At 37.7% G+C, this 144,179-nt stretch overlaps 4 protein-coding genes across 8 annotated transcripts in view; 3 read left to right on the top strand and 1 right to left on the bottom strand.

The window, feature by feature from the left end:
- The first annotated feature begins 30,144 nt into the window (after nucleotides 1–30,144).
- Nucleotides 30,145–88,118, top strand: LOC121329641 (sodium/potassium/calcium exchanger 4-like). Its single transcript, XM_041275338.1, has 17 exons — nucleotides 30,145–31,126; nucleotides 38,723–38,839; nucleotides 68,462–68,538; nucleotides 70,595–70,669; nucleotides 70,983–71,067; nucleotides 72,108–72,211; nucleotides 74,469–74,543; nucleotides 77,157–77,182; nucleotides 77,337–77,390; nucleotides 77,741–77,886; nucleotides 80,286–80,455; nucleotides 81,546–81,690; nucleotides 84,202–84,368; nucleotides 84,723–84,837; nucleotides 85,059–85,171; nucleotides 85,778–85,843; nucleotides 86,079–88,118. Exons 1-17 carry the CDS (start codon nucleotides 30,970–30,972, stop codon nucleotides 86,229–86,231), a joined length of 1,845 nt encoding a protein of 614 aa, XP_041131272.1. The 5' UTR covers nucleotides 30,145–30,969; the 3' UTR covers nucleotides 86,232–88,118.
- Nucleotides 88,119–95,859: 7,741 nt separating this feature from the next.
- Nucleotides 95,860–127,387, top strand: LOC121329672 (ras and Rab interactor 3-like). The gene is made up of 11 exons (XM_041275380.1): nucleotides 95,860–95,865; nucleotides 97,358–97,473; nucleotides 104,447–104,633; nucleotides 107,179–107,293; nucleotides 112,575–112,647; nucleotides 113,201–113,292; nucleotides 115,762–117,144; nucleotides 120,590–120,898; nucleotides 123,318–123,449; nucleotides 123,992–124,155; nucleotides 124,293–127,387. The coding sequence occupies exons 1-11, from the start codon at nucleotides 95,860–95,862 to the stop codon at nucleotides 124,605–124,607; spliced, it is 2,892 nt and encodes a 963-aa protein (XP_041131314.1). The 3' UTR covers nucleotides 124,608–127,387.
- Nucleotides 126,728–137,742, bottom strand: LOC121329570 (legumain-like). The gene is made up of 14 exons (XM_041275214.1): nucleotides 137,644–137,742; nucleotides 135,931–136,078; nucleotides 135,097–135,194; nucleotides 133,703–133,784; nucleotides 132,895–132,980; nucleotides 132,449–132,524; nucleotides 131,777–131,839; nucleotides 131,449–131,515; nucleotides 130,121–130,239; nucleotides 129,801–129,890; nucleotides 129,386–129,595; nucleotides 128,798–128,971; nucleotides 128,208–128,275; nucleotides 126,728–127,714 (listed from the first exon to the last, which is right to left on the bottom strand). Exons 2-14 carry the CDS (start codon nucleotides 136,063–136,065, stop codon nucleotides 127,672–127,674), a joined length of 1,311 nt encoding a protein of 436 aa, XP_041131148.1. The 5' UTR covers nucleotides 136,066–136,078; nucleotides 137,644–137,742; the 3' UTR covers nucleotides 126,728–127,671.
- A 4,790-nt stretch (nucleotides 137,743–142,532) lies between these two features.
- LOC121330166 (golgin subfamily A member 5-like) overlaps nucleotides 142,533–144,179 on the top strand; it is an 8,406-nt gene continuing 6,759 nt past the window's right edge. Inside the window, exons 1-3 of one of the 5 annotated variants that reach the window (XM_041276480.1) lie at nucleotides 142,556–142,746; nucleotides 143,120–143,277; nucleotides 143,576–144,145. In XM_041276480.1, the coding sequence (XP_041132414.1) occupies nucleotides 143,599–144,145 (547 nt within the window). In that variant the 5' untranslated portion in view covers nucleotides 142,556–142,746; nucleotides 143,120–143,277; nucleotides 143,576–143,598. The other 4 variants (XM_041276482.1, XM_041276481.1, XM_041276479.1 and 1 more) reach the window with 4 other exon arrangements.

Below are 144,179 nucleotides of genomic sequence, written 5' to 3'. Positions count from 1 at the left end.
TAATCCTGTGCTAAATCATTTACTTGGGGAAAAACTTCATGTTTTTTCGGTTTTATGTCAAGATCAGTAAATTGGTTATTTGGGGCCAGGAGAAATATCTAGGGAATTTTTATTTTTTTTTGGAGTAAACAGTTCAAATTTCGTGACCACGTACGTTCTGTTTTCATTACCCTGAGTAAAGGACGGGTAGTGATGCAACGAAACACACGTACTCGCAAAACAAGAAATCATGATTGGGGGCATAATACATACCAAAGTGACGCGTATCTGGTAAACCATACGATTAGACAACCCCTATGTGAGAGCCTATATAAGACAGCACGAATAAAGAGAACGTGCGGGAGGGTCTGTTCCTACGTGTTCGCAACCCGACGTCGAAAAAGTCTATTCAGTTTCGTAAAGATAACGGGCTGCCTAGACACTAAACCCTTCCCGTCTGGTCCTCAAATAGAAGGACGAGTTCTGAAGGTCTCAACTGAATGCGGGTGGTACGGAAACGCGACAGGCGAAGCGTCGCAGTATGAAGCCCTTCTATGTGTCCAGGCGGAGTTGATGAAGTTTAGAGGTACTCGTCTACCATAGTAACATTAACAGCTTAGTAAAACTTTACCGACATAGTAGCTAGAAGTTAGTGTACTTATAAGGTCGGGGACTTGACGGGTTTTGTGGTGGTATAGTCTTACTTCTGCCATAAATAACGACAGTGGCATTAATGCAAGTGATTTTACGGAACATAAAAATGACCAAATAAGTTACTAGAATTAGGGGGAAGTCAACATGGTCACAGTTGGGTACTTTTGTCTGCGACTGTATATATCAGTGTACATTGGTGTTTCAATTGCCTACTGCACTATAAATTGCAATTGACTTTAGACAAATGGGATTTTAGTTAGCAAGATAATACAACATTATTAATAGGCAATGGAACTAAAAAACAGGAGAGCTGTCTTAAACTCTTACAGTAATCAAATCCAGAAGCATACAAGGACGCCGTTTCTAAGTGTGGGGTTTGTGACTTGTTATAGTTTAACTAAAATCAGAATGTCACCCACATTTACATTTTAGTTTCTAAATGTCATTTTTTAAATTTATCTTTAATAACATCTGTAAGACTGTGGCTGGTCATCTCCAGTAACAAGAATCGAGGCTGTAATGAAGTGATAGGGAAGATGATAACATAACTATACAGCTCCATTAAGGCAGCTAGGAGTTTGTCAGCCATGGCAAATGCCCACTCTTGTTTAAAGACCACAGTTTCAACAATGCTCTTGTCATTTCTATAAAGTAAGTTTAGAATAATCAGTTTTACAACCACAATAAATAATAAAACCAGCCATGCACATACAGAGGGGCCTTATAATCACATAATAAGCATGCAGTTTTCATCTCTACTGTGAAGTGTGACAGACAGACACCATCGGTGTATAAGGGTCCCCATTTTTTGATTGGGGACCCTAAAAATAAACAGGTTATTCAACCTCAAGGGATATACTTACAGACAATCCTTATTTACAAGTGTACACTACTGTAGGATATCTAAGTCAGGTTATATAATCAGGGCAAACCTATGTTGTTTAAATAAGACAAACAACAACAAAAAAAGGAACCGGAGCCAAATTTAGAGATTAGTGGTCAGAAGTCTCATTTGATAACTTCAGCAGTGACAGTCCTTGTGCCAAAAAGCTTTTAAAAATCATTAGCCATTCCTGGAAACCTAGTTTACAGAAAATTGCTGCAATAAAATTATCCTACATAATGGTTTAAAAAGAAAAGACGTGCATGTTAGTCAGATGATTAAGAACAGCTTAATGATATTTTGGCAAATCAGTGCTGGTCTTTGAAAATAAGAGATGGTTGTCAACTGTTTTATCAATAAGAAGCAACACGATTACGTTATGACAATTGTAAGCTATATGTTGATCATCTCTAGTCAGTTGCAAATAACATTGGCTTTATGACCTGTTAACAATCCAGGATAATTTTAGAGGCCTTCCAATTAATTTACTGTTACATGAGGCTACAATTTAAGCAAATAAGTAACAAATTAATCTGACTCCCAACATAATGCCTTTCCTTGTTAATGTAATGAATTTACCTGGGAGTTAGCATCAATTTGAAACACACCAGAAAATGGGATTAGGGGTGCATCAAAAACCAATCAAAGTTGGAATGGGCAAAATCCAAAAGTAGTGTTTCTCTATATTTCTAATAGATTTACTCATTGACACTAACCAGGAACACATTTTGCTCATGCAAACAAAACATGCTGGGGAGCAGGTTTTTTGAAAATGTGTTTTAAGATTAATTTTGATGCTGGCTCCAGACCATTTCCCTCTATGAAGTAGGCACTGAAATGTGAGATGACTGCAGAAAGTATTGCTGGTGAAGATTTCCTGAGCTGCACTCTGATCACGAAGAAGCAGATGTATGGATAATCCTTGCTTTGTATAATGCAGAACAGCTAGCGGAGAATGACTAGTCTTGATTGCCCTTTTGTGTACTTAAAAATGTATTTATGGCAAGAGGAATGCATGGCATGCTACCAAGAAGCCCTTAGTAATTATTATGTGGTTGCCAACTTTGAGGATCTACTGTAGCAAGGTTTAAAATGAGCTCTTAATCTTAGTGATCTCAAAAGTTTTCCACTGGTATAAAATGCTTTACGCCAGCATCCTGCACCAGGGAGAAATGGCAGCATGAGGCGGATATACACACATTACCAATCCCTAAATACATTCACATATGTTGCTAAGATACACTAAATTGCCTTTTTCATTGGTCTAGCGTCAATGGTTATTTTTAATTATTCATGCTTTTTATACATTTTAGATCAAATGTGCTCCTGTAATATTTGTTCCAAAATCTAAAAAATTATCCATTGGTTCCTGATATCTGCATTGCAGTCATTTCATTTTGTATTTGTTTTTTTGCAGTAGCATAGGTGGGGATGGAAAGCACATTGCATGCTTCTATTAAAAATGAAGTTCTATTTAGATTAGTGTTAACCACACTTTAAATTTTAAAAGTAGCTATTACTGTAATTACTGAAATAGGAGCTGCTCTTCAGTTTTAGTTGCCTGGCTTACACTATGTAATCAGCTAGATCAGCCAAAGTGTATTTCTAATAGTAAGCACCAGCACCTTCAGCCAAACAAAAATGCACTTTATCCAAAGTAGCTGATTGCCAGATGGCACAGGTCTTACTTTATAAAATAAATTTGTCTGATAAAGCCTATTTTATGTATATTTATGGAAAGACACTACAGCAACTCTGGAACAATCATAAATGGGGCAGTAAAAAACAAACAAAAAAAAAGAAATAATAATAATAATAATAATAATAATAATAATAATAATAATAATAATAATAATAATTTGAAGTTGCAAACTGTTTGATAGTAAAAAAACAAACAAAAAAGCAACATTTTTTTTAAGCTTTGAATTCAAAACTGTGCTGCTGTATCTGTAATATTGATCATGACATTGCTTTACAAAACCACCCCGGCCTTTCCCCTCGATCTGTAACCCACAGAATCATACGATATAACTGTCACAACTACTGAATTATTCAGTTCTTTACGGATTCTCATAAAATGATTTTAGCAGATGATTGGTTACCATGGGCTAACATCAATTAAATCATGTAGTTCAGGACACTAAAGGGCATTTATGGTTAAGTGCCTTTTTTAATCAGCATGCACATTTCCAAAATCCTGATGGTTGGAAACAGAATGCATTTATCTATTCATTTTTGTGGACTTCAGTGACCTCGGCCTCCTGAATCCAATGTATACTCTCCTCTACAGAGAGCACCCTGGAAGAGGCATTGACTTATAAAAAGCTTGCACTGCTTTTGTTACTTCATTTTCATAATTGACTGAGAAGTTTTAAAGCAGGATAGAAATGTCCATCAACTAATCCTCTTCTTCTTTTTTCATGATGGAAGCTGCAACATAGCATTCTGTGTAAATGTAGCATACAAGCAAGGAGTTAAGCCTCACAATTGTAACAATTGTAACAGTTTTTTGTAACAGATTTATTTCTAAACACGCTGTTCAGTTGCACACCATTCTAGTTAGACTAGGTTAAAGAATGTATCTTTAAAATTGATACGTCCAGTCTGAAAAGCCTGCTTTTGCATGTTTAACATGCCATTCTCAATCAAAGTGTTTTGGTGTAAAAAATCACAAAAAACATAGTAATAAAGCATAGTGCAAGCATGGTAAAAACACAGGTGATTATTTTGAAGCATGGCAACACTCAGTGCTGGGGAATGCATTACTGTAGACTAATTACATGTTTTCATTAACTTTTTCAGACCGGTAACAAAATGTGGTAACGCATTACATTTTATGTAAAATAATAGTTACTTTGAATTTTAAAAAGACTTGGCTAATGTATAACACGGAAACCAGAAAGTGGTTCAGCAGTGCATGCCAAACCTTACATGAACACACTTTTCATATTATCTAGCTAGAAAATGGCATCATAGGAGGGAATTCATGGATTTGATAACTGGATACTCAACTAATATTTCTAGCTGCAGCCTGAACAAACCAGAAAAAAGTCTCTCTGTAAAATGTAAACTGTGTGTGAGAAGTAACAATTTGTAACTGTGACAGCAACTAGTTACATTTCTTTCAAAGTAATAAGTTACTGTAACCAGTTACAATTTAGTTTTTTGTAACTAACAGATTACAGGAGCATTTTAAGCAAAAAGTATTATTTAACTAAAAAAAACATTATGTTGAAGGCCATGTTGCATTTGATGAATACCTAAGTGGTAAAATAGACTAATACACATTACAAGTTACAGTTGCAGTGTGTGTGGCTTTGAGGACGGTAACTCCTCCCTCTCTGGTTTTTTACCCACGTCTCCATTGGCTCCCTCAGCAGCACCACCGGTGGCTACTGATCTTCACTTGGTTCTGCCTGTGCCTCTGTGCCTATCCTGCCTTGACACAGCAGGACCAGTGACACCCACCTCTGATACTATATGTAACAGGGGTTGTTAACTGTGTGGGTCGTCACTGAATAATAACAAGTCAGACACAGAGATTGGCAGTTGACACGCTGCACATGCATGCACATTTAATAAACACACGGGTGCTGCCACTAGGATACCAGCAATGGTAACCCTAGTGTCAGATTTAATAAAGAAATCTAAACAAAACAAAGCTAAAAATAAAAGTTTGCCACACAAGGCGAGCGCCAGCCTCATTAAAAGTGACGTTTCACTCCAGGAACCCACTATACTACGTCACCCTCTCTATTCTGGTTGGGATCGACATCCCTTAAACTAACCTACTGCTGTTGCTCCCAAAGTCCTGGCCTCCCAGTGACTCCAAGTCTTTTCGACAGACCTGGTTGGGCAACGCTTTCACAGGCATCATCTTGCAGTTTAAGGGTTCCATACTTGTTATCGCCTTGATCAGTGGCGTAGACGCTTCTTGAGCTGTGTGCCGGCCCCCCAGCCAATCTGGACCACCTGATCAGCTCAGCAGGGCAGTATTTTTTAATTTCACCTCCTCTTTCAATTTTGCATTTTTAAGAAGATCCTAAATGCTAATGATCCATTGACAGATTTCATTAGTGTTTCTTTGAAGCTGTGTGGGTGTTTATTCTCTCCCTGATATTTACAGGCAAATATCATTACTGTTTTTTTTTTTTTTAATTCAAGAACAGACTACAAGCTTAGAGGCAAGGCAAGCGTTTATTACCCCCCCCATGAGGGATGCATATACCCAACGACAGGAATATAGCAATGACACATTTACCTATCTTCTTGGGATTATTTTAAGATATTGGCATCCAATTATGTTGGGAATGACCATTCTATAGCACAGTTTCTGGTAAACCAATTGCTTCCTTAACTATTTCAACACTGCAAACCTGTTAATATCATTACCTTTTCAGTGGGAGTGCTGTTCATTTCCACTTTTTTCACGTTTTCTTTTTTATACTTATATAAAAAATGACTTACTGGACCAACACACCTGCCTGAATACAGAATGTATCCATGTAATTAGTGTCAAATTACTGCAAAGGGATGGGCAAACTGAGAATATCCGCATTATATATTTAGGCTTGCTCCTTATCAATGTTTTATTATTTTGCATGGGCTCACAAAATACTGTAATAAATCACTCACCTTTAGATTTTATTTTCAACTGGGTTTCTTTATTGGAACTCAATGAAAACAGTCAATTATACAAAGTATATATTCATATGAGCTTAACATGCAGCCTACAGCACTCAGTATTCCCAGGTGGTCTCCCATCCAAGTACTAACCAAGCCCAACATTGCTTTGCTTAAGCATTGCATGGTAAGTTTGATTTGAAGAGCTTTTTGCTGTCAGAGATGTTGCCCAGGGGTCACTACAAGGAAGTAGCTCTTCTTGACCCCAATTATACAAAGTGAACAATAGGAAAAGTGTCTGGTATTGTATGTTTGACACCTGTTTCATTTGCTGTGATTTTCCTGAGTATGTATCTGGTCAGCTGCCGGTCAGAAACAAAGTTATCAGTTGTCTCCCAAGAAATATATCTGCACGTACCCCAAGAACTCCAGAGACTGCTTATTTTGCGTTCATTTTCCCCTGTTCATAGAGATACAGTGCTCACTGTTACTTCTATCCATCTATGCTGTTATTGGATTTGCGCAGCTCTCCGCATGCCTCAACACATCAAAACTCCAATACTGTTGGGCACTACCAGGACAAAAACTAAATCAATAAAAGCCTAGATATTTAAAACAATAAACACCCCCAAAAAAAGGCCCAAATTATATTCCATCAACTTTGAAATGGAAGGTAATTTTGAAAGTAAAATACATTGATTTTTTAAATGAACATTCTACAGTGACACATCAAAATACATTTTTAAAAACAAATTTTCCACTGTGCTATGTGTCGAAAGTGAAGAACTTTTGACTTTATTGTGGACTGCAGTTCCTTTCATGATGAAAATATTGCTCTGAGCAGTTGCTTCATGGGTTCAGTTGGAAACATGTGACTGTAGCCCTGCTGGGTTTAAAATTACCCTTCATATTTACCAGCCTTGGAGAAAACTGTGGAAGAATGTTGAGAGGTCAGGTTTTGTACAATGCAGCTTTATTATTGAGGAATGTGAATTGAAATTCAAGCATGACCATAACAGTCACCTGACTCTAAAGCTGCCAGACATCAACAACAATAGCTTTCTTCTACTAATCATTGCAGTTAAACATAGTTGGATTTCTAACCCTTTCTTCATTTGTAGTGTTTTGCTACTTTCACTGCTACAAAGATATGATACTGAAGCACACAAACTTGAGACTTTTCTCAAATAAAACAATAATTAATTAGTGTAGTAGCTTCACATTTGATTTGTGACTGCCCCCCCTTACCTCGACGATGTTTGAAATCATTCTGGATGGTTCTTATTGCAATAAGTCAAATGTTGTGTTAGGCCGGTTTCACCTGAGTGCATACATTGATCTTTAGTTCTAGTTGCCTGCCAGAGATGCAACATCAGTCAAAATGTATAGAAGTAAGATCTGGTGCCATCCTGTGAGCAACTCAGTGTCTCTATCAGTCCTTCTACACAACAGGCTTTGCTTCAGATCCTCCCAGAACAAGGCAGTAATCGTTTGGGAACAATTTTAAAAACCATGCAGACTAGTCAGGTACAAGCAGAGCTGTGCTGGCTGCCCATGGTGGCCAAACATCTTATTAAGAGTTATGACAGTTGTTTCTAACATTACTGTATGTCCAACCATTATACAGCATGCACACTACCCCCCAACAAACATGGAGACATATATAGTCGACAGAATAACAAGAATGGGGTTCTAGTCTCGGCTGTAACCATTGCTGAAAGAAACACATTTTGAGGTTAATTGAAGAACACATGCCACATTGGTAATAGTTAATATGTGATTAGTCATCATGTTTTTGATGTGTAAAAAAGTCTTTATCTATTGGGAGTGTAGTGGACAGTGAATGCTCTATGCCCTAATCATCATGCTGAAGTTGGGATGCTAACAGCATGCCATACTTTATTTTGGTATGGTGTGTGGAAACAAGTTTCTTTGGGCAGATCAGTTCTCCTTCTGCTTTTCAAACTTCATTAAAGCAATGGGAACTGTGTTTCATGTCTCCCAAAATAATTGCTCTGGAATAAGTATATGGTGCTCTTATTAGCCATCTCCCAAATGTCTGATATACAATTCAAAGCAAGCATTTTATGGTAATGTAATGTTTATTAAAAAAAAACAACAAAAAAAAAAACAATTGTGTTCGAGAATGACTTTCCTTATATTAAGCTTGTCAACAGAGCAATACAATTCACCCAGTCATTTTGTCATTCCACTACACAAATTGATATCTTAAAGAGATTGTTCCGTGGTAGGTGTTACCTTTACAATCATTCAATCTACCTTTGAGATATATTTCTATAATTATTCTCCTCAAGGTCATCTTTAAGGACGCATGATGTCGTACATTTCTTTTCAGTAGAACCAGGCACTGACATTTATTGGTATTCAGTGTATGGAGTTTAACCATTCAGTGACCTCAGCAGAAATCAGATATTTTTTTCTGTTTCTTTGCATTCGCTAAAGGTAGCCCCAGCTGTTTGTTTCACAGGTGCGGCTCAAGTGTAGTTATTTAAAGTTTATGAAATATGTCTCATTTGAAATATGTCTAACTTCTTTCTCCAATAGTGGCTTTAGATGAACATTTGAGACATGTATTAGATTAAAACGTGAAAGAAACAAGATTCTCAAGCATCCGTCAAAGAAGTGAAATAGACACAGATGAACAGTAAGGTTAGACAAGAGGTTGGTCTAAATTTAATTTAAATGCTGCTGTCCATCTATGAATTACAGCTGAAACAGAACCTTGTAGAGAGAGTCACACTAAAAGTCATCACACTATTCTGATTTGTAGGTCTCTGCATTTGCTTCTGGTTAAGTTTTGTGTTGGTTTTAAAGTGTTGCTGTTAGCCCTGGACTTGTTTATTGGAACAAGTTTCTTACTCCTGATTGTCCCTGGTCTTTGATTGGTAAACAGTTGTTTGGTTTTTTTTGGTAAAGTGTAGATTAAAGAGCTCTTGTGCTGGGTTTTTTTTTGCTGTGCTCCACAGCTCTGAAATTCTCTCTCCAATATAATCAGGGGTGCACAGACCGTTTTTTACGGCTATGCTGAAGTCTATCAATTTTGTTTTATGGTAAAGAGCCATTATTAGCTGAATAAAATATATCGATACTCACAGGGTTTCTTTTTTTTTTTCAGGTCAAAATTCCAAATCACGTGATCTTTCAATAAAATGACACAGAACAGTTTGTATACTGTAGTCATAAAGATGTATTGTACTGTATTGTATTGCATGTATTTAAAACATAACCTAGGCAGCAGATGAGTTGCAAATCCAGGTGACTGATTCAGTTCAAGTAAAACTGAAAGTGGAAGCAGCATTTAAATGACTTTAATTATTAAAAAACAGGACCTTAGCAGTCATATACTACTAGCTATAACTAGAGGATCCCTCTAGTGTACTTGGATAGAGTAATCTCCCTCGCTGATATAAAATCCTCGACTCACATCCACCCAAAAGACTACTATCTCCTCGAACTCTTGATGTAGTTATCATTTTAAATGGTTGGAGGCAACAGATTAATTCCATGAGTCTTATCTGTCATGCTAACATGTATTTTCATTTTAAAATGAGATGTCTGACACTAGAGGTGGTAGATTCAATCTAAAACTTTGATGTGCTTTTTGAGAAGGCCCACCAATCATACAATTCCTGAAATGTAAGGTGCCACAAAATGGGTGGAGAGAGCCAACATGGGATGTTTGACCTTTTGGGCGAGTTCTGAAGTTTTTCCATATTCCAATTTCCATAAATCAGACCAGGCTTTACTGAAATCATTTTTATTTTAATACCAAGCAATTGTTCAGCATTGTGAATTTGTGTCTTAAAAACAACAAGTATCCCACCTTTGCTAAGGCTTTGCACAGCGCTTAGATTTAATAACCCCCAGCATTCTCTGTTTCTGTGCTTTCCTGTTCACTTCTTAGGTCATTTCACCTCAGCATTCTTAGTCAACAGGGAAGAAGCTGGTTGAACAGATGGCATTGACGGGGATTGACCAAGTGAGTGCAAGATGACCATAAAGCAAGGCTAGTAACCTAGTGTAGTAACTGATTGTGAACATGCTGGCTGTAGGGTGACGTCAGGGCAGAAAGGAGTACACATGCGGACAGTACTGCCAGGTGAAAACTGAGACGCTGTGGCGCTCAGTGTCTTTATTGTAAAATAAAAAGTTAAAAAACACCTTTTAAAAGAAAATGACGGGTTGGCCAAAAGAGTCAAACAAAACGGACTAACACTAAACAAAAAGTGGATGATTAGACAAACAAACACGGTGAGTCAGATCAATTGTTATTTACTTTCTTTCTTTTTGTTTTCTCCTTCTCCAAACCCATTCTCCACTCATCGAGCACACAACCCCAAGTGAGTAAAATGTGCAACTTTTGTGCCCGGGATTCAATTACTAATTAATTATTCACTTGAATCCCAGCACGTGAACTAATTTGTGCAACCCTGTGCTCACATATTATTAATTACTTTAAATGCACGTGAAGTGCTAGTGCAATCCCCGTGCTTAAATACAACTTATATTTTAAATCACATGTGCTACACAGAACCATTTATATCCAGTGCCCAGTACAACATGTAACATTAAATGGTCACAGCAGAATAGCTAAAATGAATAATAGTTTTACAGCATATCCATTGCATGAGATTGTGCGTATGTCAAATAGTCTGATATAAACAGTATACATTTCTGAACATCTCAATTGCTGGAATTACCTTGACTAACAATACAAATCTCCTTGACAGTAACTGTATGTGTAGGGCATTGTTTTCCCTACACTATTCATTAGGATACATCGTGCTGCCTGCCTTGGCGTTTGATAAGTAGTCTATCCGAATTCTTCCATTTCGAATGCTTTCAATATCATCTGCTGTTTTCACTGAAGATGATCTTTTAATAATGGCAGCTAATTAGTGACTCAAGGGAATGCAGTGGGATGGAACATTTGTTAATTGTTGCTCTTTGGTTTTAGCCATGTTTTTAAATCAGCAAAATTTGCATTTTGTTCCTAAGTCATTAAGTGTCTTCAAATATCATTTTTACATTTCCAGTACCATTTTGATGGTATTTGCAATCATTTTGAGTGATTCTGGGTCCTGTTTCTCTAATACTGAATTATCATTGTTCTTTATGTCTGTACTTGGTTTGTGCTTGTCTGGGGAATCCTATCTGCCTACACTATTGGAGCAATAGAACCCAGAATCACTCAGAAGTTAGGGAGAGGTAAATGATCAATTATAGCAGAAAGGCTTTTTTAAATGTACGTTAAATTGTGCTGTATTACAAGACTGAAAGAGAGTTTAATTATCCTGGGGCTTCAGAGAACCACAAACAGTAAACATATTATTTAGTGGTGGTATTTTTAGGCATATCTAGTACTATTGACCCTTCTAATATTACTGCTACCTATATGCATGTCAAGTGATGCATGGTAATCATGTACCAGTCACATGTAAATGCTGTGCTTACAGATTGCTAAGTGATTATTCCAGTCATTGCAATGACTATCCTGGAACAAGATTTCATGCTTTAAAACACATTATGGCATAAAGCCTAATTAGAAGCTTAGGCAACCTTTTTCCATAATCTGTTTGAGAAAAAACTCTAAAACTATTGGGCACAATTTCTGCAGTGTTTACTGCAGTCTTTCATTAAAGTTATGGCTACACATTAATATGCACTATTCAAAAAGCTTTTATTTTGAACTAATTATAACCTCATACAGTACACCCCACTTTACATATAATTTGATTGATGTAACCCAAAACATTTAAAAATGACAACCTGATTATGTAGCTTGGTGTATATTATTCCTTCTATCATCATTGTCATCATTATTATTATTGTTAGAATTATTATTACGGTGATAAAATATTGTGAACTTTAAAATTTCCCTAAAAAATGTGGAGCTGATAAAACTTTCAGGCCATTTAGTTCTCCGTATTTTTTTCAAACAGCTTGCTAATCAAACAACCGAAAACGCCTCTGTAATTCTTTTTTAATGACATTGACAAACCACATTATGAACAGTTGTGTAGACATTATCCATTTAGTTCTTGTGTCATTTATGTCATTTCAGGGTCTTTTCTATACAAGTATGGCCTACACACACTCACACACATAAAGACAGTGTTTGACACAAGCTAATTGAAATATCTAGCTCTAATTGGTATGACTGAGTATTTTGGTGGAGGGAAATTTCACATTTGTAGATGATCCATGTGTCTATTCGGTGCTGTAAGGAATCTCGGGAACGTGCAGCTTGTAAATGGCTGTTTTTCTGCCATTGTTAAAATAATGATGTGTCTAGTATTAGTTATTGATAGAGGATGTAATATTCTTTTCCATTTTTGTAACACCTAATCTAGTCCTTGGCCTAGAAAAAGAAGATCAAGCACTGCCGCTGACATGATGACAGAGGGAATGTCCTCGATAGCTTTTTACCTCTGACAGCGCTGGCACCTCGGGACAAATTAATCTTGAGTAATATTGCATTTCCAGTTTAAATACCACCTGGTATTAATTGTATGATAATTTGATTTTAACAGTCTTACAAATTTTAACACCTATGAATTTATTCTTTTTATCTAATTGCACCGTGTGGCAGAGCAAAGCTCTGCCCTTTAAATTGGCAGGGATGGGGTTAACTTCCCCTACCTGCCTGGGTTTATTATGTTCAGGTGGCTGGGGTTGATTAGTTGATTAGGTTGATTAACGATCAATCAGCGCCCAGCCACTTGATATAAAAGGAGGCCTCTGCTTCTCATTTGGGGAGAGGGAGCTGAGGAAGCAGGTTGGGGTTTTTTTTTGGGTGTTTGGAAAGTTTGAATCCAGTGAAGGCATTGCCCAGCCTGGAAATTGTTATTTTTTGTAAGTTTTGCTTTTTGTCTTTCTTTGTGTTTAAATTGCTTTGTTTTAGTCCTTGTGCCCTTTCATTTTTGTGTTTATTTATAATAAAATAGTTATTTTTTTTGAACTGCAGTCTGTCTCTGGGCCTCTTTCTACTCGCCAGCCTGCCACACACCACAACAAGCGAGGGTGCCATGCTGTTTATTTATTTAAACGGTGTTGAGCAGTTTCTTACCCTCTTAACCACAAAACTTTATTGTGGCGCCCAGTGTACCTATTAATGAGTTTACAGTGGTAATAAAGAAATAATAATTCATGTGTAATCCATTATAAGAATGTATTGATCTTATATGCATTGGTTTTTGCTGTGTAATTGCCGACAGGGCTGTAGAGTGGTAAGGCAGGGGAGCGCTGACTAAGACATTTTTCTAGTTTTTTGTAGAAGGTAATTTGCTGTTAAATTTAAGGTAAATTGTCATTTTATAAAAGAAAATGTTTTCCATAATTTTACCATTGAATTTAAGGACATTTTTTACAGTGCATGTATGTTGCATAAATAATCTCGTAACTGCATTTTTAGTGTTTATACATATGTTCGAATACTTTAGTATGCCTGGGAGGACCAGTATCCACCACAATGATGTGAAGCAGTCCTTGGTGGTTTTACCTCCCCAACCTGTTGCTGTATGAGGGCCAATGCGAGGCTTCCTGTCATATGCCGACCCAAAATTGACAACTTGGCAAAGCCAAACCATTCGAGCATCTATGCTTATGGAGCACAACTAAGTACTTTTTTTTTTTTTTTAACAATTGTCCTTTTATTTGAAACTCATGGGAGTTTTTTGTCTGCTGTGTTCTGTTTACTGTATAAGTCTGCATGTGATACCATGGTCAAAGGGCAACGCTCCAGGCAGAGAAAATAAATTAGTAGGCAATTAGTTTGTTACTGAATAATTTATAAAATAAAATGCATTGTTTTTACAGTCACCTGTGTTTACAAAAGCATAACTATATCAAATAAATGGTTAAATATAATATACACCTGGCTTGCAAAGGATCAAGATGGTAAAGGGGGTTATGGTTGCTAGTGCTAATAAAAGGGGAAAATAACTCCCTTAGGAGAAACAGTTAGTAAAGGTTGTGGACAAAGGGAAAAAGAAAGGAGGCAGTCCTTCTTCTCTATTAGATCTATGCTCTGGAAGTGGCGGGATTCAAGCACTATATAGAGTTTTCTATCAGAGATAACTGAATTATTGAGGGGCATGGTTTATTAACTCCCTACCTTACCTGTGTTTACAAAAGTGAAATAAATAAATCCCACAACGCAGCATGCTACACATTTACAGTTACATGGCAGTGCCTAATTTGTGACCCTGTTGAATTGAGATTCACATTTGGATATGACCTCAATCTATTTCCAAATTAAAGTACTCAATTTTCAGGTTAACTAATGTTGCTAGATAAAGGCTAACAGTCCAAAGCCACAAGGTCAATGAAGCCACCAGCTTGATGACCCTGTGCTTTTTCACGAGATGTTTACCATGAAAACCAGCATTTGTCTCAGACAATCTTGCCAATATTCTCCATTCTGCGTTGCTGGAGCAACACTTCTGAGAACACCCAAGGGAACGCAAGGCGATGACTTTCAATAAACAGGTAGACTCCCAATATTGATCCTTTGAAAAAGCTTCTGTTGTATCTATTTTTTTTGTCACCCTATTCATCATCATGACATACACTACTCTCTTTAAAAGACATGACCTTCTGGAGAATTAAGAGCCAAAATGGGATCAATGTCCTTCAAAGGGCAACCAGAGTCCTGACTTCAGTGTTAAGGATGGGAAAGAAAAGGAAAAACAATGTAACTCTAAATGTGACATGACTCAGGACCGGGGGTCATGTCAATAGCCATTACCTTCTGCACAATGTGAATGTTCTACAAAGGGTTCTGACAGCAGCTGTGTATACAGTCCTTTTGTAATAATAGAAAACTAATTATGTAGAAAATTGGAATTTCAGGTGTATTATCACATATTATCATCAATGCTGTATATAAAGTAAGATGACCTAGGTTAAATTCCTCTACCAGCAGTTAATGACCTGCAAGGGTAGCTAGCTAGAGTATTTTCCAATATCCAAGTTCTACATATTATGCAATGAAGGTGTAGTGGAAAAGTCAATTTTCCCCTTTCAATTATCCCTCCACAAAGCTATTTACAAGCTAGAGCACCCCCTATTAAAGAAAATAGTTATTGCTTTCCATTTATCTTCTGTGCACTGAAAGTTAACCTTGACAGTGCTACAGTAAATGACCTTGGCTGTTAAACAACTAGACGCAGATGGTAGAACTGCTCCTTATTTGAATTTACGACAAGTGATCACACAGCGGATCCACCCACAGTAATCAAGGAAAGAACTGATGACACTGATCCCATTGCAATATTACAGAGCACCAGGGAGTACATTTCTGAAGCCTGGTATGTTTAAACAGTACAAGAATGTTCTTAACCGGCAGAAGCTGCATGCATGACTGGCTAATATTAAATCCCTTAATATTAGTCTGCTATTTGTTATATAACAGCTATAAGGAAAAAAAAGGGTTACCATAGTTACACAGTAATCACTAAGTTAATATGCTGTTTTTTTCTTTTTACATAGTGTTGTATGTGCTCTATTGAGCATTTGTTTGAACTTATTTCAATCATACAAGGTTCATAATCCAATAAATTGCATCCTGTAGCATAATATTGCATTTAGAGCATTTTAGCAGCAACCACCAGTGTGACCAGTTTAAAAACTAATGTATTTTTTTTTTTTTTTTTTTTTTTTTTTGCCTTTGGAATTCAGCTCCTTGATAGATAATTGAAATCAATACGACATGGTTCTTGTTTGAACTTAATGAGGGGATTTCAAAAGGGTTTGGAAAAAAAAAACCTGAAATCCAATTGAGTTCTTTCACAATAGTCACTTCGAGCTGTGTTAAGGAAATTATCTCCAGGTGTGAAAGTCAAACAGTGTAACCACTACACACCCGCCCTTACAGGCAAAACACTATTTTTAACCTAAAGAATCCGTGAGCCATTATCTGAACAGCATTGGCAATGAATTGTACAGCGGTGGTGACACAAACATTATACAGCAGTGGTGACACACTATCACAATGGTAGTTATATGGTGCCATTGTACGGCAATGGATTACTAGTGTATAGGAGTGATTCTGGTATCATTTTTTTTACATTAAAATGTTTCATTCCATTGCACATTGCAGCGTAAGATAAATGGCATAGACATTATGTGTAATGATATAACTCATTAGAAAACAACACCATCAATCTTAACTGTCATGCACTTCCAGAAGTCTCACATGTAGCAAGGCAAGTTATTATTTATTATACTGTTGTACCAAACAAAATACAGTTTCGATTGAATTATTTTTAAAACTGCACATGTCAGATTTATAAAGAGTAAGCAAGTGCAGTACAGATTTATGGAAATATTTCATTAGCTTCATTACCTTCTAAATAAATAAGTTTAGTTAAAAAAAAACAAAAAACTATTTGTTTTGCAATTCAGGGTTAACTGATGTTGGGGTGATTTGTCATTCAGCATTCGGAAACTGCAATGTTTTTTTGGATGCAGAAGGCATTGCTAGCAACATAAACTCTTTAAGGTTTCACTCAAGCGGTCTCTCTGCTCATAAATATCTGAGTATCTCCCTAGTATATAGTATATGAGTATCTCCCTAGTATATCTGAGTATATACCTGTATGCCAGAAGCTGTTTACACATTTAATTATTTTATTAAATATTCACATGAGTGTTGACCCTAAGGTTGCTTCAGATGTATTAGATTCTGCAAAAAAAAAAAAAAAAGTGTTTTATGTTTCCCAAATAAACTGCTTCTAAGTTTGCTTTCATGAAGCACATATTCAAAGGTCTGTTTACTGCAGTTGTACAGTAAATGTGATCATGAATTTGTTACATTTCCATTCAAGTTTACAGTGAAATTTAAGGATGCTTCATGCACCGTGCTGATGGAATTTGTCTATAATCCTTTGCAAGAGACTTCATCTCTAAAATGTTGCAAAAATAATTCCATAAACAAATTCTTATAGTGTTATTTACTATAATAAACCATTAAGTCATTACCTACAGTAACCTGTCCTAGCAATTACACAACCTGGTTGCTTTGATGTTCCACATTCCTATAGAAACAACATGACTGAATGGGGATTTGATATCCCAAGGATATGACATTTACTTAAAAGGTTCTGTGGTTGAACACAAGATTATTCCAGACCTATGTAAGAAATGCACTACAAGCAAGATTAAATAATGATTTCCATATTTTCTGGGCTGATTCATTATCATAGTGGTTGATTGATAAAAACCAAATGAACAAGAAAGGAACAGTTTATCTTCTTACCCACCAACAGTACAATGCCCCCCCCCCCCCCCATCCCCCAGCAAGATGAGGCAGGGGTTGTTAAATCACGCCATTTTATTGGAGGCAGCTTGGAGGTACCTCAACTAAGGTCACTGATGTCAAAGGTATAGTCTTTTCTACACATCTAAAACAGATCCTTGATTGGTTGACCACCTCAATAAACTTGCTCCAGGAATGAATCACTTCACAGACACTGACTCCTCTTCTGGAATCAATGTTGCACAGTGACAGAGGTAGATTAACCTGAGATTATTTGAGAAGCAATTCAGAGAAGCATCTTGTTAACATTGCACTTTTGACAATCATGGGGAAGCACTGTTGTCTCTCCGTGCCCTTTTGCTGGCTGCCACAGTTGGAACATACATTTCCAAAACAAGAAAAGTATAGTACAATGGCGGTTTGATGACATCACAAATATCATTGTAAACATAACCAGCGTCTCATACTGTATCTAGTCGCTTATCAAAGCAAAAGATTTGGTGGCAGCAGTCTTTCTTTTACTGGTCAGTAGCAGAGAGTGCAACAGTAGTGAAATGGGCTTAATAAAATCTTATAGCATGTTTTCGACCAATACCATTGTAGGGTTGATTATGAGAAGGGCTGTTTGGGGATGAGGGATGGGGGTGGGGGTGTGGACACGGGGGGTCTGGTGTAGTTACTGGGAGTCTACTCGAACCATACAAAAATCACCCTAGTGACCACATTTGGGAAATACTATCTTAGAGAATTGTTAGGATTTGCTCTCGCTTTCTCTGCTCTGTAACTCTTCCAAGTGAAAAGCAAGAAGACAGAAAGAGTTAACAAGTTACTTGATCAGAAAACAGAGCTTATTGAATGCCCAACTATTCCCTAAATGCAGCTCCCACTTATAAAAGTTGAATAGCAAAAAAAGCAAACCAGAGTAAAAGAAATCTGTCGGCGAAGGCTGTCGCTTACAAAGAAGGTTTTTGAATAGGTAGTGACAAAAGATTTCAGACCACCTGTAGTTTAAAACTAAGTGCGGTACAGACCTTGTTAAAAGAATGTCTCTGTTAGTTAGCTATCCTACTGTTAATTTAATGGAAGAAAAGTGGCCTAACACATCTTGCAGATTGTAAGATAAAAAAGCATGTGGTGCATGGTAGATTGTAAATACAGCTGGAAGTTGATTTGCTTTAGCAAAACAAGTTAGGGAGCTCTGTACTGCATATGATTCATGCCAGCAAAACTCTTTTCAATGTATTGAAGCACAGCAGGGAAGGGGTTAATATCCTCCCTGCCTAAAAACATGTGTTACTTGTCTTTGATAATTTATTTAATGGTTAATTATCACTTGCACCTGGCTGTCATTGTAAATTAGAGCCAGGTGCAGGGTATTAAAGGAAAGCAGTCTGCTCAGGGCTGCTGCTCTGTGGAGAGCCCGATTGATGGTGTGTTCAATCGTATGAAAAGGTACCATGTAAAGCCTTTCTGTTGATCCTTAAAAACTGTGTGTTTTTTCAGCCAGTAAACAGCTTAGCTGTCTTGTTTATTAGAATAGGTTCCTGATAAATCTTTAGTTAGCTTACGAAAGGAGCTAGGTGTTTATTTTGTTTTGTTTATTTTGTATTATTAAAAGTGTGCTTAAGCTCTAAACCTCCAGTTTTGTGTCCTGGGTTCATTTAGGGGTAAACAAACGATCGCAAGTGCAACCATGTTACAGTATATACTCCCAACTTCCATTTGACTTCATTTTACATGATGGGACACCAGAACCACACAGTCACACTGTTGAAGAGTGGGCTAAGGCATTAAAAAAAAAACAGTAAAATGGTGACACCACACATGAAAGGCACTGAAAACATTTATATTAAGTTCCAATTAATGTAACATTTGTGATACTGAGCATTGCTGACTTACTGACCTGTTAATATGAATCACTGAATCACAATTCACCCAAATATGTTCTGTAATGTGTCACTGGTATAATTCGGATTTCACACGACAAATGCACATATACAAGTTATATTTATATATTTTGAAATGCATTTACAATGGTATACCACAGTAACCTTTTGTAAGTGTTTTATCTTGGTGTGAAACCACCAGGTGCTGGCCAGTTGGGTCCACTGTAGCGCAATCAGGATAAACAGTCCATGATGATTTTGCCTTCTTAACCTGCAGGGGGCACCAGAGCCAGTGCAGCGCTCCCTGTGGAATGCCCAGGGAAGACCGACAACTTTGCACAGCCAGGACACGTAGCTGCGCTCCCTTGATTGCATGACTTCCCCTGCACCCAGAGTGGCTGTGCATTTACTAGGGAAACTTCGACCAGTATAACATCACTGAAAAATACAGTACATGTATGTTTTTTCAATATTATAGTCAAGATGATTCATTTGTGATTTCATTGAGGTGGTACTCATTTAGATGTAAAAAGATAATTAAAATGCTGATGTGGGACACAATCATTGATGCAAACAAATTCTTCATCTTTGTTTTTTCATTAAGCGACTGGAAGCAGTCAAGCAATGACTGTACAACTGCCAAGCAGCGGTGAACTCTGAGTTTATGGGCAGTATTGTGTAATGGTGCTGTTATGCAATGTTGACAGTTTGTGTATGTGTGAAGTCAAAATAATCTAAACCACTATGAAAAGAGGGAGGCAGGGGTCCGATAAAAAGTCCAAGAAGATTACCAGGATTTCAAATTTTGCTTTTTTGATACAAATATTTTCCAAGTCTATCCTCTATTTTGAAAAACCCATTGCTTACTCTCAGATGAAAAATTGCTCCATAAACTGAACAAATAACAGTTGATAGCAATAGATGATACAGGCTAATTTAATAGTTTGTACTAGTATTATGTACTTTACCTGCTCAGGGTATAAGTGAAATGACTTATTAGCTTAATAGTATCAATCTTAGCCTTAGTAGAAACTATAAATCCATTAAACAATTTGGCCCAATTTCCAGACTCTGCAAGTGAAAACCAACCAGTTCAGTGAATTATTGTCTTTATTTTTGAATACCACTATATAATACTGGTACAGTTTGATGCTTTGGGGCCAAAGCATGCCACTGGCTCAAATGACCTAGAAGGGCAATACTATGAAAGTAATGCTAATGCTAACAAATCATTTTTAAATAAAAACACATGTTTGCTTCAACGTAAGTCATGCACATGGGAGACCTCCATAAAAAAAAAGAGGTGCACGACAGGTAAGAAATGATTTCATTGCTGCTGTATAACCACTTTAAATGGAGTGTCATTGCACTTCACAGCATATAACAGAGTAGTTTCAACCCAGTTATCTGAACATCTTCAATTATTATTGAATGGGGAAATGACATGTGACTACATGTAAGGCTAGTAAATTCAAGGATGAGGATGCAGTTGAAGGTAAAAAAATACCACCTCTGATACCGCTGAGATCAAATTGCACAGATTGAGGTCATTGACACGTTTAGGATTTAATCAAACATATTGACCAAACTGGAATGAAAAGGAGAGATAGAAGTCCATCCCCTCCCTCCACTCTTTTCTGGCAGTTCCTAATTCCCTGGGAACATTATAGACCCATCAATGTCACACAGCAGTTACCGGGACCAGTGAACTCACACCCAGACAGTTTGATCAGATAGGCCATGTGCAAGGTTTATTTGAGGCATGCTTGCACAGGCTGTCAGGGCTCTTAGATCAGCCTGCCCTATATCCTTTGATCCTTGGGCCGTGTGGGATATTTGAAGATGTTTATACAGGGTTGTTGTGGAGGGAGCAGGGGGCTTTGCAGTGGATCAGACACAATTGATTTTGGTGTGGAGAGGTGTATTTCAGCATAATATGTTGCATTTAAAAGGATGGGTCTTTACATTATTTTTTTTTAGCTTTTTTAAATTAGTGCTAAAGACCATTAAAACATGCTTCTAGGTAGTTCATCACAATGTCTTATTGTGTCATCAATGTGAGGCTAAATATAAGTTTTTGGGACTCATTTGATTAGTAGTCTCACCTCCTACACCTGTGCGAGAGTCCTTGCTGACAATTGCTGGTTGACTTAATTGCTATTGCTAATGAGATGTCTGATTTAAAAAAAAATGATGTAATTACAGGGAAGCTCACTCAGGTGTTGAAGGTGAGACTTACAATCATTGATGATGCAAAATGCCTTGGAAGGAATTAACCAGAAGCATGTTTAATGGTCTTTAGTATAAAAAATATTGCTGTTTAACACTTGAGCGGTATTGGATTTTATATGTGACCTGCACTGGATAAAACACAGTCCTCCTCACAAGACAATAAGTTAGAGCCTCCTTCCCTCTTTGACCTTTTGTCATCATTGATGACGTCATGTATTTGTCCTAATTTTTAAACCAACGTCATAAAATGTTGACTTTATTGCGCCCTCAATATTAAAAAAAGCAACATACATTGCCTCGATATCAATATCAATATTTCCACATACATTTTATGTACACTGGTTGCCAGTTACAATATTGAGCCCATTTACTAGACCTCCAACCATCAATATATTAAAAAAGTGCTGAAAAGGGTCCCTAAATAGTATAGTATTGATGTACATGATTTCACAGAATGCACATGTTTTATCTTTGCTTTCCTCAGTCATGTGTAGGTATTTTTAACACTACCAAGCCAAATTTTGCTGGACTGGATTTATAACTTTTCCTCATAACCAAACATTACAGACTTAGCAAAAGCCCTAACAACATCACTATACAGTATATATTGATGAATTTATGCATGTGATTGGAGGTTTGTATTCCACTATATAAAAAAAACAATGAGCTTCTAGACTCTTAATTCTTTTGAATGTATTCATCATCTGTTGCAGACGTTTCATTTTCACTCTTCAATGAACAGATTGACATTCTGCCTCCAATGTAGCACAACTTTGCTGGCTGCCTATGATAATGAGCAGATATGACCTTTATTAGCTAAAATGAGGAAGTCAGACTGGAAGCCATAAACTGAACCCACTAATTTTCTAATAGTCCTCTTAGTGCCATTATACTGTAGATTGTATAGCGTAATATTAGCGCCTCAAGAAAGAGGTTTAAGCAGGTTGCTGCTATAACAGGTAATGCAATGGATAAACCCTTATGAATGTTAAAATAGCTTGTGATAGCCAATAGATTAAGCATGCTCCTTTTACGCTATCTTTCATCTGCTTTTAAATTGAAGGTGCCCATGGACATGACCGGAGGGAAGCAGCAGTTTAAACCCATAATCGATGGTTTGTATCATTGTTGTGCAGGAGTCATACAGGCTGTGGAGGTAAATTTGTCAGGGATTGTGTCACCTCACCACACTACAGCGACCCCAGCTGATCAGGTCCATGGTGTGCCTGGCGGACTGCTTTCATAGTGCAGTAGCTTGTTGACTTCCACCAATGTTTCCAATACTAAGGTTTGGTTATTACTATGCAGTACTTCATTATTAATTTATTATTTTTTATTATTTGGAAATGGAAATGCTAGTTTTAAGCATTCTCACAAGGGAGCTTATATGTTTTTGTCAACCAGGAACCCATTGGCTACTTAAACTACTAATAAATCATTTCAGATGCCAACTTCATATTTTTGGTGTCTCGAGAATCCATAGGGAAAATTTAATGGTACCCTTCACTTTGACCTGTGACTTAATATGGCTTCCATATTGGAGTCACATGACTTTTTGGTTTCCTGTTGATAAATACCTAACTCTTCAAGGTACTGGCTTCATTCATTTTTTGTTTTTGTGACTCTTTAGGTCAAGGTATCATACTATACAAAAAAATTAACTCTTTCATCCAGTAATTTTATTAATTTATTCAGCTGCCACAGTGTAAAAGTCCTCTGCTATATTTCAAAAACCATTTCAAGTCTTGACTTACAGTTTGAAGGGTTGTATAAACCATGCATGCTAAATGTGTTGATGGACTTGACATTGACCTCGGACCTAACATGGCTGCCACATTTGGTGTACAGCTGTGAAGTTCTAGTACGTTGTCTAGCAAAAATGAACGGCTTCATTGCCATATTGTCATAACCTCAGTCAATATCAATAATACAGTGCTTTAACATTGTGTCTTTACAGCTGGTACACGGCTGTTTCCCATGATTCTTTCATTGAGGTTATTAACTGTGTTGTCCTTGGAAAATGTACTGTTTCACTGTCATATTGTTTAACCTTTGGCTAGATCAATGATACAGACCACACTTTGAGTAAGTCCTAAACAGAATCTTAATACTGGCTCTTTTTGCATCCTGCCGACTACGATGATTTCTTTCCAAACGAGCAAGATGGGCCGAATGGCCTCCTCTCGTTTGTAAACTTTCTTATGTTCTTATGTTCTTATGTAAACTAAATAATTATTCTTTAGATAAGTGTAACAGGGCAAGCAGCCCTGTACAGTTTTTATTTTTAGAACGGGGTCTCCCCCTCCGCCCCAGTGTTTTTTTGTAGTTTTTGCATTATAGTTGTTTGTATATGGATGACGGTGAACCGTGTGTTTTGTTTATTGTTTTGTATTTGTATATATGACGGCATGGCCGAACGTTTTGTTTTGTTCTGTATTTTATTTAAAAACCTTGTGTTAATGTGTGGCTGTCGACTAGTGCATTGGTAAACTAGCTGGCAGTCATACATATTAATAAACTCATGCAGATTGTGGCCGAGGAGGTAATAGAATTATTATGAACTAGTTAAACCTGTTGGCCACTGTATTTAAGCCTGCAGCTCTCCTTGCTCTGTGTGGGTGTACGGAGGAGAACGGGAGAGCGAGAGCGAAAATAAATTTAAAACTGAGTATAGGAACAGTGAAGGCTATTGCCCAGCCTGACCTGTATGGATTTTGTTTTGTGTTCGTGATTTATTTTATTTAAAACCTTTTATTTGTGCTCTGTGAGCAAGTGTTTCTTTTGTTTAAACATTTTATTTATTTTTGTTATTTAATAAAACGGTGCACGCTGCGTCTTTTTGTTGAAACTGCAGCTACCTGACCTGCGTGTGCTTCCTTCTTCTGGCCTGACGTCACCGCAACGCCATTTCCTGCCACAATAAGCAAAAGCTATTTAGGATTGCAATAGATGGTGTTTTCTAAAGGACATAAATTAGTTTCTGCAAACGAAAGAAACATTCACCTTGCTAGCATGGGCTGCAGTTTGATGCAATGAAAAGTGCTCTGTGCATAACACTGTGTAATTACAGTAAATACCTGAGCGACTTTAGAACGTTAATGTGTAGCATTATATTTAGATGACTAGGGAGCCAAGCTGTAGAACCTAATCCACAAGATCAGCTATTCTCTAATGACATTTTTGTTTTCCATTTCAAAAGCATTTTTTATTATTATATAGGGCGGCACGGTGGTGTGATGGTTAGTGCTGCTGCCTCATAGCACCAGATTCCTGGGTGCAATTCCAGCCTAGTGGTCTGTCTGTCTGTGTGGAGTTTACATGTTCTCCACTTGTTCATGTGGGTTTTCTCCAGGTACTCCAATTTCCTCCCACAGTCCAAAGACATGCTGTTCAGGTTGATTGGTCACTGTAAATTGCCCTGTGTGTGTGGTGCCCTGCAATGGACTGGCACCCTATCCAGGGTGTAGTCTCACCTTGTGCCTTGTGTCTGCCATGTCGTTTGAAATGGTTTTTTCCCTTAATACTTTCTGGATTGTAGTGTGCCAATATTAAGTTATTTACTAATTGCCTGGAATGGACTGGCCCTCTTAAATCACATTTGAAGCTACTAACGCTTTAATTCAAATGTAATTGTACAAACAGACAACATGTTATTGAATTCATATGCTTGCCTGTGCTGTATCCCATACTTCAGGAACAGTCAGATAGCATTGTATAGTCAATTTGCTTTGATTTAGTAGAGTTGCTATGTGTGTGTGGTTTTAGTCTGGTGAATAGATTGAACAAATGTTTTAAAACTTGGTCAGGACATTCTTTAGCACACAATTTTTAGGCATTTACTGAAGAACATAATGATGTGTCTGACCATCTGTCTTTATATACTGTTCCCCTGTATTTTGCACTTTTTAAACATGCTGCATGGTATATCTAAAAATCTTATCCAGTTGTGATGACTCTTGCGTATTTCGTTGTTTTTTTACATATACATGAAAAGAATGTACGTCTTGGTGATCTGCTTTTTTTTTTATAACAGTGATAGCTCTAACTCTGTAGCTATACATTGTTCCATTAGAAATCGTCTGCTAAGAAATAAATAAATAAATAAATAAATAAATAAATAATACAACTGTTTCTAATGCTTTGCAGCTCTATACTTTTACCAATGCTGAATACAACCCATTGAAAACTATTTGAAAACTTCACAATTACCAGCAAAGGAACATGTAGGATTTTGTTCAATAAATAATACAGATAGAACATGTAATTTTTTTTCAGCTTTAAATATAGATAGATACATACTGAAAGACATTAAGGATGTTTTCACTGTGATACCATTCCTACCAATGGTTCATAACATTGTAGCTTGTATTGTACATGATATGATTTAAAAGGAAAATTCCACCATATACTTGTAGTGAGTTATGAGTAACTTTCCAATTACAGTATTTCCTTAGCAATTGATAGTAAACACAGTTGAGAAGATTTTATTAATCAGTTTAAATTAGAAATTAAGCTTGGAATATTAAAAGAGCATAATATTACAACAATAAATATTGAACTTTGCTTTAAACAGTTTTAGGACACCCCTCTCTTATCAAGTTATACAAGACTTGTGCTTGTATTTCTACTAAATTTCTTTAAGGATCAGGTTGGTTTTATTCCTCTTAATGTCTTGAAAGTTTTAAATTTATTGCACAGAAATACATATTTGACACCCACGATAACCACTACCCATTTCCAGTGACACCCCATTTCTCATCATAAGCATGCTGTCCTTTTCTGTGTTATAGGGCTATATGCAATTGGTTGTATTAAATCCTTGTACAAATGCCTTGCAATTGTATCTCATCTTTCATTCTTAGTGTTCCACGTTACTCATTTGTCAGTTTATAATAGATAAATCATGAAGAATTTGTAAATGAGCAATGATTAGCCAAATGCACACTGTTTATTTGTTTGAAAATAGCCAGAATATGTAGAATTGCTTAGAATGGCAGTGTAAAAGAGTGTCAATGGCACTTACATCATTAATAATAGCAAAGTAATAAACATATTTACTGGAACTGGATAATCTATTGAGATGCACAAGGAATTGTCTTAATTTAATGCTTAAGTGGTTTAGTAATTAACATTTCTGATGTGTTAGTAGGCATCCAGTGCAATCTAGCATTGCTGACACATGCTGTATTTCTTTCTTAGGATTTGACTTGAGAATATATATGATTTTTTATTTATTTAATTTTTTTTTGTATTGCAGCAGGCTTCTTAAAATTGATCTAATAGATATAGCCTCCTTTGACTGGTTTTGTTTTTACACAGGAAACTAAATCTTTAGTAATGTATAATGGACTTCAACAACTTAGGTCATGTATGAGTTGTGGAGCAGGCGTTTGGCTCAAAGGAAGGTGAGGAATCCTCTTTATTAAGTGAACAGAACAACAGCCCCCAAAACACCCTCTCTATCATATCCACCTGCTGCATATTGCATAACATATGTCAGACCCGGCTCCAGGTACCTCTAACCTCTAACTCTGTCAGTACCTCATTCAATCATAGGTGGAACTATAGTGATCCACGAGAAAGCTGATGATTTGGGCAAAGGAGGAAATGGTGCGAGCTTGATGACTGGCAATGCTGGTGGTCGCTTGGCCTGCGGAGTTTTAATGTTTCTGTCTTAATTCCAACTAGTGGTACGTATACTATAATGTAGTATAGTAGCTCAGTACAAAGTAAAGCACTTGCTGATTTGATGTTTTTTAATGAAAAAAAAAAAGTTTTGGGTGTTAAGAAATCACTAATAATAAACTTAAAAAAAAGCTGTGTACAGTGATATCTGCAAATGTTAGAGATTTATATTACTATAGTTTGTTTAAGGTAATAGTCATTATGCCCTAAAATATTGTTCGATATATATTTTGCTGTATATAATATTTTGGATTTTTTTCTTAACAAAACAATTTTTGTCAGTATTTATTTTTTGTTACCAATAGAGCAAATACATGTGTAAAGTGTAGGCCTACTTCTAAGTACAGTATATCACAATTTTAGAAATAAAAAGTGTAACCATGTTACATTATAGCGATTCTGATGATGGCAATGCTGAATAACCAAAAAAAAAAAAAAAAAAAAAAAAAAAAAAGCACATATTAACACACTAATTTACGTAGAATAAATAAATAAAAAAAAACAAAACAAAAAAAAAAAACTTCTATTGAATTAGTAGCAGTAGTGTGTTGGCATCTCTGGCACTGCACATTAAGAAGTATCTTGTGTGCTACGAGCGAATCTTAACAGAAACATTTAACAAATAATTACATTTAAACATCCTTGGAGATTTCTGAAATGTGTGGTCAGTGGTTTTTTTCTTCAGACAATAGCGCTACAATCATGCTACTTTATGCTACTTCATGCTACTTCTATTTTCGTAAATGTAGCCATTGTTGCACATCCTCAGACAATGCATGTGACTGTCCTGTGATCCCTTCTTACAAGAGTTCTGATATATAAAAAAACAACAGGTTCGGTAATGGAAAATAAGGTTTGAAATGATCACATTTTTAAAACTGTTATGGAATATGGAAGAAACTATGTACAGTACTATAACAAGGATCAGATATCGCCTGCCATGGCTAATGAGAAATTAGAGCTCAGACAGACACCAGCTCAATCCCCAAAATCCGATATTCTCAGTAACTTCCAGTTTCATGACAGTTACATAAACCCTGTGCTATTTCTATGTTCTAGCATTTTAAGAGCTTTAAGCTGTTTATTTGCATATCTCCACCCAAACGTTGTGGATTAAATATGACGTTTTCTGAGTAACCACGGGCAATTATAGTTATTTCTCAGTACTGTAACTGCTGTTAGTGTGTGATAACATTACTTGCCAAATGTCCCTGATTTGGGATTACAATATAATAATGTGGTCACTATTCCTACATTACCAAAAAAAAACACACAATATAAATCAATGGCGTTTGGGCAATTTTTTAAGTTTCACCCTAACATTTGATCATTGTAATCGAATCGACAGTCAGGTAGTCTAATGGCTTGTTGAACATTATTAGCAGTGATTTGAGACATGGTCATCTAAAGAGGGTGTACTGAAACTGCCATCAGTAGCATGCACTCTTGTGTAAGAGATTTTGATAGTATTGTAGTATACTGTGCAGATTCCATATCCAAGACTTAAAACGAACCATCTTAAATGTGATGATTCAGTGGGCTCTTCTATAGTCTTGTTTTGCTATCATATATAATTTTTAGAACTCTTTTTACATTTTGAGGTAAGAGATGGTGCATAATCTGACCTGTCTCCCTTCCTCCAAGAACAAGTTTGTGTTCTGATTTACTGGACAGTGACCGAGCAGCTGTAGCAGCTGTCATTTAACTAATCCAACACTCCATGCCTGCAGCACCCGTGGAGACTTCAGTCTTGTGCTTGTACTTGTGATCAAATTTCAATGAATGCTTTGCTCTCAAAACCAGTGGCGTTGGGTTGAAACTCCAGAGGAACAGAACGTTGTTTTCAAGGCTGATGTATTATTACAGCATATCTTTGCTAACAGTAGTTCTTTCTTTTCAGTGGAAACTGTCTTAAAATCTACAACTCCATGGACGATTCTTGAGAATAGATTCCCGGTCCAACCCCGGTCTTTCTAAATAGTTTCTGGCTGCTCCACAGTGTGGTCCCAGAGCCTGTAGAGGAGCTACAGGCAAGATGCAGGTGTTGTTTGTTCCTTCTCCAGCAGATCAACCCTAACCAAAAAAGGACTGCATTTGGCTTTGATACAGCAATTCTATGGTATAATGGGTGAATTCACAAGTCTGTAGTTCATCACCGTCTGGATTCAAATTTGACGAATGAAATGAGTCTCAATCTGGATTACATTTGACAACTTCATAGGTCGAGTGGATCTCATAATACCACATACAGTTCAGGACATTAAGATTTGAATAGGGTTTTTTTTCCAGCCAGTCAGTGTAGAAATCTTACAGTACCAACAGACTCATGCGCAAAAGCAATTTGCAAAGGAAAAGAAACAATATACTGTATGTGACATGCTTCCGTCTATTATATTTATATGGAGAGTAAGGAATGAGCAATGCGTACAAAATAACCAATAAAAAAATTAAAAGTAAAAGCAAATTGGTTTACTGTAATACAATACTATTAGTTGCACTATACTAGATTTGTACTTCTATCTCGAGTTCGCTGTAGTTACACACTATATATCCTCTTCAACTGCAAATTATTTCAATGATATTTTGACATTAAACGTTATGAAATATTAAATTGAGCAGCCACGTCAAACTTAAAATTACATTAGAAAACGTGTATTTTAATCCACAATATTCTAACCCAGCCAAACAACCCACGGCCAGTATATAAGATTATTTGTTTTGCTTCAGATAGGCATGCTGCAATTCAGCTAGCAATGTGTTAAATTCGAGATCCTCTGCAATGAAACGTATTCCTTCCCCTGAGTGCAATTCTGAACTCGACTTTCCGAAGGCGTTAGTACGGACTTCACGCAACTCTAATGTCTCCCTCCAGTGGGAAATAAATACAACAGTGTATCAATCTGCTCTTTATCGTCAGTCGACAAAGAACCGATAGACAGTAGCCACCGAATGACATGTTTGCGCTGTTGTCAGGGCGGGACGAGACCTCCAGGTTTATTATAAGAGAGAGATCGGTGCTGTAGAACATCACGTGGCCGCGCATGACACCCACGGCTAGTAGAGAAAGTTACTGCTAGAGGTAGGGTAGAAGGGGCGAGAGGAATTTATCATATCGACCTAATAGTGCATCGGCAGGCATCAGGCAGTGAGTTATGAGGAATTGACTGAGTACGTGCAATTCGTACTCCAACAACTTCTTTGCATAAGGTGCTCAGAGAACATTGCAAAAGGAGGCACAGGACCAACCTGCATTAGGAAAACAGATTCTAATTCATTAAAATATAAAGTCTGACTAGAGGGACCATATCAATTGGACACAGGCGTGCTAGTAAAGCATTTGTTTGTATATGTTATTATTAGCGAGGCTTATTTATCAGTGCTTAGTGTATTTGCTTTTTTTATTTGAAAAAAAAAAAAAAAAACCTTGATCTGAAAACATAACTGGATGCCTATACAGTTTCGGCAAAGGTGAATGAGTGAACTACCAGCACTAGGGTGGTTTATACAACCAGTGAGCGTTGTATAAGCGTTGTATATTCACACGCCGAGCTACCCTTTAATCAAAGAGAGCTTAGCCAAACTGACCAGTCACCTGCAAGCCCACACGTGACCTGCTGCCAGGATTTCCACTACGTCGCCTTGAAATGAGGACCTCATCCGAAAACCGGGCTTTCTAAAAACAGCAATTATTATTTTACAGATTTTGTTTCCCGTCACAAAGAGAAACCTCGCGTTTTGCAGTAACAATGGATATGCGCAAAAACTACAGTTCATCTAAAATGACAGTTTTGACAAAGATCACCAAAGTTCGAAAGAGGAGAGAGATGCTTTTTCTCCAGGTCTGCATTATCTGCAGTATACTGTTTGTCGCGTGGTGCATGTCAACGTTACTGTCAAAGATGGGTAAGTCGTGATAATTAGTTAGATCCTGTTGGCAAAGATGTGTGCTTTGACATAGCAGTCTGCACAATGTATCATGAACCGGTTATGAAGTTTTACATCATTCATAGCTAATGCATTAGGTACGGATTTTATATTTCAGTTGGTCTGTTTTAAATTGCCAAATTGTTTAAGCATTTTTTTTTTTTTTTTTTTTTTTAATATCGATCTTTGAATTTCATATACGTGTTTATTGCCCGTCCGCTGCAGGAAATCAGTTTAAGCATTAGCATCACTTTGGCACAACGTTAGAATCATGCTATACAAAACATGCTCGTTCTTACTGCACAAGGTGTTTTTGCACATTTAATTGGTCATTAAGGTTGGGGCGCAACATGCAAATTGGGATTTGGTTTGGATGTTTGGTCAGCGTGGTGTTTTCAGTTGCTTTTCTGCTTTTGGGTGATTACCGGGGACAGCTCAGTAAATACCTATTCTGGAGGCTTGACCTCTGCTGCTCCCAGCTCTGCCATAAGAGACTTGGGGTTCCTGGTGTTGCTGTGTTCCCTTCAGCATCCTTGTGAAAGTCAAAGATACATATTAATGGAGTATAGTAACGGTGAGTGTTAAATACATCTGTTACTGCCATACAGCGCTGCCGCCCCAAAGATCACTTATATTTCTGAGATCAAATTTTATGTACATAAACTGGGTGATCATGTTATCCTTCTCAATTATGTATGTTTTTCACTTTGCGATGCCTTATTTACTATCCCAGTGTTTTTTTTTTTTTTTTTTTTTTTTTTTTGTTTTTTAGCTTTAATTGTGAAAAATACATTTTTAAATACTATTTTGTTTTTTTTTTTTTTTTGTACCTACTTGTTTGCAATGCCTGCAAATTTCCTTGGAGTTCATTGGTTGGCGTTAGCACGTACTTAACACCTGGTCATGCAGTTCTCTTTATTGTTGCCTGATGTTTGTGGAGACACTGGGCTTTGCATTGGCAGTTATACTTAAGAGAATGTATACTGTTCCTGTTTTTACCAATGCTGTACTGTATGCAATGCAATCAGCCTCATACCCTCCAGATTCCTTCTTTAATTGTTGCAGCCACTAAATCTAGCCTCTGATTTTATGTTATGTAAATGTTACCAGAGCTAAAGCCCTGCATACAACAATGAAAGACCTTGAGAAATGATACACCAGGAGTGGTGCATTGCAAGTGCACAAAGCATGCATAGCTTCCAGCAAATATAACTGTGCTTTTATAACCCTTCTCTCTATAGTGACCTCCCTAGTCATGCTGCATGATGCATTCTATTACATTGCATGTGAGTGGAGCCTGTCCATTGAGTTCCTTTTATTGAAGCATCCTACAGTAGGTCTGATCAGAAAGGTGAGGGACTAAAAGCAATGTGCATTAGGATACTTCACTGTTGTAATTAAACAGGGACCTGTTTTTAAAATAATTAACCAGAGAGAAAGCAAGATAAATTATTATTATTATCGCAGCATGGCAGACCTAGAGGTTGAAATGAATTATATATACAGTGGTTTGCAGAAGTATTCACCCCCCTGCAAAGTTTTCACATTTTGTTGGCACCTGAGTGTACGCCTCCTTTGTTATGTTGGTGTTATCTCTGTAGTGGATGGGGCTATGAGATATGCCTTTTTTTGGCGTTTCATTCGGCCATTGAAAGATTTTCTGCTTTTTCTGGATAAAAAATGACTAGAGACCTGTGCTTTATGTCTTTTTGATGACAGGGTCCGACATTGGACGAGAAAAGGAAAATTCCTAGGACTGCAAAGGGTTAAGGGGCTGAATACTTATGCAACCAGTAAATTTCATTTTGTACATTTTCTTTGCAGGTTTTGCTGACATTTAACCTTCTTTCGTGTTCAGTTTAACCACTACAGCTTGTAGTGAATACTTCTGGGGTGAATACTTCTGTAAACCACTTTATTTCTAATGGCACAATTATTGAATTGCACTTTTACAATTAGGTTGTTTGGATGAATGGTGGAAATCTCAGTTGGACAAATGTGTGTTGCAGGTGTTTTTGCCCAACTGCTGCCTATTGATGCTGGTTTGATCAGCAGAATGGACTTTTTTTTGTTGTCATCCTAGTCTATTTTGGAGGGGTTGGGGCAGCAACAGTCTCCTTCATTCCCTGTGGTGCTGCCCTGGGTCCCATTGTATTTTCTAGTCTATCTGATATAGTACTAAATGAGTCAAATTTCTAGGGGGTTTAATGACTAGTGGTGGGACTTGAAACCAGAAGTTTTTTCACAGTTTTTGGAAGGTTCTTACAGCAATACTTTCATTTTAGGACCCAAATCACCTATAGGGTTAAGGGTAATGCTGAAGTTCGAATTCAACTCGTCATTTACCTTTCGTCTGGCAATCTGCCAGAAGTGAGTAGAGTGCTCCTTGTGTTTTTTTTCTTCTGAAAAGCCCTATTCATTACGAGTAGAACGAGGTGCTACACATGACGGTAGCATCTAAATTGCACCCAGGGTGATTTTTTTCTGGTCAAGGTCCCTTTCTCGCTTTAGGTTGACCTTTGCAAGGTCACAGGTCGAAGGGGACATTTAAAAAAAAATAAAAATAAAATAAAATAATGGCCATCATTTCTGAACTCTGCGTGTCTGAAAACCCCAGGTGAATTTTTCTAGGAAATTCTGAGACTAGCAAATAAACGTTCCTTTTCTGGTTGAGTTGGCGTGGAATGACCCAAATGATGGTGATGTCTTGTAATGTGTTCCTAATGTCATGAAGCTTCTGGACTGTCAATACAGAATTTACTTTAAATTAAACTTTTTGACCCTTTTTTTAGCACAAGTTATTGAGAATTATTAAAATCTGGTTATATATGGAGGAAGCCGCCTGTCTGCTTACCACACTTACATTTCACTGTCTTTATATAGCGTAGATTGGTTACTGATGTTCTTGGTATTGCTGTAAACTTGGAATGGAAATGAGGTGAAGGGGTGGAATATGAGAAAAGGCTGGCTGTGTTTTGAAAACTATCAAGAGTACAAAATCTCTTGCCCATGTTGGTATCTAAATATTTATCAAAACCCCCTGCTACCATGTGTTCAATGTGTTTAGATTGGAGATTTCCAGCATATTTCATACACCAGTAGATAAACATACTGTGCCATGCCTCTAACCTCTAATGCCGGTGGGAATATTGCAATACAGTGAACAGATTATATTAAACTTCTATGAGAAAATCAATCAAAATAAAACTGATAACCCCCCCACTTTTGTATTTATAACTGTTTGATGGCTGAATACCTGCAGTAACAACAGAATTACATTTAAAAAAAAAAAAAAAAAAAATTAAAAAAAAAAAGTTTCTCAAAATCCTGGACATCCAAACCTGGATTAAATTGTGTGTCACTGCACTGATTGCTCAATACAAGTCTGCAAAGTGTTGTTCTTGAAGGGTATACAACACTTCCTCAAAGGTTGCAGCTTTACAATTTTGAAACTTTTGTGAAATTTCAGTAATTTCTGCTGTCTTGGTAAAGACTGCATATCAGCCTATCAAATGCATATGACGTGTAACAGGGAGATGCAGCTTTTATATATTCTAGATTGCATCTTGGGGTTCCATTTCAATGTCTTGCAAATCTCAGTAATAGTCTCCTCCACAGCCATTCCCTGTGGTGCTGCCCTGGGTCCCATTGTATTTTCTAGTCTATCTGATATAGTACTAAATGAGTTAAATTTGTCGCAGTTTAAATCCAACAGTAATTCAGTAGCTATGTGAAGGAATATTCTGGGGACTTCTTAAAACTCTGAAGATGCAGTGATCACAACAGAACTCTCAATCAGATTTCAAGTACTTGTGCTACACCAGAAGATTTAAGAGATAGAAATACATCAGTATGGGGTTAAAGGCATGGTTTGTTTATCTACCGCTATTCTTCATCCACTAGCAGTGTTGCAGAGAGCCAGGTTAATGTTTCCACTGTAGTAATCCTACTGGGACAGGGCTCTGAGAGCCAGTTTGACGCCACAGGGCTGCTGTAGTCTTCTGAAAAGCTATCAAGATCTGTTACAGAAAATGATACAAATGCATTGGTTAAGATTATTTATACATCCATAGTTTATTTTTGGATTATATATTGTATAGTATATATTCTATGGAGATTGCAGTCTTTATGTGGAATGGAACACTTAATTCTGAAGAATAGAAACTAAAATTATCATATGTCCTGTATTTCATCCTGTGAAAAAGAAGCTAGTAATGGTATGGCCTCCACCCAATAAATAAAGCGCTGTACGGGATATTGCTGTGTACAGGATCAAACTTGATGAATGTGTTGATCAGGGGGCTAACTTGTCTCCCCCCCCCCCCCCCCTTTTTTTAATGTTTTCTCATACAGGTTTATGCCAATATAAACACAATGGTCATTAGCAGCTGAAGTCTTCATTATTGGAACAAAGAATCTGTCTAACTATCACATTATCAAGTTTTGGCCAATTTTCAGAGCAATCTTTTTGACAATTGTCTTAAGTATATTATCACCAGAGCCTTACCTATATTCAATACTGTCGGGGGTGGGTGGGTATTTTGGAAGCTTGTATATTCGTTTTTAAGTAGATGTTGTTAAAAAAAAAATGACAGGTGTCCGTTGACTTTGGGAAGCTGGACAAAACTGAAAATTGTAAAATATGGACAATCAATCAAAACACAAAAAGTAAGAATATCTTCAGTCCTAGTGGCCTTTAATAAAGTTTACACCAGTACACTGTACCGCCTTCTTTCACAATACGATAAATCATAAATTCTTTAGATCAAGATGATAATACATTATATACTGTACTCTGAAAAGAGGAACTTTCTCTAATATACTGGTTTCAATATTTAATTTCAGATGGCAAAATAATGATTTAGCCTTTTAACTTTCACAGTCATTGGAGATGTTATTTACACAGGCAAATTACTAATCATTTCCTACTGGCAAACTCTTTAAAAAGCTCATGTTGTATTCTGGACAAGATACTTGTATGATACATCCCATTCCATTTTATCTGTAAGCAATGCATAATTGCCAGATTTAGCATAATCTGCATGTCGTCAGATGCCATCCAATTTAATTTCAAGAACTCTGCTTTTTGAATCCTGATTTGCATATGTAATTATCAAAAAGTTTATTAATGCAGAAATAAATATGCTTACCAACGTGTAAGGTGCTTTGTTAATAAAAGATGTATATTTCAGCATAATGACTATATTTCAGCATAACCTCAGAGAGAGAGAGAGGGATCTATATATATATATATATATATATATATATATATATATATATATATATATATATATATATATATATATGCAGTGACAGCTGATACTGATATGCGGATGTTCCTGTCAGCTCCAAAAAAATTATAGCTGGAATAAAATCTTCAGGTTCTGTGTGTCTGCAGCCCTGAAAAGACCAGCAGTTTTTAAAGTCATTGTAAGTGTTTAAGTTTACTAGGACTCATTTGCATACACGTTAATGACTTAGATCTTAAAGGATTTGCAAACAGGAATAGGAACACTGTTTGCTGGTTTAAGGTTTAATGATCTCTGTTGCATTTTGCTTCCAAACTTGGGATATCAATAGCAGTGATGGATGGCTGGGTGTGCACATAGTGATGCTGGTAACTGAGTGTGGAACCTATGTCAACTGCCACCAACAGTCGTCTTATGAGCGTTAGGTGTGAATCTTTGTGATGTGTTTGGCAAGGTGTAGGGATGTTTTAAAGTGCGTTTTAATTTCCTGAACATTTAACTAAGAAGTGTCATGCTGATGCGCTGGTGAGACCGCACAAGGTTGATCCCCGGAGACAGCATTGCAGCCGTTGTGTGTGCTGATGCGCTGGGGAGGCAAAATGAGCTGATCACTGGAGCCGGCATTACACTTCAGCAATCAGAACCAGACAGAAGGATACCTACATTATCAGATGGAAAACAATGCAAATGGATGGAGATGCAGATGGATCACATTAGTTTAATGCAAAGCTAAGTCTTAGTTGATGCTTATCTTGGCGAGAGCCGAGTTCAAATCAGCATGAAGTTCAACATCTACTCTCATGTAATGGAAATCAAAAGTTTTATTACACATATATGAGACTGCAGTAAATAAATGAGTATCTGTAGGCATATATTTGACAACATTTAAACCTCTAATTGGAGATACTACTTTTCTGTGTACAAGGGGCACACAAATTGTGATTGTAAAATATTTGCACTGAAAGGGAATGTAAGCAATTTAGGGTCCTGAGTGGCTCCTGTGGTAAAGGTGTGGCCTCATGGAGTTCCACGTCCTGGCTGTGCTATGTTGACGATCTTTTCTAGGATTCCACAGGGAATGTTGTATTGGCTTGTGGGTTAGGGAGGTAGAATTGGCAGGGAAAGGGTCACCTCGACACACTGCAATGACCCCTCCTGGCTTGGTGCCTAGTGCTGTGAAGTGGACACACAGGGACCAATAGCTCGCCGATATCCACTCGAGCTCCTAGATGTAAAGAGCTGATTACTTTGATGCTGGGATCAGAGGACACCCACTGACCACCTCTCCCGAATTGCTGCAGTAGGGGGAGAAAAGCATCCAAATTTATGACAGTCAAAATAAAAATAAAAAATGACCCATACTATTGAGTAGATTGTGCTGAAATGTCTGGTCTGACGACTCCGACTAGCAACGATTACACTTATAAAGCACTGTGCAATGAAGCATCACAAAGCACTGCAGTAGGCAAATTCTACAGTCGTAATGCACTCTGCAACAATCCTTCTGTACATGCAGCTGGGAACAGACTCTTTCACTTGATTTCCTGACAGTTGTGCTGTCTTTTCTTCATAAGATATCCCTCTCATTTGTCTTTGTTTTGCTACCCGACATGCAGTGAAACCCTGATATTCATAAGCTCCTGCTGTTATAGACGGTAGTAGATTAGAATGACAGGAAGGCTTCAGTGAGGGTGGGGGTTAGTGCGCCGGTAGCTGCAACTACCTTTTTGGTAAAAAGACAAAGAAAACCAAGGCCGGTTTCTGAAATTGCATAGAAGGAAAACTATTGGGTTTATATAATATTCACAGGCACCAAGCAATCCCTGTGTAAAATAAATGCAATGCATTTATAGAACTCTGTTGCTTTAAAATCACTGGCATTGCAGTGAATTGCTTTCAAAGAAAGATCTGTTCTGATTCTACGGTTTTTATTAAATAATTGCTGTAAAACCCTTAATGTAATTCGATTTGTATGCATCTGCCTTTTGCTTTGGTAAAATAAAGTGGTTGATTAGGTTAAATGATTTGTTAGATGTTTTTCATTCATTCAAAAGAAATGTTACAGGGGTCAGGATTTATTTATTTATTTAGATTGTGTATATATTCAGAGTTTTGAAATGCTGAACATTGCAGTGGTTTCATAACTTAATAGTTTTACTGAGAGTAACTATTTGGCCTCCTGGTTGCAAGCCCTTTTCTTTAACCACTGAACCACACAGCCGCCATATAAAGAAACAGACACCATGTTTTGGGGGTTAATTATTTAAAAGCTACTTTAATTGGTCTCTAGGTGCTAAACAATTGAAATGCTTTTTGTCCCACACAGGTCTTAATACACCTGCAGTAGAAAGACAGACGGCTTCTGAACGATGGGGGAACAGAAAGTTGATGGCGATGGACATGAAAAATGAAACGCTCCTCCCCAAGAACTGCACAGAACCAGGTACGACTGATGAATGTAATGGGAAATAATACCAGTAAATCGCAGTACAACAAAGTACTTGCCCTATCTGAAAAAGAATGGTTATTTTCAAATACCTAGCTAAATAAGATCACGAGGGTACCATTGCCATACATCTTCTACTTTTTATCACTGTATGAGTTGAATTTGGGGGGGGGGGGACTGCAGATAGACAGCAAACATTTCATTATTTAAAGTTAGTAATATACAAAAAGCAGCTTAGCTTATTACTGCTTAAGCGGTATACTGCTCAAGATTTTGTTTTAAGTCATTGCAGGTTTTTACTTGTCAGTTACTTTTCTGTCCACCTTTAATCACACAAGCAAAGCAATTTGGCATTGCCTGCTATTTTGTATTATTGTATTCTACAGAATCAGGTCCATTTACTTGAGAGTCAAGACGTGAAACAGTTTTGAAAGCGCTGCCCCCGCGGGTGTTCCAAAGTGAAATTTATTTCACATGAATCACTGGGCAGCTTGTGAGAAGAGAGATGCATTACGAACACCTGCCTGGGGAACAGAGTTTCACCCACTGGGCAAGCTGTGCATTGTCAAATGTGTTGTTGTAACTGCTGCAGTTTATGGGGGGAAACCAGTGTGAAAGTATATTTGTACAATAAAAAAATAAATAAAAAATTATGCATGAGTAACGCAAGATATCTGAGGAAAATCACTCTATGTATCCATATACTGTATAATGTAGTTAGACAGCAGTTTTATGCCGGTAATAGCCCTGTAACTGCAGCTATGAGGCAACTTCTTCAAAGATGTTCACTTACGATCATGGTGTGGTTATAGGGACCTACAATTGACTCAATCAGTTTTGACTGCTGTAAATCAAGGAGGTTACAGTCTGTGGAAAGCTACATTAAGACAGTGGTTATTTGTTGCCAACCACAGCGTGGTTCTGAAACGCAGAGCAAGCACATTTGATGTTTTATACTGCAGTTCTAATGCAATAACTAACAACGAACTGAAATTATTTCTGTTTCTACAGTACGTATTGCATTTTTTGTTCAAGTGGGGGTGAGTAAGCACTTCCAGTAGGGAGGCTTTAGAAGTTGAATTTGATAACAGAAAACCTGCAGATGTTGCTGTAGATGCCATATGGCCATTTTATTGAAGGAGATGCAATACTGCCAAGTTACAAACTTTTTCTTCATTGCAAACTGATGAATGTCTAACTAAATGAGTAATGTAGTTCTAGTTTTGATTTCATTTTGTTAATACAACACTGTGTCTGATTACAAATGACATTTTTAATGCTCAAAATAATGAAACTCTAAGTTTAATTATAAATGGAAGGCACATATGGAGACATATTAATTAAGTGATAACAACAAGGCAGATCCGGTGTAGAATGAGAGCAATTTCCTGAGTAGTTAAAATCCAATGGTGGTGGATTCTATTCTGAGCCTAATTTCCAGCAGCATTTGTCATTCTTCAGAAGGCTGTGCTGTTCTGTTAATGGGACCCAGTGTGATGGTTTGTGGGTGGGATTGTTTCATTCCAGGTTTAATAGGTATAATTGTTTATTTAACATTGGATACAAATGGAGTTTGCAGCGGCTAATATGCAGTCCCTAAGATGTGTGAGGTATGCATTCATAACTTCAACTTTAATTCTCTTTGGTCCAGTTTCTTCTTTTTTGGTAATTGGTCACATTAGCAGTGGCAGATCCATTCCACCATTGCCTGTCTCTAATAGAGATGGGTAAATTTTATAAATATGCTGGGTTTCATAACATAAATGATTAAACAACTACGGTATTTGAGAACTGAGAAGCCAGCTTTAGGAAATACAGTGTGTGATTATAATATTTAATAAAAGTGCTAGTCTTTTGCAAAGGCGAATGGCAGTGCTTTTTATATTTAAGTGAGTAAGCAATTCGTGTTAGTTAAGCCTAATCTCTCCTCCTATTTAAAAAAAGTCTTCCAGGTACCATCTATTTGTCGTTGTGTTGCTTTGGAGTTGCTGTTTTAAGTAATCCAAGGGCTTTTTACTTTAGAAAAATAGTACAAATTATTTTTGGTGTAAAACACCTTCACAAATGTGGCCCCATGTGTTTTGTTCCAGCATCAGAAACAGTGGAGAGTTAATTAACTTTAATGAGACACTCTTACAACACCCAACATCAAACGAGCCAGCAGAGCTGCCCTTGTACTCTCAGAACATTGGCTTCCTACAGTAGAATTGGAACTGTTACAGCAATTTCTCTTTTGTTGTTTTTTTCTTCTCATTAACTGACCGGAAACAAGCAGAGAGGCTGGCTTTGGAGCTCGTGGTTTGTATTAGATTGCACTGCTGAGAATATTCAGCGGAGTTCTTTCTTTAACTCTAAGAACTCTAACCAGAATAAAGTCGTGGTGAATTCTAACAACAATTTCAAGCCTGATTGGAATGGTGGAAACTAAACCAAGCAATTTCATTGGTTGCTGCCCAGGTTCTCTTGAAATGGCCAGTACAGGATTAACAATTCGAAATGTGAGCTCATAAAACATACAGAACACAAGTGAAACACTTTAAAATGTATGCATGCATGTATTTATTTATTTTTATTTATTTATTTTTTTTTTTTTTTTTTACTTGACACTGCTTGCAATACTAATTACAAACTAGGGGAATAAATAGCAGTCTTTACCAGAAAACGTATCATTGACTATGACCATTATTGCTAAACTTATTATGTGTGAGTGTGTTTGTGTGTGTGTGTGTGTATATAGATGAATAAAAAATACTGCCATGAATAGGTTGTCTTTTAAAATCAATTGATATTCTCCATTTAGTGTCGACTGTTTGCACATGGTTTGCTTTGAACACTTCCTTGAGTGATGCTATTTTAATTCCTTCATTTGCTCATTTACATACCAGTGTCAATAGGGACATATTTAGTTCACAGTTACATATTTTATAGAGTTCTGCATGTTATGGAAAAACAATTCATGCCATAGTCTCATATTTCACAATACCGGGTTGTGTCCCTTATACATTGTATGAAATGCAGACCACAAAACAACATAAATGTTTAGAGTAGGAATTCTGTATGTGCATATACACATGATGGGGAGAGACCTGTAGTTCACTTAGGTGCTTTTCTTGTGATATGAAAGAATATTTGTGATTATTTGTTTGCTTTGGCTACTTCTTAATTGATACACTATTCGCTGCCTGGTGATGCATCAAATGCTGTTGATGTGGAAGAAGAGGTTAAATAATCAAATTTGAAGTGAATGAGCAATGCAATCAATTTTGTTTTGTACTGCATCTAGTCATTATTAAATTTGTTGTATTGCTTGAGTGGAAAACTATGTTGGTGTCTTTTCCTGTACAGTACCACATATAAAGATATAGGTACAAGTGTGGTTTTCCTGTACGAAGTAATAAAATACTAACAACAAACGTACAATTTCAAACACAATGAACTCCTGGTAGACACGAAGAATGTTTTTTGAAAGAACTTAGGATAATTCTACATACTGGAAAATATTAATATATATTATATATATATATATATATATATATATATATATATATATATATATATATATATATATATATAATATATATATAATATATGTGTGTGTGTGTGTGTTATTTATTCATTTATATAATTTTAAAGAGTCATTTTAAATTATCCACAGCTCATCAGCTAAAGTGTCTTTATACAACTAAGAGCCAGCGCCATCTAGTGTGTAGCTGTGTGTTGCCAGCAATAGAAATAATACAAACTTGCCATTTTGATAATGCTTATGAATGTAAAAGTAACATTGACAGACCTGGACCAAGTTATGTGTCCAGTAATCAATGAGAACAGAAGGGCAGGTCGTGAAGACCAGTCCAAACACCTTTACACAGAGAAAACAAAATGTAAAATAATGCAGTTCTTTACTGTTTTAATGTGGGGATTGACAATTCACATTGTTAAATTTCTTTCACAGTTTCAGAGGTGCACTGAGCCGTTTTACCTACATTCTGATCCCTTGAACTCTGTCTATTCCAAGGCAATACTTCACATCAGCATTGCATGCAAAGCATTCGTTCCTTGCAAGCTGTGCTTGGGATCATCTCCAGAATGGCAGCTAATCTTGGTTTATCCCAGGCTAGATAAGTTGTATAAATTCAACTGAGTGCAGCGTTGCTTTTGTTCTTGAAGATATATGATAATACCGACTGTTCCGTTATTAATGAGAAAAAATATTATTTTCAGAGTTCTTTTAATTATCCAGAGGATTGAGAAGCATTGGCCCAAATCATTTGAATACTTAATGTGAAAGTGGAAAAAAAAGATATATATATATTGTGGTAGAGCAAAGCTCTGCCCTTTAAATTGGCAGGGATGGGGTTAACTTCCCCTACCTGCCTGGGTTTATTATGTTCAGGTGGCTGGGGTTGATTAGTTGATTAGGTTGATTAACGATCAATCAGCGCCCAGCCACCTGATATAAAAGGAGGCCTCTGCTTCTCATTTGGAGAAGGGAGCTGAGGAAGCAGGTTGGTGTTTGTTTTGTGGTTTTTGAATTTTCTAAATCCAGTGAAGGCATTGCCCAGCCTGGAAACTTTATTTTTGTGAGTTTTGTTTTTGCTTTATTTGTGTTTGAGTATCTGTTATTTTGCCCTTGTGCACTTTATTTTTGTTTATTTATAATAAAATTGTTATTTTTTTTTAACTGCAGACTGTCTCTGGGCCTCTATCCACTCGCCAGCCTGCCACATTTGGTGTCAGAAGTGGGATAGCGCCACCTAGAGGCTCAGAGCAGTATTTTTTTTTTTTTTTTTGGAGAAAAAAAAAATGGGAAAGAAGAGCAGACAGTGGAAAAGGCAGGACAAGCAGCAGCTGAAGAAATGTAAGCTGCTGCAGCCACCGCTGGAGGACCCGGCCAGCCTCTTCCCCTGGTGTTCCTGGTGTGGGAAGGAGGACCATCGTTGGCGGTCCTGCCCAGACGTGCCACCGGCAAACTGGTGTGGCCGGTGTGAGGAGGACGGCCACAACTGGGCAGGATGCCCCTACAACCAGGCCCAGGAAGAGGTGCAGTGTTCACCCCGGGCATCAGGGGCCACCCCACTACCTCCAGCACCACCACCTTCACCACCGTCCCAGGAGATCTGGGACTGGTTGATGCACCCTGAGGCAGACCTCGTCCACGATCTCCCCATAGTTATCAACACGCTGTGGTGTCGAGATGGGGAGAGGTGGGAACAGTGGGAGGAACAACACCACCCGGCCTCCTTCCCAGAGGTTGCCCTCATGGTGGTTAATTACCTGGCGGTAGACATGGGAGATCCACCGGTCACTCCAATAAAGAGAGGTGAGCCGCCTTCCCGAGAGCCAGAGAGGGGTGAGCCGCCTTCCCGGGAGCCAGAGAGGGGCGAGGGGCTGCCGTCGCTCCCAGAGCCAGAGAGGGGTGAGGAGCTGCCGTCGTCCCCAGAGCCAGAGAGGGGTGAGGAGCTGCCGTCGCTCCCAGAGCCAGAGAGGGGTGAGGAGCTGCCGTCGCTCCCAGAGCCAGAGAGGGGTGAGGAGCTGCCGTCGCTCCCAGAGCCAGAGAGGGGTGAGGAGCTGCCGTCGCTCCCAGAGCCAGAGAGGGGTGAGGAGCTGCCGTCGCTCCCAGAGCCAGAGAGGGGTGAGGAGCCTGCCGTCGTCCCCAGAGCCAGAGAGGGGTGAGGAGCTGCCGTCGCTCCCAGAGCCAGAGAGGGGTGAGGAGCTGCCGTCGTCCCCAGAGCCAGAGAGGGGTGAGGAGCTGCCGTCGTCCCCAGAGCCAGAGAGGGGTGAGGAGCTGCCGTCGCTCCCAGAGCCAGAGAGGGGTGAGGAGCTGCCGTCGCTCCCAGAGCCAGAGAGGGGTGAGGAGCTGCCGTCGCTCCCAGAGCCAGAGAGGGGTGAGGAGCTGCCGTCGTCCCCAGAGCCAGAGAGGGGTGAGGAGCTGCCGTCGCTCCCAGAGCCAGAGAGGGGTGAGGAGCTGCCGTCGCTCCCAGAGCCAGAGAGGGAGGAGGAGCCTCCGTCGCTCCCAGAGCCAGAGAGGGGTGAGGAGCCTCCGTCGCTCCCAGAGCCAGAGAGGGAGGAGGAGCTGCCGTCGTCCCCAGAGCCAGAGAGGGAGGAGGAGCTGCCGTCGCTCCCAGAGCCAGAGAGGGGTGAGGAGCTGCCGTCGCTCCCAGAGCCAGAGAGGGGTGAGGAGCTGCCGTCGCTCCCAGAGCCAGAGAGGGAGGAGGAGCTGCCGTCGCTCCCAGAGCCAGAGAGGGAGGAGGAGCTGCCGTCGCTCCCAGAGCCAGAGAGGGGTGAGGAGCTGCCGTCGCTCCCAGAGCCAGAGAGGGGTGAGGAGCTGCCGTCGCTCCCAGAGCCAGAGAGGGAGGAGGATCTGCCGTCGCTCCCAGAGCCAGAGAGGGGTGAGGAGCTGCCGCCGCTCCCAGAGCCAGAGAGGGGTGAGGAGCCGCCGCCGCTCCCAGAGCCAGAGAGGGAGGAGGAGCCGCCGCCGCTCCCAGAGCCCGAGAGGGAGGAGGAGCCGCCGCCGCTCTCAGAGCCAGAGAGGGAGGAGCCGCCGCCGCCGCTCTCAGAGCCCGAGAGGGAGGAGCCGCCGCCGCCGCTCTCAGAGCCCGAGAGGGAGGAGGAGCCGCCGCCGCTCTCAGAGCCCGAGAGGGAGGAGGAGCCGCCGCGCTCTCAGAGCCCGAGAGGGGGAGGAGCCGCCGTCGCCGCTCTCAGAGCCCGAGAGGGAGGAGCCGCCGCCGCCGCTCTCAGAGCCCGAGAGGGAGGAGGAGCCGCCGCCGCTCTCAGAGCCCGAGAGGGAGGAGCCGCCTCCGCCACCAGAGGGAGCCGGGCCGCAGTCGCCGCCTCCGCCACCAGAGGGAGCCGGGCCGCAGTCGCCGCCTCCGCCACCAGAGGGAGCCGGGCCGCCGTCGCCGCCTCCGCCACCAGAGGGAGCCGGGCCGCAGTCGCCGCCTCCGCCACCAGAGGGAGCCGGGCCGCAGTCGCCGCCTCCGCCACCAGAGGGAGCCGGGCCGCCGCCTCCGCCACCAGAGGGAGCCGGGCCGCCGCCTCCGCCACCAGAGGGAGCCGGGCCGCAGTCGCCGCCTCCGCCACCAGAGGGAGCCGGGCCGCCGCCTCCGCCACCAGAGGGAGCCGGGCCGCCGCCGCCGCCTCCGCCACCAGAGGGAGCCGGGCCGCCGCCTCCGCCTCCGCCACCAGAGGGAGCCGGCCGCCGCCGCCTCCGCCACCAGAGGGAGCCGGGCCGCCGCCGCCGCCTCCGCCACCAGAGGGAGCCGGGCCGCCGCCTCCGCCTCCGCCACCAGAGGGAGCCGGGCCGCCGCCTCCGCCTCCGCCACCAGAGGGAGCCGGGCCGCCGCCGCCGCCTCCGCCACCAGAGGGAGCCGGGCCGCCGCCGCCGCCTCCGCCACCAGAGGGAGCCGGGCCGCCGCCGCCGCCTCCGCCACCAGAGGGAGCCGGGCCGCCGTCGCCGCCTCCGCCACCAGAGGGAGCCGGGCCGCCGTCGCCGTGCTACCTTGGAGATTCGGGGCCCCCTCAACCAAAGAAGGCTTGGGGGCTCCGACATCAACCCCGCCCACCACCACCCACCATAACAGCCCACCCAAGGGACATAATTGGACTCTTGGGGGGAGGGGGGGGGGGGGGGTGGGGGGAAGGGGGGAGTTGGCCGATTGCGGCCAGTGTACGTTGTACATGGGGGGAGGTGTGTGGCAGAGCAAAGCTCTGCCCTTTTTAAATTGGCAGGGATGGGGTTAACTTCCCCTACCTGCCTGGGTTTATTATGTTCAGGTGGCTGGGGTTGATTAGTTGATTAGGTTGATTAACGATCAATCAGCGCCCAGCCACCTGATATAAAAGGAGGCCTCTGCTTCTCATTTGGGAGAAGGGAGCTGAGGAAGCAGGTTGGTGTTTGTTTTGTGGTTTTTTGAATTTTCTAAATCCAGTGAAGGCATTGCCCAGCCTGGAAACTTTATTTTTGTGAGTTTTGTTTTTGCTTTATTTGTGTTTGAGTATCTGTTATTTTGCCCTTGTGCACTTTATTTTTGTTTATTTATAATAAAATTATTGTTATTTTTTTTAACTGCAGACTGTCTCTGGGCCTCTATCCACTCGCCAGCCTGCCATATATATATATATATATATATATTCCTATCCATATATATATATATATATATATATATATATTCACGTGCAATTTTTTTGGAAATGCTTTGACCTTGTTTTGATCTAGAACTTTCACAGTATCAGAAGCTGTATTTTGATTTGCTTTATTTCGTTAAAAAAAAGTTTGAATTTTGTTTTGATAACCCTTATAAAAATGTATCCTAGTAAAAGCAAATTATATTAAAGCATGGTAACGAATAGTTAAGCTTTGAAAAGAATAGCTATTCATGGTAAAGCATGTGAAATAAACATGGCAAAACAATATAGACTGTATTAAATACGTATTATAACCATGGGGGGGGTGTCTGTAGTTCAGCGTCTGGAGCACTGCCTAGCCAACTATTACGAAACTTGGAACATTATTTGATTTAATCTATTGAGAGTGTCGGATTCTGGGGATATATGGAGCTGCATGATAGCAGTAGTTGTGCAAGGCCAAATTGAAACACTGCCAGAAATATTTACCCTCCCATATTTTATTGAACTTTGAAGGGGAATTTGTCCCCAGCTGTATAGATGATTTATATTGCTGATAACTGATCAATTCAAAATTGAATAAAATAAACCATGATTTATGTTTGCAGTTTTGCACATGATGTATTTTTCGCTGAATATTTTCAGTGTCTCTCAACCATCTCTATAAAGTACAGATTTAACAGCCTAACACTGTGGTTTTCAAACTTTGTAGGCCCTGTACCCCTTTCCAGAAAGTCTAGTCTACCGTGTACCCCCATCTGAGATAGGGTCATAATATACCTATGAAAACAGGAAAAAAAAAAAAAAAAAAATCTAATTACTATGCTTAAGTACTTACTGATATTAACTGATATATATATATATATATATATATATATATATATATATATATATATATATATATAGTTATATGCTTACCTACCAATGTGATGGATGTGCCTGCTTTTCATAACAGATTTCAGTAAAACTACTCCCTGATTTGTTATCAATGCAGCTCCTAGACACAGGACACAGTTATTCTGTATTTTAAAATAAACAAATAGGACTTCAAGTTACAAAACAATTTAAGTGACTCATTAAAAAAATACAAATAAACAGGACTCTATTTGCTGCCTCAGAAGGCACAGGGAAGGAGGAGGGGCTAGAGTTCAGCCAATTATTGTTCACGGATAACTGCTGTTAAACTAATTTCAATAAAATACAATTAAAACTAAAAACGCTATGTAAAATTATTTCAAAATCCAGACCAGTAAGTGGCAAAACGAGTCCAAAAAACAGGTTATGCTTTTGAAAACAAAACTAAGGTTCTAATTTAAAACAAAATCAGAAAGCAATTCAACAAAAATCATGCATTTTTTCCAACAAATGCAGAAGTGTAGAGAGAAAACAGACTGGGCATTTACTGTACACTCAACGCACACTCACTATCAGCAGCTGGTTGGGTGTTTATAGTTCACCTCGCCCAACAGAAAGGAAACGCACACCGGTACGGCTGTGATTTTATTTGAAAGGAGATTCAACATTGTTAATTAGATTGCAAAGTTGCAAAGTACTACAATGTGGTAAAATAAATATTTAAATAAATAAATAAATAAATAAACAAAAATCCGTTGTCCGCCATTACAGGATTTTTCTCGCGTATCCCGAGGGGCGCTCGAGTACCCCCAGGGGTACGTGTACCGCACTTTGAAAACCTCTGGCCTAACACATAGGCCAACGCATGCAACTACTAGTCAAATCGTTATTAGATCTTGTAACAAATATGCAATTTTCCTCCCTCTCAAAATGTACATTTTTATAGCAAAGGTACTAAACAAAATCCTCTAATTGTCACATTATTTTTTTTTTATCCAGGTGTATAAACTGTGTAAAATGATCTAACTTCAAGCACTTAAAACTACAGTACAAGAAAAATGTTTGTGTCGGCTGATCAGCTGTGTTATACATATGTGCTTAATACCAGGCTCAAAACCAAACTCCCTGTAACTAGTTGTTGGGCATTTAATTCAATTAACTTAATGTTAAACTTCTTAAATACACAAACAAAGCCTTCCCTTATTTGCACTTGTCTAAACAAATATTGAGTAACAACTGATGACAGTGTGATTTTTAATGTATAACCTGTTGTGACCAAATTAACTAAAACCTCTCATATTCTATCTGCCATTAGTTGTCTTGCCTGTCTTTTATCTGTTAGATCTAAAACAATTTAGATTTTACTTCATGATTTTTTCACATTGCTTGTCTCTATAGAAATGTCTGTGGGATTGTAGCTCTGGGCTCCTTATAAATGCCTAATGTATAATACATGGTTTCAACCATGTTAATGGCAATTGATGGAAATATTTGAGTACTAGCACAGCCCTACTTTATATGACAGGGCAACCTTTTAGCAATGGACTCTATTGATATCCCAACTCATTTATGTATATTGTATTGATTTATTGCTTTGAATAGTTGAACACATGGAAGTAAAAGTGCACCACAGTATGGTAAAGTATTGGTACTTCATGGGAGATGATTGACTTTAATTGAGACCTATTATCTTTTAAGTGTTTGAAGCATTTAGAGCAGGAAGGTGTTTTGAACTGGCTTTGATTAGCCCTAGTGGAGAGACGCTAAGAAAAGTTGTGCCCTTTTGTATCAGGTAGGAGGGAGGAGTGAGCGTTTCTCCCCACAGACACATGTATATGAGATTCTGTCAGGTTTAGAATGCAAAACATTCATTTTAGCAATTGCAACTAGCCGAAATGAAGAAGCAATTTCAAGTGGGAGAAAAAATGTAATCTTTATTGACTGTCGAAACATTGATAAGAGCCAGGTCTCGGCACAGACTTCATTGTCTTGTCTAGGAATGCTTATTTCCACCTCCTGGACAGCTCTTGAGCTTCAATACATATCACTCTTCCTTAATGACTTTGTGAAGCCAGGGAAATCTGTCAGTGTTCGGAGTGGGAGTTGTGAACAGCGCAGCCTTATGTGCTTCAGTTGTAACAAACACAAGGAGTGGGAGAAACGATGCTACACAGCTTGACAGCTGTGGAAGTTTGGCACCAAAGAGCAGACCCCCTACCCCCGTACACATTCACACCCTTTTGTAACTTCTGTTTGCAGTACAATAATACGAGAACCAGACCACATAATCTAATTCATGGTATTCTCCACATTTGTTTCTCTGTTTTGTAAACTAAAAGAAACATCAAATTCAGTGAAAGTGCTGTATTTTGGTTTCTTGCTGTGAGGAACTTTCAGTATCTGTGCACAGTCCCCTCCCTTACCCAAGCACACACAGTGATAGCTGGGAGACATTTTAGGAGCTCTTTCCAAGAGTTAAGCCCCACTGTATAATTCCTTTAAACAAAATGATTTCTCGTATAGGGCAATTCCAATACTTTACCCTTATTCCAGTACTTTATCCCTATTAGCAGTTTTGTAAATGGTTTTGGTGCTCTAATGCAATGTATATTAGCCTGGGTTGGGACCTTTTCTTTCAGAAGCTGGTATTGATTTCACTGAAGTAGTTGACACTGTCATTGGTAATTATGTCCTTGGGCTGCAGTGTAAGCAAACTGCAGGTCACAGCTGCTTATGGCTAAACTTGCTTTACCAAGTCTGCACTAAAGTGACAAGACTTTAGAGGTTTATAGCATTTATCAAGCTATCATGAAGGTTACAAGCGTTTGTCACCTTTAGTAAAACCTTGTCTGGCACATCTGTGTGGTATCTTTTGTATCTTTTTTATTTTTATTTTTTTTTAAATGTATACAAAGTTCTGTAAAATGGACTGTGATTAGCTGTTTTCTAAAGAGATGTTACCCAATCCACCAATCATAATGCTTCTTTCATAATCAAATAAAACCCTTTATCTTCTCAATGTATGCGAGCAACAAAATCTAGAATAGGTTGGGTGGTTTGAAGAAAGGGTGGGAACGTTGCTGCAGTTTTCCTCTTGAAAGAACAGAACGTCTTTTTCCTAACCTCTTCCTTTCAAAATTGTCTGCTTAATTTGTGTTTCATGTCATGCCCCTGAATTCATTTCAGTTTGTGAATATCCCAAGCCTATAAAAGGGCTATTTTTAATAATCCAAATTTCAAATTCAATTTATTCTTCAATTATTTCTATAATTTTTTGACTTTTAGGTGGAAGTTGAAGCCAGGGCCCACCCAATTATCTAGCAAGAATGAAGAAAATGTGTCAATTTGCAAGATCTCAAAATGTGATTGCTATTCATGACCTGAAATAAATCATTCTAAAAGGAGAGTGCGTACAGGCAAATGCAGGCAATAAATTAATTTCAGTTGTAAAAAACACAATATACTTTAAACATTATATGTTTTTGGCAAAGGACCATCCATACCATGAATGGTCTTATTGTTAAGCTGTTCATTTTAAAGATCTCTTAACCATGGCTTGGTTTATATGCACAACAAGAAATAAGTCTAGCATTTTTTCGCGCTATTTTGGTAGCACCTGTCTGCAATGTGGTTTCCTTTTAGGGAGATAAATTTACCTTTAAAATTCAAATTGCCTAATTAATATTACAATATGGGAGGGTATATTTAAATTTGTCAGTGTTCCAATTTTGGCTTATTTGAGACTTCATTCATCATTCTCTTTTTACATGTAATGAACCAGGATAGAAGTAGATGGGGAGGGTGTGATTTTATTGCAAGTCTTACCCAAATCCTACCCCTTAGTCACTAAATATTATTGTATCTATTAGTCTCTTCCTTATCAATCCAGTTTGTGATCCATCCCACAATTGCCGTGGTAAATATTGTCAGTTTATTACAATGTCTGCACTTTTATCAGCCTCAAAAGATCATCTTATTCTTCTTCATACTGGAGATTTCAAAGCCATGTTCTGGTTTGGTCCAACTGGATTTTCATCAGCAAGCTGTCCAGGTCCTGGAAAATGATGGGACAAGCAAGCATACAGATAGAAGAGGATTACTCTGAGAAACATGTATCATTTTCTGTGCACTGATCCATGCAGTGTTTATGTGTACACCTGTCAGTGAGTGTATCACTTGACTGATCCTCCATCGTATAGTTACATATGCAATTTGAATGATTGAGTGGGAATTGATTCCTGCTGATTCCTGGGATACAGGTGCTCTGTAATGAGATGATGCGTCTCTTGGGGGTGATCCCAGTGAAATACATTTTTATAATCTGGTGGGGACGAAATGAAAAACACTGAGCTTGCATTTTGAATTTCATTACAACACCATACCACAGTTGTTTATGCTAAATAGGCTGTCCAAGATGTTGATCCTTTAGGAAAGAAATATAAAATGATATTGCAACAGTATAGAAAAACATACATGTATAGATAAGCATTTAGAACAGACTGCTGTCAGATTAATGTTATTGTTTTTGAAGCAGAGTAATGCTTTGTGTAAGAAAAAAAATCATATTGCCTACGGGAATTTCAAATGTAGTATGTATTAGTAAGCAATTGTTTATTATTATTATTACTATTATTGTCAATATGATTACAAAGGTTCATACTTTTAATTTTATAAAGTTTATACAAACAGTCAATTTGACAGATGTTTGAGTGTATTGATTATGTGTTGCTATTCTTTTATATATCAAATAGAAAATACCCTAATGATGGCACTCTTTTCCTAGATGTTCATTTGACAAACCAATCGCCTGGGGAGAAGCCATTGCTGTGTGTTTGGAGCATTTGATAAGCTATTTTTATAGCGAAACACTCTGTGCTGAGCTGCAATGTTGACAAGCACCATTAAATTAATTTGTTTATTATCTGATAATTAAGCTCCACCTACTGAGCTCTTAAAATGATCAAGAATTTTTTAGAATTTGTGGCTCCCTGTGGCTTTTTCCTTCAAAACTTGTATTATTATTTCAAGCTTGTATTTAGATGGGAACTTAAGCAAGAATATGGATGTGAGGCAGTAACTCTGGCTAATGCCTTTTAACAGTGCAATTACTGAATATTTTGTCTGACAGACTTCAATCACTAAAATGAAGTATACCCCACTTCAAGATTCGTAGCTTGATCATAACACTGCATTTCATATTCTGTTACTAATATACTCACATTGGAAAAATATTGTAGCATTCATGGGGGAAGGCAGCAGCAGGGCAGGTAGGTGATGTAATAGCATACAGAGACATAAGCCCGATATACGCTCTTTTGTACAGCGGTATCGGCGCTATGCTTAGTGCGAGAGGTCCCAGGTTCGCGTCCGCGTTCCGCCTGTGTGTGGATTGCCTTGCCCTCTGTGATGCCTGCGGGAACTGAGTTCGCTACTGTATGTATGTATGCAGTTCTTTGTCGAGTTTAATCCCAAATAATGCCTTGTCAAGGACTACAGTCCCACAATTCACTGTAGAGATGAAGCATTCCTAAGGATACTAATGACATTGTAAAACAATTATGATTTCATATTAAAACGGTAAAAGAGAGGTTATTTATAAATATAAATGAGTTTGTTAAGTTGATCATGATAGGTTATATTTGCAATAACTATCAGATTGTTATTGATTAATACTAGTGATGGGCACTATTATCAATATTTTGATATGAAATCGTGGGATTAAAAAAAAAAGAGAGAAACTTTATTTCTAATACTGCTAAACATACAAACGCAGTATAATCAAGTTTATTTTATATTAACTTACAACAAACCCTATACATACCAGTCATGGTCAGTCTCGTTGGCAAACACCACACACTAAAGTATTATTTAACCATTTTATTGATTGGCATTTAGGTACCAACCGCTATTTGCATGCTGCATTGTTTTGAGATATGTGCATGTATTGGTGGTTGATTGCGTTTTGTCTGTATGATTGATTTACTTCCACTATTATCAATGTATTTTTAAAATTTGAACTTTCATTATTATAAAGGAGATGTACTTTTAAAACCATCAAAACACCTGAAAAGCATGCAAAATTCAGTGTGACACCATACTTAATATTTTTGGATGTGCCATGAGTCAGCATTTATACGCAGAGCAGGTGAAGATTCAATTACTTCTGGATTGGCTAAAAAAAAAATACCAATCCCGAAGTCTGTACGCAGTGAAGTATAGAAATATTTCAGTTTTGAGGTGGCTGATGAAATAGTAAGACCTTGGTTTTCTCCACAGATATTGTGAAGCAAAGCTCTACCTAAATTGTTGCTTTTCATATGTAAATATCTTTTAATGTCTGTGTGTTTGATATTGCAATTTGTTATATTTCTGTGTTTTATAAGACTTCGATATAGTCTATCAAAATAATGTGCATGATATTGATAAACAATTTTCATATCATTGCCCACCACTAATTGATACTCAATTGTGTGAACAAGGCAAACTTTTAATACTTAATAACTTCAGATCTATAAAATATGAGTTTGGGCACACGCCGCACACCCCAATTTAGAATTTCTCGTTCAGTCATCGTGTCCTGTTGACTGTAAAACTGACCCCAGGGGCCTCAAAGGCTCTCTCATGGAACTGGTATACTAGATTGTAACCATTAACCTGTACCCCTGCAACACTGCCCCTAATAGATATAGTACCACATGGAACAAATGTGGTATTACTTACGTCCACTGAGGGCACTAGTTGTTACACTGATGCTATGTCCACCTGGAAGCTACTTTTCAGATGAGATGCAAGAGAATCCTTTTGGTTTGGTAAAGCAATATAAAAGAAATAAAAAGGTTGGAGGGTCTTTGTAATTCCCTAGGGGATTTGGGAACAGAGGTTTGTGACTAACAAAACAGTAGAAATGTTGCCAGTAATCTATTACAGAAGCAGAGCAGTCTGCTCTCCAAACAGTAATTCCAGATGGCCGCACAGCCATAGCTGTGTTTACTGTGAGTAGACATGAGATGGTGAAACGACAACACAAAGTAGGCAATTTTTAAATTGTGTCCCTGTATGTGGATATGCGTCCACGTCACAAATACACCACATAATGTATCACAATGATCAGTAATCTCTTTGGGAGAACCCGAGGACTAGAGTGTTCACAAATGATTGTGTTCCTAATAACTCCTCCAAAAAAAAAAAAAAAAAAATGTTGATAATTGGAACCTAAACCATGGCTTTTTGAATACTCATTTATAGCTTTTTTTTTTTTTTTTCTAAACCAAATCTTTGGTCAAGCACCCTATTAGCAGACCAAGGATAAATATAGTAGTTAAGTAAGTGTCTCATGTACCACTTTAAGTGGATTGAATTTATTTAGCACTTTAATGAAAATCGAGCACTTTAATCACCTTGACCTAGTTGGTATATTAATATGAAGGCTATTCTTGGGCAGGGCATGAGACGTAATTCAATCAAGTCAGTGATGTGCTGCTCCACTTAGCCCATTGTAGAAATTGTTAGTCCTTTCTGGCATTGGTTCTGGGCAGACACCAGGTTAATAGTGAGCGTGCCAGGTGACCGTAAGAAGGAGGCCAATATGTTACCTTACAGGTCACTGTTTATTTGACGCGAAAGCTTATGTCCAAAAAAGAAATAGTTTTTTGCCAGCTTAAAGAAAGTCCTCTTTTCCTATTTGGCTCTGTGTCTGCATTAACTAATATTTATTAAAATTACTTTAAAAGAAATCACTGAAACTGAGCACAGCTAACATCTACACAAACTAAATCCTGTCATACTGCTCTTGGGGCAAAAGTGAATCGCCTAATCAACCTTTTAATTGATTAATTAAACCTAATTTCTTCATTCCTTAAGATCGGACTATTAGTGTCAATTGGGTTATTGTCAACATGGGTGATAGATAGATCGAGATAAGAATGAGAGAACTGATTCCTGAATATGTGTTTTCAAATGAAGATTTCAATGGCTGATTGTTCTGATCCCAGCTGAGGGCAGCATGAGGTAATTGGAAATCATGATGTGTATTAGAAATCAATCGAAGGCCCTACAGCTTGGGCTTCGATCAGGTTCTAGAATATGTTCCTCCTGCACACCAAACTAATATACAAGGTGGCACTGGTACAGTAGGTTCATTTTTTGGTGGATTAGGTAGACCTGGAAAAACTGGTATCTTTTTATATTGTGGTTCATTTCAAGGTTGGGTTGAAGCACGTTGGCAAACTGGCAGTGCAGCTGTATTGCACAGCACCTGTTGCATGGGGATTGATTGAAGGCTTCACTCCCCAGCACTGTCAATCTGGTACCTTCTTATACAGGGTGCATTTGTCATGAATCGATACAGAACCAATGGGTGGCTGGCATTTTAAAATGTTGGAACTCAATGTGTTGCCATGAGGACTGCTCTGTGTGTCGCCTTTTAGGGTGGTTAGTGGTGGGAATTGAAAATGTCAGAGCAGGTGACAGGAGGATAAAATAACGTTATCTTGATACCGCTGACTGTCTCTCTCTCCCAAGAAGGATATAAAAACGATGTCAAATTCTGGTCTCAATGTGATGACTGCGGGGGGGGGGGTATGGAATATAGTGACCTTTCAACTTGTTCATTGTAGTGTATGCTACTTTTGAGAATCGAGAACTGAGACTGGACTTTTGCTTTAAAAAGCAAATCGAAAGGTTTAAACAAAAGCAAAACCAACAGTAACTATTGGAGTTGTGTGCATATTGGTTTTGTCATTATTCACAAGGTTTAGAAAAAATAGGAAGGATATGCAAGCACAATGGCGGAGTGTTTGTGGATCAACTGCCAAGAAGCCCAAACCTGCTGGAAGACACTAGGAGAATGGTGCAGGGATTGAAAATGCAAACAGCTGACCTTCAAATGTTCTCTAAAATGTTTGATAAAAAAAATTCTAGGGGAAGTTAACGCTGTTTTGCCAGCAGCTCAGTGCCCACTCTCCATAGCCCTCCTTTTGTACAGCTCTTATTCAGTTCAAAGAAAGCGCGGCACAGCAGGGCTCCATGGGGGACTTCCCTTCAGCAGGGGCAATGGTCCCATGATGATTTTTGCCTTTTAAGCAGTTGTGCAATGCTTCTTTTTTAGGCTCGCTTTTAATCAGTTAAAAGAACCCCAGGAGCACCCTTGAGTTATCTGACATGAGAGTTTCTCTACTGTTTATAGAACTGCATTAAATATTCAAATCGATCCCTTAGAAATACAAGCTTAAACAGATAAATGTGATATTCAGCCAGATGACATCATGTCATCTGGCTTTTTTTTTTTTTTTTTTGTGTAGCTTGCATTCATTCAAATCCAATGACAGAATGGCTAGGCAAATCGCTGTGTTTGCAAGTTTATCAAGGTTGTTTGTATACTTAATTGGTTTATTGTTGAGCAGAGATTAAATGAGAAGCAGGAGTCGGTATAAAAGTAGCACATTTCCATTGTTCCAAACTCTCCACAGGGAAAATTGATTTATTGGAATTCAGGTTATAAACACATCAAGCTAATGTGACAGAGGTCACACAAAATTTAAGAGGGTCCTGTTCACCTCGGGAACCAGACTATAATCAGAAATATAACGAACAGCCTTTGCATGTTGAAAACAACATTTTTTGTAAAACACACCACAGGAGCAGTCTGTCTGCAGCTTATAAAATTGATATATATATATATATATATATATATATATATATATATATATATATATATATATATATATATATAGATATATATATATATAGATATATATATATAGATATATATACACACACCATACCTTTCGTATGATGTTTGCAGTCCTTCTCCGTTGTTCTTTTTGCAGTTACTCATACTGTGTTTTTAATTAATATGCCTGTCTTAAGGTGTCTTGAGTTCAGGAGTTGCTTGTTCACTAGTGCAGGGTTAAAAATAAGGTTCATATTGTAAAGCAGTTTGAGCCATTCCAGTCTTTACTAAGAGCTTAACAAGACACCTGAGCTTGTTACCTACACACCGTGGCAAATCAAACTTATGTTAAAACCTTATTTCCATCCCTGCAGTGTCTTGTAGAAATTAACAGTTATACATAACTATGCTACAGGTGTCCTACAGTATAAACTGGAGCCTGTATGTGCCCTTGCTATTTCTACTCTTGCATCTGGCAGAGCAACCCTGAGTACCAAGGGGCGGGGGGAGGTGCTGTCAGCCTAGCTTTTTGAAACACTTCTGGTCCCTTGAGGACAGTTCGGAGTGTCTTTATCAATCATAGTGGCTGCAGTCATGTTTTCAAGGGATGTCGCTGCACGTGAATAAGCATCTGTGTGCTTGCTTCCAGATTAATGGGTTTGTGATTTAGGGATTGCTCTGTTGTAACACAGGCCTCAGAAGTCATTAACTTGTTATGTTCTCTGGAATAAAGCAGCAAATTGCACACTATATAAGGAGCTTTTTTTAATAGGCATAACAGTTTTTTTTTTGTTTGTTTTTACGACATAATGATAGTGCTGTTAAAATTGCAAAAACGATAAAGTGAAGCAGCTGTCAAAACTCGAGCAAAGACGAGTCGTGTGTGTGGGAGGTTGTGTAAGGATATGGTGATATTGCACATGAATATAGATGAGTAAAGATAAATACAGTTTGGTTGATGGCTTTCTTTTTGAGGAGATAGATTTTCCAGTCTGTTTAGGACTAGGATTAAAACTAAATAAAGTACAAAATAATTTGGTATGGCACAGTAAAAGTGTGACTTTGCCACCATTTTGTTTTTCTAAAAGACTTTAATATACAAAGGTGTGTTTTGTTTGAGCAACAGGAGCTGGGGTTCTTGGATGTTCATGTGCATTGAAACTATTGTCTTTTTGATGTTAAAAAGCAACAGTTACTGTCATTCAGGCTCCTGTGTGCACCATTCAAGTCTAAAAGCGTAAGCCACAAATACAATACTACCGTGCATATGCATACCACAGCACCAGAAACCACCCTGCTACATGATTCCACGGACAATCTTGTATTAGGATTTCCATTCATGGCTTTAGCGCTTGTTTTTGAACCCCCACCCCCACCCCCCCCGAAAGCAATTCAGGTTCTTCCCTTCAGATGCATTTAACTGGTAGGTAGGGATTTCCCATCTTGGTAATGGGCTGTTAGTGACCTGAAATTACCTGACAGCAGTTCCAGAGTGAGTATTGAAACCAGATAACCAGGAAATACTTGCAGTAACTATCTACAGATATCTAAAATGCATAATAGTTAGCATTAGGGCTGTGCAAACGTCATTGTAATAAAATATTCCAGAGATTTAATGCATGCAAATAATTTTAATTTCACTTTATTAAACCAGATATGTAAAACAGTAATATGGCAAGTATCCCTTTTTATATTCCTACAGTAATTTTAGGTAGATTTTCTTTTGTCTAACAGTAACAAGCTTCAAAAGCAAACCAACAGTAATATATGCTCATTAGGCAATATATTCATCAATACAGATTTTTGTTCTTGGAACTTGTAGGCGCTATAGCAATAATTGTGAAGACTTTCATAAATAGAAATGCATACAAAAGTGTTTCTTAATCTGTAAATTCGGTTATGTTCTAGTGCCACATTTCCATCTTCCATACGAAACCAGTATGTAAAACACAATCTCGCCTCATTCCGAGTGCCAGCTTCACCACCCGTCGGTCTCTGTTCTGGTTAAGTTAACGTCACACTTGTTTAGATAGCAGCCACAGCTCCCAATACAACCTTTAAAGTATGACGTATATCAATATTTTCAATGTATAAAAAAGTGTCAACAAATTGTCATCTGATCTGTAATCTAATTACCTTTTGAATTGCAAACCATTAACCACCATGGTGCTTACCAAGAAGTAGATCCAGCAGACACTGATAACAAAGCAAATGGACGCATCGTTTGAATACACACTGAGGAAGGCTTACAGTCGCAACACGTCTGTACATGTGCCTGCCGTTTTTTAAAACAGAATTTAAAATGAATATATAAATATCCTCTTTTTTAAAAGTTATGACGTTAGTGTTTGACCAGAGCACCCAAAATTAGTGTTATGAACTGGGATTCCAAGTGTTCTTTGGAGTTGAGCAAGCCCTTTGATTATTTTATTGAGGTTACATTAGCAGCCTACTATATAAGGAAGCATGGTTTAATATGACAGTAACTAATGATGGAGAGTGCTCAAGGGGGTACATTATCACATGGATGCATTTTATAAAAGCAACTCCAAATTTTACTCTTCTAAAGGTTTTGCCCTGTGAATCCAAAAGGAACATGTAAACAAACAGCCCTACTTCCACTCTACTGCTGTTCAGTTGCTTTTTATATTAGGTGTCCTCTTGGCATCTACCTGCAGCTCCAGTGGTCCATTTCATGGTCTGTACATTTAGAGGAACATCATTGTTTGTTTTCCATTTGGTGACCCTGTCAGGTCTAGATAAGGCTCTGATGATTTTTCCTGAAAGTCCTTGAGGGATTGAATTCTTAGAGTGCTACCCTTTGTTTTGTTTTTTTACTGAGATGAAAGAATGAACAACAGCTCACAATGCAGGGGTGCAGCATCTAAGATGGATTCAATGCAGACAGACATCACCACTTTTATGACCTGCGTAATTTTGTTCTTGTTTCTTTTTGGTATTCGTGATCAGTAGAAAATTGTAGGTTTTATCATGTGTAATTTCTAATGGGCATATATGTGTTTCTAAATGAATTATGCCTGTTTTGCCTCCATCTATTCAGGTTGAATAATGCTGTGAAAAAAATACTCTCCTGACTGTTTTTTTTTTTGATGTGTACATATAATAAATTATATACGGTGTGATGTTAATGAATAATACAACAGATAAATGTGCGTTAAATTATTAAATAAAAAAACAAAAGTAAAATGTAGCACCACACTGTCACTGTGCAGTACTTCTCAGTATGTTGGCGCTCAAGGGTGTTGATCCTCTGAAACCAAGGATTCTTAATTCCCTTTCCACACAGCTGCTCCGTTTTTAGAATCTGTACTCATCCCAGCAGTAATTTGAGATTCTGATGCACAGCAGGTGGTTAGCCACCTCAATGATAAATCTCTACAATAACAGCCTTGGGTATCCAGTGATGTGCCTTTGTGGCAGACTCCCCGAGTGAAGCTACAGTCAGAACGATCTATCTGAATACCAGGTGCTTTTATGTGGAACTCCAACTGCAGTGAATGCATTAAGTTGGACAAATAACCACTGAGGTATGCAGCTATTTTACCTGGTGTGTTTTTGCACTGTAAATACAGTTTCACTGTGACCATATACTTTAAAGACAGGCTTGTGGGGATTTTAAATGTTTGTTTTGTTTATTTTATTTGTTCTGTACTGCAGATCTAGTTAAGCATTTGTTTTATTAACATTTTTACAGGATAGGCTTAGTCCTATAGCGCTTTTGATCATGTATCGCAATACATACACCCCTCTATTACGATACAGAAGATTGCTCATGATCTTTCAACCAATTCAAGCACATTTCACTTTCTGTATTCCACAACACCTCAGTTAAACACTATTCATGACATCAACCGTACCAGCACGGTAAAAACTGAGTGGCACGGTTGATGCAGCAACTTTATAACGAACCTGTACTCTTAACATTAGGAGTTGTTTGTTTTTAAATCATTTGATTTTGAATCACTTGGCAGTACATGTATTCTGTAGCCCTGCTTATAGAGCACGCTGCTAAAAGTCAGAACTGTATTTACAAAATTGTTGCACTTGTGGCAGAGGAACTAGTTATAAAACAAATGAAACCATACCACCTGTGGATTTTTTTATTTGTATTACTTTAAGTGCCTAATCTAATTTATGCATTTTATAAAGCTGAAGAAGGGAGGGGAAAGCCCTTTTGAGATTCACTGTAACGGGACTACATCAATGGTATCGACATGCCTCACCCTGGCCTCCTACCATCTCAAAGGTAAATATTGATAGCAGAGCATATTCCATATCCATTACCGTCTTTGCATCTTGTTTACAAGTGCACTAATGTCAAGTACAATTATAAAATCCCCTAGTCCATGTATGGGGGATTTCTGGACATGTTGTGTGATTGACTGGACTTGTATAGATGTTGAGTTGTGTACAACTATTCAGCAATAGTTATGGAAAAGCAGAAGCGTTGCTGTGACTTCACAAGCAGCATGATCGTGGTGACCATGTGGGGCTGCATTGACCAAGGTGTCCATAAAGACTACTGCATATTTTTGGAACAGCATTGTTTCACAATTGGATCATAATGGATCAAGCCTGCAATAGTGGCCCAATTCACAGGCACCAGTTTCCAGTCGAATAGTGAGCCGGGAGCTTAGCATTCCTGTGTAGGTAGCCGCATGTGACTGAAACATATTATTCTGTAGTTGAATGGACTATTGAATATGCGGGTAAAAATTAAGGCAGCTATGTTTAACCGGATAAACCATGCTGCAAAGATCTTGGACTGTAAGTGCTGAACAGTTCATTCCTTCCTAATAGCAGAAAGAATTCAAATTCCGCACATGCAGCTTCTGACTGAACTTTATGGTGTTAGGATGTGAGGTTTCCATGGCAGCGGATTATGGTAACACTTGTTTTTTTCAGCTGGCACGAGAGTGGGTTTCATCTTGCCTGGTTATGCTACTTAAATAGGATTCCCCAAAATTGTGAGTGGAGAGGATTTCTGAGAGTCATTGTGTGTGGACAGCAGAGCAATTAAATCATTGCTCTAAACCAGGCCTCCGTAAGGAACCAAGAACCATCAACCAACAAGGGCAGGGGCTGTACCACCAATCCAGGCCACTTTCTAATTAAAATTAAGTAACATGACTTGATTCAAACTGTTTAGTCTTTTCTCTGTTTGTAATTGTGTAATGAACCACAGTTTTCGATGTATAAAGATGCAATGGCACTTCAAATAGACTCCATCATGGGCTTGCTCTGTGCAGCAACCTACAGAGTGTTGGTGCACAAGGGCAAACATCTACTACCTCCTCAGGGAAGCTACCTTTGTTACCTGAGGAGAGGTATGTATGAGACAGCTGAAAACCAACAATAATATACGCCCATTATAAAAAGAGCACTAGTTTATATGTCGTGAAAGTTACGTTTTATAATTTCCTTTTTGAATAATTCAGAAGGTTGTGGTGGGGGGAAAAAATGTGATATCTTGGTAATTTTACTGTAGAATGTTGTCACTAAAATGTAGATCACATTTATAACTTCTTTATGCTACGTCCTATAGAAGTTGCATGCTTGGCTGAAGCAGAAAAGTTCATTGGAGAATGCTAACAAACTGAAAGCCATCACATGGAAATAAAAAATGGAAAGGTGAGAAATGTTAACTGGGGAATAAGTGTCATTTTCTAATGGCATGCTGTGGAACCCAAATGTTTTGGCTAATGCCACCTTCAGTGGAATACCACTGTACTGAAACAAAGACAATAGCTGAAATGTCTGTCTACTTTACCTACAGTTCACAGTTAGCTGTCTTCTTGTACCGGGAACACGCTGGTAATCTATGGTGTGTAATGCTGCAAAAAAGAAAGAGCCAAGGCAGCAACAATCAATAGCAAAACTAATAAAATATAGCCCAATTAATAACACCAGTATAACAGCACATAGTTTCATTTAAGAGTTCACCAAGTCTGTTCTCCCTTATCCTCTCATGCTTTCTTTAAAATGTAGTTCTTCAGTTCACTTTTTCCTTGCCTCCATGTCCTGCTGTAACGAGTGTCACTCACACGTCTGCAGGGCTAATGTCCAGACGGGGATCTAATTTCTGTCAGTGTGGGCCATCAGGGTCCATAGCTCTTGAGATGGTTGCCAAAAAGCTGTGAGAACACTGACTTGGCATGCCAAATGCTGATTAGCTACTAACCTATTGTGCAGAACAGATGCAGGTAGAAGGATGGGTCTATTTGAGTTAATGTGTCTCTTGCGCAGGGCTGCATTGTTCCAGAAATTAGTTGGGTGTCCAAAAGAGTTTTTTGCTATTACTGTTTCCTTACCTTTTTATGATGTTTGCCATCATTCTGAATGGTTCTTGCAGTTAATACAGTTGTGTTTTTATTAGTCCTTTGCCAGGTCTGTGTTAAGCTCCCCTTCAGTTGTAGTTCCCGGCCATATTTAAGGCAGACTCTTTGGCTGATCTCACCTATGATGTCTATGGCAGCTTCTGAACCTCTTTACAAAGTTTTTGAAAAGTTTAGCTACAGGTAAAGAATGAGGCACATGCAATACTAATTGGGTTTCCATCCTATCGGCTAGACCAGGTGTCTCTTCAGGTGAGCAGCACTTGGGGTGTTTTTGAGAGCCCTCCCCATATTGCTGCAAACATGCAGGGTGATTTATAAAGCCAGCTGGCCACTCTGCAGGGTTGCTGTGAAAAAACGAACCTTTCTAAGCAGTTTTGATAGATGATACCCATCAGGATAAGCTGCCTGTCCTTGTGAAATGCTGCATTCTGCTGTTTTTAATGGTATCTTGTACGTTAATATGGTGTGTGGGTGTCTTATTGTATAAGAGATGTCATCTTGTGCAGTTTTGGTGAGAGGACTGTGAAGCAGAGCTGCTCAAACTGTGAAATTATGTCTCTTAATAATATAATATTTAACCCCTCAGTGAATATCCTGTCAGAAGTGGGGGTATAACAGTGAGGTATATATAAGTGCTTAGACAAATATTCAGATACTGCTTGCATGTATTTGTGGCAAAAATAATCATAATTTGTTTTTGTTCATATGCATAATTTATTAATGACTGAATCAACAATATAAAGGAAACTAATGCATGATGAGTCTGAAATAAATAACATTCTCCTGTTCATAAGTGTGTTCTCGTTTCTTTAATAGGTACAATAGTTTTAATAGGGTAAAAAAAAAAAAAAATTCAGTATTGGAGTACACACATTTGTTTGAATTTTTAAAGAATATTTAAACATGAAAAGCCCATGTTTGTCCCAGCTCCAGCTCTATGGCCTGTCATGATAGCCCTAAGATCTTGTGTTTGAAATTTGGTAAGGACATCTTTTTAAATTTGTCTGGAGATATCGCATTATACAAATATTGACTGGAGTTGAGGCTTAATGCCCAAGAGTTGAAAGCGTTACAGAAAGTGGAAATATTTCAACTTTCCTTCAAAGTAGAAGTTCAGTTCAGTGTTCTGCATCAGCAGTCCACAAGGTATAACAATACATATGTTCTGACCAAGAGCTTTCTGTCAAATGGAACAAGTGAAACTCAAGGACAGCTAATTTATTTGAGAGTATTGTAATTCGCTCTTCATTTCCTGCATATATTCATTACCGTTCCTCACATTTCGGAGCAGAGGTAAAAGCCAGTTACACAAGTGCTTTATACTGAAATGCTGTTCAAAAAAGATATCCGGTTTATTGCTGGTTAAAAAAATTATATTGCTGGTAGTAAAATGTATAAGTGAACTGGATGCTTAATATCGTAAAGAACGCAACCACACCGTCAAAATCTGTTTAAATGTGAGATGCATCATTACCTCCAGCATTAAAATCTGTTTTTTTAACATACACGTTTACATAGAGCATTTGCAATTTTAAAGTTTTCCTTCCTTCCTAATGTTTTTAATAATGTGTACCTTTAACTTTGAACTTCGAGACAAATTACTGATTGGATCATTAATAAGCCTTGCAAATAAACCGCAGCTTCACTTCTTTAACAGATAATCTTTGCCCCCAAGCTACATGAATCATTGTGGCAGGCTGGTGAGTAGATAGAGGCCCAGAGACAGTCTGGAGTTCAAAAAAATAACTATTTTATTATAAACACAAAAATGAAAGGGCACAAGGGCCAAAACAAAGCAATTTAAACACAAAGAAAGCAAAAACAAACTAACAAAAATAAAGGTTTCCAGGCTGGGCAATGCCTTCACTGGATTCAAAACATTCAAAAAAAAAAAAAAAAATCACAAACACCAAACCACCAACCTGCTCCCTCCTCCAAATGAGAAGCAGAGGCCTCCTTTTATGTCAGGTGGCTGGGCGCTGATTGATCGTTAATTAACCTAATCAACTAAGCAACCCCAGCCACCTGAACGTAATAAACCCAGGCAGGTAGGGGAAATTAACCCCATCCCTGCCAATTTAAAAAGGGCAGAGCTTTGCTCTGCCACAGTCATCTATAACTGCAAACACTCCATCACAAGAAAAACAGTCAGGCCTGGCGCCAGGAACTGCACCATGTGCTGAGGGGGGCTTGTTTCTGAGGTCACAGAACCCCTCAATGAAGTGCAGCCCATATGTTATTGTGTGTAACATGCATATTGTATATATGTATGAAAGAGCAGGTGGCATAAATGAGCAAATAACCATCAACAGATCAACAAAATATAAAGGCAAGGCACATTTCATTAAATGCAAAAAATAACTTAACAACGTTCTCCGCAAACTGCAGCCTTCACTTACCTTTTGCATTAAACTTGTTCAGTACTGCTTCTTTCCACTTGTGTGGAATCATCCAGGGGAGCTGTTGCTGCAGCGTCCTGAAAGCTGTTTGTGCTGGCTGCTGGCCTTTCATCAGGAAACCCACTATTAACTTCCTTACCGCTAGTCCATTTTCTGATATCCATTTGTTGTAGCTTTTATGATATATATTTAAAATATTAACTTCAACAGCTCAATTCACACTGCATGTGCGGCGGTTATCTATATGGAAAATAGACTGTAGAGGGAGGGAGGGGGTGGACATTCTGGGCATTGCAAATGGAAATTACTTGGATAATTATTGAAGCAGACACACATGTCATAGCAGAAATATAGAGTTGACTAAACCATGCATATGTACTGTAAATGTAATCATTTATTAAGGATGGGACTGTTCTGCTTTGTGTCTTCTGACTTTTACTTTGAATCAGTTGATTTGGATCCTTGTTCATTCACGGTGAACTTCTAGCATATGGCAGGAGAACAAAGCGGAGAATTAAAAAAGCAAAGAAACAATGGATCAGAGTTACTCTGTGGACAATGTGATTGACATATTTCTAAGGAGAGCTCAGGTGTTTGCACAACACAGATCTGAGGAGTCATTGGACCTCTACACTGTGCCTTGAGAGTTGCATTCAGCCTTCTGATTGGATGTCTCATGCATTTTCAATGAAATGGAATAACGCGCTGCTTGTAAAGCTGTTACACAGCGTATCTATATTCACACTGTCAGGAGAGCCATTTTTTTGTTTAACTGACACATATAAAAGGAGTTTTAATGGAGCCCCCTTTTTTTCACAACATTTCTTTTCTTAGTTTTATTTGAAAGAAGAGTATCCATGAAACCGCATGCCTTCCCATGGTAGGGAGCTGAGGAGGGTTCTGTGGAACTGAATTGTAGGAAAGAGCAATGCTAGTCACAACATATAAAAGGAATTGGACAGCCACTAGGTCCTGAAAACTAATGAGCTGGGGTTGGAGACTTGCGGGAAGCCTTTCTCGTGGTGTTAAGATAAGTAAGCCTTTAAGCGGGATCTGGATTTTAAAACCTTCGCTCTGAAGCTGGGTGACCTAGAAGAGTTTCATTTTACGCATTTACAGTTAAAATAAATGCTTTGTTCATTTGTGTCGAGTTAATATTGGTTGTTTCCATTTTTGTAAGTGTTTTTTGGAATGTGTTATTTTTTTAAATATGGGGAATTTATTTATTTATTTATTTTTAATTGTTGCACTACTCCATTTTTCAGTGTTATTATATCCAGAATATAACTCTGGATATTCTCTTTTGTTTTTGAGCTTTTTCAGAATTCCTTGAACTCTGCTGTAAGGAAGCTGCAGTCACCCTAATGGTCTTGTATTAGTCTTGAATCCTGAAAGGTGGCATTTCTAAAATACTACTTGTTACGTGCAATTCAGTTGCTAAGTTATTTATTCTTTCATACATAATTCAAACTTGTATTATGTAGCATTAACATTTTAATGGGGAAATTAATTTAAATCCTCAACAGTCTTTGCCTTAACCTATAACTGAAAAATGCCTGTTGTTTAAATGATGACCTTGCATTGATATTCATTTTTTTAATCCTGTGTAGTCTCTTGATGCATTGTATACTACATGCATTGTATACTACTAAATGCCATTTTACACAGAAGATGTAAAAAAATGTACAGCTATATACACAATGTAAACTTTCCATTGCTGATTTGTTGTTGGAAGGCTGTTGCATGATGGTTCTACTCTACAGAGCATCCTTCTAAAAAAATAAACCAAGATTCTTTTTCAGGGGGATCATGGATATCAAACTATATATTATAAAAAATTAATAAAAAAATAAAAACCTTTGAAAAAACAATCTTTTAAATGACTCCTGTAAATAGTTCTTTGGTAGAATTGCTGTAAGCTTTCAAAAACTGTTGCAAAACCCAAGTTTATAACTTATTAACTATATATCGAAGAACAATGATTTTAAAAACAAACCTGTCACAGCAGCCTGGTCTGAAACAAGCCCTCTTGTGACTTTTGCATATGGTGTGTTTTGGTTCTGCTGAATTATTCTCCTGTGCTGACAGCTCTCTCTCTCTCTCTCTCTCTGAATACATGTCGTGATATGGATGGACCAGGGTGCTGTGTAAGGGCTCAAGCACACAATTAGTGTTTGGCACACGCTCATTAATCTTTTGTCTTTAATTGCAGCTATCCGTGAATTTCCAGAAGATATATTCACAAACCAGCAGAGACAACGCGGGGGTGTGCTGCTTCATATATTTGCCGTAGGTGTGCTTTTGCAGTTTTATTGTATAGGGGTCAAGTTCAAGTGCATCTGGAGCTAGAGGTCACTGCTGAAACGGGAATACAAAATACAACAGCTGGTTGCCCTTGCCTATAACAACATTAAGACAATCAATATACCTGTGTATTACCCTGAAAAAAAAAAAATTCTACTAAAGAATTACCAGCAATGGCAGAATTGGTATATTTAGAACAAATATTATACACTGATACAGTACAAAACATGGTACTGCAATGGATTACAATGTTAAGTCATATAGTAACATTGCAGTACAACTTGTATACTCAAAACTTACCACTGGCTTCTACAAGAGTACCAGATGTACTTGGATCAGGGGTTGGCTCTTCCGGTCCTGGTCTTTTGTTCCAACCCTGTTCTAAATAGTTTAATTAAACCTCCATCCAGACCCCAAATTAGTTAATGATCTAATTACCTGTTAAACCTGGACTAGAATGGCCCTCCAGGACTGTCATGTGACACCCTTGACTTGGAGGTTAGACATGTTTCTGAGAGCTCTAATGAGGCCACAGGGATGCTTTTAACTTTTTTTTTTCATTTAAAAAATGTGATGACTGAAACAGAATATGATAGAAAGGGAGTCGAAACATTAGAAAGGTCATTGGTCTTCCATACCAAGTTGCTTTTTAGTTGTGGCTTCATCCTTAGATGGCTACATTCCAATAAAAAAGATACAGAATGTTCAGATTTCAAATAAATTGGGACGTGAAATCAGACTACTAATGAAGCCAACCAAAAGACAAACAAAAAAACCTGTTCAGCGCCAGTTTTAGAATCATTTATTTTAATTATGCCTGCAATAGTTATTAGGATGTAAAAAAAAAATTAAACAAATGATGGAATACTCTCCAAATGGAAAATCTCATTGTTATGACATTGATTTAAACTCAATTTGTAAAAAAGGCACATTTCAACTTTTTGTGGTCAGTCTTGCTCCAATGGCTAGATTAATGTAAAAGGCTCATAATTGATATTCTATAGATAGTGGTTAATGGGAACTGTTCAGTAATCTCAAGGGACTATAAAATGAAAAAAGGTACTGCATATGGAAACTAGGCTTAATTATTCACTCTTACAGTAGCTAGGACCTGTTTGCATTTTTTTCTAGAACTGACCTCTCCAGAAAGTCAAACCTTAAATAAGCAAAACAAGATTGCTCCAATAAGTAAAACAAGCTATCTCAATCTATCGCTTTCTATCTATAATCACTTGGGCTCTCTTTCGTTCTATATATAATTTATATTTTAAAATAAGTAATTTGCTTCAGATGATACTTCATGGACTTTCTAAATGTTAAACCCGTCTAGCTACTGTGAGACAGTGCACGTCTAAGAATTGAATTCAGCTTATTCAGTCGTCCTGTGTTACAGCTTGTTCTTGCATCATAATCCTAATACTTTAATAGAGCTTTTCAAGCTGTGGGAATCTGAAAACACTTTCTAAAGTAAGTGTACAACACAAAAAGGATGCCCAGTCTGCAGTCGACAAATGTCAGAAATGATGCCAGTACTCAAAGAAAAACAAATACTTAATGAAGCTATAACTATAGATCACAAATGAAGGAATTGGCCAAATATTTTGTCTACTTGACAAGCGCTCTATAATGTTCAGAGGGTTTGAGGATTTGAATGTCACTTAAGTAAAGACATTAACAAACAATACTTGTAAGTATCTGCATTTAGTTTTTTGTTTTTAAGTATACATTTCCAAATGTAGTGAGCTGGGCTATTGTCAGGACTGAGTTCCCACAAAAACTCAATTTGCTTCCATGAATTCTCCACCACCATTTTATATATCAAGGATGTTTGTTATGTATGAACAATGGTACTTTTCCCGCGATTATTTGAACACATTCCCAGAGGTGCTGTTTTCTATCCAATGCCAAAATGTGCTACTGTAGTCATTTCATTAATGAATTAGCGGCTTGGGGCACGTGTTTCTGTCAATAACTGAACCATAAATAACAGTTTCCTATAGTTGCATTTGCCTTTTTATTTATAGTTGTATTTATTTTACAGGCCCTCTACATGTTCTTTGCCTTGGCCATTATTTGTGATGACTTCTTTGTTCCATCGTTGGAACAAATCTGTGAGGTGTGTACAAGTTAAGAAACAATCCTGTTTGTTTGTGGTTGTATTTATTTTACAGGCCCTCTACACATTATCGTTGGGGGGGGGGGGGGGGGGTTAGTCCTCAGGGCTCCATGGCTGTTTTGGTTTTGATCATGAAAAAATGTTTATTTAATGATTTACTCTCCGTCTCAACATATTTTGATCATGGTCACTGTTTTGTATTTCAATAAACAGTCCAAGGTTTATATCATTTAAGTTTGTTAAAATATATTGTCATAAACTACAGAAGTGTTGTCTTGGATATGGGCATAGCCAATATATTTTATCTCTACAGAAACTCCACCTGAGTGAAGATGTAGCTGGGGCCACTTTCATGGCTGCTGGGAGTTCAGCACCAGAGCTCTTCGCTTCAGTCATAGGTATAATACCGTTTCAAAGCGATTGCAACTAACAAAATAATTCCAATAAAGCTTTCCGGTTTTGCCCTTCCATAGCTTTCAAATGGGCAATTTCAAAAACAGAAGTGATACACCGTTAGGTTAAAGAAAGTTCTCATTTTCCATGCATGTCTAATTCTCAGGAAATCTGTTACTCTTGCACTTCCTAGGTCATTTCACAAGTGTGTTAGTCTGAAGGCATATGAATTAATAACCCCTGAAAGTAACTGTACATCCTGGTCTGGTATAACATGTGGAAGTGCACAACAGGTAAGAATGTATGGAATTCTTGTGGTGGCTGCAGTCACTTTGAGATTGTGAGGATGCACTCTTTTGAAGAGGTGCAGGATCTGCCATCCTCTCCATTTTGTTACAATCACAATACAAACCAACCATGTTTACCTGCCACTGTATAGTATATTAACTGTGTGTTTTTTTAAATTCACAAACTTACTAGAGGCCATTTTTTTTGTGTTAAGACCCTCATATATACAAAAAATATAAATGGTAATTTGGAATTTGAGTGCCCAATTTTTTTTATTGTTTATTTATTTTTTGCCCCAAAACAGTTGTTTTAAGATTATTCAATAGAAATTTAAGAAGAAATTACAGGTAATACAGATTTGAAAGAAACAATTTCCTTAAAGGAAGTTCAATATTTCAAGTATGTTTTAATTTTTTTAAAGCCATGAAATTATAATCCCAAAATGAATAATATTCCACATGGTAGGCTATGTACTTTTAATACAACTCTGATACTGTATCATGTATGTAATAGCCCTGAGTGTAATACACCGCATGCTGTGTCCTGTGCCGTGTCACCTTCCCTCTATAGATGGGGGTGATTTAAAAAGGAGTGCTCTCCCTGAACAGTACTTTATTGGATCTTGTTTTCTGCAGGCTGCACTTAATAATGAATTCCAGCTTGATTACATTTGAAGAAAGCTAATGCAGTCTGACGATCAAAATCCCTGACAGTTGTGGGCTGGATACAGTCACTGACTTTGTTTCTGATTCTCCAGGTGTCTTCATCACCCATGGGGATGTGGGCGTAGGAACCATTGTTGGCTCAGCAGTATTCAACATTTTGTGCATAATTGGTGTCTGTGGAATTTTTGCAGGGCAGGTATGTTCTCTTTCTTTTAAAACTTTCTTTTTCATTTCTTTTCCCTCCTGGGTGCCGCAATAATACCAGTTCCTTCAGTGAACACTACAATGCCAGTCAGTGATGCTATAAAGGATATAGATTGTGGTGGCGTTTATCAACCCAGGACAACAATTGGCCAACTTTTCAATTCTTTTACTGTTTCATACACGTGCAATCGTCTCATAACCATACCAACCAAGTGTTTTCCAGCAAGAATTGTATATGCTTTGTTCTCACACAGTTGTGAAATACCTTGTCAAAAATCCATGAATTGATCAATGAAAACTTGAATTCTGTCCACACCACAAAACTCCATATCCACTTGGAACAGCTGGCTCTGGACCCTTTTTTAGGGCAATCTTGAAAATGCTTACAGAAATGACGCTCTCTCTGTGGAAGGCCTGAGACCTCATTGATGTTCAGTATTTAGCTCATTCACACTCACTCTGGTGTAAGTGCTGTGCAACACTTGCATCTCACCTAACTTGGTTTCACCTACACTCACAAACTCTAGAGTTGTAAATGCAACCTTCCCAAAGGGCAGTGGGTAGCGAGAAGATACTTCTATAATGCACACCTGACTTTTTTATGTTCTTTTTCAGTTTTTGTTTTTATTAAACATATTTGGAGCCTTCAAACACCAGTTACAGTCCAAAACACACTATAGCCTACATGATACATACCAATTTACTGTAATTTTTTTCTGGGTTTTCTGTGCTACCATAACATCTAAATATTACAAGATTCTGTGGAATGTTTGCAAGTTTTTTTGAGTAACATCTTTATCTCCCTGATATGGTTCAAGCCTATATATTGTGCAGCCCATACAATGGTCTTAAAAATATGTTGTCTCTCCTAGACCTGTGTGTGGGTCTGCAGTGTTGAAATAGTGAAATGGAAAAATGTTAGTTAAATGCTTATGTTGGACAAAACATTTGTTGAGCAGCTGGAATTTGTCATTCATTTGCTTGTAAACCAAATATGTCAGAATATAAAGTCAAGGTATTTTGCGGCACTCGCTAGAAGTAGGTGTTGGGTAAATTTAGGTATATATGCAGCCAAGTATCCACACACACAAGATTTGTTAACTAAATTATTTTCAACTTGTATTTGTGCAGCATCAAGATTAAAGTCAAATCAATAATCTGGTGCCATGCACCTTCATCAGGATTACAACACATAGAAGTCAGAGTCATTGAGAATAAAATTGTGAAATCAATGTGGGGAAAGGAACAGTGTCTCAGAAAAGTGTGCCTTTAATGGAGGGACCTCTATGCTAGCAGCCATGCTGAGCTGTTGGCATTACATAGTAATCCCCCAAAAAGATTTCAGTCTCTTGCTCAACAGTGAAATAGTACTTGCTGTAGCACTTATGCCACATAGCACTGTTTAGAGTTTGAAGGATTTGGCCATCTTACTCTTGTGAAGAAGTTGACCTCTATTGATTTTTAACAGGAAAAGTTCCATCTCAGAAATGGTATTACCCAGGATGAAAGTCAAAGGGCAGCGTTTTTGCACATCACACTCATTGTAAAATATGATTGGGAACCTTTGGCAGATCGGGACTCTAGAGTACTGGGGAACTTAAATGTGTGGTCTTTGATGCTGGCATAATTATCCATTGGGCGTGTTTGTGTCGTTTTCAGTCTTTCTTCTAATTAACATAGCTTAGGAAAATAACACAAAAAAACAAAAGCTTCAGTTACCCCAGTGCTGAGATGTTACAAACACATTCATTCTAGCGTTTTCTAATTAATCTCTTGAAGTGTATGCAAATCCTGAAAATCTCTATAGCACATATTATTTTGTAAAATGTACACTCTGCAAAATGGGAGTTGTTACTATATCATTTTGTATCCTTGCTTTTAATGAATTTTAGTGGGAAAATACTTTTTTGTGTATTTAATTGGAAATCAATTTGAGATGCTGTTCCACGCGGAGTATAATGTTTATTGTGCGGTAAGACGGACAGAAATAGACTCCCACTGCAGAGAAGTCTTGAGATATTTTTTAATAGGCTTAATATGATTCAATAGCTTGTCGCTTGTATGTGAGTATTTATTCAATCAAAATGATGGTACCACCAAAATAATGTTGAAGTATGCAGTAAATGCATGCACTGTTTAGCAGATTTAATTATAAAATTCACATTTTAAAATCCCATACATGCTGAACATCAGTATAAGGAAGATTACAGAGCAAGTGATCTGTCCTCATGCACCCTCTACTCTTGCAGGTCGTTGTGCTCACGTGGTGGTCCGTGTTTCGAGATTCACTTTACTACACTTTCTCAGTGCTGGCACTAATTGCGGTAAGTTCACAACATCAGCATTATACTTCTTTTTTTTTTTTTTTTTTTTTTTTTTTTAAGGCGACTATAAATTGGAAACTGATTAATGATGTGTGCTTGGAGATCTGTGTTGGAGATTGTCCATGTATAATAATAAGGTTGATTGATAAAACTGCAAACCTCAGTTTTTTTCAAAACTATCACATAGGTCACAAGCACAACAAAACACCATTTATACCAACTCACATAATTCATGTTTCCCAGATATTTACCGTTTTGCAAGTTTACACAGGTACTTTCTGGGTATTGTGTTCTACTGTAATGTACTTTACTGGTCGCAGTTTCTTTTGCTCTAATGAGTATGTAGGCTGGTGTACACCAACTGGTTCTCGTATTTGATTTGCTCCACCGTGCTTCTACGTGACGCAGTAAGCAACACGAGAGAGCGTACGTATTTAACATTGTGATGCAACTATTCAACGAACGTATAAACTACTGTGGTTACAGTACTTAAAAAAAGCAATTAGAAAATGGCTTCAGTAACACTTGCGCCATCGACATCACAGAGGCTTACTGTTTGATCAAAAAGTCTTTAGTCAACACAGCACATCAAAGCACAGAAACTAAAGAACTGCAGTATTCGGTTAGAAATCTAGATCTGTACACACATGCAAGCCAGGGCAGGCAGTACAATGTACTACACTTTGCATTAATTTCCATTTTTGTATTCCATTTATATAATTGTGTATTTCTGTACTGATTTTGCACTTCATATTTAAGTTATACAGTACTTTTTTTGTTTTTGTTTTATTTCGCACGCTGGCTATTTGCCACAGTGTTCAATAAAAAACCAAATGCTTATTTTCACTGCCAATCTTTAGGCATGTTGTGCTACCGAGGGATTACTGTACAGATAAGGCTGCAATTTTATCTCTGGTTTCTGTTGAAAAATTATAGATCATTTGTCACCAGAAACCCAAAATATAATTACAGCCTTATTATGCACAGTTGGGTGTACATTACTCGTACTTGTCACTTTTGATTTTATATTTTTGTAATGTGTAGTGACATCAGTATGACTCATTCCACAATAGGTTACACAAATACATACAGCAGTAGTGCAGAATACAAAGTAGTGTGCACCTTAGTAGTTGCAATGATAGTTCGAAGTAAAACACATTTTATTAAAGTTGTTGCTGAATCATCCATCAAAACCTCACTTCACTAATCAAGTGTTGGTACACCTGTTAGGACAACTTTGCTTTCAATACCATTTGACATCTCAGAATATAAAAAAAATAAGGCATGGGTGTGGTTCTAGCATTTGATATAGGTGGCATCCCCTATAGTGTTTACATGTGTTTGTCTGGGCAGCGTGGCTGTAGCTAGTTCTCAATACGTAACCCCTGACCTGCTCTTACACGTACCAGATCAGTACACACTGAAGAATGCCTTGCGCAATCCCATTGCTGTCGATGTGCAAGACCTGTCCACACTAGGAATGCAGCCTGTATTGCGACTCTGCAGTGCTGCGTTCTGTCAGACTGCTCGTGTGTTGCTGTATTTTCTGGATTATTATTATTATTATTATTATTATTATTATTATTATTATTATTATTATCCCCAATTCCCTGGGTGTTGACAAAGGAGGCAGTGAAGGGAAACAACACAACAAGGAGGGCTGCGGGCCCTGTTGGAACTGTGATTGACAGCAGCTTGTCATCCGACACACTTCTGGCAAATCAAATCCATTGCCGACTGCCAAAAAAATGTGCTAGTGGGTTATTTTTAGAAGGATTGTATTTATGCAAAGCACACACATTCTGTGTATAAATAGGGTCAAGAGAATAGGTTAAACTTGTATTAGTAAAGCGGGAGCTGGGGCATGAACACCTGCAGAGCCTGGGGCCCCGTACAAGTGTACATTACCGTACACCCATTGGCTGTCCTCACGTGACTGATTTCATGTGTTATGTGAGCAGAATCTCTGAGATTTTTATTTAAATATATATATATATATATATATATTATATAGGATATCGATAGATATATAGATATATATAGTAATATTATATATATTATGAGTGACAGCGAGTGACAGCATTAAAAACGCTTGCCCTAGTGTGTAAGACTACCATCACTAAGGACAATGCTGCCAAGAGTAGTAATACAGTCAGTGCCGCAGGGATTGGGAACAGTGCCCCCTAGTGTAGGGGTTATTCAGTAGTTTAAATTCTTATACAAAAAATGTGCCATTGTGTTTACTCATCAAAGTAACATTGAGTAATGTTTAATCTATGTGTGTTGCTGTGCGTCAGAATTGATGTGTGTTTGAGTTTTAAATCTCCCCGACTTTCTGAATAGCAGAGGGCCAGAAAGCTCATGTTATCTACAAACTATACTCCCTTATTATACACCTTAATAGATACCAGGGTCTTTAAAAACATGCTGCATTTACTAAGCTTTTTATAAATGACACCTTTTTGGGGGATGGGGACTCCCGTGTGGTCACATCTGACTAAATTCACTGTGGGGTTTAACATTTGTCAGTGGGCCTCAGACTCCTATAACTCCTACTCTAGTCTCCAGCCCTAATTAGTAATCCTTTAATACTGTTTTTTGTTTCTTTTTCAGTGTATTTACGATGAACAAATTGACTGGTGAGTTTTCCCCGCCCCCTTTTTTAAAAAATGATTTATGTATATGACACAGCAGCTCTTCTTGTGAGGCAGGCTTGGTTTCTCGGTTGTTGTTCTGACCTGTCAGCACCCGCTTCATCTATTTATTTATTTATTTATTTTTATTTTTCTTCAGGTGGGAAGCCCTGATTCTCATTCTCATGTATGCTGGCTACATACTAATCATGAAGTAAGTGCTTTGCTCCCTTAAAGCACAGAACCTGACAGTTTTCTCTGCTCGCCATTAATCACTACAGACCTTTTATTCCTTCCACTGAAAAGTCATGCGTCTGATTTTTATATACAGGATTTAAAAAATAAAAAGACGTTTTATATTTGGTTAGTTCTTTTGAGGTAGACCCCAGTTTGTGAAATTAGTAGAAAGGGAAAGAAAGGATACAGGAAGTTAATAGCTGCAGACTAGACATAGACGTTCCTCGGTAGACATTTTAAGTGTCTACTTATTTATGACAGAATGTATTTATTTGCTAATTCATTGCTAATATTTAAAATTTGTGTGTGTATGTGTCTTTTGTTTAGATTTAACACAAGTTTGCAGATTTTTTTCACTGCCAAGGTGGGGAAGAACATGGCCAACGGTGGCACAGTGAGCAACGAAACGGAGGATGGTAATGCTTGTTATGACATTAGGTGGGATGACCCATCACTGCCATTGCTGAGGAAAGGTAAGGGTAATCAGACAGGCTGATTTACAAAAGGTCAATTGGGTGCAATTTTATGCTCTCCACTTGTCATGAAGCAGGCCTTATTGGTAACCCATTACATTGGTTCCCTGACAGCGAAGTTCCAAATAGCAGCTGCCAAGAGCAATGTTGAAACATTTGATTTAGGAAAACAAGGTAGTCCAGGGAGCCAGTAGTGAAGTTGTGTGCAGGCTGGAACCCATTTAATAATCCATACATACAGATGTAACAGGAGAGAGGCTTTTTACTGGAACCCTTGTAAAGAGTAGCTTTATATGGAAAGCCTGTTTATATCTGCGAACAATTCCTTTCAACAGAGCTTTTCAAAAGAATAGAAAGAGGTCTAGAGAGATAAGAATCACTCATAATGATTGTACATATTATAAAAAAGGAACAGTAATAAATATTTGAAGCTACTTTTTCTTTAACGTTTGTATTTAGTTTTCCTCTTATTTTTTTTTAAATCCCTCGTAAACCCATGAAATATTGTAATTGTGGCTCAATTAATTCTTTCTTTCTAAAATTTCATTCCAGATTTAACAGAAAGCAATTTGTCTCTCGCTGTAAATGTTGTGTGTTTTCTCTGTCAGATTCTTTTGTCTCTCAACGCGCTAGCTGTGCACTGTATATGACGACTTCTTCTGATTTGTAAACATCTCCTTTGCTGGCTCCTAAGCTACGCCATTTTCTTGCTCCTGATTAGCTTTGCAGCCCTGAGAGGGAAGCAAACACAAACCTTGCCATGTGTTCTCCATTCTCAGTTCACTCAGATACAGTATCTGCTTCTGATTTCAATTCTCTAACTAATCTTTCAATGATGCCTGTCTGTTTAGCCTTACTAAAATTGTTGTTGCTTGTGATGTTACTTACTGTGCAGTGTTTTTTTTTCTTGTTTAACTATACTGTACTGTCATTTGAGCTGTTTTTACTTTTTACTCAAAGGCAAGACCGAATATTATCTTTTGCATTCGTCTGCATGTGTAGAATGTTGCTTTTTATTCTGAGCCTTTAGGTGTTTTGTTTTTAATTTATTTAACTGTAATGGTAGAAATGAAAGGAATATTACCATACTATTGGAGGGTTTCTAAAAAGAAAATAATTAGACGGCGCTCCTAGCACTGCCACAATGATACAAAATATTCATTTTAGAGATATGGACACCGGAGTTCAGTTATGACATAACGTACAGCATGGGGGGCGAGGTTCCATTTTCACAGAAAAAACCTCAAGACCCATCTAGTCAAGAGTTAGTGAAGTAATGGCAGTCTATAGTATTTGTTTGTGACTGATTTCCCAAGCTACACAGTCCTCCATTGTAGTGAATTAACAACAAAGACTCCCTTTCCTGTTACCCATCAGTAAATGTCAAGTTCTATAATCAGGACTTGACGAATCCCTTCTGAGTTCAAATCTCTCCTGAGGATTATTTTCCATGTAAACCCTCCAATTTCATGTGTTATGTCTTTTCGATAGGCTTTGGTTTTATAAAATAAAAAGTATTATGCCTGGTAATGACGATGTTCTCTGATGTCAAGGATTGGATGGGCAAACTAGTTTACGATCGACATGGCATGGGACTGTCACCAGAAGTATGTGAAGGAAGTCTTCGCCTTCGTATCTTTAGTTAGAGCAGTCATTCTTCCACTTTAATTATGATTTGGTATTTCAACTGCTCTATAAAAATGATCCTTGCAGAGTAATTTGTAGCCAAATAGGCCATGAGCTCTCTAACAATTGTCTATCTCCTCGTTTGGCTATCTTTTAGTTTTGTCCAGATGTGGATCTCAGCAGATTTTGTAGTCGGCACATTTCTGGCTCCATAAGGGAATTATGAGTTTTACAGTATTAAATAGAGAACGTTCTTTCCCTGCAGCACCAGTAAAATCAAGTCTCAGAAGTGCATAACAGTAGAGCAGATAGCAAGCATAACATGTAGCAACACGGTGGCAACATTGTATTGGGAGATAATTGAGACCCTATCAGCATCTTGAAGTTGACAGCCCGGTCTTTGGAATATTGTTTAATATAAATGGTCCCAAACAAGGTGATGTGAGTTAAAGGCATGTTCATTTCAAATCTGTCTGAAATGGGGTGTTGTAAGAGGCAACAGTTAAAAGTGCTTTACATTTGTAAAGTACAGCAAATGGTTTTACACTAGCTTTCGAGACCACAAAGGCTTTGTCTTTAGGGGAGTAACAGAAGGTAAAGAAAGCTCATCTTACAGATAATTTAAGGTCAGTAATGTCAGTTAATGTGTGTGGTAGATCTCTTCTGGTTCAGTTCTTGGCTTGGTTTATTTTGAAGCCGCTATAGTTGCGGCTTGCATGGTTTTGTGTGTTTGCCTCTCTTTTTAAAACTAACTCTGGCATTGTGATTGATAGTGAAAATGAGGAAGACATACAGCAAGAACTCTGTCGTGATGGTGGATGAGATCATCTGCTCCACCCCTCCCAAGTTAAGATTCCCTGAAGCAGGCCTGCGAATCATGATCACCAACCACTTCGGACCCAAGACAAGATTACGCATGGCGAGCAGGTTAATCATTAACGAGGTGTGTGGTCTCTTCTATTCTTAGTGCTCTCTTATGACTCAATAAGAGTTTTAGCGGTGCTCGGTGGGAAAACTTGCTACTGATTACAGCAATTTGTTTAAAATATCGGCTGCAAGTGAGTGAAGGTAAGATTTTTAGAAAAAAATTGATGAAACGTTCATCTAATTGACCGGTCTGTTATACAGATGCTTTGACAAAGTGTTGTGCCCGAAAAAAAAGGGCATTTTGAAAGACTTTTTGTTGGTGCACTAGATTGTTTGTTTTTCTTTAGTTTTGCGCTGATACCTAAACTTTTACTTCCAGAGGTTGTTATAAATGAGTGGATGGATTAAAAATGTACAAACTTGTTTGGAAAAGGGGTACATTTGGAGAATTTTAAAGTAGAAAGAAACAATTGACATTTTTTTTTAAATCTGACCAAATATCATTCAACATACATAGAGGATTCATGCCCATTGATAACTATGTATATTACATGACTGTTGAAGCAAAGCCATGCAGCCAGCTGGTTTCACGAAATGTCAGACATAGGCCTGCAAGCTTCCACCCGTTTCAATTCTCCATTTTATGTGTTGTGTCCTTTCCAGAATGTTTCACGAACAGCAGGCATCTCCTCACAAGTGTGAAATATAATTTCTTTCCTCTCTTGTAGTTCTACCTTAACAGAAGTTGCATTCAGAACTACAAATAGTTGGATTTAAAGGCTTAAACCTTGAACTATTCTTTTCAAAAAGTAGTTTGCTGTGAAGGCTGACAGACATATTTAAAACAGGCACTGTAGGTTGTTGGAAAGGCTTTGAAGCTGTGTATCCAGTGTTTTGGATGATGGTGTCATTGGAAGGACAGTAAAAATGTGTATTTCTAAAACAGGTCTTTAGAAAAAGAGGTTTTCATGCTGTGTTGCCTTCTGAGGCTATTGTTTTAGAATGTATCAAAACAAATAGGTTGCAAGCCCACGGCTTGATACTTTGACACCATTCATGATGTGATCAGAGCTTCTCTTTGACCTTTTCAATTCCAGGATTCCAAGACAATAATGGGATGAGAATTTCCAGGATTTTTTTGTGTGTAATGTGTTTTGTTTTCCCAGCGTCAGAGGCTGGTCCAGGCTGCCAGTGAGGTGGATAATGGAGATTTGGATGGGAAGCACGACAGCATAGAAAATGGAAATGTTCCCGAGGATAAACAAGGCGAGGGTGATGAGCCTGACCTGAGCTCTCCATTTTCTATACCAGGTAAGCCTAGAATCGAACGCCAACACAGGCAAAAACATCATCTTCCCAACACTGACCAGCCAAAACATTGGAGAATGAACTTGACCCTTGTAAGTACCAAATACATTTATTTGACAAAATCAGATCACGTGCTGTATTTCAAGTTTGCACTTAATAACATTAGAGTAAGTTCTCATAATGTGGTCAAGGAGAGCATTAAAATAACCTTATGAAGTTGCATGCAATCCACTGTGCTTTTCCGATTCTGGGCTTGTCATGATCCCATCGTGGTCCAGATGCACAGATTTCAGTCGGTGGTCTATTTTCAGTACTGATCGTTCACACGTGACACTCACCTTAACTTGCTTGGCACTATTCGTGGACAGTTGTAAGTCTTTCCTATTAATGGTTAAATCAACTCAGCAGACGTGCCCCTTAAGTGGCAGTAATGCTAGAGGTTGACATTATGTGGACATCTGTCTGCCGGTAACTGGGCTGAGGAAAAAACAAATCACAACCCAGAACACAGATTAAATTGAAAGTACTCTTTAATCTGTGTTGCATAACAGAAACCGTGAAATGCAACAGTGTATGCATTTGCTCTGTATTTAATATAGCACATTTTAATAAAGTTACTAAAGTTATTCTACCAATTGTATAGTGTTATTCATTTATGTGTCTCAGTAGTTGTATGGTAGTGTAAATTCAAACACACACAAAAGCCTTAAATAAGTGCTAATCAAGGTGTTAACCCATATTAACACCAGCAATATAAATCACAGCCTTCTATTTCTTCTGTTGGGGAGACTTAGTTGTTTGCTTGTATTTTATACTTCAAAGACAACAATAGAGATGAAAAGATGCTGCTGCTACTTAATCATTTCATGTGGTTCAAACTCACTCAGTGGTCTAGCTTGGGTTAGACCATGTGACTTGCACTAAAAAAGTAATGTACAAAAAACAAGCGAAGAACCAAAAGAATCTTGGCACAATAAAGGGACCAGTTATAATGTTAAAGTGAACAGGTAAGATTACGAAAAAACCCTAACAGCAAAGCACGTGTCTCCACGTGCTACTTGCTAAACAGGAGTACAAACCTAACGTATTCACTGGCAGTTTAAGAATCAGTTTTGTTTCTACTGGGATACATATTATTAAAACAATAGACCTGAAACATTGTCAGTCCAGGTCAGTCTTTCTTCTGTACTATAATTTACCTTGTTAAGTAGCTGTTACCTGTCGTTGCTAAATTTGCCTTTGACCAATATGCTACACGAATTGACTAATTTATATAAAGCAACTCCAAACCTCCATCTAATCGGCATACCTCTCCTCTGAGAACAGCAACCCTTTGTAGCATGACTGAGCTTTCAGCCTTGAGAGCAATTTTAGTGATCTGAGACTATCTTCAGGTCCTTGTTCGAACGAGCATAAATTAAGCAGCAGCAGCCTTGTAGCTCTCTATTACTCTTCAAAGATTAAATAATGTAATAATACAGATTTAATTAATACTCGAGAGCCAGTTATCTTAAAAGATTAGTGTTACAGGGAAATGAGTCTGCAAGCTTTGCCATGAATCGGAAGAGAGCATTAATGCTCCTGATGTCAGTATTGAAGTGTCTCAAGTGTTATATATATATATATATATAAGTGAACCAGCGCTTCCTCTCCGCGGTTAGTTACCCCTTTAAAAACAGACCCAGGAGTCAGGAACTTGATTATTCAAAGAAAAAGCTCTGACGCACACTTTTAATTAGTACAAAAAGAAAACAAATATGAAAACAAAACCTAACTCCGTTAAGAGTACTAACTAAACACAGGACAGGAACCTAACTAATAAACAGGACAGGTAAGCTGTTTACTTGTTAAAAATTGAACACCAACTAAACAAAACAAAAACACACAGTTTTTAATTACAAAAGGCTTTTCACTCTGCCTTTTTTTCTGCGGCTGTACACACGCACACAGTCGAGCTTCTTCACACACATCAGCCCAGCCCAGACTGCTGCATGCTTTTGAAACCCTGCATCTGGCACTAATTTACAACAATTACCAGGTGTGGGTGATAATTAAAATAATTAAACAAACAATTACGTTACTGGCAGGGAGGATTTTAACCCCCATCCTGATGTGGTACTTATATATTGTAATTGGATCAGGTACCATGTTTCGTAGGGCAAGGCATGGATCAGTACAAGGGGTTACCTGATCAATCCGGGGGGGGGGGTTACTATCATCTTGCCCTTCACAACAGAGCTTTGAAAGCTCAGCATTAGAACAGTATTATATCCTGTTTTGAAACAAGTGGTTAATCTTTGGGTCAAGGAGGTTACTTAAAAAAAAAAAAATTAAAACAAGAACTGGTTAAGAAGTTGAGCAATGTGAGTTTGCCAGACTTCCTGTATTGTGTTTCTCATGCCATCCTAATTGCTCCTACTGCGTGACGTCTTTGAGGAATGCTTTTGGCATCTATTTGTATATTTTGGTTAAGTACCAACAGTTCTGCTGTTCTGTCCTTTTCTCCTCCTGCAGCTGGTTGCATGAATAAAGTGAAGTGGCTCTTCTCTTGGCCAGTGCTTTTCCTGCTGTATTTCACTGTCCCCAATTGCGCAAAGCCCAGATGGGAGAAATACTTCATGCTTAGTTTCATTCTGTCCACAGTGTGGATCGCTGTCTTCTCCTACTTTATGGTCTGGATGGTGAGTTAACCCATTTTAAAATGTATGCAGTGGTGCATCTTTTCAATGCAAAATGTGCAAATTCATCTTGATATTATTACCAATTAGAAAATGTGGCTAGGTACAGTATGTGTACTACAAGTATAAAAAAGCAAAACAAACAAACAAAAAAAAACCTCAATGTAATTACAATAAGAACTGCAGTATTGTGTACTCTTTTTTTGTTTTGTACATTTTACAGTGTTCTTTAGCTGTTTTGTGTGTGCACTTGTCCTCCAAGCAACATCAGCAACTCCCAATGTGTTGTATTGTAGGTTACTTCATTATTGTGATGCCCACCTCGGTTCTTTTGCACATCGTTCTGTTTGTTTGCAGGTGACCGTGATTGGTTACACCCTTGGCATCCCAGATGTTATCATGGGCATCACGTTTCTGGCAGCAGGAACCAGTGTGCCAGACTGCATGGCTAGTTTGATCGTTGCCCGACAAGGTAATTGTACTGATCGCAGCCAAGTTAACAATGTAGATGTCCAATTTAGCACGCCAACTCCCCCTTTTCATCTGAGCGACATGGCCACATCAATAAAGTTTTTGTCTTCTAAATGGAAAGGAGTTTGAGTAACTTGTTGATGTACTTTTGTAAATTAACTTTTAAACCATTTTTTGCCTGGAACAATATACACTATGAATTAAAATGTCTCATTATTCCAGGTCTTGGGGATATGGCAGTCTCTAACACAATAGGAAGCAACGTATTTGATATTTTGATTGGCCTTGGTCTGCCATGGGGTTTGCAGACAATGGTTGTGCAGTATGGATCAATTGTAAGTAGACCTTGAATGCCCGTAGTGATTTTAGTTTAAAACCTATGAAATGCCCAAGTTATACATGGATTTGTGAAGATGGCATACCCCACTGATATTAGGGGCACATTGCTCTAATTAGAATAATAGGCTTTAATTGAATACTTGTCTATAAGACCAGTTTTTTTTTTAAAGTGTGTCAGTATTAACTGTGGCCAAAAGTATACTTTATCTAGAAAGCAATAGGTTGTTATGCTTTATTCAGAGGAGAAGAGAGTTGGACCTTGTTTTACATAATTGATCCTAACTATAATATATACTACTATGGATACTGAAACATTTGTGTCAGTATATATTCCCTGAAATATGCTTCCATGTCCAACACTAAATTGCATTGAGCTGTAAAAAAAAAAAAAACAAGTCTGTCACTAGAGGGCAGTGTAATCCAATAACTAAAATGGGCTGTGAGGAAATGTTTAATGCAGGACAGTTAATTGTGAACTGAGATTTAGCATTAAATATGGCTTTAGTCTGCAGAAAAAAACATAGGTGTGTAAAATGTGCCTATTGAAAGTGATGTTAAGTCACACTTGTTAGTATGCGTCTAACACTCCTGGGTTTTTGTAGGTTAAAATCAACAGCAGAGGTCTGGTGTATTCAGTGGTACTATTATTGGGATCTGTTGGCCTTACGGTAAGTAAATCGTTTCAATTGTGCATTCACTAACAATGTACTACAATATAGGTACCATATTTAAACATGTAAACCAGTTTTCACTGGAACTGGGGTTTTAATCAGACACCTATCGGAACATCAGAACCTGGTCGGGTTTGACGTGTATTTGTTTGTTTTTTTAAATAAAAATTAATCAACTTATGCATGTAAACTTAAGATGCTCAAGTAATGTGCTTCTCTGTTTCATTGGCAGGTAATGGCCGTGCATATTAACAAGTGGAAGCTGGACAAAAAGCTGGGGGTGTACGTGCTGGTTCTATACGCCGTATTCCTGTGCTTCTCCGTCATGATAGAGTTCAACGTGTTCACCTTCGTCAACCTGCCAATGTGCCGAGAGGACATTTAACCAGCCAGTCCCAGGAGGAGGGGGGTTGGACTGTTAAAAGGCTTTTCATGGCCCTGTATTGTTTCACTTTTTCTACATTCCCTCTATCGCAACACCGCTTGTTGCATTGCTCATAAACTGCCAGTGTGAGTCTGATATGTTTTGTTTTTCATTGGGCTTGGCAGGCATCTATGGAAGCAAAAGTTTGCATTTCATTTTTCAGCGCCTCTCTCCTCCTCTACTTCTCTCTTCTTTCACTCCCTCCCTTTTTACACGTGCCCAGGCAGCCGTGAAACCGCTGTGTTCAACTCCAGAACTTTTTCATTTCTTTTTTGTACACCAATGTTTTCTCATTTGGTGGCCATCATTCTTTCTAATTTGAAATGCAATTAATTACATTACATCAACGTCAAGGAGCCATGTAGCATGAAATATTTCCAATTACAGCTGCTTCTACGCCTATCAGCAGAGAGGTGATTTCTTGTTTTTTGTATGCCTTGAAGTGCTTAGGATGTATACGTTCTGTCAAGCTGTGAAAGGGAACTTGATGGTTCTTCTGAATGACAGAACAGATTAGTAAAATGACCGGAAAAAAAAAGGTGATGTATCCAAGTTTATAATGTGCCATTCCACGTGGGATTTATGGATACAGTACCTAGCAACGTATGTTGATAGATAAAAAAAAAAACTTTGTACAAATTGCAATCCTTTTTATAAATCGTACTCCTGCATATTATCCTACTGTTTGAGGCAGTGCGTTTTTCTGAAGCAGCTTGTTGAAAACTAATTTTCTTTTGGTTTGGGACACATTCCAGTTCTTCCTTGAGTGGTGCAATATAAGTTATGTGGTTTGTCACAATCTAACTTACCAAACTTGAAAGTGCTCCCCTGAACATTTACAGGTAAAGCAGGAATCAAAAATTAAGAAGACCATATCCTTTTATTTGTTTACTTTTCTTTAATTTGGCAGTCAGACTCGGACTCGAGAGGAAACACGCACACAAGGACACTTTAATGCAGGAAAGAATTAACCGCTTATGGAAAGGGAGGCTGCTATTTATTTTCTTTAATACTCCTAAGACAATCAACTGGATACATTGTGAGCCTCCCTTTTGGTGAATGCCATAAGAGATTCAAAATTACCTCCCAGGATGCACCATGTTTAATTCTGAGGGCACACCACAAGGATACCTGGGAGACCACACCACAATGACTGAGCTTGGGGAGGGAGGGGGCTGGTCAGTCCCCAAAATGTTTGTAATTACCAATGCGTGACCCAAGTCTTACATTCGAATGAAGAATATACTCCCAGGGATGTCTGATTTGTCTGTGTGGTGAAGCTGAGAACTGTTATTCTACCTATAGTAGGAAGGAATAAATGTATGTTCCACTCAAGGGTTTGTAACAATGATGGTATACATGGAATATGGACATGATCTTCAATTACTCCTAACGGTACAGTTTATTTATTAATTTATTTCAACCAGATAATGTCCAGTGCACATAAGACAACACTTCTCTCAGACTTTACATAGTGGAGGAAAAACATTTAACTGGTTGAAAAATGATCCTTTAGGGGTTCTTGAGAAGGCTGACAACCACCAAGCTGGGGGCATAAGCTTTCAGAGTTCAGATTGCTCTCTTTATCCAGGTTCTCTGTTTTGTGGTGCCATTTTCAATCGAGAGCTTTTAGATCACATCCCTGGCATGCGGAGTTGGAGAGTGCTCTATTGGCCTCCCGCTTAATTGTATTTCTACCATGCCCATTGCAGTGCTGCTGGCAGCTTTACATGTCTTCAGAAAATCTGGAGAAACTTTCAACCAATATACAAAATTGCTAGGGACTTTGAAATAAGGCTTAGGCTTTTACCTATCCTATCTGTAGGAGATATATTGACATACACAATAATATATATATATATATATATATATATATATATATATATATATATATATATATATATATATATATATATATATATATATATACAGTGGCTTGCGAAAGTATTGACCCCCCTTGGCATTTTTCCTATTTTGTTGCCTTACAACCTGGAATTAAAATGGATTTTTATTTGGATTTCATGTAATGGACATACACAAAATAGTCCAAATTGGTGAAGTGAAATGAAAAAAATAACTTGTTTAAAAAAATTCTAAAAAATAAATAACGGAAAAGTGGTGCGTGCATATGTATTCACCCCCTTTGCTATTAAGCCTCTAAATAAGATCTGGTGCAACCAGTTACCTTCAGAAGTCACATAATTAGTTAAATAAAGTCCACCTGTGTGCAATCTAAGTGTCACATGATCTGTCACATGATCTCAGTATATATACACCTGTTCTGAAAGGCCCCAGAGTCTGCAACACCACTAAGCAAGGGGCACCACCAAGCAAGCGGCACCATGAAGACCAAGGAGCTCTCCAAACAGGTCAGGGACAAAGTTGTGGAGAAGTACAGATCAGGGTTGGGTTATAAAAAAATATCCGAAACTTTGAACATCCCACGGAGCACCATTAAAGCCATTATTAAAAAATGGAAAGAATATGGCACCACAATAAACCTGGCAAGAGAGGGCCACCCACCAAAACTCACGGACCAGGCAAGGAGGGCATTAATCAGAGAGGCAACAAAGAGACCAAAGATAACCCTGAAGGAGCTGCAAAGCTCCACAGTGGAGATTGGAGTATCTGTCCATAGGACCACTTTAAGCCGTACACTCCACAGAGCTGGGCTTTACGGAAGAGTGGCCAGAAAAAAGCCATTGCTTAAAGAAAAAATAAGCAAACACGTTTGGTGTTCGCCAAAAGGCATGTGGGAGACTCCCCAAACATATGGAAGAAGGTACTCTGGTCAGATGAGACTAAAATTGAGCTTTTTGGCCATCAAGGAAAACGCTATGTCTGTCGCAAACCCAACACCTCTCATCACCCCGAGAACACCATCCCCACAGTGAAGCATGGTGGTGGCAGCATCATGCTGTGGGGATGTTTTTCATCGGCAGGGACTGGGAAACTGGTCAGAATTGAAGGAATGATGGATGGCGCTAAATACAGGGAAATTCTTGAGGGAAACCTGTTTCAGTCTTCCAGAGATTTGAGACTGGGACGGAGGTTCACCTTCCAGCAGGACAATGACCCTAAGCATACTGCTAAAGCAACACTCGAGTGGTTTAAGGGGAAACATTTAAATGTCTTGGAATGGCCTAGTCAAAGCCCAGACCTCAATCCAATTGAGAATCTGTGGTATGACTTAAAGATTGCTGTACACCAGCGGAACCCATCCAACTTGAAGGAACTGGAGCAGTTTTGCCTTGAAGAATGGGCAAAAATCCCAGTGGCTAGATGTGCCAAGCTTATAGATACATACCCCAAGAGACTTGCAGCTGTAATTGCTGCAAAAGGTGGCTCTACAAAGTATTGACTTTGGGGGGGTGAATACTTATGCACGCTCAAGTTTTCTGTTTTTTTGTCTTATTTCTTGTTTGTTTCACAATAAAAAATATTTTGCATCTTCAAAGTGGTAGGCATGTTGTGTAAATCAAATGATACAAACCCCCAAAAAATCCATTTTAATTCCAGGTTGTAAGGCAACAAAATAGGAAAAATGCCAAGGGGGGTCAATACTTTCGCAAGCCACTGTGTGTGTGTGTGTGTGTATATATATATATATATATATATATATATATATATATATATATATATATATATATATATATATATATATAATTGAGTATATCAATTAAATTGTGTGTTCCTGCAGCTGTTTTCAAATTTATGCAAGTTATCTATAATATCTGGGCCAAAGGCCTTGGGAGATACTTCAGTTTTGAGAAGCTTCTACAATTAGAACAGCATTCCTGGCCTCCTAACAATGTTTTCAGTGTATGTTTGCCCCACAGCTGTGGATTGGTGACAAGGGAATAAGCAAAAACAGGCTTTTGGTATGAAAGAGAAGATGTCGTTACCAGATCTTTAAATACATTATGAACTAAGCTTTATATGAAAACCCATTATCGTGAGCTTTTTTTTTATCCTTGAATGCTGTCTATAGTATTTACTTAGTGCGTTGTGTTCTGGCATGAATTCGATCATTTGTTATTGACAGGGTTGGTCTTTGAAATTCAGCACAAAATAAGCTGTGTAGAATTTGTTTTTGTATTTATTTATTTTGTTTTTTTGGTTTTTTACTTTTGGTTTTGACAGTAAATCTAGGCCTCTGCTGTGTCACAAATGTAATTTTCTATTAAGTTTTAATGAAAGTATAATTCTATAGATATAACAAATATGAAATTAGAAGCAATGGCGCATTATTAAAGCTGTTTCGGAATGTTTTTCTGTGTAGATATTATAAGTAAATTATTACCACATCCACACTTCAAGGCTCGGAGCTAGCTGATTTCTGGTGCTTCTTGCTGTTACCAGTTAATTTACACTGGCAGCAATTGTTTAAACTGGAGATATCTTTTAAAGTTTTACGGGTTTAATAAAGACACAAAAAAAAACAATTGGTACCAGAAAGCTGCAACAACTTGCTGTGCAAATAACTGAAACATTATGAGCAGGTCAAGCTGGTTTCTCAGGATGGTACAGTGCGTACTGGATCCATTTCCGTCACAATGACTTGTATGACTTTCCAATGTTATAACTGGTTTCTGGTGTAACCCTGATTCTCAAGATCAGTAAATCAGTATTGTAGGTGTCAGAAACCCCCCCCAAAAAACGGGGCTGCTAGAAGTAGATGATCCATTTGATGTACATCTTGTTTTGTTATTTTTGTAGGAGGAAAGGGTGAAGCCATGGTTCTTATTGCAAATACCATGGTATAAATAGGGGCGAATACAATGTAGAACAAGATAAATTCATCACCCAATTGACACTTTATTGGTAAACTTCATTCAGTAACGAACTAACATGATTCTGAAAGAGCCAGCAAGATTGTGAAAAACCAGGAGTTGTCAAATTCATTCAGAGGGGGAAAGTGGTATACTGGATTGTCTTGTAAATTCTGAGGATGGTGACTCATGAAAGCAGTTGAGGTTTCTCATTGTTTGCTTGTTTCTACCTTTTTTATTATGTATTTTTGCAAGATATTTGTAATGATCTTTCTCTCTCTCCTGTACAGTCAGAATGGGTTCTAGAAATCACAACCCAAGGCTGCTACACTATTTGGATATGAAAATACTCTCTGGACTCTTTGGAGGTCAGTGATCACACATGGAATAGGCAGATCTTTTCTATTTTAAAGGTGGATAGAGTCTATTTTGGTTCTGTGTTGTTAAGCTGTCCTATTAACAATGGACATACATTTCTAATTGTTATGAATAGTAAATTATTTATAATGAATACAGACAGACTTGTATAAATTGTGTGTCCATAGTTAAAATAGCCCACCTCTGCTGCTATTTGAGGAATAATTCTGACTGTATTCTTCAGGCATTATTGATGCATAGTGTGGACAGTGAATTTGTGATACTATATTAAAGGTAGGTCATAATATTTTTAACCATTTTTTTATATAAAATGTTTTTAGTGTTTCTCAAAAGCAAAGGGTAACTATAAAGCAACATTGTAAATAGGCTTTTAAATTAAAGAAATGCCTGTATGAGGGGAACAATACTATTTTATACAGTACTGTGTTACCGTACCGCCAAAAATACTATACTAATTAAAATATATATGTATACAGTAAGAGTACTGGCAATACTGTAGTATACCACTGTATATTGAATACTGTGGGTGTATTTTACAGGGTCTGTCTTGGGATGTAAACATATATAGCAAATCTTTACAATGGCACTTTAGAAGCTAAAAGGAGCGTCTTTTTACCTCAGTAAAAGTCTTAAGAACACTAGAAGAAAATAGTATTCCCTTTTTCACAAAATGCATGTGTGATCACTTTCTGACGTCCAGGAGAAACAAAGCGATGGTTCTGTTCTTGATTTATATGTAAATATACACAATGTAAATTTCAGAGGATGTTTATTACAAAGTACATGCCTGTTTATTAATATACGGCTTTTAAAATGAATCGGGCTACACCATTGATGATACAAGAAGAGATTAGTTCTATATTAGCTTATGCTGGAAAAGTGTGTAAAAATAGCATTGAGAATCAAATTAAATGTAAATAAAACTGGTGTTTCAAAGCAATGTCGTGAAATGGACTTGATGTGGCCTCCCGCATTACCAAGCACACGCTTTGCAAAACCCAAAAAAAAAAAAAAAAAAAAAAAAGCTGGCTGTACAATAGACAGGTTTGTAGTTTATGAGAATGAATGTGACCTAATGCACTGTGAATGTGATTTGAGGTCATGTGTAAAATAATAATGGAAGCAAGATTATAATGCAAAACAGTGTAAGTGAAAACGGAGATCTATGTATTATATGAATGTATTGTGTTGCCATCAACAGTAGTGTCAATGTAAAGCAATAAACAAAAGAAAGAAACATGGCAAAATGAAATTATTGTACAGTGTTATATGAAACCTTGAAATTTTAAAAATAAATGTTATGTAAAATAACCAATTAATGAATAAACTTTATAAAACATTTTACTTGTGTACTGTGTGTTTAAAGATTTGAGGGAGGTGAATGCAAGGAAGAGCATTCAGGGGGGGGGGGGGGGGGGGGGGGGGGGGGGGGGGGGGGGGGGGGGGGGGGGGGGGGGGTTTGTGAATGGAAACATACCTCCTTGTGTTCTGCTTACTGCACAATGTTTTTGGTGATTCATTTAGTTTCAATTATACAAAAACAAAGAAGTAACATTGATTTATCTTAGAGATGGGAAAGTTTTAAAGTTTTTTTGGTTTTGCCTATAGGGTAATGGATAATGTTTTAGAACCCTTTTTTCGATTTTGTTTTTCACTGGAATACCTTGTTATGTTAGTGAATTTGCAGTAGGAATCGTGCTCTTGCTGGGGGTCACAGGAGGGGCTGTATTGGCCTTTGCTCTCTCTTCAGTTGGGGAGGAAAAGGGGCTGGGGGTAGGTCGCTCAAAGAGTCCAGGCGAATCAGTCATTTCACTGGAGTTTTTCATTTTATACCAAATTAATGTGAATTTTATTGTAACGGGAAACTGCTTTATAAAAGTTTACCATGATAAATGTAGCATTTTAAATTTGCAAAGTGATCTTTGTAGTGTATTGTGGTTTCCCAGTCCTATACAGAACTATACTTAATCTGGACAAATTGGCAGTTCCAAATTATTTTATATTCATTTTACATTACTCTTCAGCCACTGGCCGAGGGAAGTATTTTCTGAATTTACAGTAATTCATTTTCAGAAGAATGAATCTACTGCACATTCCTTTTGTATTTCAACCAAACTTTACTTTGCCATTATTGCAATATCATATGACTATTCAAAATAATATTTTTTAACTAACATGTGAATTCAGAATTGGTACATTTCTTTTTTTTTTTTTTAACATTACATTACCCCACAAATTTTCTGTGTTAATTTTGACAACCTGTCGTGATTGAGTGTAATGCCTTGTCTTTTTCCCTTCCTCATTTCTCCCACGCTACACCACTGCTCCACTTCCTCCACTGGCCCCCTATCGCTGCTCGCATCCAATTCAAAACTCATGTACTCGCCTATCACTGTCTCAACCTTTCTGCTCCCTCCAATCTCCAGACTATTATTTCTCCCTACACCCCCTCTCACCCGCTCCATGCCTCCAGAGCCAATTCCTTCTCCATCCTTGCCCAGTACTGGAACATCCTACCCACTGGTATCAGGACTGCTCAGTCCCTGATCATATTCAGGCGCCCCCTCAAGACACACCTGCTTAGACAGCATCTGTAAACCTCACAACTCTCAACTATACTGGATTATATGGCACAGAATTGCACCAGTACTTGCATCAGCTTGTATTCGTACTGAACTGCTCCATACCTTGCCATATTCTACTACTGCTCTTAATTATAACTATTCACTGTATCTTGTACTTGATTTTACTTTTAGAAACACACTCATGTTTTTGGTAACTGCTTATATTTGAAATTGTTCTTATTCATTTATCATACTTCCTTACTATGTGCTCTTAATGGACTTTACTCTTATAAGTAAATATTTTTACTATAAGTTAACTGCTCTTAGTCAAACTCGCTCTTAAATGTAATTATTTACTGTATTCTTTACTTTGCTCTTATTTGAATTTGATCTTATTTTCTACTGATTGTATTGTACTTTATAACTGCACCGTGATATTTAAGATGATACTTTGTATTTTGATATTTTTTAATAACTAAGTCACCCTGGATAAGGCCATCTGCTTAATAATAATAATAATAATAATAATAATAATAATAATAATAATAATAATAATAATGTTTGTGTTCATTTTGTTTTGCTGCTGTTTTTACCACATCATAAAGAACAGTGCATTTTTAAGGGCAGGGTTAACTTCCACAGCAAAGTTGTCTTTGCAGATGTTCAATCAAGTCTCCAATATCTAGCTATCGGTCCTTACACAGATGAGTTGCAGATCATCCTGAATTAATCACTAAGGGGTGGCTTTCACTTCACCTCAGTCTGCGTCTAACTTCAGTCACTTAGGTTTGGGAATGTAAATATTTATTTAAAGGAAATGAACAGGCTTTGGGGGAAATATAAACACCACTAAGTGAGCTCATGCAGCTGTTTGCTTTATTTCGTCATACAAAAATGTCAGCCTGAATGGAACCTGCTTTACTCTACATCAAAGTATCCGTGTTTAATGAATCAGTAAACTCCTTGTCTCTCTCAGTCAGTCTAGCTGAGTTACTTCTGAAGGCACAAATGTTTCATTTAAGAACCAGTAACTTGGTAGTAGATCATATTAAACGCTATTTAAGCATTCACTGCAAAAGCAGTCAGTAAGAGAATGAAATAGAAAATATATGTTTTACTTTGAAAAACTAAGATAAAGAAATGTCATGTGTTGAGCAAAAAAAATGTTGATAACAGAGTAATAGCTGACATGAAACAAGAGGCGTGTGATGGTAGGCTGAAAAGGAGGCCTAGATCTGGGTAAACTCCTTTTTTTCAAATACATATTTTAAATAGTTTTCAGTGTTTTACAGATTAAACATTTTGAACAATCAACGACATGTTGTGAAAGTTTGTAAGAATTACAAATTTGACATAAATAAATGAATTCTCTTCTTTACCTGAAATCAACAAAGAGCAGCAAAGCTCGGAAAGAATTATCCGTATACGTTCCTTATATTTATGTGAATGTCCCTTAGGAACCTTATACTAACACATGTGGAATACATCCTTAAGTTGTACAAACTTTTATTTATTTATTTATTTATTTATTTATTTATTTTACTTGCTATGCCATACACATTTTAACCAGGAGGGAATTGATATTTGTACCCATGATACAAAGCCTACAGAAGTTCACATAAACAAGTGTAAAATAACTAATCTTTGTTTAATTTCTGTTAAGGCAATGCACTGCTGCTCTGCAGACATGCCCAGATGCAGCAGTTATGAAGCAGCTGTCAGTGAAGATTGAACACTCCCACTGTAGCGCAGCAGAGGCTGTCAGAGCAGTGTGTGTTTGTGTGTGTGATGCACTTAAGTGAAAGAGTAAAATACTTCACTTTGTGTAAATCTAACAACTTCTGTTCACAAATGAAAGTGCATGACAAAAATAGAATGGATGTAAAGAGGTTATTAAACACACTTGATTTTTTGACAATTTAACTGCTTTGATTTTAATATTATATAAAAAATAAATAAATAAAGAGCATTTGTATTAAATGTGACCCTCATTTAAATCTATGTGTTTTGTTGGCACTGGTAACAACTTATGAAAAAGCCAACACCCAAATCGAAGGATCATGACATCTTTACATTTAATCACATGTAGGGTTCAATGGTAGAACCGAACCCAAATTCTTATGCAACTTCATTACAGACTGGAATTTTCATTACTCTGGTGCATCTGACATGTACTAGTGTGTGCTGGTTCTATTTGTCTTAATAAATGCCCATTGTATCCTGTCCTCAGTCTACACTAAAACATTGAATTTTTATTTTTTTTAACATACCTAACAAATTAATATTAGGTTAAGTATTTTCAGTAAAATGTTATCAGTAGAACACAATGGAGATGGCCTTTTTTCATTTGTTTATATTTTTGTTTTGCGTTCTTGGGTGGAGCTTACTGTATAGCAGGAGTATGTCTGTTTGTGACAGCATGACGAAAAGACAAAAGAGTGCATCTGTAGCTGCAAAACCTAGCTGCAAAACCTATACAAAGGTTTAAACAGTTGTGCAAATTTTTTTTTTTTTTTTAATTTTCTGTATTGTATGCTCTAATTTAAAATTCAGATATCTTGGACAATAGTTCTAGTGCACTGTTTTCGGGTGTGGTGTGTGTGTGTGTGTGTGTGTGTGTGTGTGGGTGTGTGTGTGTATATATATATATATATATATATATATATATATATATATATATATATATATATATATATATTATATATATATATATATATATATCAGGTTTGATGAGCTGCACGTCCTCTACTGACAGGAACCTGCATCTGTGCCATATATTTACTAACTGCACAAACAGCTTTTTTTTTCTGATTCTGAGGTGTTTCATGTTTTTCAAATATCCATAATACATAATACCTACTGAGTTACTGCGCTCCACGTTAAATGTTTCTCTGAACGGGTCACAAGCCAAATACACAAGGCGGCCCCTCTGGTTTTACCTGTGTTTAGTTTCAGACAGAAAAAGGGGAGGGAAGGAAAGAGGGCTGTGCAGCCCAGACATAGCAGCAACAGAAAGTCTAACCTCAATGCTGACGAGCAGGTTTTAAAAAAAAAAAAAAAAAAAAAAAAGTCTGTTCGAGTAGGTCGCAAGCCAGATTGGTCTTGTTTTTTTGGACTGTGGCTTTCCTCGTTGCAACCATCACCTCTGGAGACAAACATTTTCCAGAAAAGCTTGCGTTAAAGGCTGAAGAGAAAGAGAGGGGGGCAGCCTCTTCCTGAAAATCTCCGTCCACGCAAATGCAGTAAGTTTCAGAGAAACAGGAGCACATTGCTAACTTTCCTGTATCGACGCGTCTGCTGTTGCTCCAACCACGACAGCACTTGAAGTTTGCCAACGGGAAGAAAATAGTTGTGAGTCCTTGCTAAGAAGTAGGGTGAAGATGGGGGCCCTTTGTCTGATGCACAGCGATCAAGATTTAATGCGTTGAAAACACTTGGAGCGCCTGTGCAACATGATGATGAAAACATCTGCTTTGGAAACCGGTCTCCAGAACGAAACCTTTGGTAAGTTAGTCTTCCCTTGAGAAGTTTCTTAGCGATGTACAAGAACTTTCCATTAAAGATGGCTTTTTACCAAATGGCTTTTATATATATAATCTATATATATATATATATATATATTATATAATATATATAGATATATATATATATATATATATATACGCGCGCAACTCTTATACTGTAATTCTTTAGATGCCCTATCAGGAAAAATAATAGTAGAAGGTGGCACTTTTTCTCCCTTGTTTAAAAATAATAATTAATGTAGTGTCATACAGTATATAGTATAGGAATCCTTACATTCACATTTGCAGTTTCTACTTTGAAATGCTGTTTTGTAACTTTTGTTTTTTTAGTTAAATACAGTTTGGTATTTGTGAAACTTGGAAAAGCAACAATAGTCTATGTGTTCCCTACACTTTTAAGCTGCCAGATTTGATCGGGTAATTTAAATTTAATGGAATCAGTGCTTCCCCTCCCGGTAGTAACTCACGTATGTGCCATCCAAGTTCCCTCTAATTCCCCCGCATTTGAGGTACATTTTTTTAAGGTCCAGTTACATTTTGCATAAGTCATTATTTAAAGTTTAGTGACCTTTTTTTGTAAATATAGTTTTGAGAAATGGCGCACTATGGCAAAAGTAAACCTGGGACTTTTTCAGTATGTAAAGGGTAATTTACAGCAGGCATGTATATTGGATATTGGATATTGTTCTTTTCTGTGCTTTGCTGCTTGTTAATTAAAAAAATAAGTAATAGGCCTATTTTTAGTGAGGGATTGTTTTTTTCTGTTCTTCCATAACTTTAAACAACCAATCGGAAGATATGTACAAGTACAATAATAATCAAAATTTAAAAAATGTAAATTATTTGACAAATGTTTAGACTATAAGGCCTTTTCGATATCTTCAGTTCAGTTAAAACACTGATAAAGATGTTTGTCAAAGTATTTCTACTGAATTTCTGTTCTTTCTCTTGTTAAAACTGGAGAGCTGAAAGTTTCCCTGTGAAATAATAAACAAATCACCAAGGGCCTTATCACCACAAAGCATTTAGCTCAGGTTTAGGCAAGTGTTTTCTTAAAAGAAAAAAACAAACAAAAAAAAGTTGATTTGTTCAAAGGCAGTAAGCCCAGGATTTAAATTTAAGAACATGTTATTGTTTTCTGTTAGTTCTGTAACAGCTGGGTTTTTTTGTTTTGTTTTGTTTTTTACAAAAATGGTGCAAAACTTAGAACTGGGTTAAGTACTTTTGCATATGTTTCCTATTGTTCAGACAAAATGCAATGCCAAGGTGCCACTCCCCCTTCTCCCTCTTGATCCTCACTGTTATGCCACCCTGTGAGTAGAAAGGCACAGGCAAGCAACTATTTTCAGCCATATTTGCAGTACTTTAAATGACACTTTTAAGCAGTGCAGTATTTGATCTGTGGTCAGTTGTGAATGCTTGTGTAGTAGTTTGCTCTTTACAACATAAATGTTAGGAGCTGTGAGGTCCTTCTATTTCATTCAAGCTTCCTGTATACAAATGCTTATATTGATTTCTGATTACATGTATCAGAGACAGTGATTTGCTGTGTTTCAATGCAGCTTGACTTCCATTCAATACTAGTGGTCAGTATAAAATATTTGTTCATAGCTAATATATCCAGGTCTACCAAACTAACTGCCTTTTTTAAACTAAAATGGTATTGCTCAAATAAAAAAGTTCATTTATTTCGGGAGAAATGTAGCTACTGTATGTAAATTACAGTTCATTTTAATTTTAAGGAGGTTTGAGAGGGCCAGAAGTTGGTTCGGTAAATTCATCCATTTCATTCAACCATGACTTTTCCTGTTTGAATGCAGCCTGTTTACAAAGTTCAAGAAAGTTAAGAAAAGTAGTCATTTGCAAGATTGTTGTTTTTCTTATAAATTTTATTTGAAGAAAAATCCCCCACTGTTTTTGGCTAAGAAGAATGTTAAGTTTTAGAAGGCTTTTTAAAAAATAATCTTAGACACAGCAATATAAGACAGTGGGCTGGATTTGATAAGTTGCACAACGGTATGGAAGGGGAAAACACTCCATTCTGAGTCAAGCAAAAAACTCCATTGAGTCAAATAAAGCAACTTTCTTCTTTTCATTTAGTTTTTACTTTATTTAAATGTGGGTTTCAGTCATTCTGAGTTATATTTTTCTAATATGAAACCTGTCATTATTATTTTCATTGTCTCTGCCTTCATTGCTTTGTGTGTCGGCAGATTACAGTATTTCTGCGTATAATGCAGACCCATTTACAAATTATAGGAGACTCATCGTATTACAGTAATCAAGGCTCGATTAACGTATATTTGGTAGCATTTTGCTACCCAAAACTCTTAATTTGCTGCAAGTTGTTTTTAAAAAAAAAAAAAAAAAAAAAAAAAAAAAATATGCAATGACATTTTTTTGATACCTTATGCTGCAGTTTGTATGGCTGACCCTGAGTGAACACGTACATAATTACCGGTATTAGTTTTTAAAATATGTACATTATCTTTCATAAAGCGGGAAACCATTGCTAATAGAGCTTCCCGATGTGTCACATTTGGACAGTTGAGTACAAAAACTGTCATAAATCACAACATGGATACAGTAACAGGCAATGACCTAACAGGGTATTAAGTTCATTTAGTGTCTATAAAATGTTAATTTAGTCTGTCACTGAGAATGTCAGCTCAGGTTTTGTTATAATGTTAACCCTGATTTTAACCACGCTAAAAATGAACATATAATAGGTAGGTAATTATTACTTTATCAAAATTCAGATTAGGAAAAAAAAAAAAAAAAAAAAAAAAAAAAAAAACAGGACCAATTATCTTGCTGCATGAGAAGCTACTGTTCGTTGTATTTTGCAGGCTGCACGAAGCTGCGTTGGGTATTGTTAATCCCCAGCAGTTTACGGTGTGTTACGAATTTTTTTTAATCTTTTTTTTAACCATCATTTGTTTCTGACGAAAACCCTGATTGTTTCATTGTAATTGTAGCAAAGTTACTTTTGTAGAGTTTCGAACGTATAGTCTAGTGCTTTCCTAGTAGGATTTTAGTCATTGTCATCTAACAAAAGTTTTCTGTAAGAGAATATATATATATATATATATATATATATATATATATATATATATATATATATATATATATATATAATGGCACCGTCAAACTGTAATTTACACATATCTCGCTAATGTCAATGTTTTTTTTTTTTTTTTTTGTTTTTTTGTTTTTTGTTTTAATCTTGGTTGATATCCCTTATTCTGTTATTACTACTTAGTTTTTTTCTTCAAAATTGTACATCATATCAAATTGCAATAAAATGGCATGTGCGAGCATGCAGATTTATGAACAAACCAGTTAGTATAAGAAGTTGCATGAAACTTTTAATTGTAGTGGTACCGTACTGGAATTCGCTTTCATTTTCAAAACGGCTTGATTGTGGTTGTAACCTTGTCATTTCTAAGGTAATACAATGCAGGATTCAGCGATAATGTGGCACAAGTTACTTTTTTTAAAAAAAATCGTTTTATAGGTGTGTATGATTTGTTAGTTACCGAAATCTCAGTCGACATCTGAAGACAGATAACAGGATAAGTTCGTAGCACTTAATTTGCATTTAATTCGAAACATAACCTGGTTAACTATACTGATGGCATATCAGATGCTTAGATGACAGATATGGTTGCATTCTTAAGGATAAAACAAAATACATTTCGAAAAGGAATTGCATTAGTTCCATTACTTAGCTGAGCACAAGGTGGTTTCAATAAAATCTCTGTTCATCCTCTCCCCCCTTTGGCTCAATGAGATATCCACTCCTCCAATCTCAGAGCTCCTTGGAAGCCAGTACCGGTATTAAAGTTGGCTGGCTAGTCCAGGAAAAGACTCCCTTTTCTCTTTAGGAATCCATTTTTTAAACAGCACATTAAGTTTAAGTTTAGTTGCTGTTCAAGTTCTGTTTGTGGTTGTTTTTGTTAGCGTGTTCAGTCTCCATTTTGTTTTTTATTCTCCTGATATTTCGCTGTTCACCATTCAACCCGGTACTACTCAACAGACTCACCATTTTCTACGATCGCTATTTTTTCATTAACCTTCATCCATCATCATCAGTACAGGACTCTTTTCTGGACTTCATTATTTGTTGGTGAGATTATTCCTTTTCTGTTTGCTGTTTTATTTTGATACTTTGGTTCCTGTAATGTTGGTTTTGTTCTTTTGTTACTTTGGATTACAGGTGCATTGCTTCACTGGACTTGTTAGGCCTAAATTTCATTTATCATCCATTTCCATCAAGACTGTCTTTGTAATTGTTTTCCCTGTATACTTATTTATTCACCTTTTGTCTTTTTTGCCTACCGGTGTGTTGGTTTTGTATTGGTGTGGTGTTTGTGTGTGTGTGGGTTTATTGGAGGCCCACCGGACACCGCATTCATTTCGCTTTAGTGTTAGTTTGTTGGGATGTTTGTTTAGTTCACTTTACTTTCTTACTCACCTGTACCTTCCACCTAACTAAATGTTCTCTGCAATAAATTGTTGTCCTTATATTTCATTTATTACATTATAGTGTACAGATCCTTGCAACATGGGGCCGTGCATTATCATGCTGAAACATGAGGTGATGGCGGCGGATGAATGGCACGACATTGGGCCTCAGGATGTCGTCACAATATCTCTGTGCATTCAAATTGCCATCAATAAAATGCAATTGTGTTCATTATCCGTAGCTTATGCCTGCCCATACCATAACCCCACCGCCACCACGAGTCACTCTGTTCACAACGTTGACATCAGCGAACTGCTCGCCCACATGATGCCATCCACGCTGTCTGCCATCTGCCCAGTACAGTTGAAACCGGGATTCATCCGTGAAGAGCACACTTCTCCAGCATGCCAGTGGCCACTGAAGGTGAGCATTTGCCCACTGAAGTCAGTTACGATGCCGAACTGCAGTCAGGTCAAGACCCTGGTGAGGACAACGAGCACACAGATGAGCTTCCCTGAGACGGTTTCTGACAGTTTGTGCAGAAATTCTTCGGTTGTGCAAACCCACAGTTTCATCAGCTGTCTGAATGGCTGGTCTCAGATGATCCCGCAGGTGAAGAAGCCGGATGTAGAGGTCCTGGGCTGGGTGGTTACACGTGGTCTGCAGTTGTGAGACCGGTTGGACGTACTGCCAAATTCTCTAAAACAACATTGGAGGCAGTTTATGGTAGAGAAATGAACATTCAATTCTCTGGAAACAGCTCTGGTGGACATTCCTGCAGTCAGCATGCCAATTGCATTTATTCAGTGCAGTGTGTCTAGATTATTGCTTGTATCACATTAAATTAGTTCTTATTAAGCACTGATATATGAAGCAGCAGTCTTTACCTGTATATAATAGATGTAGCTCGAAACGTTGGGCTATGGGCTATAGTCCTGTGCTTCAATGACCTATACTGGCATTCAGCATCTTTTCATTGTATTGCACACTTCAAGACCAGGAGGTAATTGCAAAGTCAGGGCAATCAGTAGACTGTCAACATTTTTTACACAAGCATAGAAATATTTTACTGATAATCAATTCACAGTGTTAAGCAGTTTTAAGATAATTTATGGCATGATAACATCAGTTTGTACTGAAACTGGATAATAATCAGAAATAACCTGTGCTGGACAAGGCAGCAATGCATTTAAAAGTGTCATATTTAAAGTTTTAGTACACCATAAAGGAACCAGTATCAGGATTAAGGTCAAGGCAATGGTCATTATTAATTTGTAGTTGGTCCGTTTCATGAAAGTGGTAAGTTTGTTATCAATATAATGACATATCAAGACTAATTTGAATATAAAAAATCCTTTTAAAAGACAGTAGTGTAATATAGATGACATAACCAAATTGTTTTTTATTGAATAGCCATAGTAATGTGTATAAAATCTGAGTACATTTTTCTTTATTAAATAATAAATATAAACTGCTGTTTAAACATCCGGTGGCACATCTGAATGAATCAATGACAAAGTTTTAGCAGCACCAGCCCACTTGCCTTCTAAAATTACTTTGCACTGATGAAGACTCCCCCCCATTTTTTGTTAGTCAAGCAAAATGTACATTAATACTACAGTGTTCAAGTTTAGTTTTAAATATTTTCTATTGTGTAACATGATCTCTGAATAGACTTGTTATTTCAACATGTCAGGAAACAGAGCCCGTGCTAGATCACCTTTTAATAGTGCAGTGACAAGTCTTTGATATAAATATTTACCACAGAGTCTCCACATGCACACTGTAGTTCAAGCTGATCGTGTTATCTGCACATTCCATCAAAGCAGCGTTTTTTAGTTAGGTTTGTAGAAGTTTGCTATGAACAACATAGGGACCTATCTATTTTGCTTGGTTGTATACATTTGTCTCTGCATTGGGCCCCAATACTACAAAGCTGATATTACAGAACACCCTGCAGTGGGTACAAGAAACACACCTCTTGCCTTTGCTGTATCCTGTATTTTCCGCATTGCAGCAATATATGTTTTTCCCACAATCCAGATCGTTTTCATATTTGTATTCACACATTATGCATCGTAGATCCTGGGGAATACATTTCTCAACTTTTACTTGGGCGGGGTGCATTTACCAGGAAAAAGAGAAATTCCCTTATAGATGTAAGGGGTAAATAAATTATTTACATGTGGCAATGTGGACCAGCCAGGTCTCCTGTAATAATTTTCTGTTGCCAGTATACGTCATAGTCAGATCACCATTGGATTGTTGCTGGAAGGAAAATGATCTAAATGCACAAAAAAAGAAGTGGTCTTTTTCCTGCCATTCCACAGATATTACAACTGTACTATACATTTTGTAAATGAAACAAGATTAGGGTTATGCCATCTGTCATTCTTTCAGGAATTGCTCATACTGTAGTATGATCGCGTTGCATAAAACAACAAATCGTAAAGCATTTCCTTTTATTTTTCTCCAGGTCAGCCCAAGAAGATTATGACCATGGTGGCCAGGCCTGTGAACCTTCATCTCCCAGGAATCAGCTTCTCATGCCTGGAATCAGCATCCTGGAGAAACTCATCAAGACCTGCCCCGTGTGGCTTCAGCTGGGCATTAGTCCTGAGAGAGCCTCCGAGATCCTGCAACGAGAGGCAACCGGGGTAAGTGGAAACACAGGACAGCCTGACAACACACACCTCCTCCTCCTCCCTCAGACACGATCGCCTCTTCACTTCCTTGTAGGAGTCTGAGAGGGACAGGGATAACACTTTCCTTGTCCCTGAAAAAATATTTTGAAAGAAAGCACTTGAAAGTACACAGGCCTGTTCTGCAAGACCTTTACTGTGGTATTGTCATGACCTTCTGTCCTATAACACAATGCATGAACTGTGTTGTTTTTTTAAGACAAAAACACTGAAGCATGACTGTCAGGAATGGCCCTGTGCTGTGATAGAAGATGGAAGTCAAAACAAAGATATTTGAATAAAATCGACTCCCATGCAGTGCATCTGTCCTGTTTATTTCATGTGGGCTGAGCAGCTAGGAATTGTACAGTCCCAGCTATGAAGAGAAGAGATATTGCTGCCCTGTAATCAGGTTATTTGAGATTGCTCTTGCTATTGTATACTCCCTCCTGGTTTGACTCCTCAGTCCAGTCCAGTCCAGTGTTCTCCCCCTGCCAACCAGCCTGTTTCCTCAGTTGTCAGCCATGGACAGTAGGCCCCTGTAGAGATCTGCTTACTGATCAGCCAAAAGCTACCTTATACACATATCTGGAAACACTAGGGTCTAACAATCCTATAAACTTATACAACTCATTTCTGTTAAAAAAAAAAAAAAAAAAAAAAAATGAAATGTATAATTTCTGGTTCAAGCAATTAAAGGGTGTGTGTGTGAATTTGTGCTGATTTATCGTAGATTTGGAGAACAACCTACAACTTTTTATTTATAAAGCATCTGTAAGTGATAAGAATGTCGGATTGATCCTATTTAACTGCATTTGTTTAACAGAGTAGGTAGAGATATGTAACAACTGTTACTGACTGTTATCTATTGTAAGATGCACTGTTAAAATAATTCCAGTTGCAGCTGTACCCTGTGTTTTGCATTGTGCGTATTAACAGTTAGTGTATGTTTCACAGTGTTGTCAGTTATTGACCCATAGCCTGTTTATTACTGGAAACAAACAAAGACAAATTGAGACGTCGTGCAAGGTATCCGTGCAGGTTGCAGAACAGGTAACATGCAGAACAAAACCTTTCAATTATAATCCATTGATTTCCCCTTACTTCTGTACTGCCTACTTAACTTTACAAAACAGATTGATCCAGATTTAACTGGTTTTCACTCCAAGGGAACCTCTTTCTATAATGTTTATTAAAAAACGGCACATAAGTTTCAATCTGTTAACACTTAAGTGAGGCCTAGCATGGTATACTATGCTGAGACAGTGACAGCTACTAGCACCCATTTCATGCATACTGTATTACAGTGAATTCTCATTGAAACTAACTTGAATTAGATACATTTTCTACCAGGGCGCTGTGGTCCGAGCAAGTGGGATAAAAGCCTTATATCTTACAGATCACCCTATACTATATTTTCTATAATATATAGTTAAGTATGAATCATTAAATAGTACAGCTAATCATAACATGACTCAGTTTCTGACACAAATGATCTGGAACCTGAGTACTGCTCTGTTCAAGTCACCTGACTGCAGCCTCGCCTCTCGTCAATCACAAACAACCTATACAGCGATTCAATTCCACATACTCATAACGCTAATGCTAGAGAGATGAGCGTTTCTTGTAATTCTTTTATTTTGAACTAAAGAAAAAGATAGGTGTATTGTCATTTACAGGTAAACTAATTATTATTATATAACAACGTGGTTTGAATTCTCGAGGACACTCCTGAGCCTATTAACTATCATACATATTTTGTTGCTCTTTGTTTGATCTTCAAATATTGCTGTAACCCTTTGAATGGCCTAGGGGTGGGGGGTGGGGGCAGCATCATGGGTGTCCACTGTGTAGATCAGGGTTCCCGTACCTATTTTAATACCTATTTATTATCCCATTGCAGGGGGTGAAATCCCCTGCAAAGGGGATATAGTGGAAACTGTCATATCACACTTCAAGTTTTTCCATATATTTGGAGAGTCACTTATCTAACTGTCATGAAGCTTATCTATTTACATTATTTACCCTTCTTGAGAATAACAGACTAAGGATATAGGGGAGTGCTTGTCCATCTGCATATCCCACTTGGATTTATGCATTTATCTGGTTCTTCTAGGTGATAGCTGCCTCTGTGTGCCAGATCTAATAATCAAACATCAGAGTTCAGAATTGCTAGCACACAGCATATGCTTTGTGCTTTGAGGAATGTCCAACTGAGATACTTTAAACATACCTGTGGTAGCACAGGGTGTCCACTACAGCGAGCAAGTTCAGACGCAGAGAGGAAATGATGTGAAGGAAACGCTGTTACCACAAAAATCTCAAAGTTGCTACCTAAAAGAGGGGGCTTCCTTTTACAGCTGTATAACGGTCCTAAAATGCCATCCACAAATCAACATTGTACTGTTTTTTCATTCAGCAGTCGGAACCTTCTTCGGAAAACACAGTTTGCTATATAATACTGTAACAATAAACGTGGAATGTAACAAATTAAAAGTTTGCTTCATACTCCTTTTTGCAGATTTTTCTGGTGAAGAAGAATTTGAATCTCAAGAAAATGGTTCTTTCTGTTCGTTTCCCAGACCGTAGTGGAGCGCCACACATCCAAGACATTCTCATCAAAGAAGAAAAGACATGTAAGGAACGGAATCAATAGCAGTTACATCAGACAGGCCTGCTCTAAAGAGAGACGGCACCCGACACGGGTAATCTGGCCCAGGCAAAGGGAATAGCCGGAAAGATTGTCCTCTTCACTTTACATTGCTTTGCTTTGGCCATGGTATACGACAGCAAATATGACGCTATGGCCAAAGGTCTTGCATCACCGTGTAGAGCTAACTCATTTACTTCATAAAGTCGAATGAAACCTGCTGAATAATTTTACATTAACATACTGAATAACATACCATTTTGTAGTTTTCCATATACTTAACAAAAAATTGAAGACTTTGACATTTCAAAATCTCACATGAAGTACTGTACTACGATTATGGCTTGCAGCAGACTTTTGCTTTATAAATTTGTAGTTTCACTGATTCCATGATGTTTGATAAAATACCTAAATATATCTGAATCCTAAAATTCTAGGTAATGCAAAATGTCTGGCCATAGCTGTAAGGGTTGGCATTCTTAAAGTGGAAAGCAAGTATTTTTTATTTATTTATTTTTTAATAGAAACATTAAACCCATTTTCATGAAGCTTTTACTTATTTAAAACATTAATGATGTTCCTGAATCGGGGATAGACATTTTCTTAACGACAGCCTTGAAAGTTAGCTAGAGTGACCATCAATAAAACCTGTACACTTTTGAATATAATACGACTTGAGTTTTATACTGACTTCTCTACCAGCACATTACCTGCTGGGTCAAGTGATCTTATGCAAATGAATTCCTGAAACTCCCCATTGAAAATGAAACGCTTGTTACATTGGTAGAACAGGAGCGCAGCCAGCTTTAGTTAGTTTGTGTAAATGATACAGCTTTCTGTGGTACTTTCCATTTCATTGATATACAGCACCTTTATGTATCACTGATATGTCTGGCTGTGAAACAACAAACAGTGCCCTTCCTCACTAGACCTGCTTCCCAAACAGAGCACTGCACTGTAGCTGTGCAGCACTGTTGTTATTCCATCAAAGCAGCTCAGCAAAACATATCTTGAGGCAGAAAGTACATTTACAGCAGGTGTATTTACACAGGGAAAGATAACAGGCCACTAATCGTAATTGGGGGTTTGTAAACGGTCTCTGGTTGCTTTTGGTGTTTTTTTTTCTTTTCATCAAAAAGAAAATTGCTGAAAACAGTTATAATTTAATAGCTTTGTAAATCTAGTCAGCTATATTATGAGGGAGGGCACAGTCATGTGACCTTTGCTAAATGTCCGATACATTTGGGACAACAGATAATGTCCTTAATACTGAATACAGCGATGGCCTTACTATTGAGGGTGACTTTATATTGAGGAGAAAGTGGCCTTAATTGTAAAGTTCTGGTGAAATCCTTAATGAAATTTTAGTCATTTTTAAAATGCGGTCTTATGTCTTTTTATAGTTCAGTAAATGTTTCAGTCTAAGAAATATATAACATATTTTCTTCAGGCTGTTAAAAGAAATTCCTGGAGAATTCTTTTGGTTCATAATCTGAGAAAACAAACAGATGTGTGTGTGAATTTCCTCTTTTTAGATGTTAAAGCTAACACCTGACATTGATAGAAATATTTTAATATGCATATATCCCATAATGCAATATATATATAAAGATAAAATCCTCCTTTCAAATTTAAGTATAAGTAAGTTAAAACAATCGAATGCATTATACTGAAGTGTTAAAAACAGAAGCTTTAGTATCAGGTACTATGAGTGTTATGTGCTGTGGCTAGTATTTGAGCAAACTGCTGTGGTACATCCAATGAGAAAAGTAACTTTAAAATAAAGTAATATAAGTAAATAATTGAAATCTGTCATGCAAACACATTCATAATTACACTCAGTGTTTGGTAGCTGTCAAGTTAAATAAATATTAAACTGTAAGGGAGTTCCTTGACGTATCCAGGGGAAGCTTGCAATATTAAACTGACGACAGAGCGAGGCTCTCATGTTCTTTTATTGCTATAAATAGAGTGGAAGCCACACTGAAGACGTGTCGGCCTACTATCTGAGAGTTCCCATAGTAACGAAACAGGATATATCAAGTGTAAAGGCTTATGCGTTTGTATTTCCGTCAAAGGAAAAACCAAGCAATACATAGGTAGAAGAGCCTGTGTAAGAGGTTTGTCAGGTGCACCTGCCCACGGATTGACGTTCCTATAAGGTGCTAAATGTCTGTCCGTTGGATCCGATTAAAAATGTCTTCATATTGTAGACATGGGCCACCAATAAAACCGTGGCATCATTTTCATCAACAAGAATGCTGTACTGTCTGTGTAGAACATTTGGCTTTTGAAAGCTTAATATAATTTTTAGATATCAATTTCATAGTTTAACTTATTAGGCAGTACCTATGACAGACTGTAGGTAATATTATTAACTGCGTATATAGTGTATTTTTTACAGAGGACTATGATATAAGCTGTTATGCACCCAACAAGTACATAGAAGCTTTACCATGAATGTGCCGTCTGGCTGCTTTTATTTATTTTACAGTTATTTTTATTCATTTTTCCAATTTTGGAATGTCCAAGGCTCACAGCTGCAACCCCCGAACTAACTCGGGAGAGACGAGGACTCGTGTCCTCCGAAACAAATGCCATCAGCCATCAGCTTTTTTTTGCTCTGCAAGCCCGCTGTGCAGCCATATAAGAACTTACAGCATCGTAGGACCACGCAGTTCTGAATTGCGTACAGGCCGGACTGCAAGAGCCCAGCCAGCCATAGGGGTCACTTGGTGTGCGTTGAGCCAAGGACTCCCCAGCCGACCTAACCCCTACCCTGCCCGGGTAGTGCTTGGCCAATTGTGTGCCACCCCCTGGGAACCAGTCCATGGTTGGCAGTTGCATAGCTTGGATTCAAATCCAAGCTATAGGGCGCATCCTGCACTCCGGGCAGAGTGCCTTTACCGGATGCACCACTCTGGAGTCCCCTGGCTACTTCTGTAATATATAGCTAAATAATTAAACAGCATAGCTAATCTTAATGTTACATTGTTTTATACAAACAATCTGATGGAAGCCGGCGGATACAAAGACATTTCAGATGGCTGTGTCACATTAGTACAACCAGAAACAAATGCCATTAAAGCAACAAATGCGTATGTTTTGTTACTGTCTGTTAACAAATTAAATCTTGTTTTCATTAATGCCTAAAGCTTTGCTCTTGTTGTTTTTGTTGTCAGCAGAACCCCTTGATGGATTGCAGTGATTTTGCACTTTAATTACAACACTACTCAAGAAATGACCAAGGTGTTAGAGCTGTAATGGCACCCATTGTGTTTGTACCTGTAGTCTGCTTGTTCCTTTTTAATAGTAAAACAAATAACCCCATTACTATTCTGAGGTTCACATGTTATCCCTTGAAATGTCCTGTCATTTGCTATCCTGAATCGCTCACTGTTTTACCTTTAGAAAGACCAAGAGAGAAATAGAAATAAACATTGCTAAGGGAGCTAAAACCAATTCCAAAATGTTTTTCCAATATTACAACAGCAAGAGAACATTCAAAGAGGAGATTAAATGTTTAAGAGATACAAATGGCAAAATCGTAGAGGAAGAAAAAAAAATAGCAAATATGTTAAATGATTACTTTTCACAAGTTTTTACAAAGGAAGATACTGACAACATGCCCCACATGTCATCCAGTTCCTATCCAGTTTTAAATAACTTTAGCATAACTGAGGCAGAAGTGTTAAAGGGACTAGGAGCTCTTAAAATAAACAAATCCCCTGGGCCGGATGAGATCCTCCCAGTAGTACTCAAAGAAATGAAAGAAGTAATTTACAAATCGCTAACCAAGATCATGCAGCAGTCTCTTGACACAGGGGTGGTACCGACAGACTGGAAAATTGCAAACGTAATACCGATCCACAAAAAGGGAAACAAAACTGAACCAGGTAACTACAGACCAGTAAGCCTGACTTCTATTATATGCAAACTTATGGAAACTATAATAAGATCCAAAATGGAAAATTACCTATATGGTAACAGGGTCCTGGGAGACAGTCAACATGGTTTTAGGAAAGGGAGATCGTGCCTAACTAACTTGCTTGATTTTTTTGAGGATGCAACATCGATAATGGATAATTGCAAAGCATATGACATGGTTTATTTAGATTTCCAGAAAGCTTTTGACAAAGTCCCGCACAAAAGATTAATTCTCAAACTGAACGCAGTTGGGATTCAAGGAAACACATGTACATGGATTAGGGAGTGGTTAACATGTAGAAAACAGAAAGTACTGATTAGAGGAAAAACCTCAGAATGGAGTGTGGTAACCAGCGGTGTACCACAGGGATCAGTATTAGGTCCTCTGCTATTCCTAATCTACATTAATGATTTAGATTCTGGTATAGTAAGCAAACTTGTTAAATTTGCAGACGACACAAAAGTAGGAGGAGTGGCAAACACTGTTGCAGCAGCAAAGGTCATTCAAAATGATCTAGACAAGATTCAGAACTGGGCAGACACATGGCAAATGACATTTAATAGAGAAAAGTGTAAGGTACTGCACGCAGGAAATAAAAATGTACATTATAAATATCATATGGGAGATATTGAAATTGGAGAAGGAATCTATGAAAAAGACCTAGGAGTTTTTGTTGACTCAGAAATGTCTTCATCTAGACAATGTGGGGAAGCTATAAAAAAGGCTAACAAGATGCTCGGATACATTGTGAAAAGTGTTGAATTTAAATCAAGGGAAGTAATGTTAAAACTGTACAATGCACTAGTAAGACCTCATCTTGAATATTGTGTTCAGTTCTGGTCACCTCGCTATAAAAAAGATATTGCTGCTCTAGAAAGAGTGCAAAGAAGAGCGACCAGAATTATTCCGGGCTTAAAAGGCATGTCATATGCAGACAGGCTAAAAGAATTGAATCTGTTCAGTCTTGAACAAAGAAGACTACGTGGCGACCTAATTCAAGCATTCAAAATTCTAAAAGGTATTGACAGTGTCGACCCAAGGGACTTTTTCAGCCTGAAAAAAGAAACAAGGACCAGGGGTCACAAATGGAGTTTAGAAAAAGGGGCATTCAGAACAGAAAATAGGAGACACTTTTTTACACAGAGAATTGTGAGGGTCTGGAATCAACTCCCCAGTAATGTTGTTGAAGCTGACACCCTGGGATCCTTCAAGAAGCTGCTTGATGAGATTTTGGGATCAATAAGCTACTAACAACCAAACGAGCAAGATGGGCCGAATGGCCTCCTCTCATTTGTAAACTTTCTTATGTTCTTATGTTCTTCTTTCTCTCCCCATACAGTGCTCTATCTGGAAGGTTCTGTCCTTGTGTTCGATGACATTTTTAAACTGGTTGCCTTCTACTGTGTCAGCAGGTACAGCGTATTACTTATTCTCACAAATATCAGCTTATCCCCTGTGTGTGTATGTAAGAAAAACATGTTTGGTATTTGCTGTACAACAGTCCAGTGGTCTAGCTGCAATTAAGCCACGTAACCTAACACAGGAAGTGTTGTTTTTGGTTTTGTTTTTAATCTGCAGCATTGTTCTTAAATTAATTGTTCTTTAATTTTGCATTTTACAAGTTAAACCCTACTTCTTTCAAAGCAGAAGCCCCAAATGAACCTTAATATTTATTTCATAAACTCACAAAATAATAGATGTAAAATCCTGTACATTTGATAGATCATTTCATTTCCTTGGCAGTCACTTATCTTGGGATAACTGCTATCTGTCCAATTTTGCCAACTAATTTGTCTCACTTATGATCTTACCACCGCTGCCCCCTACTGTGCATTTCCATCACTATTACTATCATGAATTGTAGCCAAATGCAATCCAAAAAAATCTATTGGAAGTTAGGATTGAAAGGTCAACGTTTGGAGAAGACATCTGAAAATTGAACTCCTGCTTTTCATTTTCTTGTAGAGATGTGCTGCCGTTTACTCTAAGCCTACCCCAGGTAATAAAAGAGGCAACCAAATATGAACATCTTGAGACTGTATCAAGCCTTGGATCAGGTACACTTTTTAAAGGTTTCCTATGAAAAATCTGATAATGGTTCTTTGCTGCTTTACAGATGGTGGCTATGAGGTCCACTTTCTGATTTGGTTCCAGCCCAAGCCTTAGAATGTGGTTTTGAAGAGAAGCTTTGAGGTGCACAGATTAAATCTGATCGTGCCACAAAAGATCCTGATGGTCAAAATAACTTCAACAGTATAGTATACAAATAGTCAATGGATTGGGGTAGTACAATCTTTTGAATATATCTTTTCAGGATTGCCAAGATATTTAGTGAGCATATTTAGTGAATATCTCTATTGACGTGTGTAACACTTTGGCTTGGTGGGTTGTATTGATTTGTACTGTGAAACCTACAGTGTTTTTTTTTTTTTTTTTTTGTATTATTATTTTGGTTTTTTCTTAAAGTCAGACTAAGTAGTTTGTTTTCCTTAATATTCCACCCGGAAAAAAAATTCAGATGAGTCATCTAGTTTTGTTTTTTTTTCCCCCAAGACAGCACGACTTTTCTGTAGAATTCAGCAAATACACGCCAGTCTTTTACATGGGGGAACCAGCCCTGTTTTTAATGATACATGTTCCATTGGTATTAATGGAAAGAGTGTGTGTGACAGGCAGCACTACACAAGCTTCCTTTCAGATGAGCTGTGCTTCAGGAATATGACAGTCAGCCATGAAATATAGCAGATAAGCTTAGTCAGTCCAGAGCCTACAATTATACTGTCATCCAAGATCTGAAATGAACTCCAAGACATAGAAATAATTGTTTGTGACATTCTCTAAAAAATGTTTGGATTGAATTTAAACTTGTGTTTTGTTTATTGTTTTACCACTGTATGACATTGTTTTGGTCTGATCATCACACAGCACGGGAAGCCACAGTTGTTTTTTTTTTTTTATTTCTGTTAATCTAAAGTGTATTAAAATAAATTTAAATTAATGTTGACAAACTAATAATGCAAACAGATTTCAACACAAGGGGACAGTGATAATGCTGACCTATGCTTATAAGAGGTAGAAAATGCAGAAAAAAACATGGATTATGACATTTTTAAATAAATACCACAAATAAAACTATATTGCCATCTGGTAGTGGTGTAATGTAAAATGTTTTATTAGAATCCATGTTAAAGAAAAATTGAAAGCATAGTCACAAACAAACATATATATATCTGTGATCTATTTTTTGTATATAAATTTGATAGTCCAGCATTTTTAAAAATAATTTGTTCAGCTGTTCTATTACTTTTAAACGTAATATTACTTTTTAAACGTACTTTTAAAAGTATATTGTTATAATAAATCTTCTCAAAACACAGAACAAATTAACACGATATTGACTGCTATTTTCAGTTTATACAGATAGAATTGCAGATATCCCACACAACCAATAGAGGGTGTTACAAAATAAGCTTTCTGGATTGAGACGATAGTAAAAGTTTCTTGGAAACATCTCTGTGGGAAAAGCTGTTTTGTACTTCATTTACTCAGTTGTATGTACAATGCAGTGTGGTCACTTAATTTGCTGGCAAAATATTATCTTGCACTACGGTCTGTAAGTTTTAGCCACATAAACTGTTTTTAAATGACAGTAAGCAGCAGTCTTGGCTTTGTAATTCTTTCTGCTGGCAACGGTATTGCTAGGTCTATGTGAAAACAATCGGAATGATGTGGAATTATTTTTCCATGGTAAGGGTTAGGGTTACAAAGTTACTTTACTAAGTTCTGCTTTTAAGTCTTGAGTTGCATAATGTTTCATCAGTCAGGATATGTCGGTTTTGCCTGCTGAACATGACTGTGAAGTTTTACCACAAGCAGCATAGATGTATTTGTAGTTTTTATTTATTTATTTTTTTCAATGGGGGGAGTTATTTTGGTTGGAAACTGAACAGGTGGCAGAAGGGTGTAATTTGGTTCAACTATGACTGAAATATGTGTTTATTTATGTATGGGCACTGGTGTTATGGATTGTAATCCCTGTTGGTGAGATGAGATTATACATTCTATAACCACATCTGTAAATGGTCCCGGCTCTTTTGCATAATGGTTAAGAAGCTCGCTTGTAGTGTGCATGGTTGGCCCAGCCTCTGCCCTGTTTCTTTTTCTCCTGGTGGCCTCGCCTATTTAAAATAGGTGTACAGTACTATTCAGCAGTCACCATTGCAGTTGGATAGAACTGCATTTGTGAGAATGATTTCTCATGCAGGCAGCTGAAGAGTAGACCTTCTCTCATCAGGAATACCTAGATATTTAGAAATCAACCACCCCAATACTTTTTTTTTTTTTTTAGAGATAGTATGTTCTTTTGTTCACTGCAAATAAAAATAACCCAAGCATGCATTCTTAAATAATTAATAGTCTTGCTTCACAAACCTCACGATTGTGACAGGGTTTTTCTACTAACTAGGAAGCAAATCTTCTTTTAATATCTGCCAATAACAGCCATTTTTGTTATCTACCCACAACAGATTTCTGGGGTTCTTCTCTCAACCGAAGAGTTGATGTTATCAAGGGCTGTACTCTCAGCAGCAGCAACAGTAGCCTTCGAGCTGGCCAGCATTTTTCTAATAATGCAAGTCAGTGCTCATGTGAGATTGAGCTGTCCATAGGAAATGACAGGCTGTGGTATGTAAATCCTATTTTTATCGAAGAGTATTGCAACAGCCTGCCTTCAACTGCACCTATTACAAGAAGCCAGAGTCTGACTACTTCAAATTCAATTCAGCCCAGATACAAGAGACCTCCTCCCATACCTCCCAGAACTCGGACAGCAGAAGAGCTGTTTCCTAGTGTAAGGGAAGCTAAGGACCCATCTTCCACAGTTCCAAGCCCACAAAGGGAAGAGGTGAAAATTGGGCAGAATGAAGAAGGAAGCAACAGTGTGACACAAATGGCTGAGAAAATGGAAAGCAGCGTGGTAGAAATCAAGCCCCAAAAGAATTTTCGGATACCTCCAGTTCCTCCAAGAAGGCGAGTGTCTGAAAAGTTCTCTGAAGAGGTTGCTGTCAAAGAGGAGATTACTGTATTAGTGGAGAATCAAGGAGATTCAGTACCTGTTGCTACTTTGATCAGTATCGAAGACCTCCAAGAGACTGTGCAAAACACCCCTTCTCCCAAAGGAGAGGAACTGCCTAAGCCAAGCCCAGTTAAGGAGCAACCTGCTGTTGTAGAACCTAAAAGTGTTCCTCAAAACACCCAGGCGGTCCAGCAAACATCTAAGAAAACAGCCCCAATTCCCCCACCAAGGAGGAAGAAACAAATGACGGCCAATGCAAAAGGACTGAATTCGGAGAAGTCAAACTCAACAGCAACAAAAGACACATCACAAAACAAACCAAACATCTCTCCTAAAAGCTCAAGCACCCCTGCTCTGTCGCAGAAGTCCATGAATTTGGTCGAACTCAAGGTTTCAGACACCTCCCTCTACTCACCAGAAGGAAACCCACCAGCCCCTTCTTTGGACCATGACTCTTATTCCACAAGCAGCACAGAAGACGATTTTGAGCACAGACCTGCATATCCTATGAAGAGACACCCCACTATCATGCTAGACAAGGCCAAGCAGCGGCTGTCCATGGTCAACCTTCCTAACATGTTCACCATCTTCCTGTCTTCTGACCGCAAGATCCGGAAGAAGATCACAGAACTGGTGCAGGATAAGGACTCCTACTTTGGGAACCTGGTGCGGGATTACAAAACCTTCACTCTGGAGACTATGAAGAAACATTCCTCCAGTACTGAGATGCTGCAGGAGATCCGGCAGATGATGACACAGCTGAAGTGCTATTTAATACAGAGCACAGAGCTGCAGGGACTGGAGGAGACTGCTGGTTATTCAGACGACAGATTAGGTAACACCAGATCTTTTCAATTTTCTGCAGTTCTGAAAAGCAGCAATATGGATTTTAGGGATTTCTTTTACTGATTTTAAACAGCATACATATCTAAATACTGCAGTAAAGGTATACTTTACAACATGTACAGATTCATAATATTAAATTTCCTACCCATCTGGTATGAAGGTTTTCTATCATTGTTTGCTTAGCTGATTATGTACCAGTCTTAGTTTTAGCTTACTAATAGCTTACTATTTCAACATTTTAATTTTTCAAACACTTCTAAAAGATGAAATTCTGAAGTCATGGGTTGTTGGAAAAGATCACTAAGGGTATGCACCTATAATTTATGTCCTCTCTGAAACTCTGGCAGCTGGTTTCAAAGAGGACAGGAATTACAGATACTCACCACAAGTGGTCATTTTTCAAACCACCAGGTTGCTGAAAAGGTACGTTTTTACTAGGCTACTTTTTAAGCATTTATGTTCTAACCAGAAACAGTGATAGATAATGAAAGAGATCACATGAACTCTGATGATAAACAAGTAAAGTGCCTCACTACATTGTTCTAGTATACAAAGAATCACATACTACAGTTTGCAATAAAAAAAAAATTACAAATCCCCCCCAAAAAGTGTTGCACTTCTTGTTTAATGAGTGTGCTGTCACAGTTTTAACACCAACTGAACTAAGGTAACTACAGGAGCATTTTTGGTAGGAAACCCCAGTCAGAACCCTTGTTTACTAAATATCTTGGTGTCCCTAAATAGATCATTCAAATAAAAAAATAATACAAGATATTCCAGTAGTCCACTGGCACCTGCAATGTTATAGTGCAGTATACAGTAAGTGTATGACACAGAGCACTGATAACTAACATGTTGATCTCTTTAGTGAATGGTGACAGTCCACAAATATCTACTTACTCTAGAGTTGGTGTACTAAACATATGCATGATGTCATTTTCACTTCCCCTACTGAGGACTGTTACAATGAGCCATTAACCATAGGAATTGAAATAGATTTCCTGCACTGTGAATGCTTAACCCACTGTATACTGCAGAGCTGGAACATAGCAATGCAAACAGAAACACCACAGCATTAGACTACAGCTTAGTTATAAATCGAGGTTCACTTTACAGTTCATCCTTTTGCAGTGGTTTTCAAACTGGGGTTTCCTGCGATCATGTTTGCTTCCTTGCAACTCTGGACAGTTTTAGTTTTCAGTTTGTTTACATTCGCCAAAGGGACACAAGCCTCCCCGCCCCTTTGAAATGAATGTGGTCCTAATGTCCTGTACATACAGAGACATCTCTATGTTAATTAAACCTTTTTCAGGTTAGTTTACTAAACAGCAATGAAGGATTAAGTTTTAAAAAAAAAGGCTATTGCAGGCAATTAATTTTAAAACCTTAGTTATCTTACTATTAAGTAAGAGAACATGCAACAACCAGCTGCGTGTGTGTGTGGGCAAGTATTAATATCAATATGTGAGCAAAATTTGAGAATGTCCACACAAAGATAGTAACTCCTGGAAAAAAAATGTTGTGGGAACTTTGTAAAAAGCCTTTTAAGAACTATAAATATGCCTTCAAATTTTTTAAAAATCTTTAGTTTGTTGTCGAGTTTTGTCTGACTGGAGTTAGAAATAGTAATTAAAAATATAGTGAGAGTCAGTGAGAAGTCCCCACAAATATAGGAATGCAAATGTGTGTGTGTGTGTGTGTGTGTGTGAATCGATGTGTTTGTGTGGAGTGTTTGAATTTGACACCAATCCAGTTTCATTCTGGTATATTCTTTGCCAAGTCCGAATTTTGGAAAAGCTAAGCCTATATATATATATATATATATATATATATATATATATATATATATATATATATATATATATATATATATATATAATATTATATATATACTATATTTCTATATAAATATTATGTTAAAAGCTGGCCTGTAATTGGGGAAAAAAAAATACTGTAGTCTTCAAACTGATCAGAAAAGGTGTTTATATAACTATACAGCTGCTTTACAAAACTGAACCCTTCATTGCTGTTTACTAAACTAACCTGAAAAAGGTTTAATTAACATAGAGATGTCTATGTATGTACAGGACATTAGGACCACATTCATTTCAAAGGGGCGGGGAGGTTTGTGTCCCTTTGGCGAATGTAAACAAACTGAAAACTAAAACTGTCCAGAGTTGCAAGGAAGCAAACATGATCGCAGGAAACCCCAGTTTGAAAACCACTGCAAAAGGATGAACTGTAAAGTGAACCTCGATTTCAAATATCAGGTATCCTAATTCAAAACTGGTTTAGTTTAGTGTTAATGTTTCTTGACATTGTCTAGTGAAACCAGCTTGAGGCTGTTTATAAAACACAGGTTATTGTAAAGCAGCTGTATAGTTATATAAACACCTTTTCTGATCAGTTTGAAGACTACAGTATTTTTTTTTCCCCAATTACAGGCCAGCTTTATATATGTATATATGTATATATATATATATATATATATATATATATATATATATATATATATGGTGTGTGATGTGTGTATATATATATATATATATTATATATATATAATATATATATATATATATATATATATATATATATAATATATAGCGGCGGGCAACCCCAGGCGATGCATAGCGGCGGGCAATATATATATCGAAAAAAGCTGGCCTGTAATTGGGGAAAAAAAAATACTGTAGTCTTCAAACTGATCAGAAAAGGTGTTTATATAACTATACAGCTGCTTTACAATAACCTGTGTTTTATAAACAGCCCCAAGCTGGTTTCACTAGACAATGTCAATTCACCCTCTGCTGGTGGACAGGGACCCAGAAACATTAACACTGCAAACTAGTTTTGAATTAGGATACCTGATATTTGTGTTCAGGTCTAACAAGAACTTACATAAAATCCTGCCCTCTCTATACTTGGAGCCCTGTTTTGAAGCACGGGCAAGACACATTTTCTTCCTGAGCAAGTTGCTATCTAGTTTGATACCAAAACAATTGTTTTATTCTTCTCAGAAAAATGTGCTTCAGAATACTTTTGTTTGTGTGTAAAATTCCATACAGTGTATGTATACGGTGGATGTAGGCCATATGTGTTCATGCTACTGAAAGCTCTAATTCTGTGGAGGAGGATGAATGTCACTGGAAGTTGCATTATTGTTTTTGAACAGGTCTAGACACTCTAATAGCGCACATTAGAGAACATTTTGATATCTGTTATAAACATAGGGATATAAGCAGTCACAAAGAGATGGGGGAGAGAAATCTATTTACAAAATAAGTTGAAGAAGAAACTACTGTCTGGCCCTTTTTACTGTCAATGAAAAAACGCTCCAGAGTTTGGCTGCACTGTGTGTGAAATGTTTCATTTTTCAAACCAGAAATGACATTATCTAACAGTAGATCTTTTTTTTTCTGATTCATTCTATACAGAAGCTGTCATTGAGGCTGCATTGTGCAAAAGCGTCCTGAAACCACTAAAGGAGTCCATTTACACAGGCTTGAAGGAAATCCATACGAATGACTTGTCTCTCAAGAGTCTCAAAGAGAACCAACAAGTCATTCTGAACACCACCACTACAGACTTGGGGGTGACCACCAGCGTGCCGGAGACCCCCGTCATGGAGAAGATCCAGCAGAAGTTTACGTCTATGCACCAGGCCTACTCCCCAGAGAAGAAGATAGCTACCCTGCTGAAGACATGCAAGATTATCTACGAATCCATGTCCATAGGATGCCCAGGTAAGACTGCTGTCTGGCGGGGAACAGAGTGAACCAGACACCCTCTGTTCTGTTCATCCTTTTGATTGGCCATCATAGGAAGAATCATTTAGTTATTTACCTCAATTTTAAAATAAAGACCCATGTCAACATTGTTATCAAAATTTTTGTTTATTATTATTATTATTATTATTATTATTATTATTATTATTATTATTATTATTTTTTATATAATTTTACTGTGACCTTATTCTTATCACGTAAGACTCAATAAGCTTGTTTATCTGTAGACTTTTTTTAACTGATATCTATTTCTTTGTTGATATTGTTTTTTTCGTACATCCTGTTTTCTGTTTCCAGCAAACACTGTCATCTACAATTTCTGCTTTCTTCTGTGTAAGTTGAGCATTGACTTCAAGATTGGTTTGTTAAAAATGGTTTGATTTTTAATGGAGGGAAAAAAAAGACAGATACCATGTTTGGTTCAGAGAAAAAACAATAATTCCAATTATATTATTGTTACTTGTAATAATACACCTTTTGGAGAGAGTTGCTACTTTTAAATACTTGGGTATCAGTATTGATACAACTCTTAAGTTTGAAAAACACATAAGAGAAATATGTAGTAAAATTGGCTGAAGAAAAGTGGCGAGAGTTTGTGGTACCAAATATTTTAAAATACCATTGTTAAAAAGTGCTACCGGAATTAAATCTGTTGCTTTTGCTGCAGTTTCAGATTGGAATGCATTGCTGATGGGACTTAGGTCAGAGACTTCCCATCGTCAATTTTAAAAAGTTGATGTTTCTTTATCTGAAGAAGCCCTGTGTATGGATATGATGTTGTGCATAGTTTTAAATATGTAGTCTGTGTGTTTTATGTGACTGTAATATGCTGCTGTTGGACACCGTTGAAAATCAGCTCATTGTAGCTCATATGGCGTTTTTCCAATAAAAATTAAATGAAAAATGAAATCAATAGCAACCTGAGACGATGATTTGTGGACACTTTACTTACATGTTGGCCTACTTTACTTGCTCAAGTACCTTGTTTTTAACACACTCTGACATTTTTACATATAAGGTACCAGCTTGTTTAGATGATGCACCTATTGTATTGCCTCAGTGTGCAGACTTTTTGGATTCTAGTTTGTATAATATGTAATTATATTTTTTCCAGAGGAGAGACATTAGACCAGTGATGGCCAAAGTTGGCTCTTCCAGTCCTGTTCTTAGTTCCAACCCTGTTCAAAATGGTTTCATTAAACCAAATAAACCCCCCATCTGGACCCTAAAGTTAATTATTTGGTTTTACCTGTAAAAACTTGAGTGGAATGGCCATCTGTGTTTGGATATCCCTACATTGGACTGTCCGTTAAGGTCACTGTCGAGGCATCAGGGGATTTGTGTCTTCAATCATACTGCAGGTTCACAGTTTCTGTGCAATGGGACGAAGACAAAACATTTGTCTTATAGACCTATTACTAATTTTACTTTTAATACTATGTTTTAATCTAAATAAAAAATGAGATTTTATTTGTAAAGAAATATGAAATTTGAGGATGCTGTTGCATTTGCTGTCATAGTTCAGTTCGCGTGCAAATTGTAGGCAGGTTTATAATCTAAACTAGGAAGTTCTTGCAGTTTTCACAAGGTTTGGCCTGCAGACATTTTACAGACCAATATAGTTAGCAAATATGTCACAATGTCCTCCTGTGGGCTACAAGGGAAGTGGTTGCAATTCGGTGCCTGTCTTCCACTGCTGCTGCCATTGAGAGACTCCTAAACACTTGCATGTTTCTTTAAGATTATTTGAGAAGAAAGATTCACTATACACTAAAAGACTGTGTGGGTGTGTGGGGAAGAGAAGAAAGCTGTGGAAAACAGCCGGTCTCTCAATTCCATGTGGCAATACAATAAGTAAAAAACAAATGTGCCATTAAATATTCAGGAGTCAAGGACACTGAAAGTACAGGCATAATATATAATGGAATGGAATTTAACAGGAAGGGAAAATAGGTATGACAGCTCCCCCTGCTGTTCAACACTGGTATTAATTATTTTCTGTTAACTTCTTCAGTGTGCAAAGGGCTTGGTGTTTCTCTGTCTGTCTGACAAAGAAAACATGGACACTAATGTGCAGATGGATATGGGTTACTCTAACTACTGTATGGTGCTAATGAAAATGGTGCGAGAGGAGCAGTACAAAGCATCAGCCTCCTCAGTTGCTAATCGTGGATATTAATATGCCAGTGACAAAGCCTTGTGTTGAAATCATTTCAATACATTTTTAGGTGGGATCTTGGGTATTGCTTGGGTTCACTAGCGTGCTCCTGTTCCATAGGTGATTCCCATTGATTTCATTATGTTGGTAGACAGGGAATATGTTTTCAGACACTGTCAAGGACTGGTTCCCTGTGTTAATCACACCTGGCTGTTGCAGGGAAGCCGCATGGCGCTGATGATTTCCTGCCAGTGCTGATGTACGTCCTGGTCCGAAGTAACCTGCCCGCTCTGCTGCTGGATGTGGAGTATATGATGGAGTTAATGGACCCCACGCTGCAGCTTGGAGAAGGTAGACCTGACCAGGGGAATTGCCTTGTCTGATCCCCAGAATTAGCTATTTAAAAAGTAACTTTTTTCTGGCGTTAGTAAGCACAGCAAATAATAATTAGACACAACAATGCAGAATCCAAGGGAAGAGACAGTATTGGGTGTTAAACAGATAGCAAATAAAATATTAGTAAAATGCTCATGATATCAACCCTTTAAATAAGTCACTGATATTATTTTCACGCATTATGTATTTAAACAAAATAATTCAGTAAAACATGAATTACACAAGAAAATCAAATGAATGCTCCTGTGAAGGTGTAACTGTAAAAGTGGCTCTAGATTACTAGACTGTGTGGGGGGTGGGGGGACAGGACTATGCATACTACTACATGTGTGTTTCAGTTAATTTGACTGTGTCTGCTGACATGTATCTCTGTCTTTCAATTTCTCGATTTGTCTAAATGACACTGAAGCCCAGTGGGACAATAGTGCATTCATACAATACAATGACCGTGTTAAGGCCTGCAGTGTTGATGTTGTTTTGCATCCTCTTGTTGCCAGGCTCTTACTATTTAACTACCACCTATGGTGCCCTGGAGCACATTAAGAATTACGACAAGCTGGCAGTCACTCGGCAGCTCAGCCTGGAGATCCAGGATTCCATTCACCGCTGGGAGCGCCGCAGAACTCTGAACAAGGCCAGAGTCTCCAGGTCATCAGTGCAGGTATGTGCTGCACCATTTTTGTACTATCCCCACTTGTAAATGTAACAAGCAAGTGTGCAATGCTCTGAGTACTTTATGAATGTTTTATATATACTGCATGTGCTTTCCCTCATCTCCTGAACCTGTTTCTCTTGCAGGATTTTATCAACGTCTCATTCAATGAAGCAGGGTCCAACACAAAGACTCTGGGGGCCCGGCCAGACACCACGGCTGAGGACCTGTGTCGACAGTGTACTGAGAAATTCGAGGTCCTGGAGCCTGAGAGGTATGGGCTCTGTGTGCTGGTGGATGGGATATACCAACAACTGGGTCCACAGGAGCTCCCTCTCACAGTCAAGGCCACGTTCCACCACAGCGAGCCCAAGAAAGAGTATTATTTTGTATACAAGCCTGTGAGCTCTGAGGAGGGGAAAGACAGTGAACCACCACTCAAAACTGAGAGCTTGATTTGAGACATTCTGTGAAAGGAAGGTCTACTGTTTTTGGCCTTTGGTTGGTGTGAAAGAAAAGTTCTGGAGAAGTCTACAACAAAGTTGATCTTCAGAATGTCTTCAGATTGAAATAATCTTGTTGCATGTCTTTTATGAAGCTGGCCACAAGGTGGAGTTTACTGACTATCAATTGATAGTTGACTTGATGGACTACTGAAGTTGTGTTGTTCGGTGATTTGGCAAATAGATTTATATTTGGTTCACAGTGAGGTGAAAGGCATGTCTTTCAGCTGATGTTTACATTTATTTACAATGGATATTATATTTTGTCCAGGTAGGTCTTATAAACAGTACACATTACACCATTTTTTTCTTGGTTCTCCTTTGTGGACCTTTTAAAATCTCTGTTGAAGGATATTCATTTTTAACAATATTAAAGCCTAATTACTTTGCCAATTTTCAAGCACAGTGCTACAGAAAAATACAATCTTAGGATTTCAAAACACGAACTGTTAGACCTCAAAGCCGCTCATATGCATAGCCTCTTTTAATATTTTTGGTTAGTTCTGTATTTATCTTTTTGTACTGCCATTTTTGTATAACTGTATATGTGCAAGTATGTGTTCTGTCTTTTGGATAAGATGTAAAACTGAGGTCCAATTGTAAGTGACTCTGCAGCTGCAGTTGTTGATGCATAGTTCACCCCCTAATCTCTAGGTCGCTTTGGATAAAAGCATCTGCTAAATGACTATTTCATAATATTAATAGAGATCAAGGGTGTCCAATCACAATCCTGGAAGGCCATTCCATTTCAGGTTTAATAGGTAAAATTATGTTATGAACTACTTTAGGGTCTGGATGGAGGTTTAATTGGTTCCATTAAACAATTTAGAACAGGGTTAGAACAAAGACCAGGAGTGGAAGGTCAAACTTTGGCCACCCCTGATATAGATATCTTCCATTTTAAGCCAGATGTATTTGCATTTAATAACATGGTAGGCCTAAAGCTTTACAATATGAGCTGTTCACTTTCGCTTTGTTTAACATGATGGGAGTCCAAAGTTTTGAAGAATTTCAGCCTTACCATTGAATTTATTGTTGCCATGGACCTTTTTTTAAATTGACAATGAAGTTGTTTTTATACTTTTAATCAAATCTATATAGATATTTGTATTATCTTATTGGAATGTATTTTGTAAAAAAATAATAATAAAAATGAAAGGGTTATTTCTTTTCAATTTAAGTCTTCAAGGACCAGTGGCATTGTGTTATTTGGCTTCGATTATAGAAATATTAAAGATTAAAAATAAGATGTCAAGCAGTTTAAATAGAAACTTATGTACTGAAAATGGTCAGATAAGTATCACCAATCAAGGAGCAGAAACACACTGAAAGTAGAAAACTGCCAATGCTTTAAATATTATGTTTAAGGGAACAACAATTAAAACCAAAAATAACGATGCAAGTTTGGATTAGGGACAGGTTATTAGCATGGCCACTTGTCTTTATAATTGATGATTCCAACGGTAATGCACTACATGTACTTTAGAGCTACTGCATACCTTTTGGGGTTTATAGATCATTTGGGATTGTCTTCTTTTAAAAGTATTTTACTGTCCAAGGCCACAACCTGTTTGGATTCTGATAATCCTATACAGAATGTAATCACAACTGAATCCAGTAAGTAGATAAAGGTGGCATGTATCCCCATTACCACATCTTTTCATTCCCACTCCTATTTATTACTGTAGTGCTTTGAATGCCAGAATTACATTATATTGACTGGCTTGTTTTATTGATTGAAAACTAGAGGCAAACAGGCCCGTCAAATGCAGGGATGTCATGTGTTGTTTAACAATATCACTCAAGGAGCGGTGTTGCTGATAACAATCAGTGTTTGCATGTGTTTCTAGGGAACACACAAGGCCTTTGGCCATTTCACCAGCCTGGTGAATTATATTTGCTTTGTCAGCAGCTTCAATTAAAAAAATCAAACAGAATGACTTTCAAAAAAACAAAATAATTGGTCATTATTATTACACAATAATACAGCACACCCCATCCTCTGCCGTGAGCCTAAAGGCCAGTTTGTTTCCTCATTTATATTGAATTTAGAACACAGGAAGAAACAAAAACCTCTCTCTAATAGTTTTGTTTTATTGATTATAAACATTGGCTAGATCTGTTGCAGACTGGATCAGGCAGTTTTGTATTTAACAAGTCCTATATTTACTTTGAATATGGAAGTTACAAAGCTAGTCATTGCACTTCAGAAACGCAATCCTGGCATGCATTGTTTATACCATTATCTACTACGTGGATTGTTTGCAAGTTATTTTCCTTTATTACAGCCACAATTTAGACACTTCAAATTTGCAACTTTAAACAAAGTGGTATTCCATAAGCAAGGATGTATAATGATGTTGGAGACATCAGCACCTTTATAGTGGGCTCAAAGGAGGGGGCTGAAAAAAGGGGTTTACAAAGGTGAACAAACCTACAACAAAGGTGAATTTCTGGGCCATGGCTGGGGCTGAATAGCGCTTTGTAATTCTTCCCGCAGGTGTTAACACAGTTAACCTGTTTAACTGTACTTGGTGCCTTGTTACTTCTTCTGTGCTACCTGCTTATGCAGTACAAATACCCTTGTGCTGGGATACCGCCAACTGAAAATGACACACAGAAATGCACTGCACCTTTTTGTTTCAAAGCTTTTAAAAATAACGGGTTAAGATCATTAGTGTTTCTAGTCCCAATAGTAAGATGAACAAACTTTTTTTTTTTTTTTTTTTTTTTTTTTTTTTTTTTTTTTTTTTAAAACAAAAAAACAAAAAACCGAATTGGTGTAATTTTAATATACTGGTTAAAAACAAACTTATTCCTAGTCACAGTAGTGTGTTTTGTCACCATAAATGAAATCAAGAAAACATGATTATTTTTGTAAAACAAGATTAAAACAAACACAAACACTATATATATATACATTTTCTAATGCAAAATAGTGATTCATCAGTGCTTAGAGCCCTGTTTGTCTCTCAATGTGACTTCTTTTCAAGCCTGCTCCATCAATTGGTACAGATGAGGTTTAATTTGAAGCGAAGCACACCTTGTTCATTGCCTCCTGGATCCTGCAAGTGAAGGCCAAAGAGGAACATTAATCTGAGCTCAAAAAAGGAAGTGAAACTGTGTATCCTTGCACTGCCTTATTATCTATTTCAACCAACCCGACTATAATCTCTGATGATAGTACTATATAGCAATGCAATCATATTTTGTAGCACTTTAGAATAAGACTAGATTAAAACAAAGTTTTTAAGTCTTTTTATTGCTCACTGGTAATATGGTATAGGAATCTTACTTTCATCCTGTGGTGATGTGAACCCACTGTCCTGCATATACTACTTTAAACTGAGAACTTAAATTTAAACTCATGGGGTCAGAAGTTTAAGATTTCTGACTCGTGCCCCAAAGTATTCTGTTTTTTACTGTTTTGGCTCTGTGTTCCACCAAAGGCATAATGAACCTGCATGCAGTGGAAGCCAATACCTGTAAGACTGTACAAGTATCCAGTGCATTTTATACTAGATTTTGAACAAAATGAAATTAAAAGCAAAATGTTACCTGTCAACATTAAAACCTCCTTCACAAAGGTTCACAAGAGCATAGAGTTGTCTCAGAGCATATTCATACTAGGAAATAAGGGAAGAGAAAAAAAAATACTTAGTGACAAATAATCGGTGGATTTGTAAAACTGAGAAGCTGTGTTAAAAAACAATGTAAAAGCTTTTGGATGAAGCTTTTAAACTATGTCATAAGGCAACTTTATTTATGTAAATATTTCACATAAGAACAGTAAAAAATGAACAAGGGTTTTTCCCTTTAAATTGGACTTCTTGCTGAAGACAGTTTTGAATAATCTGGGAACCCCAGGGAGTAATGTTTATCATACCCATGCAGAAATACTGTAACATGTCACACAAAGAACAAAAAAAAAAAAACGCTAAAGCTTCCTGTCACATTCAGTGGAGCATATGGATCTGCATGACAGTTCCCTCTCTAAATTAATCTTTCACAAAGCAGGTAAACACTGCAGAGGAATGTGAGCCATTATAACCTCTTACAAATACAGTAGTGTGGGCTTCCTCTGCTGCCCTGGACAATGGAATCTGAGGATTTTGGGGATGCAAGGTGAAATAAATCCTGGAACTGACCGTGGGCGAATGCCAGTTGAAGCAGCGTGTTTTGTAGTGTTCCACAGCCGCTTGGTAGCAGTCATGCTGGGTGGTGAGCTCCAGTCTGTCAGCGAGAGCCTGCTCTGTCCTTTCCACTGATTCAGTCACCACGGATACAATCCTTCTCATGGTCTCCTTCAGCAGCTCTCTAACCTGAGAAACAAACCAGCAAACCATACTCAGATATGGAATCATAAGCAGGAATTTAAGCTTAATTCATAAAACCAGTTTTTATATGAGTGACTAATATTTTCTACTAATTAGTTTAAAATTCTCACATACTGTACAGTGTTACTACAAAGAATATTACGTCAAATTAATTCTGATTTTGTCCAAAACCTCTTTATTAGTGCAGAACTGCTCCCAGGTAATCCACCACACACTTGCAGACATTGCAAGAATTCTTTAAAAACACAGTTGACATATGAACCAACCAAAGCCATGAACTGGCTAGCCATCACCGACTCCCATGTGCAGCAATTATAGCCATGGGAATAATTGTGAGGGTTGGGTTGAAGGCTGGGTATGCATGATACAGTAATAAGGGGGTAGGAGCATTGCTCTCACTTTCAGATGGGAGTTGATCTCCTCCAAGTAGTGCTTGGCAGTGGAGATGTCATTGGTGGCCATCAGTTTCCTCTTGAGGATGGCGAGGGGGACATCAGGGCTGGGGACCAGGTCGGGGTCCTCGATGGGGGGGAGGCTGATGGGAGCGGCTGGCTTAGAGTTCTCATGCGAGTTACCCTGGAACTGCATCACCTTCATGTGGGCTAACGTCTGAAACCAAGAAGTATCCATTGAAAGTAAGGGATTGATAATGATATGTGTTTAAAAATAAATATATGATGATAAAGTGATTATTTTATATATAAAAAGAGCTTAGAGCAATGTTCTATGCAAAGTAAGATTTTCAATTAAATAAACCAGCTATGATTAGACACCAATAAAGTTTGTTCTGCCATTCTCCAAAAGTATTTCTTACCTTGTTTCCATACTGCATCACATGACTGGTATTGGTGTGGCTCTTCACAATCTTGAACTGTTGTATAATGGTTTCTTTAGTCAGATCCTCCTGGAAGACAACAGATCATATTTGTGACGCTGAGATCCTGTTCAATGTATTCTGTACCGATATACTGAATTTCATAGGTGTCATATAATTGATTGGTTCTGAGGTGGAATGGCAGGCGGTTGTGTAAAGTTTCTCTTTACCCACACTTGTATCGAATGACACAATTTGTTACAGATGGAGTGGAGTGGCAGAACTGTAAATAATACAGCAGGACAGGAAGGGGCACTCACAACATCAGAGTCTTCCATCCAGTTGACGCTGTACCAGTCTCCCAGGTAGGTGTCTCTCTTCTCGTCGTAGTAGCAGGCGTAGGAGGACTCGTGAGGGTTGGCAGCAGTGGTGGCGTACACTGGAGGGGGCAAACAAAGGGCAGCTGAGAACCTTGTGCAAATAACGGACTGCTAGCTGAAACTCAAATAGTGGACAACTTCATGGAAAAAGCTTTAGTAACTTCAAGATGCAATTAACCCTCATGTCATCAAAATCCTGATTTTCCATCAACATTTGTAATATCAGAAACAAAATACTAGACAAAAAGCCATTATACCCGTCAAAAATAAACAGACAAACATTTATTAACAATAAATGGCGAGGAGTTTCTGTAAACCTTTGCCCTTAATCTGTTACCTGGCTAGCTTGATTTCTACAGTGTGATTTTCTTAAGAGCTGGTCAACAATTTATGTAAAGCTTTAAATAGGATAGAAGCAGCCATTCTATCGCCAATGAACTAGGTTATAAAATGACTTGGGCATTACTTGCACATTGATTGGCTGCTCACATTCCAATGTCACATAATTATGAGTATAACCAATAGTTTCAATACAATCCTCATCTTCTCATGTGTTACTGATTTATATAAGACATTTAAAAGTGCAGCTCAATACAGAAGATAACCTGTACAGCCTTGTATAGCTGTATGGGAAATGTGCTGCCCTAAAACTGTAATTGAATCTATTCCCAGATGTAAGGGCCTGATATAAATAAGCCACCGGCCTTGAGGGTTTTGTGGAAGGAAGATCATTGAGGATAGATGGGAGTCAATACAATCTCAAGTCCACTCCTTCTCAGCTTGTGCCATATACAGGTTGATACAATTCAAAACTCAATCCCTCGCTTATCCCTTTCTTTTAACTTCATTTGTTTCCATTCCAGTATCTGTTTTTTGTTTTAGGTGGTTGGGTTTGACTACTTTCTGTTAAAACGTAAATGTTGTACTTTGGATACATTTTATGGCACAGAGACAAACATTCACACAATTGAGCTGTGAAAAAACAGGACTTTGACCTCCATTGCTTGTAAATTTTCGTTAATGACAATCCTGCTTGGTTTGACATTACAGCACATCAGCTGAAGTGCTTAGTCAAAAGCAGACCTCATGACAGTATACAATGTAATTTCTCTTGACAATTCTGCTGACGGTACAGGGATACGATTAGTGAAGGGAAGTGGTTCACAATGATTCAGCATGTCACAAGACATTCCCACACATAATGGGGCACGAGTATATAAAATTCATGCAGTTTATTGCAACACGATGTAGGGGACAAATTAACTCACCATTAATATTGCCTGGCAGGTGATTCATCATTGACCCAGACTCACAGGCCTCAATATAGAACACCATCTGTGGAAACAGTACATCAGGTAAATAATACAGATTTGCCATTATTGACCTTTACTTGCACTTGGGAGACTGGACCAGTTCCAGGAGTTCTAGTTCTCTACACATTAGCGCTATATGCAAAATGACCTTCCTTGTTTTCAGGCATTGCACATTCCACATAACATATAGCCGTAACTGAAAAGAACCACTTTCAGTCTTAAATTTACGTTTTTAGAACCAAAACAGAAATGAATATTGAAGGATTGTCCTAGCCAACTTTACCTTTTTGTATCTGTTGTTTTTGTACATATTTGTGATTGTCTTGTTAAGAGCCTTCACGTGAAGCTGGAAAAGCAAAATAATAGAAAAACAGTATAGATATAGAGCAGAATAAGAAAACATCATAACAGCATTTCCTGTATCACTGAACACATTGTGACCTACGACAGTCCCTTCTTTGTTATTTCCTTGCTAGAATCAAAGAATCAGCTATCTTACAACCAACTATGGGATCTGCTCCCAAAATCTTCACTGTTTATCATTTTGATTAGTTTGCAGAACTGTTTGAGAAGGTTAGAAGTTCATTCTACTTAACCAAAGCTCTGTTTCAACCAAGATAATGTTTTTACAGTTTTTAAAAAGTCTTTAAAGTGTGAATAGGGGCACATATTTTTTCATAAGTTGGCAGTCTCTTTTCTGATGGCTAAATGCAATAGAAATTAATAAAAGTATCTGCCTAGCATTTCGACTAGGTGACTTTATCATGTGTTTGGCCCCATTCAGAAAGCATTATCATGCCAGTAAATATAAAGAGCTTTAGTTACATTTTGTTTTTAATACAGCTCTATAAATGTTGTGAAAATATGAATGTTTTACTAGTTTAACTATTTCTACATAAACGTTGCATTCTGCAAGTCTGTGTTTTATTACATAAAGACATAAAAACATGCTTACTTCATCACTTGGGAAAGCCAGGAGGCCTGGGGCTCCATGGTCGGTGAAGTAAACAAACACATGATCATTTGGACCGCTTCCAAGACAAAAGACAAAGCAATGAGTCCACAGGTAATCAGACAGGTTTGTTAGCCTAGTACTCACATGATCATAGAATGCACATGACCAGACAAGACTTCCTTCAACTCATTCCTTTGTATGGCCTACTCCCATGACAGCACAATTGTTTCTTTTTTCTTTTTTTAATTTTACCAAATTATCCAATCAGCACTGTGCAACCACCAATGTGCAGCCACATTTTTGCATATCCTGAATTAACGTACAAAATACAGTGAAGCACTGTTCTCAGCACAAGAAAACATAGGGAGGGGGCAGCAATGGTGTTAATGGAGCATAGCAAGTAAGAAACTTGATTTAAAAGCACTGGTTAGAACTCCTTTAATTACCTCTTAAGCACCTTCCCAGATCCAATGCCCTGTACTGCCTCTGCATCCCCTTCCAGTACCGCTAGGAAATTCTTTGGGGTTACATCCTTCAAAGCAAAAGAACACAGCAAAATTGCTTTAAACTTTAGGTGGAAGTAATTGAGAGAAAACAAAAAAAAAAAGATTATAAATAGATTGTGCCTTGAAATGATAAATAATTCAGTCCTCTCACGAAATTCCTTTACAGGTGTTTTATTAATAACCCCATAGTTGCAGACCATAATTACAATTGGGTTAATATGAAGAAATAAATAATTGTGGTAGCTTTTGTGTTATCTGCTTTTATTATCCTAATTAGAAACTGTTTTGATCTCCTATTTTGTAGTTAGAAGAAGCTTTTCATATGGTCTGCTGTGTGTTGCTCAACCAATGAGATACCCAACTAAAACAACAACAGACAGTCAATGGCTAGTAATACTGTACATTTCATTGAAACACAGCAAAGTACATGGGCATGTAAAATTGGTAACTGGCACTGGTGTATGGTTTATCCCACACCATACAGTTAAATGAAACAATAATTTAAAACAAAAAGAGAAACAGACTCTGTGAGTATATATTAGAGAGAAGGAGGTTCATATGATTTACTGAGTTTTCCTTTCTAGCTTTGTTTGTTCTAGTTTGGTTGGAATCCCATTGTTCACTCCAGGGGTCTCTTGTTGAGTTTATTTAATTATAGTTGTCATTGTCATTATTTAGAATGTTCTAGTGGGAAGATTTGAAATGAATGTAGTTTCCTGCAACATGCTTTGTTTTTTGGCAAACTCACCTCCCCAGTGTAGTCCTTAACAACTCCTTGGTAGACATCGGTACCATTTGGCCTGTTAATGACAATTCCTTTTGTTGGATTTCTGAAAGTAAAAAACAAAATCATTTGAAAGGTACAAACCTTCACAGTTGTATGACGCTTTTATACAGCTGTCTTTCTAATACAAGGTTGACTGTATTTGTAAACTGGTGTCCAATTCAATTAACTGACAGCTGGGAAACAGCACTTTAGGAACACATACATATAGCACAGTCTCTTAACTATGGCTCCTGACAACAACACTATAGGAAATGGGCCTAGCTACAGAACAGGCGGCACAAAACTCAAATACGCTTTACTACAGACTAACCATGTTTTATTGAAATGATACAGAAATTAACCTGAGTCATGAACAATGACCACCAATTACCATAAGGCAGTACATACCAGAGGTCTCCCATCTGGTCATACAGTGTGTGTGTGTGTTATATAGTGTATGATTAATATATAATAGTCTATAGTATATAAGAGTATAATAATATATATATATATATGATATATATATATATATATATAATATATATCTGTTATGGTCTCTTACCCCTCACCTTTCATTGGAAAGAAATTTTTTAAAAAATCCCCCCCTAAACCCCCCCCCACCCCCCCCCCCCCCCCCCCCAATCTTGAAGTCAAAATACCCAGTCAGATGATTGTAACATACAGAAAAAGAGACACACAGTGAGACTGGTTGTTGGCAGATTATGAAAAGGGAAGCAAGACTCACCAGAGCGTTGCCCAACACTTTACTGTAATCAAATTCACAAAGTTCATTTCCTACGTGCTTTCTGAAGGCAGGATGTGATTTTTTTTTAAACTATACATTGAAACCATACGATGCTAACTCCCAGCCGTGACTGCATTAACTTATTTTAGCAGATCTGAGGTCATCTTTCAATGATTTAAATACAGCAACGGCGATCTATACATTTTCTCCAAAATAATTTGATTATATATCAACTCAGGTTTACAGTACAAACAGCTTCAGTATACTTTGAGATTACGAAGCATTCAATAACCTGCACCAAAGAATGTCTGTAGCAAATTTCACCACAATATGACAAGCAAGAGAAACACTCTTCAGCAGAGTAGAATGTGTGTTATTTATTTTAGACATCCTTTATGCATGGATTTCCTTTACATGAGATATTTTGATAGTCTTTTATAAATTCTATAGGAATAAAAATACACATGACCACTTTGCCTCTTAATACATTCACAAAACTGTTTTAAGGGCTGTTTTGTTAATGACATCAAGCCAAAGTGAAATGTTTATAAACTGCTTAAAATAGTCCTTTCAACTTTGTGAAAACAGCCCTATTCGAACAAAGCGGAGTGTCAAACTAACAAGTACTTACTCTTCACTCTGCGCGAGGTCATCATACATCATCACGACAATCTGCTCGTCAGGAATTCCATTTTTATGGACTATCTGGTATGCGTGACATGCATCTGCCTACGACAACAAAACAAGGAAGCCGATATGAAAACAAGTGACAAGATTCACTGTCCGTTTTCATACTAGGAACAGAACACTTGCAATTTCGTATTAGTTTTGTGAATGCTAATCAAACAGGTTTAAGAGTCTCCCCTTTGTCGGGGGTCCAGAGATAGAACAGGTCTTTTGTCTTAAATTCAATACCCTAATAACTTGGTGTATGCCCTTCGTAAGTATTTTTAGTATAATATCAAAGACTAGTAAGCCACTCAACACTATTACAGGGAGAACAACACAAATATATCGGCTGTCTGGTATATGCTAACAGGCTTCCCATGAACATTATAAATGGCAAGTCATTCAATATGCTCTAACAAGATAAGCAATTCTGAAAAAGGGAGTGAATTTAAATGCATAGGTTAATCTTATCTTTATGTAATATGAGAAAGCATTGGCCAACCAAGTTTCCAGCCCAATGCTACAGGGCTGTACATAAAGACACATCACACAGCCAGTTTAAATTCCAGAACTTTTTTTTTTTATTTATTTTTTTTTTTTTTTGTCAAAACCAACCATGGGCAATTAGGCCTTATGGGTTCCCATCTTTTCCAATTATATGCACCAGACGGTTTAAACCATTTTTAAAGAACATTTCCAAATCCATGCACTGTGACCTGGGAATGTATTAAGAGTGTGCATCAATGCAGTCACTCATAACTGATGCTAAATGAAATCCGGAGGCCGTAGTTCACACCTGATGCCTGTAGTTGTACCAGCCGTTAGAACCGGCAACAATGACTACCCAGTTTTTGCCTTTCTCTGTGTCTTCCAAAGGAATGGCACTCACTGCCAGGGCCAAGCCTAGCAAGGCTACCGTCTTCACAAACATGCTGCTGTCACTTCTGAAACACAAGCCAGACAACATGGGACACGTTCATCTCTCATTACAAAACAAACGTCACAAAAGCAAGTTAAGAATGAAATAATGCACCCCAAAAATCTGTATGTTTGTAACTTAATATTGTAGAGGTGCAACAGACCAAAGAATTGAATGCAACTATATACACTGTATGAGCATTGTACTTAATCTTCTTTTCAAATACACAAATTCAAAAGCTGGGAGTAATGCTACCTAGTAAACTATAGTAAATCATTTTACTTGGCAGGACTAAACAGTAAGGGTTATTGGAGTATTAGTCACATGTAAACTGTTTTAAATATGTCATTTAGACTTATTAATTGTACTTTATAACGTAAATTTCTACATTTCTGTATTTCAATAATTATATTAGAACTTGCTACTTGGAAAGGGGTCACAGCATTCTTCATATGGATGAATTAATATTATTTGTATTATTGAATTTTGAATTTCACTTTCCACAAAGCGTTTTGTTGGTGTTTATAAATAGTTATTCCATTTTGTATATTTATATACACAAAAAACAAATCACGTGATAGGACCACATATCTTACCTTTGACATAGTCTGATATTTAGCTCTGCGCCTAGATGTGATTGTAGGTCTTGTTTTAGAATTAATAACCTGTGCATAGCTTCTCTTATGAAAGTGCACCACTGTAAATGTACACAGTACACAGCCTACGGTTTTACATACTTTTCAATGCAGTTACTTTTACAACGGTTGCTTTACAAAAAGCGTCAGAGCACTTCTTTCTAAATTGTTGCTGCTTCAACAAATACAGTATTTATACATACCACTTCCATGTTATAACACTATGCAAGTTACAGTATTTCAGTAGCTAAAAAAAACTGTATTTGAACACACTGTATAAATGATATGCATTGATTTTCATTCACTGTATAAGGAAATGTGGCCACCACAAAAAAAAAAAAAAAAAAAAAGTAACACTGCTTTGTAATTTGATATTGCTTGGAAAGTTTTCTCAACTACACTTCTCCATAAAACCTTTGTTGAAGAACATTTTTTTACGAAAATATTAGTTATCCACTCTACATCTTCATAAACGTCTTGCAGATGAAGTAATTTGGCTACACAGCGTTTTTCGACAGAAACAATAAGGAATAAGCATAACACCCACAGTGAATAAAACAATATTGATAGAATGCATCCAGACTTTCAGATGCATTTAAAAACCTACAGTGACGTCTAAGCTACTTGCCAATTTAAAATAGTGTTACTTTGTCACAGATTCCTAATTAAATTAAACTGAAAATAAAAACAGGTTTAAATCCTTAGTTTTCAATGCGCCTGAGAGTCTTGTGATATCTGGCCTTCAAACGTCGGATACTACAAAACCAGTTCAAATAATAAAGCTTTACAAACATTGTGCGAGAGAGTGAGAGAGGAGACTTAATGTTTTTACTGAGGCCGATTGAGAATAGCAACGCTTGATGCTTTCAAGCGATCTTAATTGTTTTCAATACATCCCATTTTGACGCGTTTCGAACTCAAATGTCTCCAAATTTCTTTAAATAAGATCGCTTACCTGATCTCCACCAAACTGCTAGAGTTGTATGTGGACCTTTGTGTTTTTGTGTACTGTACGTCACGACAGCCGAAGAGAGGGCTGTCACTAGTGCAGTTCAACCAATTATCCGCCAGCAGGGGGAATGGCCTTTTGCAGTCATGCTACGGTAGCTTACTGCACAGTATATTTATTACTGTATTACCACTTTGTGGTAATTTTCTGTTGCTTGTCTATGCTTTACTGCTAGGTATTCACTTACAACAGATTATGATCAAGTACAAAGAAATAAAAAAACGAATCAAAATACAACTTCTTCAGAGGACGATTTGTGGTTGAGGTGAAGAATAGCAGTAATGAGTTTCGGTCTTGTCTTTTCTGCCTCTGCACCTGTGAAGCAACATCAAGGGAAAGACCCTCCAGCGCTACTTCCCAAAACAAAAAAACCCAGCATTCACTGCTTCCCTTCTTCATTCGAGGGATAAATGAAGCCAGAAAGTACGATAATTAAAACATCGGGGTATAACAGAGTTGTAGGATGTCATGCTACTGAATATATGTTATACTGTTACAGGCATAATCATAGTTTCATAAAGTAATTCCCTATGTAACTTTCCAGTTCATTTAACTTCTGTAATAACTGGTTACTATCTTATCATAATGAAATCACTGTGACTGTATAATTACGCATATTGTTGCTTATTCCCAAAGAAGCCAGCGCTTTGTGTGCAAGATCATGTTCTGAAACAGTTACAGCACTTTTTCAATTATTGGTTATTATACAGACTAATTAAATCATTGCTACTGGGTCACATTATTTTAAGGGGCATTTCTTAATTTATTAACTGTTAACAAGCAGTTTACTTTCACATTATTTTTATGTTAATAGTAAATACATATTAACCAATTTATAAACAAATAAAAAGGTATAATAAATCGACACTATTCCATATTGCCTAAGTGTTGTACTGTTTTGAATCCAATTTCAGTCACTGTTTTTGTCCTGTAACACTGGGTAAAACCTATACTGAAAAAGAGGAATTTAATCTCATCTACAAATGTGTTTTAAATTAATTTTTAATCTTCCTTCCTTTAAGTATTCTGCTTTCGATTGAACTTAATGAGCTAAAACAACATCGCATACGTTTGGGCTATAAAATATCATATGCTTGTTTGAGGATAGTTATTTTACTATGATTAGGCCATTTATACTCACTGTACAAAATTGTGTAGTTTATTTTAATAATTTCGCTATAATACTTATTCCCTTACTACAGTGAGTATTTTTTTTTTTAGTAAACTTAAAGTTACTAGTTAATTTTCCAAGTGTATAGTACACTGTAGTATACTGCCTATATAGAAACACACCTGTATGCGGTTTTTAAGGTGGTACAATAAGTTGTTCCTCTCTCCCTTGTTACACTTCTGTGACCTTGTGTATTACCAGGCATACTGGCTTACATATTTTTTTTTATTGAACCTGGCCATTTAAAGTGTAGCTTCAGCAGGAGCTGCTGTGGTTAAAGAAAGACACTGTTTTTTTTTTATTATTATTATTTTGTGTGTGCGTGTTGCTTGTCCTGTGATAGTCTTGTGATCTATCAGATCAAGTGCTCCTGCAGTTGCTGTCATATAAAAAATAGACCTGAGCTAAGGCATTGAATTGTTTAATATACAGTACACATTTTGTTTTTCTGTTTATATACGGTAGATCTAAACAAGTAGTAGGATCTAAAACACTGGGAACATTTTAAAAAAATAGCTTCTATAAAGACACTTCGACTGATCTAGCCTGTGTTACAAATATCTATGGCAGGCAACTTAATATTCGAGAACAGTTATTGCAATAAAAGCCATCAATATTTCTCCAAGCATAGATAAGGGATCAGTAAATATGTGCTAATATTGCATCTTGATGTAATTAAACAGTACTACCCAGACCTTTTCAAAAGTTTACTGCAATAAACCAAAAGTGTACGAAAGTATAGACTAATGTCAAACAAAACCAGCAAAGCATTGGCAAGCAATGGTAAGAACAGAGATGTGCTGTATGTCAAGCAGAGTATACTGCACATCTTTCATACTGAAACATTAAAGGGTGTGCGTTGTTTTTGGTACTACCCCTAGCAGCTATAAGCAGTGCAAATCTATTCCTATGAAGTTTATGGAAAGAGGTTAGGAAACTTCACTTAATCTGCCCTTTATATAAAACTCAATCCAGTATGGTGTCTAAAAATTAGTAAAGAAATAATACATTAATACAGAAAATTAATAATAACACCTTAACTTAGTTCAAAGGAGCGACTGGTTTGATTAAGGAATCAGAAAATAGTAAAACAGAGACTCCTAAAGACCAATAAAAACATTTCAACTATTGTAGGATCAAAAAACACCTGAAGAGTACACAGGGTGGGCAAGTGCTGTAAATAAAACTTGCTTGTATAACCTGGAGCAATTTAGACCCAGGGTGATGGGAGTAATAAACATAAACGCAATTAACATAGTCAGTTAAAGCCATATCTTTACTTTACATAGTGTGTGTGTGTGTGTGTATATATATATATATATATATATATATATATATATATATATATATATATATATATATATATATATTTGAGGAACAAGCAGTGGCGTGGTTTAGTCACGCTTTCCATGGGATTACTCATTGTACAAAGAAATCACATGCCTTTGCTTGTGTCACAATTGTAGTTTAATTTCAATGCAGAGAAAGTTGTCCAACAAACTCATTGAATAACATCATACAATGACATAGAATACAATTCCCTCAATATTTTTAAGTCCAATTGTTTATTGTAATGCAATTTACTGCTAACAAGATTTACAAATTATCTGTATACAGTTTATTAGATTAATATGTGTATATCTTTCCCTTCATAGCACAGTTATTTAGTTTATATCAAGTTATATACTCCTGTATACACACACACACACACACACACACACACACACAGAGAGAGACACACACACAGTGATTTTCAAAAGTATTTATCCCCCTGCAAAGTTTTCACATTTTTCATGTAGAAACTACACAAACTACTCCACACTGATAAAGTTAAAAAATGCATCTGTAAGTCTGGATGTATATAGAATGCATCTGAAAGTCTGGATGCATATAGAATATAAATAAGTAATATTTACAGAGAAAAACAGATTAATCTTAGTTGCATAAGTATTCAACCCCTTTGCTACTGCAGCCCCTTAGCTCAAAAATGATCTGTTTGAAAGGTCACAAAATTAGTGAAATGGTTTCAGCCTGTGTGTACTCAAAGTGGTTTAACTTGTAAATAATTTCTCTCAGGTATATAAAGACTTTCAAGTTGCAACTCACATAATGATCCAACAAAGCAACCATGAAGACAAAGGAGCTTTCAAAACAAGTCAGGGATAAAGTTGTAGAGAGGCACAGTGAAAGTGAAAGTGGAAGATGCATCACACCACCCAGACACTACCCAGATCAGGTCACCCTCCCAAACTGAGCAGCCAGGCAAGCAGGAAACTGGTTTGGGATGTCACTCTGAAGCCAACAATGACCTTGAGAGATCTGCAAAGTTCTGTGTCTGAGATGGGAGTCAGGGTTCACACATCAACAATAAGAAAGAAGCCATTACTCAAAAAGTCTAATCTTAAAACATGTACAGAGTTTGCAAAAAAGCATGTAGATGATACTACAGACATGTGGAAAAAAGGTTTTGTGGTCAGACAAGACAAAAATTGTCAAAAACTTTTCAGTCTAAATTCCAAGCATTATGTCTGGCATAAGCCCAACATTCAAGCATGGTGGTGGCAGCATCGTGTTATGGGGATGCTTCTCTTCAGCAGGGACTGGGAAGCTTGTCAGGATAGAGGGGAGAATGGATGGTGCAAAGTACAGGTGAATCCATGAGGAAAACCTGTTTGAGTCAGCCAAGACTGGGGAGGAAATTCACATTTCAGCAGGACAATGACCCAAAGCACATAGTCAAAGCCACACTGGAGTGGTTGAACATGAAGAGAATTAATGTTCTTAAGTGGCCCAGTCAAAGTCCTGACTTGAATCCAATCGAAAATTTATGGCTAGACTTGAAGATTACAGTCCACCGATGATCCCCAACAAACTTATCAGAACTGGAGCAATTTTCCCACAAAGAATGGGCAAAAAGTTTACCATCCTACTGTGCAAAACTAGTAGAGACCTATCCAAAAAGACTCATAGCAGTAATTGCTGCAAAAGGTGCTTCTACCAAGTACTGACTTAAGGGGATGAATACTTATGCAACCAGTAAATTTCATTTTGTACATTTTCTTTGCAAGTTTTGCTGACATTTATCCTCCTCCTCATATAACAGTGTTCAGTTTAATCACTACAGCTTTGAATAAAAAAAGTTTGTTTGAAAAACTGTGCATAATTATTTGTAATTCAACAAAATGTGACATTATTGGTAGTGGTGAATACTTCTGCAAACCACTGTATACATATAAAAGTGAATACATTTGAGTGAAGTCAAAGTATAAATGACCTGTCAGATAAGAGGAGATTTATGCCCCCTGCTGTTTAAAGATAAATAAACCCTATTTCAAATATTATTGTGCTATTTTCCCGAAAGCTTTTTAATTGTTTTACCAAGTTTTAATGGCTATTATTATAAGTCCATATGGCAGTACTATGGATGCTAAATTAGATCATCTCAGATGTCACAACAATGCAGACGCATCGTCATCATCATTATTCTACAATATCTATGGAGCTAAAATATTGTGACATTTTCACAGAGGACCTGTTAATGTTAGTTTAGCTTTGACCTTTGCCCCAAGTGTTTAGCCTATGTGCATTTAATATATAACTGTTATATTTAGTATACTAGCCACCACAGTTGCTGTGAGCCCTTCCAGGCGAAGCGGAGGGCACTCTGTTTTGGGTCCTGACACACCAGTTCCTGGTCCACGTCTCCAGGATCATGGATGAGGGATGAGAGTAACTGTTTTGTAAGCTTCATCAACTCCAAAACTGCTCTTGTATTTAAAGTTATTAGCTGTCATTTAGTTATATATGTTCCTCGACATTTAAAGAAACTACTGACGTTTGCAAAAAAAAAAAAAAAAAAGTAATATATTCTGTGAAAGGTAAGGGGCTTGGTAGAACCATGAAAAAGGCCTGATAACAACAAGTTAAATGCACCAGTCAGGAACGTGAGCAGTATTACGTAGCAGTTCGTTTTTGTCGTGCTTTCTTTAGTTATTCAACGTATATTTTTCTGTTTAAGTATTTTATTCGTAATATATTTTTGGCAAATATGTTGACAGTATGCAATCAGAATAGTCAACATTAAACCAGTGATATTTGAGGGGGGTATTTTGCGCAAGTCTACATAGTTTTATGCTGTTTCTGTAATTGTATTTCATTTATTTTTACTTGCTAGTATTTTACTAGTGGGTATTGAGAGTACTGTTTATTTGTAGTGGGTATTGAGAGTACTGTTTTTTCTGCATTTCCAAGTGTCCAAACCCCCACACTTCACACAAACTAGCACCTTTACACAGCCAGGAATGATCAAATACAGTTTCCTGCAGCCAGTCTGGCAAAAGCCCGTTGTCAAGATTTTTGTTGCTAAATGATCTAGTGTTGTGCCCTGCATTTAAGAAAGACGGATACAGGTAAATCGCATGCGAATTGATCTTTGTACTGCAGTTATTAGAATAATGATCTCCTGCATATTTAGGTTTGCACATGATTACCTGCTTGATTGTGCAGTCATTATAGGAAAACACTTTGTCCAGTTGCCCTGATAATTTTATTAAGAAATCCTCTAGTCTCCCCTTATGTCCCAAATTTAACTTTTTTTTTTAAGTAATAAAAAATGAAGTCTCCTCGCTGAACCAGGAGATAGCGTCTCTGATTAAAAGATCAAAATATTAATACAACTTTTTTTTTCTTTTTCTTTTTTTTATAAAGAAACAAATTAATAAAAATCCAGTATGTCTTGGTTGAGTGATCTTGCGGGGAAGGCAGAGAATTTCCTGAACAAAGTGGACCAGGGGGCAGCAACAGCGTTGAGTAAACAGCAAGCTGAGATGGCTGGTTTAGCTTATGACACCACAGACTCCAGTCAGTACATTTCTGCTTATAAACAAGCAGCTCCTGAGTACCATCCACCCCCAGAGGTGCCTAGCTTCATCACTTCGGCTGCTGTCAATATAAAGAAACAGAAGGCCACCCTTCTGTCTGGGACTGCCAATGTATCCTCTGCAAAACAGGCTACCCCAGAGGTTAATGACAGGCCTTCTTCCAGACCTTCCTCTCACTTTGTGAGGCCCAAAAAGACAGAGCCGGATGACGACCTGCTCTTTGATTTCCTGAACAGCTCAGACAAGACTCTTAATGGTAAGGTGGACACTAAAAAGGAAAAGCCCAAGACAGTGTCATCTCAGAGCCAGTCCCGAACTTCGAGCCTGAGCTCCATCTCCACTGGTGCCCCCAGCAACAAAACCTCTGAGGACGGCTTCAGCAAGGATCATGGACAAGGTAGTGAATGACATTTAGCTAGCCAGGGGTGGTT

Source organism: Polyodon spathula, chromosome 17 (assembly GCF_017654505.1).
Source record: "Polyodon spathula isolate WHYD16114869_AA chromosome 17, ASM1765450v1, whole genome shotgun sequence".
In the NCBI taxonomy this organism is placed as follows: Eukaryota; Metazoa; Chordata; class Actinopteri; order Acipenseriformes; family Polyodontidae; genus Polyodon; species Polyodon spathula.
Note: the sequence above shows the minus strand (reverse complement) of the source record. Positions and strands in the feature narration are given on the sequence as shown.

Coding starts and splice junctions, on each gene's coding strand:
- LOC121329570 (XM_041275214.1), bottom strand. CDS start 136,065: ATGTTTGTGAAGACGGTAGCCTTGCTAGGCTTGGCCCTGGCAGTGAGT. Junction 133,785..135,096: donor GACCTCGCGCAGAGTGAAGA/GTAAGTACTTGT, acceptor TTTTACTTTCAG/AAATCCAACAAAAGGAATTG. Junction 128,276..128,797: donor TCAACTGGCATTCGCCCACG/GTCAGTTCCAGG, acceptor CTTATTTCCTAG/TATGAATATGCTCTGAGACA.
- LOC121329672 (XM_041275380.1), top strand. Junction 120,899..123,317: donor CATGTCCATAGGATGCCCAG/GTAAGACTGCTG, acceptor TGGCTGTTGCAG/GGAAGCCGCATGGCGCTGAT. Junction 124,156..124,292: donor TCTCCAGGTCATCAGTGCAG/GTATGTGCTGCA, acceptor TTTCTCTTGCAG/GATTTTATCAACGTCTCATT.
- LOC121329641 (XM_041275338.1), top strand. CDS start 30,970: ATGGATATGCGCAAAAACTACAGTTCATCTAAAATGACAGTTTTGACA. Junction 81,691..84,201: donor CTCTCCATTTTCTATACCAG/GTAAGCCTAGAA, acceptor CTCCTCCTGCAG/CTGGTTGCATGAATAAAGTG. Junction 85,172..85,777: donor TTGTGCAGTATGGATCAATT/GTAAGTAGACCT, acceptor GGGTTTTTGTAG/GTTAAAATCAACAGCAGAGG.